Genomic DNA, 125,573 nt, shown 5'->3' with positions numbered 1-125,573 from the left:
ACTCCCTAAGGTACTAGGGCTAGTGCATAAGAATCTAAATGAAACTGAATAAAAGAAGCAAAAATATGGATCTGAACAGGTCACTGAATCCAATTGCAAAATGGCTTTATAGAATAAGGCCACATAATGGTCTGTTCCAAGCAGCACACCAGAGTCTTAGAAACAGGGTTTCAACCATAACTCTGTCTTCTTGCATTTTCTGGCTAAAGTCTCGGTTCAAGCTTTCTCTCTCTTCCCCCCAACCCCTCACTTCATTGTACAGGGTGATTGTGCACATGCTGAAGCAAATAATTCCCTTGTTCAGTCAGCATAAGATAGTGGCATTCCAAACCCATCACTGCACAGCTGGTGCTGGCAGTCTTCCTACATGTGGTCAGCACTAAAGGCACGACAGCCTTCTCTTTTCCTACTCCTACAGAATGGTTCAAGCAACCACTAGCATGTCAGGCTCCAGCCACACCAAAAGAGCTGGTCAGAAATTGTACATCCGACTATTTTTCATAACAGAAAAGGGCTTTTTGGTCAACATAGAAATTTCGGTGGGAAGTGTCTGTTTTCAAGCCAATTTATCAGAACCTCCCCCCTCCTCAAAAAAAAGCACAACTCAAAAGAAGGGAAAATATTGTGGTTTTCATCAACCAAAAACGGAAAACCAAAAACGTTGGGCTTTTTTGGTTTGAATCTTCAGATGTCAGCATCTTTTAAATTTTTGATACTCTCCCTCCCCCCTTTTGAAAAGAAAAGAACATTTTGTTTCTTTTTTTACTCAACATTTTTCACACTGCTCCACTATAAAAGAGTGGGGAAGGAAACAAAGCCAAACCAGTGCAAACTTGCAGCTAGTTGCCCACCACAAGTTCCTGGGTTCCCAAACTGGGGGGCGTGAAGTAATTCCAGGGAGGGCGTGAGGCAACCCAGCCACACACTCCCCTGTCAATAGCACCCCAAGTTTTCCTGATTTTTTTTTTGTGGGAGAGGTGTGAAGGTTTCTCAAAAATCAAAAAGGGGGTGTGATGGTGAAAAGTTTGGGAACCACTGAGTCAGAGAGTAGCCTTTTGAGCTTGCCCCAGGATCTTAGAACAACTGGATGTGGAGTCAAGTGCTACAATAGGCTCCTAAACATCTTTGGTGTGGAAGGCTCTTTCCCACTAATGCTTCCACTCTGTAAGGAAGTAATTTTCAGTTCTCTAGAAGCACTGCTTATCCGTTCATGGTGAAGGGCCAAGTAGTACTGTTTTCCATGTAGGATGAGCTGCAGCAGTAAACATGTGTCAGGAGATCCTCTGTAGTGTTACATCCAGATAACACGAGTGGGATTCCTCCCAGGAATATAAGCAACCCTTCCAATTGTTGCTGCCTGTTGTTTCCTGTCTGAAAATGGAGGAGAGTCAAGCTCTCTGTTAACTTAAATGCGAAGCTGGGAACCCAAATCCTCCCCACATGATCACTCTCTATCTCCCACCACATGTATCATTGGATAGTGATTTATTGATTAAAAAGTCAAGGAGGCAGGAATAGATGAAAAACAGAAACCAGTTTATTTAAGGACTCTCAAACAACTGTTCCCACGTCACAGACGACAGTGACTCAGGTGTTAACCAAACCAATAAGCTTTAAGCTCAGATCCCCAAACCACAACGATAAGAAGGGAACACAATACCAGTTAAAAGGGTAAACGCGTCACCATTCTTGTTGACACAGGACACGAGGGCATGAATCACAGGGACCAAGGGATGCCACCAGGAACACAGGACAGAAGCCATGAACAGGTACCTATAAGGTCTTCTCTCTCCTGTCTTGACATGTCTTGGCAGAGAATAGACATGCACATGGACTGCTCTCACGTGGACTGCTCTCATCCCAAGCACTTCAACCTTTTAGCGCAGTAGTGGGCAACCTGCGGCCTGCATGCAGCCCATTAGGTTTCTATGTGTGGCCCGTAAGATATTTAGTTCACCGTTGCCCAAAGCAAAGGCACGTGAAGGCCATGTCTTGCATTAGGAAATTATTTCAAAATTACTAAATTTGATTTAAGAACTCCCAATTTAACAAATTCGAACTAGCATGTCCTCACCATCAGGAAGCAGTGAAATTAGTCTGAGGCAGGCTCTGCTCATGTGGGCACGTAACCTTGGACTTAGAGATCCAGGAAGTACTCTGGGGAGCTGCGGGAGGCCTCCTGGAGGCCAATTAGTTCGAATTAGTGGCACTGGAATGTCCACACGAATGTTATTTCAAAATTAATATTTCAGAATTAGTGTTGCTTCTCGTGGAAAGCTGGAGTTCAGAGTTTGAATTCTGCGGCCCATTATTTCAAAATAATGGGCTTGGTAGTGTGGAAGCTCTACTTATAAATTTGACCTGGGGGGCATTATTTCAGAATAAGGTCCTAGTACACCAGGGCAAAGTGAGGTGAACCCTGCTTGAACACAACATTGATTGTGAGAGCTGTGCGCTCCTTCTGCATCCAATCAAAGCACTGCTGTGGTTCAGTTGGCACACCCCACACATTCTAGGTACGCAAGCACAGCTAGCGAAACTATCCTATCCCAGGAGACCATCTTGGTTACAACAATCTTGCAGCCCACTGAGCTGGAGGGCCATCCATGCAGTCCCCTCACTAGCCTAGTTTACCTATTGCTGTTTTAGCACATTCAGTCCCCAGGCACAACTTTCCAAGTCACATGACTCTTAACAACCCCAACTGCTGGTTCGGGGCAGATTCACATTTCCAAGGGGAACAAAGAAGGGGACACAAAATGGAGAGTGAAGAACAAGTTCCAGAAAACAAGGCGGTGAATTGAGCTTACCTTACGTCTCCAGGCAGACTTCACAATAATGGCATTTTGTCAAAGTTCTGGCAAAGCTACGCTCATTCCAAACTGGAGGCCCATGTATAAGTTACGTGGCTGCTAATAACAGAAATAACTAAATTCAACTCTATGCAACTAAAGGAGATGAAGTGCAAAATTGAAGCTCAAATTCTCATTACTAAACACTCAGCCTAGCTACAAGAGAGCTAGTTGAGTTTTCAGAGAGCTAGTTGTGTTTTAATTGTTCTTCTGCATCAGCAGTGGAATTTTTACTGAGCTCCACTTTGCTACACCTGTTCAAACCCACTGAAGCAAGGTTTTCACGAAGGTTTTCTCGTTTTTCTTGCAATGCTTTGACTGTTAGTAAGGCATGAAAGGGATGTTTTGTTTTTAAATCATCACGCTGTCTAACAAAGCACTTAGGTCTGGTGCTCCTGAAGTCAGTGAACATTAGGAAACTATACCTTTGTGGCTCTGAGTCTTAGTGCTCAGGCTGAGTTTGCCAGGATAGAAGTTTGCAAAATAAATCTTTGTTTCCTTGTGAACTCAGCACATTTGATCTAGAAATCAGCATCACAGTTCAAGTGATGCCCCTAGTACTCTTTGTCAGTGTTTCCAATTTTATTTGGCCACAGAACCCTTTCCAGTTTGAAAGAATTTCAAGGAACCCTTAGGGTTGCCGGGGTCAAATTTGTTGAGCAGAAAAAAAAAGTACCTGCCGCAATTTGTTGAGCAGAAAAAGGCTCTGTCTCTTTAAGAGGTGTTGGGGTAGTGCCTGATTCTCACGAAGCCCTTACTTTCACGTCGCAAAATGGCAGGGTTCTGAGGAGCACCAATTGGGAAACACTTCCCTATGTAATTAGTTGTTTTCAGAGTAGACTAAGTTCAATTTTTTTAAAAAAAAGTGGGAAAAAAAAACTATGGAAGCTTGACTGTGTAGGGAGCTCACTATTGACACTTGTTGGTGAAAAGGGAGGTGAGCAGGCCAGAACTGCTTTAAAACTACAAGAGGACAGGAACTCCATAGGGACAGGAGCTCTCTGCTGGCATCTATTGGTGAGTAACGAAAAATGACTATGAATGTATTGAGCCTCATTTGCATCGCAGTTATGTCACAGTTTGTAGGCATTTGGTTAATCTACCGTGAAGTTCAGAGACAATAAAATACTATTATCGCTTTTGGGAAACGAAAAGACAGAACTATGCCAAATGTATCCAGGCTCACTTCGACCGAAGCCATAGTCAGGCTCAGTTGAGTAAAGGAGCCAGGGTGACACTAAAAGGAGAGAGAAGGGTTTCTTTCTTTTACAAGGAGTGATCTGATTTTGTAATGCTAAGGACTTTGTAAAGGGTGATAGACACCAATGAACTGTATTCAAAGATGCAAAATTGAGGCAGTTTCCAAACAGTGAGTGACACTGAGATGGCTTGGACTAAAATTGCAGAGATCACTAGCCTGTCCAGCATTTATCTGGCTTCTAGTCAATCAGGGTCTTTAAGTCTTGGGCCGGGAACCAGGAACCGGGAACCTGCTGTCAGGAACCAGGAGCTATCTGAAATAGCCTCTGTTCATATATATACAGCCCAACAATAGCTTAATTGAGATAATTTGCTTAGGATACTAAAGGGGCACTTCCCACCCCCCGTACTCCACCACAATACTTCCTGCCTGACAGCAGGTTTCTTTCGAAAGAAGCTTTTCCGGAAGAGATCTTCCAAAAAAACTTCTTCCAAAAGAGAGCATCTACACTTCCAAAGCACATCAAACAATATTGTTGCCTCTTTTGCCAAATGAAATTTCAGTTACTGACACAGGGCCACATATCAACAAATGCTCATTATTTCCCTCTGGCCTAATCAAATAGGTATATGAGCTGCATTCATTTAAAATAGAGGTCACAGGACCTGGTAGCCTCAGGGCATGGTAATTCTGTCACACCAGATTTAAACATACCGGCACTGATGGGGGCACCTTCAGCGTTTGATTTAGTGGGTCTTTACTAGACTCGCTAAATCGAACACTGGAAGATTGAAAGCCACAATGGCGATCTTCCCACAAGTGTGTGAAAGCAGGCTCTTTGCTGGCTAGGTCTCTCGCGCGTATTGCCACCAAGCAAAAGGTCAACTTCCCCTTGATGAAAAACCCTTACACTATGTAACTTAAAGATCAGTGACGAACAGGAACCAAAACCAGACCTAAAAGGTTCATATAAAGTTCGTGCTGGTTGTGCTGACTGTGCCATGCCTGATAAGGCAGAAATGGAAAAACAGGAAACCATCTCACTCCCTTACTCCTGTCACTTAACAGACAGGGTCTGCTAGCCTATCAAAAAAAGCACGCAAAAGCTCTCTCTATAAAACAGCTTCCCCTCCTATATCAAATTGAGGAATCCCGAATAAATATTGGAAGGCAGAATATGAGCCAGGTCTGAGGACTGATCACCCGAGGGCCACCTCCCGCTCACTGAACCAAATGAGTTCCTGTAGAGCGTAACGTATACCAAATATGCTGCTGCTGTTGTAGTTTGTGTGTCTGTTAAATGTAAGTATTGTTATCTGAAATCGTTTAGAGGTATTGTTAAGTAGTAGTGTTAAAAGTTTTAGATAAATGATTAGTCTTATAAGTAAGACTGATGTAAATGTAACTGTTAATAATCCCTAGTCCCTTGTTAACAACTATTGGGATTTGGAGAAACCTCAAGGAATTTTCTTTACTGTATTGCATTTTGCTTATTGGTCATTCTAATAATTATTTGGTGCCTATGTATGTAAGAAATTGATAAAATCATAATTTATACATAGAAGCCCTTTAATAAAAGTAAAAGATATTTAGTAATAGTTTGCCTGTTTCTGCACTTCCCTGGGACTAGCCACATTTCCGAACCTTTTACTTTAAACCACAAAGTGGAGATGCGGCCCTAGAATAGTGTCAGATTCCTTAGTCCAGGGCAAGATTTCAGTTCTTATGCTCCCCTGAACTTCTTCCTTGCTCCTGACAACTTTGCTCCTTGCCAGGGGCGAATGCAGGCTTTTTCCTGGAAATCTTTCCCCTGCAGGGCTCATTCTTCATTAATCCTGGCCTTCCTTCTCTCAAGTGACACCAGGTGACCTACTTGGTTTTTCACAGCCTCATTAACACTATTATGGTTGGTGTTAAGTGCACATACCTTCTCAGTATCAGAAAAGGGAAGAAGCAGAAGTGAGAAGACAAAGGTATAAAATATTGGATGGCACGCTAGACCACTAATGCAACACAGTCATACATTGCATAGGGCTGATTAAATTTTGAATGATCTCCCTCTCTGAGATTAATATCAGAGTGTGAATCTGGGACAAGGAAATCCTGATTTATCTATAGCTAACGTGTGACAAAGAGACCCCTTAGCCAAGACTCCCTTGTTCTTTTCAAATAACTCTCAACTCAGATCTGACAAACTCACTAAATCAGACACAGGTCTTCCAGGATAGTTATCCATAAATAGTAATACATGAGGTATATACAAAAAAACCTATAGCTTGTCTAGATTCATAACCATTCTGAGATGTATGTACAAATAATATTGAAGGAATAATGCATTTATATCTAATGTTCGCTTGGGATAGAAATTAATCACCAGGAAGTAATGTATTTCAAAGATGATCCTTTGAAGCAAGAGGGAGTTATCATACTCCCTCATCAACTGGTGAGACAGTGCAAAGTTCTGTTGTCTACTCTTGCTGCATCCCAGAATAGCCAATGGAAAACCACAAAAAACAATTGCAAGCGTTCAAACCACTTGGAGATGAAAAGCAGCATTATATCTTATAGAAGATCACTCTGGCTATGAATAAAGACAAAAAACTATTTCAGTTTAACAGAGTGTAGGGAGTGGCACTTTGTATCCATTCACTTAGGATGCTGCTTATGAAGCAGGGGCTCTCATAAATGTTTAGATCCTGGTTCTTGTGAAACCAGACAGCTCTGCACCAGACTGAACTTCTGGTGGGAAAACTTATTTTACTAAAAAACTTAAAACTTAAAAAACAACCAATAGTTTAGTAGCACTTTATAGACTAACAAAACACATAGATGGTATCACGACCTTTTGTGGGCACAGCCCACTTCTTCAGATGACCGGAATAATTGGCTGAGGGGTCAGAAGGGAGGGGAGTTTGGAGAATCCCTTGTGCACAGGAGAGAGGGGCAGAAACTCAGCACTCTCGAGCCTCCTGGGAGGGGGGAGGTAAGGGGCTGACTGCATGAGGTAGTTGGGGGAAAGAGGAGGTGGGCGGATAGGTGCTGGCATTGAGGTGAGGTGGAGGCAGGGGGGAGTTTGTTTGTGCTGTTGGGTAAAGGAGGTGTGGATAATTTCTGTTTTTACTGGGAGGTAGGACAGGACAGACTGCTGTTGACTGATAGTCTGAGAAACAGGATTTTTTCCCAGACCCCACCTGGGCTGGGGGGTGCAGATTGCAAAGGAGTAGGTGGGGGAAAGGTGGTGGGTGGATGCTGTGAGGTAGAGGTGGGGGAAGTTTGTTTGGGGTGTCCTGACTCACTTGCTGCAGTTCTCTCTGGTTGTCTGGGTTGGGGATGGGGAGAAGCTGGTTGCATGGTGTGTGTGTGTGCCCGGACATTTGCATGATTAAATTTCAAACAGAGTTTACATAGGTGTTAATAGCTTAAGGTAAGAAAGAAAATATTTCTTTTAAGAGAAGTTTTTTGGAGTGTTGCAGATATCTAAAACTCTGACCTTAATGATTGTTTTAAATCCCATGTTACTAATTCATACATGGTATATTGTATTGCATTAAGGGCAGATTTTTGCTGTCTGATAGAGTTTTGGCTCTTATGAGTCAGAAGTAGCAAATACTAGGTGTGATGATAAATGTTTTATAGGATGAAACCTTACTTGCAAGCTCTTTGAAACATGCATTTGCCTACAAACCCTGAAACCATGTGTTAATTAGTTCTGGGGCTTCTTCTTTTTGAATTTTGTTAGTCTCTAACGTGCTGCAGGACCATTTGTTGTTTTTTCAGTTACAGACTAACAGGGCTACCCCACTGAGTCTTTGAGTTGGTGACACACGGAAGGTGAAAGTTTCAAACCAGGAGAACTTGTATCTGTTTTTATAGCATGGATCCTAAACATCCCCCAGAGAAACTGTATAGGTCTTAGAGAATGCCTTTTACTCTCCTTTCCAGTGTCAGTAAATATTGTATGAGTCATGCTCTCTTTGTGAATACTACTTTGAATTGACTCAGATTTGTTCAGCATTTTAAAGCTGAGCTATGTGTGGATAATATGCATTTTGGTGTGTTTACTAGCTTCAGTTGTTAGGATGAAGATACACGTATTCCAAGGGTAGCATTAATTTTCTTTTTTATTTGATTTCATATTAAATATTGTAAGTATTGCTCCTTGTTAACTATCCCTTGTTTTAATATATTTTCTTCATAAGAACATAAGAACGGCCGTACTGGGTCAGACCAAAGGTCCTTCTAGCCCAGTATCCTGTCTGCCAACAGTGGCCAGCAACAGATGCCCCAGAGAGGGTGGACTGAAGACAATGATCAAGCTATTTGTCTCCTGCCATCTCTCTCCAGCCTCTGACAAACAGAGGACAGGGACACCATTTCTATCCCCTGGCTAATAGCCTTTTATGGGCCTAACCTCCATACATATGGACTGCTTAATATGTATGTGTGTGTGTGTTTTGTTTGTATTGGTGGTGCATATCACCACGCTACCTCAATATTGGTGTTGCACATAAGAAATTTCAACCCACCCAAAGATAGAAAGTGTTAGAGGGAACACTGTCTGGCCAGATTCTGACCAAGTGAGAGACATTTAAGAAATGCTCTAATCAAAGGATGTGAAGGGAGTCCAACAATTTATAGGGATGTCCAGCTGTCTTTCTAGATTCTGTTCACACCTGCCTGAAGCCTATGAATCCTTTAGACAGTGATGCAGTGGAAATGGTCTGAGGCACGAAACCAGGTTTTTGAAGGCATAAAGACAATCACAAATGAGGCCCCAGTCCCCAAATTATTACAGCCCTGTAAAGCAGTTAGAGCTCAATGAAGTGCCTCAGAAGGAGACTGAAGGGTAGCACTGATGCAAAACCAGCCACCAACATCATTTGCTAGCAGGGCTCTCACACAGACAAAGCAGAGTGGTCCAGCTGCCTGCTCCGCTCCACCAGTCATCTCCCAGCCAGCTCACTCCACTTCTCTGTGGTATCAGGAAGCAGAGCGCCTTGGCAGGCCGGGATGCTCTGCTTCTTGCCACAATGGTGAAGTGGAGTAATCTGGCAGGGAGATGTTGGCAGAGCAGCACAGGCTGCTGCATTCATCACTCTGCTTCCCACACAGCTCCCGATACCATAAGTAATCCCCCAGTCTGTCCCGAGCCTACCATCAATATGGGGGGGAGGGGCAGTCCAGTCTATAGGACAATTGGAGTGGCCACCATGGGGCCCCTCAAAGCCCAGAGCACAGGGCAACCACTCCAAACCAGAACTCTAGGAGAGAGAGAGAGAAAGGAAAAAAAAGAGTTATTTGAGCAATACACAGGACTGACAGAAGGCCTCACAACAGAAAGAAACAAGCAATAGGGGTGGAAACAAGCAATGGAAACATAAATATGAAGTAGGTGAATGGTTGGAAGACCAGTATGCTTGAAAGAACCTGAAGGCTGATAGGGCTCAGTGGGATAGCTGTAAAGGCCAGGTCCTTATAATGGTGCATGCACTAGTAATTTCTAGCCCCAGCACACCAGCAAACACTTGGGCATAAAGCACTACAGCAACAACACCAAATTGTTAAAAGGAACGTTGCATGGAACTTGCAGGGAGGAGTGTAGATTTCAGTAGGGAATAGTTTGTTGAGGAACCAGGAAGTTAGTCTATGTGTGCATCTCTGTAAATAGTCCTGTTAAAGAACCAGTATGGATTACAACCATAGGATCCTCTCATGATATTACCTAGCATATGAAAGAAGCACACAATTGGTTATTTTGAACTGTGTTTCTCCATATAGATCCTGATTCTGCAAACACTCATATATGTGCATAACTTTATTACCACAATTAATCCCACTGATAAGTAGTCTCAGTATAGTAAAGATCAACATGTGCTAAATGTTTTGTAGAATTGGGGCCGTATTAGCCACACCAATGCTCAGGTGAGTATTCATAATCTTCAGCAGGGCTACTTTTATATGTAAAAACCTACTCGTATGCATATTCACAGAAGAAAGCCTATAGCTGTTGAGCCAAATTCTATCCTGAGTTACAGCTGTTAGACCGTGATTTCAACTATAAGCTTTACAGCAACAAATCCTAAGAATAATATATGCTGTTTATTTAATATAGTGTGACCACAAATGAAATAGCTGAGCTTTGGTTATAGAAATAATTGTTCCCATTGAAATTCAATGACTAAGTGATATGAAATAATACCTTTCATCATGATGTGAGCTGCTGAAATGAGCACAAAAGGAAGGTAGTGAAATGAACAAAAGGGCCAAGTTCACAATTTTCCTGATAAATTGAGTTGTGTTTTGAGCCACAGCTGATTAATAAGAAATCTACTAGTGAAGCTGTGTAGCTGGATGCATGGAAAGGTGCTTTGATTAAATCAGCATTGCTTAAAAGAATCAATACGAAAATATCCAACATTAATTTTCCAGCCGCTATGACTGAAAATTATGGGAGGAGGAGAGAACCTCTTGCAGATGGGCAAACCCTATGACTCCTTCAGTAATCCTCCACTTGAAAGCTATCAATTTAGAGCTGTCCTGTGTATTGCCCTGTGAATTGAGCAAGCCTTTTCAGTCTTTAATTAAGGGTGACAAACTCTTTGAACATCACAGCATTCATCTGTTCATGTGTGGAAAGCCTGGTGTAACAAAAGAATTTAATCAAACTACAAGCCTAATAAAGACTACATTGCCTGAACTAAATGATGTTATTGCTGCAGCAGCTCATAGTTTTACATTTAAAAAAGCGGGTCAGAGTATTCATTCATCTTGATTAGCAATGCCAACCTAATTACTTTTGGAGGAAACAGTAATTAGCTAGAGTCTCACCTCATTAATCATGACATTCTTGTAGCAGACTATTTTTATCTGATAAATGGCTTGGATTGGAACAAGGTGTATATTTGAATTCTAGTTAATTGTACACAGCTTGCTGCATAACGTTTCACATTTTTATCATTTAACTTCTTCCTTCCTGTAAACTTCTCAGCCTTTTTTCCTTGGCTTCACATTTTGAATAAAAGAAGAATCACCTCAGCTGTAGTTATGGATGGAAGTAACAGAAGGTATGTCCTAGTAGTAATGAGATAATGTGTCCCTAAAACATGTAACAGATTAACGAAATCCTCTGAAGCAGATGTCCAGTTTACACAGCAAAGATTCTGGTGTTAAACACCCCACTAGAAACATGGACCAAGATTTGAAAAAGAGACTAGTGATTTTTGGGTGCCCAAATGGAGACACCTTAAAGCAGCCTAATTTTCTGAGAGTGCTGAACAAATCTTCAAATCAGGAATTTTTAAGATGTTACAATTTGGGCACCAAAAAAACAGAGGCACATAGAGTTATTAGTCACTTCTGAAAACCTTGGTTACTATGTCATTTTAAAATGTATCGTTAAAATCATGGCTGATGAAGCAGTATTATTGGAATAAGCCAAGCATTAGTCAGAATGTACTGTATTCAGAAAATACACGGAAAACACCTCAGACATGGGAGATGCCTCTTATAATCCTTTATCTGCACTTTGAGACTTGAATTTTCATCCTGGATGAATGCTCTAACAACTGAGCTAAAATTATAAAGGGCGGGGAGGGGCGGTGCTACCATCACTTCCTCTAGTCATTTTATTGACATTAGGTAGGTACCTTTCTCCTCCTCACAAGAAAGGGCCTGGAGATCTAAGCCTCTGACTCCAGAGTGGGGTTCTTAGTTGGATTGCAAGCAGAGAAAAATGTAGCCCTCAGCTGGACACCTTACTCTGTGAGGTGGGGTTTACACACCCTTCTCATCAGCATCTCCCCCTGACTATCCTTAGGCAGCTTCCTGCCTAGCATGCTGCTATTTGTGGATCCTATTCATAAGCAATCCTCTCTCCCCACGCATTGTATGGGGTTTTTAGGCACCTAATGCAGGCTTTGTGGAACTTATAGTTGTTCCAGTTATGTCCTAGATGTCTAACTTTTAGGCATTGCAATGCTGAATATTTCAGTGCCTAAGAGCCTTTGTAGATTTGAGTCTGTCTCTCTTCAGGATGGCCTTCCCATGGCCATACTATTCTTCACTGCTGAGTTCAAACTTGAGGAGAATCTGATGTGTTGTGAGCTGCCCAGGAAAAAAATCAACTTGGTGACCTATATTAAATGAATCAAGTCTTGTTTCACTTACAGATGCCTATTTTCACAAAAATCATCATCATAAATCAACATCTTTGATGACAGTATCAGAAAGGTCAAGATCAGACTAGGCATCAAACCTGAACCCCAAGTCTGTCACAAGTCTTTCTAGATCTGGTTTCAGTGGATAAAAAAATGTAAAATGTTAGTGAGATTTTTCATTGACATTTTAAAATGAACAGAGAAAAAAAGTCTAAAATATGTTGGTTTTCAGTTAGTTTGCATTGTAAGGCAATATTCTGCAGGCCCCATGGTGTAACGGTCAGCAGCACTCAGGGATTTGAATCCTGTAAGCTGAGTTCAAATCTCAGTGGGACCTCCTAGTGAGTTGCTGGTTTGAGGAAGTGGGTCTGGCCCACGAAAGCTCATCATCTAATAAACCATCTTGTTAGTCTTTAAAGTGCTACATTGTCCTGCATTTTGCTTCAGCTACCCCAGACTAACACTGCTACATTTCTATCACTAGAAAAAACTATTTCAGTAGGAGGGTGGTGAAGCACTGGAATGGGTTATCTAGGGAGGTGGTGGAATTGCCTTCCCTAGAGTGTTACCTGCACAAATTTCTCTATCCCTTCCACACTGTAGGGAAACACACCTTTACCCAGTTCCTAGGGCTCAAAGTACAACCTTGTTAATTTACACACCTACCCATACCCAATTCCTAGGGCTCCGGGTGCATCTTTCTGTGGGTTGTGCAGAATTTTTAGACACTGAAAGAGCCTCACACAGTAGTATCCTTATCCCCTATATTTTTTGACAATTCCCAAACAAGCAGAATACACATGCTAAGCACACAGTGTCTGCAGGCAGACTTCCCCTGTTGGCCAAGTAATATCAGTCTCTCTGGTCTTAGGCTGTGTCTTGCAGGTGAGTTCTTCTTTTCCAGTCTTCCCCCTTCTCTTGGGCTGTGTCTACATTGGCAAACGCCCGCTTTTGCGCAAAATCTTGCCACCTGTCTACACTGGCCACGAGTACTTGCGCAAGAACACTGATGTTCTAATGTAGGAAATCAGTGCTTCTTGCGCAAATACTTCGACGCTCCCACTCAGGGATAAGCCCTCTTGTACAACTGTTCTTGTGCAAGAGGCCAGTGTAGATAGGCAACGTTAATTTCTTGTGCATTGGAGCTTTCTTGCGCAAGAGAGCGTCTATACTGGCACGGATGCTTTTGCGCGAAGGCACATGCCAGTGTAGACACTCTCTTGCGCAAATACTTTAACGCAAAAACTCTTGCGTTAAAAGTATTTGCGCATAATCATGCCAGTCTAGACGTAGCCCCTGTGTTCTTTGTCTTCTTCCAGCCGTTTCTTCTTTCCTTCTGCTTCTGTTACTTCCAATATTCTTCCTGGTATCCTTCTTGAACCTCAGTTTATATAATGAAACCTGAGTCCTGCTTAGCTATACCTTAACCAATAATTTTAGTATAATTTTACTAACCAATCAACAAAATTACCTAACAATCATACCCCACCACCTTAATTGATTTACACAGAGCAAAATTAATTATACAGCAGACAGAAACAGTTACAAACCAGACAGAAATCACACAATCAAACAATAGGAAAGTATAATGACAATGATCATAGAATAAGGATTCCACAACATTCTCTATTGACAAGCAGTTTCTTGCCAGACAGAATAGTGTTACTTAAGTTTTCTTTACCCATCTTGAGATCTGTTTCTTTATCTGGTGACAGTGGGGGAGCTATCAGGACAAAGTCCCCTCCTCACAGCCTGGTGTGACACTTTTTAAATTTAATTTAGATGGAATGTGAGTATGTGACTCCAGACCTTATAGCTAATGGCTGCTGCTCTTCAGTCTGGCTGCAGAAGAAAGCTTTGGTTCAGGCCTAGCACAGACCTTCCAACGTGGCCTTCCTAGCTACAGAAAAACCATATTGTTACAAGGGGTTTTTTAAGTCCCAGCTTGACAAAGCCCTGGCTGGGATGATTTGTGCAGACAGAGGTTGGTCCTGCTTTGTGCAGGGTATTGGACTCAATGACCTCCTGAGATCTCTTCCAGCCCTAGGATTCTATTATTAGGAAGCTTGTACTTCAAATGTCCATGTTACATCTTTGTATTGCTGACTACAGAGATAAGGTCTTCCTTGCTGCCAAGCTGCGAGTTTTTTCACAAAAAATAAATTCATTAAATTTGTGTTAAAAGGAGAGAAACCTCAGGTTAACATATTAAGAAAAAGCAACCAGCCTATTTTAATGGTACCTGGAATCAGAGATAAGAAATGATGCTAGAATTACACTTGGCACGAGTTGAATGTAGTGCTTTACATTTTCAAAGAATTGGGCAAATATTAACTAATCAACTTTTCATGTCCTGGAGTTGGAGAAACTTGCTATTTTTGCAAAAGTGGGCCTTGCTAATTTCAGCATCCTTACATAAAAATGAAAGGAGTTCCCATTTTAGTAAGAGAAACAAAAGCTGAAAATCTTTTTCCATCCAAAATTGCTTGCTGCTATGACATGGGATTTTAAAATTTAGCTACCACATTAACTGGGTTAAATGCTTATCAAAAAATGGGGAAAACATGGAAATGTTTGAGACTGAAATATTTTCATTCTGCAGTTCTCAAAAAAGAATTAAATTTTAATTTATTTGGTTTGAAAGAGCTTGGGTTTAGATTTTTTGTTTTATTCAGATTTCCTTTCCCTTTCTCCTTCTTTATTCCTCTTTTGTTACTTGAAAAGGGGAAGGGAAATATATGAAGGAAAGAAACCCAAATTGCTGCTCCTACCTGCAATTTTTTTTAAACAAAACTTTGAATTAACAAATAGTTCCTCAAATGTGCTATTTTTTAATAGTCCATGTTTTGGATGAAAAAATGTTAGAACAATTTGACTACCTCTAGGCTGAAGAAAAGTGGACCAACTCTTAATAGAAAAGACAAAAAGAGATTCAGAATAGCTTATTGGTCAAGGTACTTACATCAGACCCAGTTTCAAGTTGCTCGTTAGCTGTCCTGAAGTGGGGAAGTCTTCCTTCATCCTGCTTTAACCCCTTCCAGACAGTGTGGGGCAGTAACCCCACCATACTGTTCTATATACAATGCACTAAAATATTAGCACAATAATTATATTTTAATTAATTAATTTTATAATTATATGGTAAAAATGTGAACATCAGCAATTTTAAATATGTGCTGCGACACTTTAGTGTTTTTATGTCTTTCCCGTAAAGACTGTCCAGTTTGGACAATATACATTGCAGTGGGGCATTGTTGGCATTTGATGGCATAGATCACATTAGTGAATGTGCACTTAAATGAGTCTCTGATTTGGCAATACACAAAAACCTGTTGGCAAACGTTTTAATCTGCCTGGACACTCATTAATGGATCTCCAAGTCACTGTTTTGTTTCAGACCAATTCCACAAGCCAAATACATGGAGAAGGGTTGGTATTTAACTTCATTCACAAGTTTAATTCTTATGCAAATGGTATGAACAGGGACATCTCCTGGCTCGCACACTACCTTCCACATCCTAATGACTTAACCAAACAAACAAACAATGAAGATAGGTACTAATTGTTCTTATCAGCATCTTGTAACTATTTGAACCATCTATTCACTGTCTCTCTTTTTTTCTCCTCCCCTCCTTTTCTCTCTTTTCTTCCTCCTCCCCATCTCTCCCCTTCCCTTATTTGTTCTTGGATCTGGACTTCTAATACTCCTGTCATCTGAAGAAGTGGGCTGTGCCCATGAAAGCTCATGATACCATCTACATATTTTATTAGTCTTTAAGGTGCCATTAGACTAATTGTTGGTTTTTAAGTTTTTCCTATTACAGTAAATTTCCGATAATCTGGCACCTTTAGGACCCAGGGCGTGCCAGATTATCAGATATGCCAAACTATTGGAAGGGGGGGCTGTGGGGGCCCTGGGGTGGGGCAGGGGGGATGCCACCTAAGTCCCCTCATAGCCCCCCCTTCTGATAATCTGGCTCTGCCCCAGGTGTCCCCGATTCAGCCACTGCTGGTCAGTTTCAGTGCTGCTGGGTTGGTCCCATAGCACCACCCCTCAGCACTGAGGGACCAACCCGGCAGCACTCCAGCTGCTCTTCCCCAGGTGTCCTCAAGAGCAACTAGGGTGCTGCCGGGTTGGTCCCGCAGCCCCAAGGGGCAGCGCTATGGGACCAACCCGGCAGCACCCCAGCTGCTCTGCCCCCGCCTTCCCCGATTCAGCTGCTGGTCAGTTTCAGCAGTGGCTGAATCGGGGAAGCTGGGCGCAGAGCAGCTCCAATTGTCCGGCAGCTGGAGCACTTCCGGGTTCCCGATGGTGCCGGACCATCAGGAGTGCCGGAGCATTGGATAACGGACCACTGGAGTTTTACTGTATCTTGAAATACAGGCTTATAGTTTAGACATGCACTATATATTAGATGCATACGATGTATCAGAATAATGTCTGTTATTCCAAAATAATGCTGCTGTGCACCTATGTAGAGAACATTACTTTATTTTGGTAGAACCTTCAGCTCCTAATAGTCTAGGAAGGGTTCATGCTGAATTTTTAATAATTTGTGCATAAAAATCACCTTTCAGCTGTGGCAATGACCTGAGACTGAAACCCAGTGTAATAGGGCCTCAGACAGCAATGGTCAGTCCAACAGAGGATGGAAATTTTCCCTTTTTATGATGATCTCTAGCAAATACTTGGCACATACTCTTTGTCCCAGCCCACACTGCTACTAGAGAAGTGATTTAGTCGAAGTGTGTGTGTGGTGGGGGAAGACACGAATGGAGAGAAACAGTGCTGGATCATGTGCAGGGCTTGACAAATGGCGGCGAAACCTACTCGCCAGCCCCGCACTGCGCATGCACAAGACCGGCATTGAGCGTGCGCGCGCCGCCAGTGAATGGGGCAACCAACTGAAATCTACTCGCCACAGTGATTTGTCGAGTCCTGATCATGTGATATATGATACACTGCCAAGATCTGTTTTCAGAGATTCATAATTGTGGAACAGGAAGTGGAATCAGTTTGGCAGAATGCAAAAGTTATGAAGTAAGAGGGGCCCACTAAGGCAGTAATTATGGTTTTGTAGGTTCAGGGAAGACTTCCATGTTCTTCTGAATGCTACCGTTGGTGTTTGTGGAAGGGCAGATAGGGCCTCATGTGAGATGGAGCTATTCACCCCTACCCTTGCTCAGCCAGTGCCTACATCCTTCCACCTTTGTCATTCCCCAGCCTTCCCATGCTCACAGCAGAAGAGGGAACACTTGTCAATTGTTAGGGCTTCCACTTTGGGAATCCTTCAATTCCCATCTCAGCATCTTCCAGGATGCTCTTCTTCCATCACCCTGTCTTCACCCTACTGGTTTGCGGGGCTGAGTTAGGATAGAATTGTTCATTTTTGTAATTGCTGTAAGTGACTGTTAAGTAAGCCTGATACGATGTCACTTGGCACCATTGGAGTAAGTTCTCTCATTTGTGGTCAAATATTTAAGAGATTCATAGCCCCAGATTCAAAAGCTACAATGGTTGTGGTATGCAAATTCCATATTTGGGTCATCTAGGGCTTGACGCCACAGAGCACTCAGAATACATCTACACAGCAGCATTATTTTGGAATAACTGACATTATTTTGAAATAACAAAATGCGAGTCGACACAGCAAGCCTTTATTTTGAAATAATGTTGAACTAGAGGACTTCTTTCTCTGACTCCTGTAACTCTCATTTCACGAGGAGTAAGAGAAGTCAAAGGAAGAGTGTTCTTCCTTCGACTTCCTGCTGTGGAGACAGAGTCAAAAGCCAAATTAAGCTATTTTGACTTCAGCTATGCAATTGATGTAGCTGAAGTTGTGTATCTTAATTCGACTTTTGCCCTGCAATGTAGATGTTCCCTCGGAGTGTATGTGAAAACCTCTTTTAATGACTACATTCTAATGAAAAACTCTCCCAGATTAGCCAAAAGTGATACTTCACGAAGACCAATAGATTAAACAAATGGAAAATTTCTAGGTTGAAAGAAAAAGGCAGTTGATATTAGGCATTGATTTTAAATCCAATTTTCTCTATAAATCACCAGAGAACCATAGAAGAAATATAGGGATAAAGGGAAACTTAGACCATCCCTGACAGGTGTTTGTTCAACAGATTTTGTAAAAACCTCTAAGGGCTTGTCTACATTGGCCCCTTTTCCGGAAGGGGCATGGTAATTTTTGAAATCGCAATAGGGAAATGCGCGGGGGATTTAAATATCCCCCGCGGCATTTAAATAAAAATGTCCGCCGCTTTTTTCCGGCTTTTAGAAAAGCCGGAAAAGAGCGTCTACACTGGCCCCGATCCTCCGGAAAAAGCACCATTTTCCGGAGGATCTTATTCCTACTCTTATTCTCCACGAGAGATCCACTTCCTGGACACCACCGTACAAATCAACAATGGAAAATTAGACACCACTCTCTACAGAAAACCCACCGACTCATACAGTTACCTATATGCATCCAGCTCCCATCCAGAACACACCACACGATCCATCGTCTATAGCCAAGCCCTTCGATACAACCGCATCTGCTCTAATCCCACTGACAGAGACCAGAAGCTTCAGGATCTCTACCAAGCATTTATAAATCTCAACTACCCACCCAGAGAAATAAAAAAGCAAATTGAAAGAGCCAGACGAATACCTAGAAACCATCTACTTCAAGACAGACCCAAGAAAACCAACAATAGAACACCACTTGTCATCACCTACAACCCCCAACTTAAACCTGTCCAACACATTATCAATAAACTACAGCCTATATTGGAACAGGATACCATACTCAAAGAGGCTCTGGGAGACAGACCCATAGTCTCCTATAGACAACCACCTAACCTCAAAAGAGGAGACTGAGGGGGGATATGATAGAGGTCTATAAAAGCATGAGTGGTGTGGAGAGGGTGTGTGACGGGCAGGCCGATCCCCGCACTCAACCCGCAAGGAGGAAGGGCCGGGGGACGGGGAAGCCGATCCCCGCACGCAGCCCGGCCGACGGGCGGGCGCCGGCAGGGAGGAAGGGCCGGAAGCGGCCAGAACAAGCACCTGGGGGACCGCGGGGGAGAGCCGGGTCTCGGCCAAACCTGGCCGCCTACCTGGGGCTGCTCAGAGCAGGGGCGCCACGGGTGCCGCGGACAGCCCTGTGCCAACCGCCTGCGCAGCCGTAGACAGCCGGGAGGCCAGGTGGGCGGGCACTAGGACCCAGCAGGCAGGCTTGGACGGAAGGGGCGGAGGAGGGCGGGACGCCGCCCAGGACACCCAAAAGGGCGAACGCGGGAGCCGGGGGGGAGGGGAGGAGAGAGCGGGGACTGCCTGTGCTCTCGAACCCCACAGGCAGCGGCGAGACGCTTGGAGGAGGGACAGCTTGGCAGGCCCCAGCCCACCAAAGCGAAGCCGCGGCCAGCAGCGGACAAAGCAGAAGGGACAGACGGAGCCGTGCAGCGACCGGTGCCCGACCTGGACGAGCCCAAGGCACGATGCGGTGGAGCCCGGGAGCCCCAGGAGAGGCTGGCAGAGCGACCGGCGAATGGAGGATGGCTAGCATGAGCTGTGAACTGACAGTGAGGGACTGAGCAAGTGGGGGTGCAGGAGGACGGGGCGGTCCCCTCCCCTGCTACAGGGTGCATAAGAAAAGTTCTTCATTAGTTCCCATAACAGAAGTATGAGAGGACACCAAATGAAATGAATGGGTAGCAGGCTTCAAACTAATAACAGAAAGTTCTTCTTCACAAAGCAAATAGTCAGCCTGTGGAACTCCTTGCTGCAGGAGGCTGTGAAGGCTAGAACTAGAACAGAGTTTAAAGAGAAGTTAGATAAATTCATGGAGGTTGGGTCCATGGAGAGGTTTTAGCCAGAGGATAGAAATGGTGTCCCTGGCCTCTGTTTGTGGAAGGCTGGAGATGGATGGCACGAGACAAATGGTTTGGTCATTATCTTCAGTCCATCCCCTCCGGGGTAGCTGGTGTTGGCCGCTGTTGGCAGACAGGCTACTGGGATTGATGGACCTTTGGTCTGACCCAGTACGGCCATTCTAAGCTCAGGGCTCAGGGTCGGGGGTCTCACTGGACCACCCTGATTTTCATGCAAATCAGCTCCCGGGTGGCCAGGCTGGCAGCTATCCTGCCCTAGAATTTCCTGTGCCTAGTGCGGAGGTCGTGGATGAGGTCCACGATCTCCACACTAGACCAGGTGGGTGCCCGCCTCTTGCGGACCTGGGCAGGCTCCCGGGAGCCGCCAACCTGGTCCCAGGAAGAGGCGGAGGGCTGGGTGGCAGCAGGTGGCTGGTTCGTGCCGTGCCAGGTGCAGGGTCTGCTGGCTGGGTGCTGGCAGGCTTGCACCTGGCATGGGCACTGTAGCCAGCCCGTGCCCCTTTAAGGCTCTGGGGCTGGGAGGGGGGCAGACGAGTTTCCCTGGTGGTGCCCAGAGTGGCCACCAGGGAAAGCTGGGGATGGCTAGCCTCCCACCAGTTCGAATTAAGTGGCTACACAGCCCTTAATTCGAACTACTTAATTCCAACTAGGTGTTAGTCCTCATAGAATGAGGTTTACCTAGTTCGAATTAAGTTCGAACTAACGGTTTGCCTGTGTAGCGCCTATCAAAGTTAATTCGAACTAACGTCTGTTAGTTCGAATTAACTTTGTAGTGTAGACATACCCTTACATTCCTACTATCAACCAATTGTGCACTTATCTTCTAGCACTTTCATCAAGATTATTCTTCTCTTATTTGTTTGTAAAAATGTCAGATGGGACTGTGTCACAATCCTTATCAAATCAAGATATATCACATCTACTACTTACCCCTCTCCACTAGGTCAGTAATTATGTCAAAAAAGACAATGGGTTGTTCTGGCATGATTTGTTTTCGACAGATCCATGCTGGCTATTCCTAATAAGCCTATTATTCTCTACATTCTTATTCAATAATTTGTTCTAGTATAGTTCCAGGTATTGAAGTTAGGCTGACATGTCTATAATTCACCACTCTTGATTCCACTTTTTAAGGTTAGATACTTTGTTTGCCCTCCTCTAGTACTTTGGACCGCATCTGTCTTCCATGATTGCTCAAAGATAATCGCTAACAGTTCTGAGATTTTTTTTCAGCTACTTCCTTAAATACTCTCAGATGAATTTCTAGACTTGAAAACATCTGAATTATATTGTTTGACGAGTTCTTTTCCTGTTTTTGGCTTATGTTCCTCCCCTTTTATTGTTAATATTAATTGTCTTGTGTAACTAGTTGCCATAACTAATAAATAAAAGTAATTTGAAATTTGATAGCTTATTTAATATCAACATTGTAAAGCAACTACAAGCATTTATTTCTTTTGATTACTGTAGTAGTACCTCATCAGCACCCCATTTGCTATGTGTTGTTTAAACACAGGACAAAAAAGACAGTCGCTGGCCCAAGCTGCTTACAACATGAATTAATTAGGTCTAACTATGCCACTTGGTAGTAGATTAGTTTCATGCCAATTTTATAGTGGCAACAGTGTTACTGGGAACCTAGAGTCACAAACCTAGTGATAGAGGAGAATAGAATTTGGGTGTCATGATTCTTCATCCCCTTGTCTGACCACTAGATAGCACTATCTTCCAAGCAAAGAGGCATTAAACTACAGAGGAAAGTTTCCTGCAAATTTTATTATCTGTTATGCTAAACTAAATTATTATAGCTGGTCAGAAAACAACACATTTTTTGAAAATGTCCATGTTTGTTGAATTTCTGTTTTTGGTAAATTTAGTGATTTTTTTTTTTCAACTAGAGTTACTAATTGGTCTCTTAATTTTTCTCTATTCTATGACCTTTCAGTGTAGAGGGCTGTGGTGAAGTGGGGTGGCCACCCACTGACCTGGAGGTGGAGGAGCCCCTTTTTGGAGCCCTTTTTGGACACAGCCTAATCCCTCCCCATCACCTGAGCAAAAGCCAAGAGGTGGGGCCAGGACCATAAAAGGCCAGCCTGAGGGCTCAGTCTGGCTCCAGCATCGAGCAGTACCAGAGGTCTGCCCAGAGCTCCCCCCCTAGGAGGCTGAGGTTTGGATGGGACCACCAGCAGTGCGCAACCTGGAAGACCGGCCTGGACCTCTGGCCATGCCTGACCCAGAGGACTGGCCTGAACACCTGCCTCAGCCTGCACCCAGGGACTGGCTGGGACTTCCGGACCTGCAAGGGCCCGAGGACTTGCCTGGACCTTCAGCCGTGCCTGACTCAGAGGACTGGTCTGAATGACTGCACCGGCCTGCACCGGAAAACTGGCTGGGACCGCTGGACCTGCAAGCGGCCAACAACTGGCCTGGACCACCCAGACTCCAGCTGGATCTGACCATCCTTACCTCCCTGAGAGACCTGCTGGAAGCCCAGGTATGTGTCCAGGGGGAGAAGGGAAGTGGCCCAGGGAATACTGAGCACAGTTAAGTGCCTTGGGTCAGTGTGTTTTGGGCGGGAGCCTCCATTGACACAGCAGCAGACTGCACTGGGCTGGGACGCAGTGGAGAGAGTGGGCCTGCGTCCCCCCGGTCACCCACGTAGTGGGTGGCAATCTCCCCCTCTCTGCCACCACAGGCGAACTACCTGCACCCCTCCTGAGCAAAGAAACAAACTATTGGCTACTGGTTACCTGTGTTTGTTTGCTGCCCCGCCTGAAACCGGGCTTGGGCCACTGAACTAACTGTGTTTATTTGCTGCCCCCCCCGAGCCAAGGCTGAGGATTCTGAACTGGGTTTGGTTGTGGCCCTGCCCTGAACTAGGCCAGGAGCCTGAACTGACTCTGTTTGTTTGCTGCCCAGCCTGAACCAAGGCCTAGGCTCCTAGACTGGAAAACTGAATGTTTGTCTGTTGCCCTGCCCTGACCTAGGGCCAAGGCTCCTCTTTGTGTTTGTTGCTGCTTCGCCCTGACCTAGGGCCAGGGCCCTTGCCTGTGTCTGTTTGCTGCCCCACCTGAACTAAGGCCTGGCCCACCAAACTCTTTGACCTGACTGTTGGTTTGCTGCCCCACCCTGAGCTAGGGTCCGGGCTCCCTGAACTGCCTGTTTGCTTGCTGCCCTGCTCTGAACCAAGGCTGGGAATTCTGGGCTAACTGTGTTTATTTGCTGCCCTACCCTGACCTAGGGCCACGGCTCTCTATGAACTAACTGTTTTTGCTTGCTGCCCTGACCTGCACCAGGACCAGGGCTTCTGAACTGTTTGCCACTCGTCCGCCCTGAAGCAAGGCTGGGCTCTGAATGGTTTGCATGTCACCCACCCTGAAGCAGGGCTGGGCTCTGAACTGTTTGCCTCTTGGCCCGCCCTGAACCCAGGCTGGGTTACTGGACTATCGATTGACCTCTTTTTGTTGGTGTCGCCCGAGACCCTGGCTTGTACTATTGACTTGGGGGGTTGTTTTAAGCACCCACAGCAGTGGGGCGGAGTGGTCGTTCACTGACCCAGAGGTGGAGGAGCCCCTCCGGGAGGCCTAATCAGCTACAAGGGCAAACGATGGAAAGAAAATTGGGCAATTGGTATTTGGTGGCTTAGAATAAAGCAAAAGCAAAAAGTCTCTCCTATGAAGTTATACAGGCAGTGTGAGTGTGCGTGGAAAAATACAAGGTGCACATCAGGTGCTATGGGTGTTAGCATGAGTATAACACAAGATGTTCAATGTGAGAAATTCCTCTGGAACGGTAAGTTATCAGTTATATTTTAGTATTACAGACCAAGTAGGTCAACGCAGTCTCCTGATTTATAGGTCGGCTTGAAGCAATCTAATCCAGTTCAAAATTGCACATCATAAAACCAGATATTTTTAAAAAAAACTTTCCCATGCATTTTTAAAATAAATGTAAGGTACAAAAGATTAGCAAGTAAAAAGAGATAAAAAAGAAGCTATTTCAAGCAGTATGTTGACTTTGTTAGACAATTTCAGTCAGGCCTGCATCCCAGTCTTACCAAAGATTAGCATGGTCCAGGAAGCTGAAGCTGGTATGTCAAAAAATTTACAGTAGCAGTGATGGTAAAATATCATTGTTTGGAAAAGAAATATTAAACAGCAAGCCAATACTAATAAATAAATTAAAAAGTAATCCCAACTAATAGAATCAGAGAATCATAGAACACTAGGACTGGAAGGGACCTTGAGAGGTCATCGAGTCCAGTCCCCTGCCCTCACAGCAGGGCCAACCACCGTCTAGATCAGTGCTACTCAACTTTGGAGCCACGGGGGCCACAATGACACTCTCAGCACATGCCGAGGGTCGCAACTTAAGTGTGGTTGCATATACATGCAAATATATGCAAATAGCTTCTTTCACACCGATGAGCATAAATACAAAGATTAAGGCAAGACCACACAACACGCAGGCCCCATTTAAGTCGGTTCTGCTGATATTAATAAAATGCAATATTTACCCAATTTCCACCCATATGACAGCACTTTTAATGAGCAATGACAGTCCAGGAATTTAACTACTAAAACGTAAATTAACAGAAGAATATATTGGCTACATTTTTGTTTTGGCTTCCACCCATGGGTCGCGTGTTGAGCCCCGTATAAACCCAAACTGCACCATGGGCTGCAAACTGTGAGGCCACAGTTACAGATTCAGAGTAGCTCTGGTTTAGATCATCCTCGATAAATATCTATCTAACCTGCTCTTAAATATCTCAAGTGATGGAGATTCTACAACCTCCCTAGGCAATTTATTCCAGTGTTTAACCACCCTGACACAGTTAGGAAGTTTTTCCTAATATCCAACTAAACATCTCTTGCTGCAATTTAAGCTGAGTGCTTAATTATGTATATGTATACCTTGTATCCAAAGGCAAAATCAGGCCTTGAAAAGGTCACAAATAAAAACAACCACCCATTCCAAATTCCAAAACCTAACTAAAACAGACTTCGTTACTTACTAATCCTGTCCTCATTGAATTCAACAGGAATTTTGCCATTAACTTCAAAGGAGCCAGAGTTTGCCATAATGGACAGACCCTCAGCTGGTACAAGTTGTCATAGCTTAGATTTCAGTGGCGCTACCACATTTACGCTGATAGAGAGTGGCCCCTATTCCTGGCCATGGACCTTGAGTAGTCCTTTACACCAGTGCAAGGGGAGTGTGATTGTTGACCAGACATTTATGTGCGAGGCTACAGTTACAGAGTCAGAGAAAATAACATCATCCTGCCAACCTCTTCTCTCTCCTCTGAAATCCTGGATCAAAACAGCAGAGGTTAAAGGAGCTTTCCAGTTATTGGAATGGACAACAATGCACCTGGCATGGACAACAGTGAGTGTGAGATGGGGAGGGTGTAGCCAGACGTGAACCCCCATTTTAACATCCATCTTTGTCTGCTTGAAAGCATGCAGGGCACATAAGAGCAGAAAACAGCATGATCTTTGAAAACCTTGGAGCAGGAGGTTCAGATATGCTGGCTCAGTGACCATGGACAACTGTAAGCAGAGATAAGAGGGTGGTCAAACTAAGAGGCTGCACAAAAGTGTCCTTGACTTAACCCATATTGAAATGAACACACAGCAGTCCGCGGGGGGAGGAATCTTCCGCCCAACAAGAACATCCGGCAGTCCTAATTTAGCTATCTTCCTCTCTTACAAGTGTAAATTAACTTGAAACTTGTTTGTAAGAACTGGCGCCACAAAACAGACCAGTACAATTTGGCATCTTAAGATAAGAAAGAGAATACAGGCTCCCAGGGGTATAAAGATGAGTCCAGCAGCACACCTACTCTGTGTGACAATCTACCACCTATCTGCTGGTCGGGTTTGGTGTTTGACCTCCCAAGGTTCCAGAGGGGACGCCCACCTCATATTCGTCTTTCCGAGGAATTGAGGGACCGGCCCTGGCCTGACACGCTGGAGTCGAGAGGCACAGAAGGGGGTAAAAATTGTACCTGGATGTGGTCCTTTGTTTAAGTATATATATACATAGTGTTAGAGCTCTTTAAAGATTAAGCTGTCACTTGGTACCATTATTTCTATTTTCTATCTTTACCTTTTTCCTGTAATCATTTTTAAGACCTATATATATATTTGCTAGCATTTAAGAAATAGAGCAATAGCCATTGTAACCATATAATTTATAAGCTTCTTTAATAAACCTGTAACTGTTTAAGCTTTATCCTGACTCCTTCAGTTGATGTAATAGAACCAAGCACAATTTAAAAGAACTTCAGCCGGTCATAAAGGGACAGACATAGGGAGAGCTTGGAAGTTTGGATCTGTGTCACTCCCAGGTGACAAGATCCGTTGAGGCACCTTTTCAGCCTTTCCTAGGCTGCCCGCTGCGAAGGAACCCCTGTGTTCTAGCAGCTAAAATCTAAGGTGTAATAAGCTCTTCCTATATAACGGGGTGTCTGTTGGCCTGCTGGCCACCCTCTGCGACGGGACCCCAGTCCTAGCAGTAAAGACACAGACGTTAAACCTTTTCTCGGAAACACACACACACACACACACACACACACACACACACACACACACACACTGCCCTGACCGTCGGCTGACAGAGGGGCAGGCAAAGGATGCAGCTGACCCAGGGCCCAGCAAGTCAAAAGAGTCCAGGGCTCCTAGTTGCCATTACCATGATAATGGCAACAGTCTCAGGCCCAGGACCTTTAAATCACTGCGGAGCCCTGGGCAGTGTGCTCCAGACAGCATGGAGGACTTGGGGGGAGGGATGCAATCCAAGCGGTGCTATTTCCGCCCGAGGCCCCACCCCTTCTTTGAGCGAGGTGCTCTCCTCCCCCCACCTTGCCCAGGGGTCCAGCAAGTCTGTTAACCCCCCTGCTTGCATGAAAGTTTAATAAAATTTGCAGCCTGCTACTTAATTCAATGTATGTGCCCATCCTCATGTTGACACTTTATCCACATCAGTAGCCAGTGCTTTCAGAACAGAGAGCACATTTGCTAATTAAGAAGGGTTGACTTAAAGCCAGTGGTGGGGGTGGCAATCTTGTAAGTTTTCATTCAGTGTTTAGAGCAATCATTTCAAAGAGCCACTGGGCCAGAGAGAATGTTAGAGTAAAAAATACAGGACAACCTGGAATTACTAGTACATGAGCCACATTATGACCTAAATGGCATCAGAGAGACTTAGTGGTATACATCTCACAACTGCAGTATTGGTATAGAGAAGTCTACCGTAGTTTGTTCCTGAAGGATGGGTAGAGAAAAAAGAAAGGTGGTGTTGCCTTATATAGAAAGGATATAGATACTTATTCTGAGATCCAGAAGGTGGTAAGAGGCAACCTGAAAGTCTCTGGGTAATGTAGGGATGACATCATGTTAAGGATCTCTAATAGACCACCAAATCTGGAGAAGGAAGTAGGTGAGTCGCTTCTAGAAATACCCAAACCACAAGACCTGGTAGTAATGGGTGACTTTAATTACCCAGACATCTGTTGGCAAAGCAGTATGGAAAACCACATTTCCAGTGCATTCTTTGAAAGAACTAGGGACAACTTTTTGTCTCAGGAAGTAGAGTAAGTAGCAGAGGCATAGTCATAGAGGGGACTAAGTGGGTTGTAGCATCCAGGCCCACCAAATCTGAGTAGGGAGGTAGCGCTGCCATTGTGACCTGAAGTATCCCTTGAGCACTTGAAATCCAAGATGGAGTTATGTGCCTGCCCTCCGAAAAGCTATGCCAGTCTGTCTTGCCATTTTTTCTGAGTTGCAAGCCAGAGGGTCCTCACCACCCTTTCCTTTAGGAGCTGCACAGCCACAGGAGCACAAACTAGCATGCAGTGCCACACACAATGAAGCGGCAAAGAATAGCGCCACAGAGACATATTAGTCCTACCTATTCTACCACCCTCTTCTTCTCCCTCCCTTGTAGAATACCGTAGGGTTGCTAATGTTGTGGAGGAGAAAGGCTGGAAAGGATGCAACAGGAACAACCACCTCACACATGGAGGTCTCTGCCCTCCCCTGTACAGAATACAGCATGGGCCATTTGTGCTGGGAAATCCACATGATCCACAGCGAGGGGTGGTCTCCTCCCACACTGCTAGAGGGGGAAGGGTTGGATTTACACCGGCGGGGGCTTCCAAGGGTGCTGCACTTGAGTTCCTGCCATGACTACAATGCACAGTGCCATGCCTGGTCTGTGAGAGTGCAAGGTGAGGAGGAGGAGCCATGGCTCCCCTCCCCCCTCGAAAGGTGAGTTGAGCCTAGCAGAGAAGAAGTTGCTGGTGGTGAGGCATGCAGGTCCCCAGCTTGGCAGGTGAAGCTGTGTGTCTGGTGGTACTGGAGCTAGGAAGAGAGCATGGCATCGGGGAGAAGCTGAGTAGCAGAGTCTGTCATTCCTACCCAGCTGAAAGTTAGGACCCACCTACATTTCTCATTAGTCCAGAGGGACAGCCATTTTAGACTTCATTCTGACCAATAGGGAGGAACTGGTTGTGAATCTGACAGTGGAAGGCAAATTGGGTGAAAGTTATCATGAAATAATAGGATGAAAGAAAGAAGTGAGGGCTACAGAATAAGGGCAACTTTTTTAAAAAAGCAGAAAAATAAATTCAGAGAAATGGAAGTGAGGTCAATGGAAGGAAAATGTAATGGATAAAAGAGCTGAGGAGAGCTGGCAGCTTCTCCAGGTGACAGTATTAAATGCACAACTGCCAGCTATTCCAATGTAAAGGAAAGATAGGAAGAATAGTAAGAGGACAATATAATTCAGTCAAGAATTCTTTCCTTACATTAAAATCAAGAAAAAAAAAGGAAAACAAGTGGAAAAGCAAGTAACTTGCTAGGGAGAACAGAAGCACAAACATAAGGACAAAATCAGAAAGGCTAAATGCCAAAATGAGTTACATCTAGCAAGGGACATAACAGGTAATAAGAAGAGGTTCTTTAAATATGTTAAAGGAAAGAAAAATGTGATGGAAAGTGTAGGTTTTCCACTTAGTGGCAAAGGAAAGCTAATAAGTGTTAACATCAAGAAGACTGAAGTTTTTAATGACTATTTTGCTTCAGTCTTCACTAAAAGGTCAATAGTGACCAGTTACTCAACACAATATTAACAAAAAGGGCAGAGAAATACAAGCGAATTTAGGGGAAAACAGGAATAAGAATATATAAATAAGTTAGATGTGTGCAAATTGGGAAGACTTCATGGAATTCAGGGTATTTAAGGATCTAGCTAAAGTAATCTTGGCCTATTAGCAATTATCTTTGAGAACTCACGGAGGATAGATGAGATCCCAGAAGACTGGGAAGAGCAAACAAATTGCCTATTCTTATAAAGAGGGCCCAGGGAATTACAGACCAGTCAACCTAACTTTGATACCTGGAAAGATAATGAAACAAATTATTAAACAATCAATTTGTAAGCACCTAGAAGATAATAGGTCATAAAGAAAGGACAGTATGGAATAAATCATGCCAAATCATTCTATTTTCCTTCTTTAGCAGAATTACTTGTCTAGTTGATGGGGGTGAAGCAATAGACATGATATGTCTTGATTTTAGTAAGACATTATGATAAGCAAACTGGGGGAATGTGGTCTACAGGAAATTACTGTGAGGTGGGTGCACAAGTGATTGAAAGACCATGGTCACTGAGTATTTATGAATGGTTCACTATCAAATTGGGAGGTATTATCTGGTGAGATCCTAAAGAGGTCATTCTTTTTATTAATTACTTAGATAACAGAGCAGAGCGTATGCTCACAAAATTTGTGGATGATAACAAACAAGGAGGGGTTGCTAGCTCATTGGAGGACAGGGTTATATTTCAAAGTGACCTTGCTAAATTGGAGAATTGGCCTAAACTCAACAAGATGAAATTTAGTAAAGACCAAATGCAAAGTACTTCACTTAAAAAGGAAAAACTAACAATACAGCTACAAAATGGGAAATAAGTACTAGATATTAGTAATGCTAGAAAGACTGTGGGGGTTATAGTGGATCACACGTTGTATGTAAGTTGATGTGATGCTGTTGTGAAAAAGCTAATGTCATTCTGGGGTGTATTAACAGGTCTGCTATATGTAAGACACAGGGACTAGGTCTGCACTGCCCAGTCTTGTGCAAGAACATATGCAAACATTTGCATATTTAATGAACCACCATTTTTACTGAAGGGGCTTTTGAGCAAGAAGGAGCAGTCTATACTTCTTCTGCAAAACCCCCCTCTTGCACAAGAGCCATTCTGCCTGAAAATAAGCATCAGAAAGGCTCTTGCGCAAGAGGAAGGTTTTGTGCAAAAATGGCAGCTCATTAAGTATGCAAATGAGGCACAGCGATATTCATCATCGCATCTCATTTTCATATGTTCTTGTGCAAGACTGGGCAGTGTAGACGTAGCCAGGAAGAATTTGTCCCACTGTGCTTTGCTCTGCTTACGTTTCAGCTTCAATTCTAATGAAAGATTTAGAAAATCAGAACCTACGCAGAAAGGTTAAAGAAAGCAGGGTATGTTTAGTCTTGAGAAAAGAAGACAGATCAGGGATCTAAATCTTTCATATACATTAAGGACTGTTATAACGAAGCCTTTGATCGATTGTTCTCTATGTCCACTGAAGGTAAAATAAGAAGTAATGGGCTTAATCTGTAGCAAAGGAGGTTTAGATTAGAAGTTAGGAAATCTTTTCCCATAATTAAAAGAATAGGTAAGTTCTAGAACAGACCTCGAAGGCAGGCTGTGGAATCACTGTCATTGATGGTTTAGGAATATGTCGGGCAAACACCTGTCAGGGATGACCTAGGTTTACTTGATCCTGTCTCGGCTCAGAGGGCTGGACTAGGTGAATTCTCCAGATCCTTTCCAGCCCCACACAGTGGTTATAACAGGCCAGGAGAATCTCACCTCCTGCAGTGCAGCCTCCAGGCCCTAGTTGCAGATATGATGGGGAGAGGGGAGTGTTGCTTTTTATTATGCCCCTTGCAGGTTCCAGAGCAGCTGAGGATATGGTACATGCTATTCAGCTTTCTGGGTTCATCAGTAATCTCTCTGTGCTCCAGGGAAATTACTGATGAACCCAGAAAGCAGAGTAACTCACACTGCCATCTTGGTGTCCCCAGAACCTGCATGGTTCATACATAGGCGTGCACAGCACATTTCATTAGGGTGTGCACCCAAAGAATTTTTAAAAAAATGTACTTTGACCCCCCCCCCATTAGCCACACCCGTGACCTCTGTTAACCACGCCCCTGGCCCCCATTAGCCACACCTCTGGAGGTAACCCTCTCCGGGCAAGATGGGCACATGACCAAAAGTAAAATGTGCCCCCCCCAAGGACTTTTGCCACCATCCTCCTACCAATAGGGATTAGTTTGCCTCCTCCCCAACCCCCCGCCATGCAACTATCTTGCAATTGCATTAACCCAATGTGTGTGACATTAATGCGGGGGGGGGGGGGGGGGAGGGGGAGAGAAGTGTGCCCTCTAAGAGTTTCCTCCCATGAGGAATGAATTTTGTGTTGTGTACCAGTACTGAGTTCATGTGGCTTGTTTGGATGTGCCATTGTGGCACCCACATTATTAATAAATATGGGTATGTCTACACTACCACCCTAGTTCGAACTAGGGTGGTTAATGTAGGCAACCAGAGTTGCAAATGAAGCCCGGGATTTGAATTTCCCGGGCTTCCTTTGCATATTGCCGGGCGCCGCCATTTTTAAATGTCCACTAGTTCGGACTCCGTGCCCGCGGCTACACGCGGCACGAACTAGGTAGTTCAGATTAGGCTTCCTATTCCGAACTACTGTTACTCCTCGTGGACTTCATTTGCAACTCCGGTTGCCTACATTAACCACCCTAGTTCGAACTAGGGTGGTAGTGTAGACATACCCTATCTGCCTTTCCACTCTGCTGCCATGTCTTCTCCCCTTGCTCCATCAACTCCCCTAGTGCCTGCTGCCCCCCAACCCCTCACCCTCCTCTGCTGTCCTGACTCCTGCCCTTCTCACTGCCCTCAGCCTTCCTGAGACCAGCTCCCCTCTGCCAGCCCTTCTCTCCCCCCTGTGCCCACTCCTCCAGTAGCCCCACTCTGATTATGTGAGCTACCCCTCCTCATCCCCGCTCCTAACACCTCCCTCGTCTCTCTCCTCTGGTGCTGGTCCCTCCCCTGCAGGTGTCTGCCCTTCTGCTTCACCCCCAGAATCCCCTGGCACCTGCACCTTCCCTTACCCTTGCACCCTCCTGGTGCCTCCCCCTTCCCTCACTGCCCCTGTGCCCTTTGCCTTTTTTTCCCTGATGCCCACCCCTCACCACCCTCTGCCCTCATTCTCCTCATGCCCCTGTGCCCTCACACGTGACTTGCTCCAACCCCACCTTCCTCATGCCTACTCCTTCTGTCAAGCCGTCTCCCAGCACCTCTCCCTCCAATCCCCAATGCCCTTACCCTCTCCTCTTCCAGCATCACCTTGTCCCTCCTCCCACTGACACCTCCCCTCCTGCCCTTTTCCTCATTGTCTCCACTTCCCCCCAGCATTTGTGTCTCCCTTTGGTGCCTTCCCCTTTCTTCCCCCTCTTCCCTCCCCCTCCGTACAAGCCCCTTCCACTTCTTCCCCTTTCTTCCTCCTCCACCCTCCCCCACCGCAAAAGCCCCTTCCTCTCCCACCCCTTCCTTACCTTCAGCTTCTGCCTTACAGCTTGCAGGGCTGGAGTCAGATCTAGCCCAAGCTGCAGGGCCAGGGAGGGGCACCCCCAGGGCACTGTACGGTGCTGTAGGGCGGGGCCTGGACCACAAAAATGGCTTGGGCCGCCATCTGTAGTCAGGCCCCAGCTGCTTTTGGAGCTGGGCTGCTGCGTTTTAAAGTTCCTGGGGTTTCCCCTCTCACCTGTTGCATGGCATTTGAGGACACCGCGCATGCGCTCTCTCTGCCCCACAGTGCCCAGTAGATGGCTGCCGGGAATTTAAAGTGAGGGGCTGTGGCGCTCTGTCAAAAATCCCCCTCTTCCTCCAGCAGCTGCTGGCTGGCCCCAGACATTAGGGTGTCTGCCTATGGGTGCATATCAAAAGCTCAGGCTCTTCCTTCAGAAGAGAGAAGCTTTTTAATTTTCCATGGGTGGCTTGGAGTCTGGAGAAGGGAGGTGCAGCTACAGCAGCTCTGGCCAGCCTGGGTCTATTCTGAGCAGATAGGATCTTGGGGGTGGGCTCTATCTGGTTGAGGGCTCCTCTTGCTAGAAAGGGGACAGGGGATCTCAGGGCTCCAGCCACAGAGGGGGGATGGAACCAGGGCTTTAGCCTCCCTGAATTGCTACCCATACTTCCAGCCTTACATTTTTATGGCTCTCACCCCCATTGGTTAGGCACCCAGATGGGAGGTGGGTGATCTAGGAGCCAATCACCATGCTTCAATGACTAATTATTTAGCCAAAGCAGAACAGGTTCAGTAGGGAAACGCATCTGAATAGCCTATGCTCCCTGATAGAGCCCTCACCTGAGACGACTTTTTTAAAGTCTTTTTTTCCTTATCAAGTAGCTGGGGGATCCAAACCCAGGTATCCTACATGACTATCCTGAGTGTGCATTCTAACCACTGGCATAAAAGCTGTAATATAAGCACTGGCACCATTACTACCACCTCCCCTAGACAGTTTTTGAATGAGTCCTATCTGGTTGGCTGCCTCTAAACATGCCTGTTGGTTTGGGTCCCATGTGTGAGTTAGGCAGATAAATGTTTATGTTCTCCAGTTGATGGGCTACTCTGAGCCTTCACTGGGAGACAGTCACCTAGCGTGGGGCACCAGTGTGCATGCTCAAAGGCAGAAACTTGGGCCAGGTCTACACCACACGAGAAGGTCAACCTAAAATACACAACTCCAGCTATGAGAACAGCATAGCTGGAGTCAGCATAACTTAAGTCAAATTTTCTGCAGCATCCCCACAGCAGGAGGTCAGCAGGAGAAACTCTCCCGTTGACTTCCCTTACTCCTCATGACTCTGCGGAGTACTGAGGTCAACGGGGGGCACCATCAGCAGTCGATTTAGTGGGTCCTTATGAGACCCACTAAATTGAATTCCAGAAGATCGATCTCTGGAACTTCAATCTTGGGTTAAGTGTAGACCTGCCCTTGGGTGCCTACAAACTTCAGTTGACTTAAACCAGAGTTACATAAATGTAACTGCATACCAATATTTGTCTAGGGTAACAAAATTACTTCAGATAATGTAGCAGAAATTGATTAAAGGTTAAATTCCTGCATCTAGTGGATTTGGTACGGAGGTCTGCAGGGATGCATTCAACTGACTCAGCTAGAGGCAGGTTGTAGTGTTTCATTACGTCTCTGTATTCATTTATATGCAGTGAGCCTGTTGCTTATTTATACCAAAATCCCTTTATACCAATTTGGGTCCTTAGTACAAATGAGAATCAGGCCCAGCCTGCTAAATCAGAACATGGTGGATCAACTTCACCTTAACAGTTTGGTGTAACCTTACTGAAATCAATAGGATTGACACCAGAAATGAACTGGACCTCATAAATCTGATTCTAATACACTGAAAGGCTGCTTCACACCACTTCGGAAGTAAAGTTAATCTACAGTCACTTTAACACTGGCAAGGTGATGTAAAGCAGCCTCAGTGTAAATGAGTGTATTTTTGTAACTCTTTCCATACACCTTGTCTAAATCTTTGTTTTTTAGGCACACTCATATAGCACATCAAGCTTTTATTGTCAATTTAACTTTAGATAATATTCAATAATCACTTCATATTCCTGTTTAAAGTATGGCTTAATTGAAACGTACAGCATGTTTCTACAATGAATATTGTTTGTAAGCTCTGCTCTGTTTCTTTTTCAAATTTCCAATATAAACAATCTTGTAGGAAGGTAATTAAAGCCATCTGCTTCTTGATAGCCCTGTTACCTTTGCAGCAGCATTTACATTTTTCCCCTTTAACTTGGAGAATTAAATTTCCATAAAATTGTATCTTAGTCACTTGTGAACCATCACAAAAACTGCTTATGGCAGTACAATTCCTCTAGAAGAAAAGACATATGCTATTAACTTTTCCTTCTAAACAAGCTTTTAGTTTGCATAAGTCAAAGTCTTTCTGAATCCTACTTTTGTTCTTCGTGCTGTCAGAAAATATACACATCTAAGTTTTTGAAGCTTTATGGTATTTATAACAAGAAAAGTGCCTACTTCTATTGTAGCTCTCTTTTGAGATCTCACATTGCTTTGTGGACATTAGTTTTCATAATTCTATCAGGCAGTAGATAAGCGCTTAAGTCCATGGAGTGCTGTTGATTGACATCTGCTGAGTTTTATTATATTTTATTATACCCATTGTATAGATGAATAAACTGAGAAACAGATCATACAATCAATGGCAGAAACAATGCCAGCATGTTCTGGCACTGACTCATAGCTTGCTATTGTTACTCTGGCAAAATTCAATGGACCCATGACTTTACCATATTTATGTTCTATAAAGATGTGGCTACAATGTGGCCCAGCCGAAAGCATCTATGCGAAGTGGGAATAAGATATATTATCCCCCTCCCCAGTGCCTTGAGCAGCTGCATTAGCTCTCCTTATGTCAGTGCTTGGGTGAGGGAAAACAGAGCAGGGTCTAATGTACTTGGTTCTTTGCCTCTTCTCATTGCGTAGGTGGGAGGAAAAATGGAGGAGTGAGCATTAGTTTGCTGCATTAGTCAATGAATTAGCTAGCGGTGCTAGACCAGTGACAGAAGAAAGTTGCATCATATAAATAGGTGCTGTAAGTTACTTCCTCCCAGGAGAAAAGAGATGATATGGGGAAAATGGCTCCTTTCTGATTCAATAATTCTTTACCGGGGCTCCTCTTTACATGGGACTATGCCAAAAGGCTCATTGTAGTGCTCAGTAACTCATATTCCTTATTCCTCCCATACCACAGCTCCTTGCCCCCACATCAAAATGCTTTTTTGCTCTTGTTCCTTATTTTCAAATAATACGTTAGGGGGAAAAATTGGTAACAGTGTCATGTCATTTCAGCAAAACGGTATGTTTAAATTGCTGAGTCCATTTTCAAGGGAGAAGAAGCAACTTGTCAGAGCCCGGGGTAAGTTTTGGTAATTAATCTTTATTGCTTCAGTGATACATCTTTCCTCACAACTGAATCCAACGCACTTTCCATCGCAAAGACTGAACTACCTGATCCTTTTATTCTTGTTCTATTTCAATCTTCATTCAGAACAAACCAAACAGAAACATTGGTCACAATATTTGCCAAGATTAGTCTCATTGTTAAAGAAACAGGAAGGCAAAAAGGTCCCAGGAGCTTTTGGCTTCTATTAAAATGCACTGTGAAAGTTCCAATATACCCGATGCTCATTGGCTGAAAAGCTCAATAAAAGAGCTATGTATTATTTTATTTTATTTTATTTTATTATGAGATATAAATATTTTTATTGGAAATGCTATTTGGCATAGCACTTTTTGATTTTAACTATAGTTTGTTACCTGTACATTTCAATGATGCTATGTGTTTTTATCCTGAAGTTCCTAGAATTCTATGGTGAAACTTAAGGAATTCAAATTATAATTAATAATTTTTCTTGTCTGTAGTATGGCAACCCGACTAGACCGGATGAATATTCATATTCTTAATTCAAAGCCAATAAAACATTTTCCTAAATGAATAAAAACTGAAAATAGTCAGGTTAACTATTTTTATTAAATGATTATCTGCTGTTTCTGGATGTATTCAGTTTTGCCACTGCATTCTCTAATGATTGACTCATTAATCTAGTAGTGCAACTGTACATGTGTTTTTTTGGTTATGACCAATTGAAATTATAATTATGATTTTGTTGCCCATGGAAGTTGTACAAAAGCAAATTCTGGATTTGCATTTTAACAGCTCATTCGTGCTGTTTAAACCCAATGGTCTTCCTGTCTTATGTACTATTTTCCATATGAATATGACGTCTTGCAAGCATTTGACATTTCATTTAAAGAAACCTGATCTTCCGTAACTCTTGTTATTATAGCTTAGCTGTTATGGAAAGAGCAAGAAAATGCTTGTAACATTACAGAAATAAATGGGACAGAGTTTTCTAACATGTGAAATTTGCCCGATAGAGTAAGCCTATGCAATAGTTAAGTACCACTTAAGCACCATTTTGGGAACTTAAATGGGACTTAAGTTTTGAACGTGCCTGGTGCAGACCCTCAGCAGTGGGGAATAATACCCAAAAGGAGTATCTGTCAGAGGTGACTTTCTCTTTCTCTTGTAAATTTAGCACTCAGGAAAAGTGCTAGATTAAAAAACTTGGGAGCTAAAGTGCTGTCCTTCATGGGACAGCAGAGCTAGTCCCCTGTCCATATGGCAGGACCAACATCCCTGACAGTGTCTGTCTAAGCTACTCTTAGATATCTCCAGTGATGGTGATTCCACAACCCCACTAGGTACTTTATTTCAGTGTTTAACCACACTGACAGTTAGGAAATTTTTCCTAATGTCCAACTTAAACTTCCCTTGCTATCATTTAAGCCCATTGTCTTAACTATGGTCTGTGTCTTAGAGTGTAACCCACTGGATAATAAAGTCCTCTTCTTATGTTCAATTCTGACAGGGTACAAATGGTGGGAACACAAGCTTTTCCACACAGACCCAGCAGGAGCCAGCAAACAGATCTATAAACAGGGGAGTTTGAGTGGGAGTTCTGTTGGAGAAGTTTGCATTTGGATTTGGATTTGTATTGTTTGTAGGTGTAGAGGCTTGTAGGGGCAGTGTGCTGGGAGAGAAGCTGAGCCCTGATTAGGGGGCGGGGCTTCACTGATTAGGGGTCCTATAAAGGTAGCCTTCTAGTCAGGCTTTTTATTGCTGACCTTGGTCCCAAAAGTGGAAGTGTCCTGATAAAATTTGTGGATGACACAAAGTTGAGAGGTATTGCCAATTCAGAAAAGGATCGGGATATCATACAGGAAGATCTGGATGACCTTGTAAATTGGAGTGATAGCAATAGGATGAAATTTAATAGTGAGAAGTGTAAGGTAATGCATTTAGGGATTAATAACAAGAATTTTAGTTATAAGCTGGGGACACATCAGTTGGAAGTAACAGAGGAGGAGAAGGACCTCGGAGTCCTGGTTGATTATAGGATGACTATGAGCCGCCATTGTGACATGGCCGTGAAAAAGGCTAATACGATCTTGGGATGCATTATGTGAGATATTTCCAGTAGGGATAAGGAGGTGTTAGTGCCATTATACAAGGCACTGGTGAGATCCCATTTGGAATACCGTGTGCAGTTCTGGTCTCCCATGTTTAAGAAGGATGCATTCAAACTGGAACAGGTACAAAGAAGGGCCATTAGGATGATCCAAGGAATGAAAAACCTGTCTTATGAAAGGAGACTCAAGGAGCATGGCTTGTTTACCTTAACCAAAAGAAGACTGAGGGGGGACATGATTGCACTCTTTAAATATATTAGAGGGATAAATACCAGGGAGGGAGAGGAATTATTTAAGCTTAATATCAATGTGGACACAAGAACAAATGGATATAAGATGGCTAGTAGGAAGTTTAGACTTGAGATTAGATGAAGGTTTCTAACCATTAGAGGAGTGAGGTTCTGGAACAGCCTTCCAAGGGAAGTAGTGGGGGCAAAAGATCTAGCTGGCTTCAAGATTAAACCAGATGGGTTTATGAAGGGGATGGTTTGATGAGATAACATGATCTTGGTAACTAATTGACCATTCATTATCAGTGGTAAATAGGTCAATGGAGGGATGACAGGAGTTACTATAGAGAACTTTCTGGGTGTCTGGCTGGTGAGTCTTGCCCACATGCTCAGGGTTTAGCTGATTGCCATATTTGGGGTCGGGAAGGAATTTTCCTCCAGGGTAGATTGGCAGAGGCCCTGGAGGTTTTTCGCCTTCCTCTGTAGCATGGGGTACAGATCACAGCTGGAGGATTCTCTGCATCTTGGTGTCTTCAAACTATTTGAAGGCTTCAATATCTGAGATATAGGCGAGAGGATTATTCCAGGAGTGGGTGGATGAGATTCTGTGGCCTGCACTGTGCAGGGGGTCAGAATAGATGATCATAATGGTCCCTTCTGACCTTAAAGTCTATGAGTAAAAGAAGCATTAACGCCCTCACACAGCCCTAGAGATTACATCTGTTTGGCAGAGCAGATAGGCAGACGGTTTGGTTGAGTCACTGGGGATGGAGGTGTAAGTTAAAAAAGAAAAAAACATGTAACAATTGATATGTAGGGACAAACCAAACAAATGGCTTTTGAGGTCAAGACCTGATATAGTCTCTCTCCTAGAATAAAAATTAAGATATCACTATGAGAATGACTGAGGAGTTAGCTGTCTCAGTCTTGTTGCCAACTCTCCAGGACTATCCTGGAGTAAGATTTTTGTCATGTGATGACATCTCCAAGCCTTCGTGCATACAAGGTTGACATTCTTATTCCTCAGGGATGTTGAGAAGGATAATTAATGTTCATAAAACTCCTTGAAAGTGAAAAGGGCTAGAGAATTGCTAACTGCATGGTTACTTCCACCACAAAAATCTTTGGACGCTTTTGTCTTTTAACATTAACATTAACCCTATTTTGAATGAGAAACAGGTTTTCAGGGAAGTAAACTGGCACAAGCTGTGTTGACTTAGATGATGCTACATTGATTTACACCATCTAGGGGTTTCACCCCCTGAATCTATTAGTGCTACAAAAATCCTTTGGATTCTCCCTATTTCAGAATGATTTATTAGCTAGCTGCACCGTGGCATATGTAGCCATAAGGTATATTTTCTTAATGATGTGTAGGAAAAAAGAATATGGGACAAAGCCTGCTCGGTTATGTTGGTATAGATCACAGTAAATCCATTGACTTCAGTGGAATTTATTTGAATTTCAGTAGGTGTAACCAAGGCAGAATTTGGCCCTGGGTCTATAAAATTTCCAGCGTAGTTTTGTGGGGCAAACACTTGTTTAATAGTCATTGGGCTAGAATCTCAGCTGGTGTCAGTTGGCATCACTCCTCTGACTACAATGGAGCTATGCCAGTTTATAGCAGCTGAAGATCTGGCTTATTGACATTTGAAATTATTTTTAAAGTCTGTGTGGTGAGGTTTTATAACTAAGAACAGAATAATCTAAGAAGCGTGGGGATTTTTTAAAGAAAATTGATTGATTGATTGATTGATTGATTGATTGATTGAAGGCAGGTTCATGTGAAGAGCCCACTGCAGTAAACTGTGTTGTGTCATGTGTGTGTGTGTGTTTGTGTGTGCCACTTCTTCCTACAGTTCAGAATACTAATAATAATTCAGAATAATTTTCCATTAATGAGATTTCAGCAGCTTGCCAGAGTTGTCACACGCCTTGATGTCTTTGAGCTTCTTCCTTGGACGCTGCTCCACTTGGCTATCATCCAGGAAGAGCTTTCTCCAGCTGCTTTGGTTTATTGTGTATCAGCTTCCAGAATTTGAGATCACAAGTCAAGCAAAAAAGCTAAATGTAAATGCATTCACAACAGCCGGCACCCACAGAGCCTGTGCTCCAGGAAGTCCCCATGCCTGTTCTCAAAGCTTTTTGTTCACCAAGTTGCTTTCAAGATTTCTGGGGTTACACCTATCTATAATAACAGAGCAACAAATGTCAGTTTGAATTTATGGAATACATTTTTTTTGAAAGAAGAAAAAAAAAAAAAAAAAAAAAAGAAGAAAACAAAAAATGGCCTCCCATCTATAGTGGAGTCCTTGGAAGGGCCATTTCAGATGCTTTCCTTAGTAAGCTAGGATTGAAGTGCTAATGTTCAAATCTCAATGGATAGAGAAACAGATACGTGGAACGACTGAGATTCACAGTTCTTAATCTCTGCAGTCTCAGGAAATTAATTGTGTGGGATATGCACTTCTAATACTGCTGCTGCTCCAGAGGAAGTCACATCCCTCCATGTACTTCAGATAGTTTTCTCTTCTGCAAACTTAAATGGAATAGCTAATCATTTTTATCATCATTTTATGGGATATAAGTTTTTTCTTTCAACTTGAGAAAGAAAAATTTGGCTATATATAAGTAGCAGATTTTGCAAGTGAAACAATACAGGTGAGACAAAATGAAGTAGATGAGATAATGTTCTCGCGCTCTCTCTCATCTCTGGCTGCAATGTGTTATTACAATGATATCCAAATCATAGATATGTAAAACACAAGAAGATGGAAGAATGTCAAAATTATAGATACACACGCATGAAGGCTCTGATCCAGCAAATCATGTAAGCAAATTCCTAACTTTAAACATGTGAGTAATCTCCTTGAAAGTTAAGGACATGCTTAAGTGCTTGGATGGATCATAGTCCAAAGGATCAAATCCATTCTCATTTTTAAGTTTTGATATCCTATGGTGTCAGAATTGTGGTAGAAAAAGTAGCTGTCTGAAAACACAGCACCTTTACAGTGCATATGTTCCAAGACTATTCATTCTTTTTTACAAATTGGGAGGAAGGGATCCACAAAAATCTTTTGGCGTGCCTCCTGTAGCAAAACAAGACTCAAGAATGAAGCTAAAGAAAGGTTGTTCTCTCTCATAGCTCAAAGAAAATGTGCTGGATTTATACAGTTGATCAAACATCTTTTCCAGACTTTCCTGGGGAGGATTAAAACGTCATTGGCTCTCTCAGTAACACCTGAACACTTTATAACCAACGAAGGTGTTGCCAGGTTTTTATTAGTACCATGAGGCAACTTAATGGAATGGTATATGTGCATTTTATATGTGACGCAATCTTGTCCACTTTTGTCGACAAAACTCAGTAGTCTAGACACACCCCTAATTTGCTCACCTGTGCATGATACATGATGTGTGCCTGAAAGAAGGGAGCAATTCTTTCAAAAAGCTCAAAATCCTACTTTGTCCTCTATGCATGTGGAGAGCTGTAAAATTGGTGTGTATGTCAAAAATTTTCCAATAAATCTGTTTTCAGTTGGAAATTGGGGTTTCAGATAGATAGCATCTTTTACAGAAAGTACCTCTTTACACACACACACACACACACGTTTGAAAACCCAAAACTGAAGTTTTTGTCCGAACTCCCAAAGTTTTCAGGCTTTGAATTTTTGATAAAAAGTTGGAATTTTCGGAGGGATAAAAAAACCTTTTGTTAGACAAGTTCTACTCTTGATGTTCTACAGTACAGCAGATTTTGAAAACTCACAAAGCAGCTACATACCATCTGTCTTTGAGACTGAGATACAGTATCCATGATCTGATGGGAAGGCTTTCCTTAGATAAATAATGTCTTGCTATTCATATAAGGGCTTGTCGTCACTGGCCCCAAGATCAATGCTCCAGAAATTGATCTCTTAGGGTGTGATTTAGTGGGTCTAATAAGGACCCACTAAATCAACCATTGATAGCACCCTCATCAACCCTAGTACACCATTGGGATCACAAGGAGTAAGGTAAGCTTCTTCCACTGACTACCTCCCCCTGCTCACAGTGGGGACACTGAAGAAATTCAACCTAAGGTACATTGACTCCAGCTACGCTATTCTCGTTGCTGGAATTGCATATCTTAGGTTGACTTTTAGGCTTCAACCTGGCAAAAGTTTTCACCATCAGTGGTTATTCATATTGCTTGCTATATTTGTTGTACTTTGTTGTTGTTATCATGTTGCTACCATCTCCGGGATAAAATTCTTTTGTTTTTTTCCAACATATCTCTCTTTAGTAAGTGTGGTAATGTGGAGGTGCTAGCTATTGACTCTGCTTATTTCATTATACTAGACAAAATCTTCCCCCCATTTTTTTCCTCTCTCCAAATATGTTTAAGTGCATTTTATACTGGCAATTTTTAATCCTTTATTATGTATTCCTGAAAGCAGCCTAGCGTAGAACAGTTAGCCTAGGTCTGGAAGGAATTCCTGAGTTCTGGTCCCAATTCTGCAACTGACTTGCTATCTGACCTTAGGCAAGCCACTTAATGGCCCTGCCACAATTTTCCCATTTGTAAAATGGGATTAATATTTACTTACCATAGAGGGTTATTTTAAATACTGGTTATTGTTCATATGGTGAGTTCAACATGTACAGATCTATACATGCTAAGGATTAAGTGTGTGATAAATCAAAGAGTTTTCTTTTCCGATGTTCTGTTCTGAAACATTGAATACTGTATATTGCATATGGTATAATTGTTATTGAATTCCATTGTTGATGTGATTAAATCCTCTTCCTTATGCTCTGGTAAATCTTTTTTAAATATAGATTATTTTAATTAGCGATGAGCACATTGGTTTGGATAAAATAAGAGCCAACCTGAACCTGAACTTTTACACACAAACTTAAACCAAAGCTCTTTTTTTGAGGTTCATATTTAATTTAGCTGCTGTTTTCAGTTTTCTTAATTAATTTAAATTTTTGCATAATGCTGTACATCCTGTCTCCAGCTGGTAATGGAAAGGTTCTAAATACCAAGAAAAAAGATATTTTTGGACTTTTCTTCCCTCAAACAGACTTCTTGAAATCCTCACTTTAGATTTAACACTGTTCTTAATAAGACAAAGTTCTTTTTGAAATCATTAAGATTTTTATATGAATATAAGGTAGAATTTGGCCCTATACTAACAGAATTGAAATTTGCAAATAGTTTATGCTAAGCATCTGAACTTTTTTTGGCCTTTCCTCATTGAACCTCTGAACTTTGATAATTAGGCTAGCTTCTGATTTCTTACATTTTCTTTATCCACTGGTAAAGTTAATAGATTGACTCTGGCATCTCCACCATCCCCCAAATCAAATCTTCTCTGTAGTTTGTATGAGCAGTTAAAGAATTATTTTTGTGGCAGTTGGGGATTTATAAGATCAAGTCTCGCACTTTCTGCTGCTGTGGGAAAGTAGTTCTCAGGTTGTCTTGTACTGCAAAGTATAGATGAGAGATTTTTAGGCCTAGAACTTCTCATTGACTTCAGTGAGACTAGTCACGTGAGTAAATGCTCACCAAAACAGCAAGGCTTCCTCTCCAACCTTTATACACCCAAGATCACTTTTTAAATGACAGACCAAGCCAAGATCTACTGCCCCGCCCCTTTCTATTCTTCTCCTCTCCATCACTTGCTATCCCCAATCCTTATACTGCTGCTTTTTTTTTTTCAATTCTTCTGTAGGAAGAGGTTTTTCCAACATTTGGTCTGTCTAGACTGGACCAAATGTCAGAAAACCCCCTTCTTTTAGAAGCCCCCTTATTCCTTTTGGAAAGAGGACTATAGGGGTGACCAAAAGAGCATGTTTGCTCTTCCACTAAAAAAAGCGGAAGAACAAATGCATCCCTGGATGCAGAAGAGTTTTTCTGGGATATCTTCAGAATCCTGAAACTCCTGCAGTCTAGCCGTACCCTTGCTGGGTTGAGACAGGATGTGTAGGCTCTGGGGTGGGAATGAAGGATTTGGGTGTGGGAAAGGGTGAGAGGTGCAAGCTCTGGGAGGAAATCTGGATGCAGGAGGAGGTGGAGAAGGGGACACTGGCTTGGGGAGGGGGCTCCAGGCTGGGCAGTGTTGGGGTACTAAGCAAACCACAGGCTTGTGGATGTGAGGGTGCAGGAATTTTGGTTGGGGTATGAGAGGGGCTCAGGGCAGGGGGTTCCAGTGTATGATAAGCTCAGATCTAGGATCTGGGGGAAGGGAGAGTGCAGGAGAGGCTGTGGCCAGATCGGGTCTTGGCCCCAATTGGGGGTTTGTTGGCCAGGCTTCATTTTTAAATAAAATACTATGTCAAACACACACAGTTTCTGCATTGTCTTTATTTATAAGAAGGGCAGGGAATCTGTCTTGAGTCAGGGGTCACTGACCCACAGAAAAGTCAGCTAGGAGCAGGGGACATGGTACTGGGGAAGGGTGCTAGTGGGTGCTGGGGCAAGGAACAGAGTGCCAGTGGGGGCAGAGTTCTGTGGCTGGGGGCAGGGGCGAGGGAACAGGGTGCTGGGAAGGCAAGGGACAGGTTTCTGCAGCAGGGGACAGGGTGCCAGTGGGGACAGAGTTCTGTGGCTGAGGGCAGGGGAAAGGAAACAGGGTGCCAGGAGAACAGGTTTCTGCAGCAGGAGGCAGAAGGGTAGCGGTGGACAGGCTTCTGCAGCAGGGTGCCCAGGGAGCAGGTTTCTGCAGACAGAGTGGGCGGGGGGACAAGGTTCTGCAGCGGGGGCAGGAACAGGGTTTGGGGCAGGGAGTCCCCTACACCAGCCTTGGTGGGAAGCCTCTGTTGTGCGCTCCCTCTGGGGCTGCCCCCCCTCCCTCCCCCCCGCGGAGCAGGCAAGCCCATGCATGTGACCCCTCAGGGTTGACCCACCCTTCACGGAGCAGGCAAGCCTGCGCACGCGACCCCCTCGGGGCTGACCCACCCCCCGCAGAGCAGGGAAGCCCGCGCACGTGCTCCCTCCGGGCCCGACTCCCCCCTCCTGCAGAGAAGGGAAAGCCTCTGGGGACTTACCTGGTAAGTTCCTGGAACACCAGGGAGTTGGGGCAAGGAAACAGCTAGTGCATTTCCGGAACCCCCAGAAGTGATGCGCAGCTGTAGGACTTCTGTCCACTCCGTGGGAAGCTGCCACTACCTCCATTGTTGCTCAAGGTAGGTAGTGGGGCTTCTTGGGGGTGGGGAAAAATGGGGGGCCCAGAATGCCTCATGATCGACCGGTCGATCGCAATCGACTGGTTCGTGACCATGGCACTAGAATGTGGCTAGTGAGGCTCAGTTCTGTCATCTTTACTCATCTAAAATAGTACTATTCTGCAATGAAGTCAAACCCAAAGATAAGGCCTCGTTTTCACTCCATGAAAGATCATCGCTGCCGTGATCGATCTTCTGGAGTTCGATTTAGTGAGTCTAGTTAAGACTTGCTAAATGAAATTCAGAGGACGCCCCCCATCAGCGGCCAGTACTCCTGCCTTTGCCAAGAGTAAGGGAAGTCAATGGGAGTGTTTGCTCCTGTCTGCCTCCTCCTATGAAGATGCCTCCAAGCTCGGCTTCTGGTAAGCTGACTCCAGCTAGATATTCTATGTAGCTGGAGTTGCGTAGCTTAAGCTGAGCTGCCCAGGTCTAGTATAGACCTGGCCTAAGAGTGGCAAAACCTGGGCTCAAATTAGTACTGAATAGACCTCAGTGAATAATTTGCTCTCTTTGTGCAGCCCTAATTTACACCAGAACTAGGCAGACCTGAATCAAGGTCTGCCTAGTGGGCTCCCAGTCCATCAGTAACTTTCAGTCTGTCTGCATGTGGTCAGATGGGGTAGCAAAATCAAGCTTTCAAGCCCACAAACAGTTGCGCCTACCTTGAATGTATTCATTATTTTGAATATTTTTTTCCATATGGACTAAACAGACAGTTTGCAAAGTACAGCACTGCTCTGTGTGAGGAAGGTTGACAAAATTTGGCCTCTTTGTTAGCCTTGAGTTTTATACAAATTTTCCATAAAACATACATTTTATTCCAAATTTGACCAAATTAAACAGTTGCAGTGTTCCACCCACTTGTGGGTGAGGCAATCCCTATGAATTGTTAACTGCCTCACTAGGGTGTACTGCTAAAGCTTTCTTAGTGTTGTATAGTGTCAATTAAAAGATATTAGGAAGTCAAAAGTATTGTTGGGCTGGTTCCTGAGGTATAGGCAAGACTCCCCTGGCCACCAGCATTTTTACCACTGAATCATCTAGCCCTTCTGAGGGCATGGGCAGATGGCTACGTACTTGGCACTCCTGTACATTGTGTGTAAACAGCTGCTGCTCTTTCAACCATCCGTAGAGTCCCACTGTTAGTGATAATGGCAGGAATATTTTTTGAACGTGTGGGGAAAGAGGGCCAGCATAGACAAGATCATTCATCTCATACGGTATTTTTCCTCTGTAAGGAGCTCAGGATTTGACTCATAATTACATCAATTACTATTCAAGGGAGACTCAATTCTACAAGGTGCTGTGAACCCTGACTCCAAGGGGATTTCATAGCTATTATTGTGTGACACAGAAGATGATTTAATTCTGCCAGAAAGCATCGTACTTCATTCAGTGAGAGCCACGTTGGTTAGTTCTGTTGTCATCTACAGTTGCATTCCCTGGTCCACTAAGGACTGAGGAGAAAAGCCACTAAGAAGAGAAGAGGGGAAGACATTGAACAAACCAGGAGACAGAACATTACACAAAATTTGAAGCAAGCTTATACCAAAATATATTTTGACTTTATTTATAATAATAAATAATGTCACTGTTTTAATTTTTTAAAAATATTAACATACACTACTGTACTTCTTGGTTGAGGCCAGGATAAGTACAAACTAGAAGTGGTCTAAATGTTTCAAAGTTAAATGAAGAAGAAATACTTTTTTCAGGACAAATTTCATAGAAAAAAATTCATGAAAGTAATTTCCACAAAATATAATTCCTATTTTCTGGCCAGTGTTAGTGCTGATCTAACATGGTGCTGTACTCCTTTTTATCTGAAGATCTCAAAATAGTCTGCAAAAATGGTACATATTCATGACCTGATTTATAGATTGACCAAATTTACAAGAACAGCCCCTAGCTTTGTGTGCCTCACTTTAACACCAAGGACAAAATCACACAGTTACATAAAATTAAGCCACTAAATAAGTGACCCAATTCTCAGTGTTGTTGAGCACCCACAACATCCATTGACTGGAGCTGAAGTTCTGGGTGCCAGGAACTCAGGTGTCTGAAATTCCAAAACTGGATGAATCAGAGTTAGAGATCACTTTTGAAAACAGGATCCTAAATCAGAGCTGGCAAGAGAGCCTGTCTTTAGTCCACTGTCCTGCCTGCTATCTCTGTGTAAGATCTTTTTTTCCCCCTTTTCTTTTGCAGTACGTTATTTCCAACCCAATCAGCACCAGAAAATACTGAAAATCTCAGTATCATAAGAAAGCTTGATTTTGCAACATTTCCATCTTGATTACTGGATCATGGAGGCTGGCATATGGTTTGTTAAGCTTTTAGAAACACATTTAGGAACATAGGAATTTCCATACCATATCTGATCAGTGACCCACCTAATACATTGTCATTTGAGAATAGCAAAGTTTCAGAGAAAGTGTTGCCAAAAGTAATATCAGACAACTGTTGAATAACCTGCCTGTATGAGAAATTTATTGTTTTCCCTTTAATTTGCTAGTGATTTAGCTTATAGCCTGAAGTATGAAGGTTTATATCTTGTATAAAGATGTTTTTAACATAACAAATACAGCTAGGGATGTTCTCCTTACCTATAAAATACATACTCCTATTTAAAATCTTGTCCTCAGTGGTATTTTGTGGCAATGAATTTCACAGGATAATTAAGTAAATAAATTATTTCCTTTTATTAGTTTGAATATTTGGATGCTTAGCCAATGTGAATTTAACGTAGAGCATAGAGTTGTGAGAAGTTTTTTCATGCAAGGTCAGAATCATCAGCCAGCTTGGCTGAAAGGTCCCTAAAGCTTGGCTAACCTGAACTAACTTTCAAGGATACCTGAGCCAATCTGTGAAAACTAGATACATCTCAGATATTCTGGCATTTTAGGATTAGCATGAACCCCAGACTGAAAATTCAAGCAATGCTGATCATGATGGATTTAAAACTGGAAAGGTGAAAAATGTTTTGCATGAATCACACTGAACTACACCCATTTCCATAGCTACTCTCTGAGGGTATATCTACACTGAAAAGTTAATTTGAAATAACAGCTGTTATTTCGAATTAACTTTAATAGAGTCTATACATGCAAACCCCTATTTCGAAATAGACTTTGTGTGTAGATGCGTTAATTCAAATTAGCTTAATTCAAATTAACTATTTTGAATTAAGTTAACTTGAGTTAACGCTGTAGTGTAGACATACCGTAATTGATATGATGTTAGCCCATTGTTGCTATTTTACAGCTTAATTATAAATTTGGCCTACTAAGCCTGAGTGACCCGATACTTCTGGCATACTGATTCTGAGGGTTAAAAAATAAAACCCCTCAGTTGATCTAGTTCATATCGTAAGGGGAGCCAGAAGAGAGGAGTTTAGCAAAAAAAGCAATTAACACACAGAGTATAGGAATGAGTTTATTGCAGTAGGTTGTTCTTAATACTTTCTTTCAGCTAGAAGAGAATAGGTAGAGCTATTACACTTCTGTAGACTCCATTACAGTAATTTATTGAAATATAAGTGGATGTCAGTAGTTCAAAAAGAATCTAGTTTACACCACTTTACACATAATCTCTGTCTGAGTTTGGCCCTCTGGATTTTGCTGAGACATTTTGATTTTCAAGAGGAATGATTGCTACTCACAGGCTAATTCTCTCATGCTGGAAACCACCCACCATATGACACAGAGTACACTGGAGTAATAACTTGTGGGTGCTGTTTTTAAAGTGCTTTCTGCCAAATCTTCTAAGCCCTATTGCTGTGACATGCTGTCACAGCCCCGCTCAGAAATGTATGCAGACTGAAGAAGATGTATGCTAGTCTCATGAGTGGCTTTCCTCTCTGGGACAGATTATAGCCATTCTATCCAATTTTTAATCTTGTCAGTATTGGTGCTTACAATTTTTAATTTTATAATATTAGGACCGTGAACATGCCGTGCATAAAACTGAGGATGCCCACATTCAACTCATGCTTCATTTGGGAAGACACAAGCACCTATAGAAATGTACATGCCACAGGACTATTTGAATATTAATTGCATCTATGCTTGACTGGCCAGAGGGCTTCCGGTGGAAACATGGTATATCCTAAGGCAGTGGTCTCCAACCTTTTTACACCCAAGATCACTTTTTAAATGACAGACCAAGCCAAGATCTACCGCCCCGCCCCTTCCTTGAAGCCCCGCCCTCTCTATTCTCCTCCTCTCCATCACTTGCTATCCCCAATCCTTATACTGCTGCTTTTTTAAAAAGGTTTTTCAACATTTGGAAGTGGTGCTCAACCAGGGTGCACCACGCTCCACGTGGGCTGGTGCAGAGAAGAAGCTGCCTGGCCAGCTGGCTGTGGCCTTCAGCCCGGAGGAGGCTGAACCGCACTCCAGCTGATTGGGCGGCTTCCCCTCTGCGCCTGCCCATGTGGAGCTTGGTGCACCCTGGCTGAGCACCATGGCCAGCTATCCGGGAAGCCGCTTCTCTTCGCTCCCGCCCGGCTGCCCTGCACTCAGCCTGGGAAGCTTGCTCCAGCACAGCTGGAGCTAGATGCAGCCTCCCTGGGCTGAGCGCAGGGCAGCCGGGCGGGAGGGAAGAGAAGCGGCTGCCCGGCCAGCTGGCCATGGCACTCAGCCAGGGTGCACCAAGCTCCACGTGGGCAGGCGCAAAGGAGAAGCTGCCAATCAGCTGGAGCACGGGGCAGCCTCTTTCAGCTGAAAGCCACAGTCATCTGACTGGGGAGTTTCAGCCCTCCCTACCTCCCAGCGCCCACCATTCCTCGCAGCTACTCACCTGTTTTGTTGCTCGGTGAGTAGCTGCTCCTCAAATGAGGAAATCTAATGTAAATGTATTGCGCAGGTGCGCAGTTCAGAGAGGGCTCAAGAGCTACTCTTAGAGCCCCTGAGATCTACCAGTAGCTCACGATCTACTGGTTGGTGACCACGGTCCTAAGGATTTGGACAGTTGGCTAAATATAACCATTAAAAGTTATGCTAAGGACAAGTAACAAGTCAAGAAATTTCCTAAAGCTTCTCAGGAAAGCCATTGACTAACAGCTTAGCTTAATTTCTTTCCACAAATTAATCATAAGTGTGCTTGAAGGAAGATGGGTTACTCTTTCTAAGGGGGAATTTCAGAAGCATGGGATGTGAACCTCTCTTGGAAGTTAGAGGAGACAAGACTCCATCTTGAGAGCACAATGACAATGCTGAGACAGATAACAGTCAAAAGATGTTACAGAGGCTTTAGATTTCTGAATGTCTTAAATTATATTTGCTTTCTGTAAATTAAGAAGGAACCAGTTTGCAGACTCTTTTTGCAGGAATAATTGACATATTTAAAGGTTTAACCTATTCTATTTTTTTTTCTGTACTTTAACATAAATACTGTTCCCCTTTTATTATTATCTAATCTGAGTTGAATCTGACAGTTATGTTTATGGAAATGAAAGTTGTACTGTCCTTGAAAAATGTGTTCATCTGCCTTCACTTAACAACAAGGTGGTGGAGGGGAAAAATGGTATTAAATGCTTATTCGCTCTGCTGACAGTGTGAACTGTGTGGCCAGAGAGAAGGGACTTAGCAGAGAGAAATTGTTCTGGTAGAGGCTAGGGCCAGACTGGACATCCAAAAGGACACAGATCAAGTTTAATCCTTGCCCTATTTCTTGGAGTTATCACAATCAGCAACATAATTTGGTATGTTAGGTTTCATTCTGATGTGGCCTCCTGGACAGGTAGCCCTCAGCACATATGAGCTGCTATTCTTTTCTGCAGGAATCTTTTACTTTTAGTATATCCATGTCTGTTTCGCTTTTCTGGATAGCTGGGAAGTAAGGCAATCCTGAGACTCAGTTACTGTAGATGGTTGGGAATATGGTGTAAATATTTATCAGTGTGACTTTCTCTCTCTCTCTCTCTCTCTCTCTCTCTCTCTCTTTCTTTAGGCACTTCATTTATGTGCATCCTGCATATGATCTATGCTTTTATCATCTAATATTTCTTTTTGAGCTTTTTGTGTTAGAGTATATTCTGGCCTCTTTTTTAAAAAAGTGCAATTTTAGTTTCTAAGAGTATTTGTTTGAAAAATGTTCCCAGAGGCATGAATTCGGTCCTTTGCTAACTGTCTTTTTGCAGCTGTGTGTCCTCTGTTACCGGAATGAAAATTTAGGTGAGCAGTGGAAACAGGAGAAAGAAACAGCAAGGGGCAGCACAGCTTCACAGGTGATTAATCAGCCCCGCCCTTCAGTCAGCTCCCTGCACAGAGCCCTGAGCCTCTGACTGGGGTGGGGGAGGCTGATTAATCAATCACCTGTGAAGCTGTGCTGCCCCTAGAGGGAACACTGGATAGGAGTGGTGCAGGCTTGAGGCCTGGTATAGGCATCTGCTCTTAGTCAGGGATCCAAGAGCAGAGTGGGTGGGAGGAAGCCTCCTTTCATTTTCCTGCATGACACAAGAACTATGGAGAGTTGCTTGGCAAAGGTGGTGTTTTCTTTTCATGTGGACATTTTGTTACCCTGGAAGGGGCAGACTTTTGTGTGTGACTGAAGGGAGAAACTACCAATCACCAAGAGGGGGCTGGATCCCTGGAGAGTGAGGCACAAACTGCCTGCCAGCAAAGGGAGATCACAGCATGGAGAAACTGAGGCCGAGGTGCACCCGATGATGGACAGGTAAGCCATGTATCTACATGCTAATAGCAAACCAAAACCACAAAGGAAACTGAACTATCCGTCTGTCATCTGTCCTGAGTAGTTTGGCCTCTTCTAGAAAATGTATGGTTAGGTTGTACAGATGAGAGATCAGGTCCCTCAGTACTGAAGCAGATAACAATCCCGGTGGAGTACTGGGGGTTTGAGATTCCGTGGGTGCAAGAGGAATGCAGGGTCAGGCACTGTGACGGGATGTTGTGGTTGCTTTTAAAGAGACGGGGTAAACTCGAGGCTCAAGTAGGTTTTATTTCATGCAGGAGACGTCATCTAAGATCTATACTGGGGTGAATGTTACCTTTTAGCTTTGAATGGTGTGCTTGTGATGTTAAAGACTGACCATTTACAAAGTTTTGCTGGGCCACTGACCCACCATCTACAAAACTGGTTCTTTGAACCCAACCTTCAGGCCACACATGGCTAAAGGAGGGAAATGGTTACAGTGGGAACATGAAGCCAAGGAGCCATAGAGTTGGAATGGAAAGGGAAATATTGCTGAGGAAGGTGACAGGCAGGGAAAAATCAAGCCACACAAGTGAATAGGGTAAAAAAAAAAAGTGATTGTGTTGGAAAGGAGAGGTGATCCAGTGGTTAGGATTGGCACAGTCTTGGGGAACCTGTGGGGTCAATTCTCTGCTCTGCCACAGACTTTCTTGTGATCTTGGATAGATCACTTAGCAGCTCTGAGCCTCAGTTCCCCTGCTGTAAAATAGGGATAATATAGTTTCTCTCCTCTACAGGAGTTTTGTCAGAATACAAATGTTAAAGATTGTGAGGTATGCAGTCATGTGGGCTTTCTGAAAGACTTAAGAACTAGATCAGAAGGAACAAAAGGCACATGTTGTAAAAAAGCCACATGGCATAAGAGCTAAAAACAAAATACTAGCAAGCTTATCTGAAATTTTGTTTGTACTGTGGCCCACATCTTATACAGAGAAGGTCTCCTGAATACCTCACCTCACATTCACAGAACATCCTTGTGGACACTACAGCTACTGCTTAGATGCACAATTAGGAAGATGTACTTGATTAGCTGCTTCTAATAGAAAATAGCAGCTAGAATAATGGAGGCAAACATGTCACTAGGGCTATGTCAACACAGCAGCGTTATTTTGGAATAACTCACGTTATTCGGAAATAACTTAGTCCGCGTCTACACACAAGCAGTTAGTTTGACATAATGTAGAAATAATGTTGAGCTGGTGGACTTCTTACTCCGACTCCTGTAACCCTGATTGTACGAGGAGTAAGGGAAGTTGGAGGAAGAGTGCTCTATTTTGAAAGTGCTGTGTAGACATTCCCAAATTGGAAATAAGCTATTTTGACTTCATCTATGCAATTAGCATAGCTCAAGTTGCATGGTTTCTTTTGAGTTTAGCCCTGCTTTGTAGACATACCCTAGGTTACCAGTTGCCAGTAGTATGTGCTCCTGGGTTGACTATGGTTTGGAAATTGCAGTGATAGCTATCATTTATTCAATGTAGAAATAAACATGGTATTTTCTATTTAAGAATATAATACAATCCAAGTATGTTAAAAAATAAGCGCGTGTAAAGATTATCATTGTAAATGCAGCTGCATCTATTCACCCTTATGTTAGAAGCTTATCAGCTCCATATCCTCTGACATTATACAGTAGAAAGAATATTTTCACAAATTATCTTTTCATGTTTTCTTTTTATCATCAGGACCATTGTAAGCCAACAAAGCTGTTGGAAACAGATATAGTTTAGATATGTATTATTCCGCAGTTGCAGGAAATGGAGACAAAACTAAATGTGAAAAACAGTATAGTATTGAAGACTGCTCCTTTACTTTATTTACATCAGAACAAAAGTAACTGCTCTGTGGGATGTGAGAGAAATTAGATTCTTCCTACTGCATCATTTCACCCAGTCGTCTTTTATTTCTCTGTATTTAATTTAAATTAATATTTGAAAGACAAAATTCAAGAGGTCACTTTTTTCAAGATTTGTTAAAGATTAAAGATTTCTTACCAAATACAAAATAAAATCTGAAATACTTAATTCTTGGGTTATAAAAGCAATGGAGTTTTAAAAACAATTTATCTGATCAAATCCCATGTATTTCCACCACTTAATTGGGAATCATAAAGAGTGTGTGAGTGGTCATTCTGAAATCTCGTAATGATTTTGAGTAGAAGAGTAAAAATTACAATGAAGTTTGAGTAGAAGAGTAAAAATTACAAAAAGAAAATCACGTTTGAAAGGCAAGCAAGGTAGATAAAAAATGATCTCATTGCCAGTAACCTATATATAAACTATAAATTAATAGAAATACACTATTTAGGATCAGTATGATTTCTTTATAATTAAAATACCTAAATAACATTAAAAGATGTTAATGATTGCATGATCAAACACATTGTTCTGCACACATTTTTCCATGCCACTGAATGCTGATACAGTAGTGAGTTTCTCTCTAGGAAGTAAAATAAAACCACTAGTTAATAAATACACATGTCCACTAGATGTCACTGCTAAACTGACAAAACATTGCCACCAACAGCTTTTAGACAACATGCTATTAATTTATAATAAAAGGTATCTGACAGCTTTATTCTGATGAATTATGGGAATCTAAAGCATAATTCCTAGCCTTTGGTTTATAAATTGTCATTGATTTTAATGTTCTTTGTAAAGTTGTGGCACGCAACAAATTTTCCTGCCAAGAGCTGTTAAATAAATAGTCGTCCTTTGCTCTGAGTAGTACATTGAACTTGTTAGAGTGATGAGCAGAACGAATTGATGGTTATCCATAAACCATTTATGACAGAATGCACAGCATCAATTCAAACAATTATTGAATGCATTTATTATCGTTTTTTTTAAATGCTCAACTGAACCGAAAGGAATAGACACAGGTAATAGACAGTAGCAATTCCACACAGTTCTTTACAAGACACTTCTTAACTGACAACTGATTAGAATTATTGTAGGACTTGCTGAGGTACATTAAACCGTCTTGCACTTGTTTTGTTTCCTGGTGTATGAAAGTTGGCTTTAAAAAGTACAGTCCAGACAGACAGTTATTGTATAGTTATTGTCCTTTTAAAATGTCATCTACAAACTATCGAGTTTAAATGACAGCTTACATAATGGATGTACTATTTGCATCTGATTTTAAGCTAGGATTTATGTTTGAGACAGTTTTACTTGTGGAGGGAAGGCTATGGAAAAAACACTTTTATCTGTTACCGAAACATCCAATATCAAACCAAACTGAACTGCCTTTGTGTAGGAATAACTAGACTGGGGTTTTGGAAAAAACAATGGTTCTCGAACCTGTGCTCAGATCTAGACCTAATCTATAACCAAACCCTTTTAAAGCTTCTAAAATAGCCAGGTAAGTGTGTCCATTTTGGCACATCATCATGGTTCTGAGTTCCTGGATGGAATATAAAGGCTGAAATATTACACAAAAGTTCCTTTTGTGATATTCTTAGCCAGGATTGAAAGTGGGGGTGCCAGAAATCTTGCAAGGAAGCTTTGTAAGGTTTTGCAGACTCAGGGACAGATCAACTGATACAAACTGGTGTAGCTCAGACTTGGAAGAAGTTTTTCTGATTTACAGCAGATGGGGTCAAGACCCTGAGAATGTTTCATTAGCTAAGCTTCAGATAAGCGTCCACACGTTGAGATGCTTATATCATGTGAGGCCCTGAAGTTTGCTTAGTGCTACTTTTTAAAGTAATGTTAAGATTTCGATCCAGGTGTCAAAAGCCTGGATAAATAAGATTGCTGCTCCATTCTTACCTGATCTTACTGTCATCTTGATATTGGAAGTTCACAAGGTTCCAAAATATCTCTCTTCTGGAATGACTGCTCCCTAGAAGGACTGTTTATGGACAGACAACAGCAGGTTTAAATATGAATGTATTTTGGCTGATAATTTATTGTAGTTTGACTAATGGAGGAAAAAAGATTTTTCCCTGTGTACTTGTTTTTGCTTTTGTAGTTTTAGAAGAGAAACTAACCAAAAAGGGGGGAAATAACAACAAAGAACCAAATAATAAAGTAGGAAATTTTCCTAAAGATGATTCCAGATAGCAGCTTATGGCTGGAGATATAAACACTGTATTTACCAACATTTCAAAATGAAGTCTATAATCCATGCACGCTTATTTTTTTAATAGTTCCTTTTATTACAGGCTACAGACAGACATTTGAATGCATGCATTACAATGGGGTTCACGGGTATAAGTGAATGACAGCACACTTCAAAAGCTTTTAGACATACATGTCCAAAATGCACAAGTATTTAAGTTATGCTAAACTAAATTAGATAAGGAAAGGGTGGTGTTTGTTTTTTGTTTGTTTGTTTGTTTTTTGTGGCAGGGTAGAATAAGTGACCAATATTTGTCCGTTTACACAGATCCAGATTTTCAGTTTGTGAGTAATAGTAACTATGTATAAAAGCCTACGTTTTCTGAGGGCAGATACCGGTAATGCTGCTTGCCCTTCTTTGAGGTGGAGCTTACCTTGAGCACAAGAGGGCTCATTGGCACAAGATGCAATCCCTGCTCCAGTATTATTGAATCTAGCCCATTGAAATAATGTACTTGGAAGCTATTATGTGGGAAGTAGGGGACCGTTGCTTGAGAGAAGGGAGAAAGTTTGTTAAAATCCCTTGTGAAAGCTCTACCAATCATTTCTACTGTACCTCAGGCTCTCACCACGGGGGAAAAAACAGTATAAGATTTTTGTAAGCATTTTTGACAATCTTATCCATAAATTACAGACGTTTTCCTTAATGAAAAAATCATAAAACTAAGCTAACAGACCCGACAAATCCTTAGACAGACATCTAACCCAAATTAATAAATCAACAAAAATCCCAAAGCAAACAGTGGTACCTTAAAGGATGATGAGGCAATAGTTTCTCACACCACTGTGACCAGCGTTATAAAAGAACCGCCCCCTCCTGCCCCCAAGAAAGATACCCTCCTGGGGTATAGCATCAAATCTTCACTACACTCAGTGAACTTGTGGTGATTTACATCAGCTGAGGATCTGGTCTCCTGAATTTAGACAGATTTACATGCAGCTCCCATGGGTTCAAGATAAGAGATTCTATTCTTTCTCCACAAATATTTTCCAGGGCATTATTTCTTTTTTTGCTTCAAACCCCCATCCAAATACCCCCAAACCAGTGTTCCACACAATTTTTATAGGACCTCTGAGGACCTAGAATTTTTAAGCAATCTTTTTTGATTATTTTAGACAGACCATTAAGCTGGGGATAAAAGTCCCTGTGTTCAATATCTGGATACATTAAGCATTAGGCTTCAAATTTACAGCTTTCATTTTGACAAGGAAAATGGCACGTTTGGTCTCAAGTGCTACCTTGAACTGTTTTTTAACACTGAGACAGGCTGTCAGTCCAAGGGGAGGAGGTCTCTGCACCAGCGGAGGTGGCAACTGCTCTTGTGGTACGTACACAAAGGGCTAAGGAAAGGCGGCGCTGCTGCCCATCTGTTTAAAATAAAACAAAAAATTTCAGTGTGTTTTTAAAGAAAAAAATTATCCAAGTCTAGGGGGAGAGGGGGAAAAGTGGGATGCTACAGCTGACTGCAGACTGTGGCTTCCCCCACCACTTGCATGAGTGTGTGTGTATACATGTACACATGTTAATAAAATTAGGAGCCCCTAACTGAATGATTTATCTAAGATGTCATTGGAGGTTGGTATAAATTCAGAGTTTAATCTGAGCTATCACTGATGGGATTATTCCAAAATGCCTTCTTCCTCACACCACACCACACCACAAAATGGGATTTTGACCCACAAAAATCACCTTGGCATTTGCTTTCTCGCTGAAAGAGAGGGTGTGAAAACAGACCCATTTATGTAAAGCTTCTTCAGTTTGAGGAGCATGGATACAATAAGGCATAGTCAGGAATTCAGGAGGGATATTTCCAGAACATTAAGTCAAGGGCTGACTGTATCCATGAAAGAAAAATGTCTTGACATACACAGAGATGTTTTTCATGGGTAGGGAAGAAATCCAATGCATTCCAATCTAACACAGTCATTGATACAAGATTGATATACGTTGGTGTGTTTCCTTTTAAGCCTTAAGCTGGTAAGCACTTACTACTGGCTTAGTATACACCACCCTGGATACATCTACACTGCAGCTGAAGGTGTGATTTGCAGGTCAGCTAGGCATATGCGTGCTAGTTTAACCTAGCTAGCTCACTAAAAATAGCAGTGAAAATGTGGCTGTGGACAGACGTCAGCATTGGCTATATAAGCTTAGTTGGTCCCCCTGGGTATCTACTGGTGTTTCTACCGTGCACTGAAACCAGTGGTGCTGCATCTTCATGGATATTTTTATCAAGCTAAATAGATTAGAGCTAACCCTGGGGCACCCACACTTGCTTCAGATCATACCTTCAATAGCAGTGTAGACATGGGCTTATTGACTTAGTGGAACTACTCATGCAAGTAACCATTTCATCCAATAATAGTTGCTTTCAGGATTAGGCCCTTAATTTAGGAAATGTGTTTTAAGTGCTTTGATTCCAGAAGTCAAGACAGACCTGCCAGACTGCATCAAAATGTTCAACAATGTCACTTTCTTATAAAGTTTAATATTAGTGAGCCCACTATCTGAAAATGACCCTTTTGATATTAAGTATCAGAGGGGTAGCCGTGTTAGTCTGGATCTCCAAAAGCGACAAGGAGTCCGGTGGCACATAGACTAACAGATGTCTCTTTTGATATTGGATGCATTGGAGAAACTGCTTGAGTCCTTTTCTACTTCCTTCTGCTTCCCTAAAGTCAATGGAGTTAAACTGGTGTAAACACAGGAGTAGAATTTACCCCATTGATTGATCTTCATCCAGATTAATCTGCATTCAAAATTAAGTAGAATGGAAAATTAAAATGGCCATAGAAAAATGCCTTGGGAGGTAGCAAACAATACCAACATGTATCCTGGTAATGGTCAAAACACTTGAGGCACAAAAGTTGTACCAGCCACAAATTGAGTATCCCAGGAAGATCTGAAGAACTTACAAATCTCAAGCCTATCTAACTGCAGGAGATAACACATGATCTGCTTATGTAAATGCAACAAGCATATGACTGGATTGCTGGCATTGGCCTGCTTTTATTGTTCCCGTTTTTAATTTGAAGAGTCTTATGATACATCTGAGACTTGAAAAGAAGAACAGTAACAAAAGGAGTTGTTGTCTGTTTGTTTTGTTCCTTAATTTCTTCTTAAGGGCAGTAAATAACTCACTCAACGCAAGTACACTAGGCTGTTGTGTACAATTTTTCACACAGTCAAGTGTGAGCTGATCTATCACCACAGATACCCCTCACATGTTTCTCAGAGACATTATATGAGAAAATAACATTGCAAGTCACAAGAGAGTAGGTCATAACATGGTCAATTAAACAAGACTTAATTCCATGGGACTCATGGGTACTTGTTACCCTACAGAGGAAGGATTTATGGAAAGCTGTGAGTTCAAGTCTTAGAACTGAATTTAAGCCCCTAGTCATTGTTGTTCTTATAACTATTTGCAGATGAAAAAATTATGTTCTTATGGAGTTGGGATTGAGAGTATGTATCAGTGATTTAGGGTAAAACACATAACAGTGTTGTAATTATCCCCCAAACAAGTACTATAAAACCAAGGAATTCAGAATTCAGGTTAAATGTAGAAGAAATCTAAACATACAGAGCTACAGAAATCCACACTTAAGTCACCCATGACAATCTTAAGTCTGTAGTGACATCATGGGTGGGCAGAGAAGTGCAATGGGCAGGAATGGTGTCCCTAGACTCTGTTTGCCAGAATCTGGAAATGGGTGACAGAAGATGGATCATGCGGTGATCACCTGTTCTATTCGTTCCCTCTGGGCATTGGCCTCTGTGTTGGAAGACAGAATACTGGACTAAATGCACTTTTGGTCTGATTCAGTATGGCCATTCTGATGTTCTTAATAATCCTGGTTCCCATTCAAACCAGCTGAAGCTGTGCTGATTTGAATGGAGCTAGGATTTCACTCAATAGGTCTTTAAAAATCCAAGACAAACAATATTATTCCTTTGTTATAATTGTACAGTTACTACATGACATCATCCCTCCTTCTAAGTTTATTTGGAGCCTAAGTAATTTGTGTGTCTCTCCTAATATTTAGTTCCTCCACTCATTCTGCTACTTGGTATTTAGTCAACATAAAATATAATTGAAGCCCTTTCTAGAGATGGCCCACACAACAGTTCTATCTGCAAAAGCTGGTTTGGCAACGCTGACAATTCTGAATTTATGAAACTGAGTTCTGCTCAGCAAACTTTAGCTGGTTCACAGGCAGGCTTACAGCAGAACTCTGCCTGCCAGGATAGGTTTCCAATAGGGATGTGTAAAGTATACAAAAACATTAACTGTGTAACCAATCAAAATTCTATCAATTGCATGGTTAACGTTTTAACCGGGATGTAGGGAGGGAAGGATGTTGGAGGAGTCTCCCCAGTCCTGGGGTCTTGGGTGCCGCCCTTCTACACAGGGTCTGCCCTCTCCTGGGGTTCCAGCAGCTGGCCCCACTGCCGCGGGCTCTCAGCTGCTATGGGCTCCTGATATCTGGTCATGCAGTCACAAGCTCCTGGCAACCAGAGGCTACCTAGCAGCTGGACCCATACCCCGGGCACTTGGCCGCCATCCTTGACACCACAGGATCTCAGAGCTGGTCCCAGCCACCATGGGCTCCCGGCAGCCCGCACTATTACTGCAGACTCCTGGGAACTGAGACTCCCAGCAGCCAACCCTGCCACTGCGGGGTCTCAGACGCTGATGGTGTCATGGCAGCTGACCCCGCTGCTGTGGGCTCTTAGCGCTGACCTGTTTTTGATGAGGGGACAGCTAATCTAACACTCAAGGTCAGAAAGGACATGAGGTTAGAACATAAGAACGGCCGTACTGGGTCAGACCAAAGGTCCATCTAGCCCAGTATCCTGTCTACCAACAGTGGCCAGCACCAGGTGCCCCAGAGAGGGTGGACCGAAGACAATGATCAAGCAATTTGTCTCCTGCCATCCCTCTCCAGCCTCTGACAGACAGAGGCCAAGGACACCATTTTATCCCCTGGCTAATAGCCTTTTATGGACCTAACCTCCATGAATTTATCCAGCTTCTCTTTAAACTCTATTATAGTCCTAGCCTTCACAGCCTCCTCTGGCAAGGAGTTGCACAGGTTGACTACACGCTGTGTGAAGAAGAACTTCCTTTTATTAGTTTTAAACCTGCTACCCATTAATTTAATTTGGTGTCTTCTAGTTCTTCTATTTAGGGAACTAATAAATAGCTTTTCTATATCGGCCCTCTCCACACCACTCATGATTTTATAAACCTCTATCATATCCCCCCTCAGTCTCCTCTTTTCTAAACTGAAAAGTCCCAGTCGCTTTAACCTCTCCTCATATAGGACCCGCTCCTAACCCCTAATCATTTTAGTTGCCCTTTTCTGAACCCTTTCGAAGGCCAAAATATCTTTTTTGAGGTGAGGAGACCACATCTGTACACAGTATTCAAGATGAGGGCGTACCATAGTTTTATATAGGGGCAGTAAGATATTCTGTGTCTTATTTTCTATCCCTTTCCTAATAATTCCTAGCATCCTATTTGCCTTTTTGACCGCCGCTGCACACTGTGTGGAAGTTTTCAGAGAACTGTCCATGATAACTCCAAGATCTCTTTCCTGATTTGTCATAGTCAAATTAGCCCCCATCATATTGTACGTATAGTTGGGGTTATTTTTCCCGATGTGCATTACTTTACACTTACCCACATTAAATTTCATTTGCCATTTTGTTGCCCAATCACTCAGTTTGGTGAGATCTTTTTGGACTCCCTCACAGTCTGCTTCTGTCTTGACTATCCTAAACAGTTTGGTATCATCTGCAAACTTTACTACCGCACTGCTTACCCCTTTCTCCAGATCATTTATGAATAAGTTGAAAAGGATTGGTCCCAGGACTGACCCTTGGGGGACACCACTAGTTACCCCTCTCCACTCTGAAAATTTACCATTTATTCCTACCCTTTGTTTCCTGTCTTTTAACCAGTTCTCAATCCAAGAAAGGACCTTTCCTCTTATCCCATGGCCATGTAATTTACACAAGAGCCTTTGGTGAGGGACCTTGTCAAAGGCTTTCTGAAAATCTAAGTATACTATATCTACTGGATCCCCCTTGTCCGCATGTTTCTTAACCCCTTCAAAGAACTCTAACAGTTTAGTAAGACAGGATTTCCCTTTACAGAAACCATGTTGACTTTTGTCCAACAAATTATGTTCTTCTACATGCTTCACAATTTTATTCTTTACTATTGTTTCGACTAATTTGCCCGATACTGAAGTTAGATTTACCGGTCTGTAATTGCTAGGATCGACTCTACAGCCCTTTTTAAATATTGGTGTCATGTTGGCTACCTTCCAGTCATTAGGTACGGAAGCCGATTTAAAGGATAGGTTACAAACCACAGCTAATAGTTCAGCAATTTCCCATTTTAGCTCTTTTAGCTCCCATTCCATGAGGAGGAGTAACGGTAGTTCGAACTAGGAAGCCTAGTTCGAACTACCTAGTTCGTGCCGCGTGTAGCCGCGCGGCACGGGGTTCGAACAAGCGGGGATTTAAAAATGGCGGCGCCCCGCTTATCCAAATGAAGCCCGGGAAATTCAAATCCCGGGCTTCATTTGCAATTGCGGTATGCCTACATTACCCCGCTAGTTCAAACTAGTGGGGTAGTGTAGACATACCCTTAGAACCCTTGGATGAATGCATCCGGTCCCGGAGATTTGTTAACATTAAGTTTTTCTATTCCAAAACCTCCTCTAATGACACTTCAATCTGGGACAGTTCCTCAGATTCATCATCCACAAAGGACAGTGAAGATTCAGGAATCTCCCCAACGTCCTCAGCCGTGAAGACTGAAGCAAAGAAATCATTTAGTTTCTCTGAAATGGCTTTATCGTCCTTGATTGCTTGATCATCTAGGGGACCCACAGGATTTTAGCAGGCTTCCTGCTTCTAATGTACTTAAAAAACATTTTGTTATTTCTTTTTGAGTTTTTGGCTAGCTGTTCCTCAGAATCTTTTTTTGCTTTTCTTACTACATTTTTACACTTGATTTGACAGTGTTTATGTTCTTTTCTATTTATGTCACTAGGATTGGACTTCCACTTCTTAAAAGATACCTTTTTGTCCCTCACTGCTTCTTTTACATGGTGGTTAAGCCACGGTGACTCTTTTTTAGGTCTCTTGCTATGCTTTTTAATTTGGGGTATACATTTAAGTTGGGCCTCTATTATGGTGTCTTTAAAAAGTTTACATGCAGCTTTCAGGGATTTGGCTCTAGTCACTGTGCCTTTTAATTTCTGTTTAACAAACCTCTTCATTTTTGTGTAATTCCCCTTTTTGAAATTAAATGCCAGGGTGCTGGACTGCTGAGGTGTTCTTCCCACCACAGGAATGTTGAATGTTATTATATTATGGTCACTATTCCCAAGCGGTCCTGTAACGGTTATTTCCTGGACCTGATCCTGCACTCCACTCAGGACTAAATCGAGAATTGCCTCTCCCCTTGTGGGTTCCTGCACCAGCTGCTCCAAGAAGCAGTCATTTAAGCCATTGAGAAATTTTATCTCCGCTTCTCTTCCTGAGGTGACATGGATCCAGTCAATATGGGGGTAATTCAAATCCCCCATTATTACAGAGTTCTTTATTTTGGTAGCCTCTCTAATCTCCCTTAGCATTTCAATGTCAGTATCGCTGTCCTGGTCAGGTGGTCGGTAATATATCCCTACTGCTAATTTCTTATTATTGGAGCATGGAATTACTATCCTTAGGGATTCTATTGAACATGTTGATTCACTTAATATTTTTATTTCATTTGATTCTACATTATCTTTCACATACAGTGCCACTCCGCCACCCAGCCAGCCTGCTCTATCCTTTCTATATATTTTATATCCCGGTATGATTGTGTCCCACAGATTTTCCCCATTCCAACAGGTTTCGGTGATGCCTATTATGTCAATCTCCTCATTTAATACGAGTTCACCCATCTTATTAGTCAGACCCCTAGCATTTGTGTACAAGCACTTTAAAAATTTGCCACTGCTTATTTGTCTGCCCTTCCCTGATGCATTGGATTCCTTTGTACGCGGTTGTTTGTCTGCTCTGGCCCATGGTTTGTCCTCTCCCCTCCTCTCTTTCTGACTACAGCTTAGAGAATCTCTATCAATGGATTGTCCTCTAAGAGAAGTCTCCCTCCAATTTACGTGCATCTCCGCACCAATCGGCTTTCCCCCGTCTCTTAGTTAAAAAAACTGCTCTAAGGCCTTTTTAATGTTTAGTGCCAGCAGTCTGGTTCCACCCTGGTATAGATGGAGCCCATCCTTCCTGTATAGGCTCCCCCTCTCCCAAAAGTGTCCCCAGTTCCTAATAAATCTAAACCCCTCTTCCCTACACCATCGTCTCATCCACACATTGAGACTCTGAAGCTCCGCCTGCCTACCCGGCCCTGCGCGTGGAACTAGAAGCATTTCCAAGAATGCCACTATAGAGGTCCTGGATTTCAGTCTCTTTCCTAGCAGCCTAAATTTGGCCTCCAAGACATCTCTCCTACCCTTCCCTATGTCATTGGTACCTACATGTACCACGACCACCGGCTCCTCCCCAGCACTACACATAAGTCTGTCTAGATGTCTTGAGAGATCCGCAACCTTCGCACCAGGCAGGCAAGTGACCATACGGTTCTCCCGGTCATCACAAACCCAACTATCTATGTTTCTAACGATCAAATCACCCACTATTAACACCTGCTTCTTCCTAACTGGCATTCCCCCCCCTCAGAGGTATCCTCAGTGCTAGAGGATACCGCAACATCCTCTGGGAGGAGGGTCCCAACTACGGGATGGTTTCCCTCTGCTCCCATTGAATGCTCTGTTCCCTTGAGACTTTCATCCTCCTTAAGAGCACTGGGGCTCTCAGACTGGAGGTGGGACAGTACTACAGTGTCCCGGAAAGTCTCATCAACATAGCTCTCTACCTCCCTTAGCTCCTCCAGTTCAGCCACCCTGTCCTCCAAAGCCCGAACTCGGTCTCTGAGGATCAGGAGCTCCTTGCAACGGGTGCACACACATGCCACCCGCCCACAGGGCAGGTAATCATACATGTTACATTTGACACTATAAACAGGATAGCCCCCACTCTGCTGCTGGGCTTCTGTCTCCATTTTTCTAATGAATAAGTTTAAGTATAAACTAGGATTCTTTTTAAACCTCTGGAATAGAGATTATTCTAAGAGTTATGTTTTAAAGAAGGTCAGAAGTCACTAGTGCCTTCTAAACTCCCTCTCCAAATTCTCCTGTTAGCTGTTCCTGTCGCGCTCTCCCTGATCGCTGAGTCACAGGCTTATATAGCTCTGGTAGCCCCTCCCCCTGACTGAGGCTCAGCCAATTAACAGAGGCTTCTAGATTTCAAACTTTTTAGAAGCTCCTTCAAACAAACAAAGCAAACAAACAAACCAAACAGGTTGAAGTGGAAAGAAGTGAGCAACTGAGCAGATATCAACATGGAAATTAGATTGAAGGTAGAAAGGAGAACCAGATGTCATAATATAAGATTAAGGTGAATGGGAAGAAATCAGATGATCATGGATGATACTTAGATGGAGGGGAAGAAGAGAAAATAGTCACATGGGACTAGAAGCAGCAGGATCAGGAAAGAAAATCCCTGGTACCTCCATCGTGGGCTTTTTTAGTGCAATTCAGAGGGAAGGAATGGACAGAAAAAATGGGAGGTTTCTGCAGGAGAGGGACCATACTGACTAAGTGCTACATAGTCCTGTTTTAGTGTCAGAAGGGTTTCTGTGAGGACAAGCTGGAAGAAGCAGGGAACTGAGGACATGACTGGCTGTGATCTTTCCGCGTTTACTGATCTCTCAGGAATGTTCATGTAGGCAATAAGGAGGAGATTGGAGAAAGGTGTGAGATTTGAAGGGAAGGCCCAGCAGGGCAGAGATGGGGGTAAGGAAGAGTGCTGTCCAAAATTAATAAACTATAATGGCGAAAATGCAAACTTGAGTGCTGCCCCATGATCCTCGCTGCTAATGTAACCCACACACCTAGTATGGTTCACTGTCCTGTATAGTGGCATTTAGACCACTTACAACCAGAGATAAAACAAGGGAGCTCTACAGCCTAATTTGAGAGCCAGCTGGCTTTTAGCTCAAGTAGTAGAGGCTCCTACACTAAGCCCCAGAGATTCCAGGCTCAAATCCACCCGGTGGTGGTTACACTACTAGAATCATAGAACCATAGAACTGGAAGAGACCTCAGAAGGTCATCAAGTCCAGCCCCCTGCTCTAGGCAGGACCAATTCCAACTAAATCAACCCGTACAGGGCTTTGTCAAGCCGAGACTTAAACACCTCTAGGGATGGAGACTCCACTACTTCCCTAGGTAACCCATTCCAGTACTTCACCACCCTCCTAGTGAAATACTTTTTCCTAATATCCAACCTGGACCTCTCCCACCACAACTTGAGACCATTGCTCCTTGTTCTGCCATCTGTCACTACTGAGAACAGCCTTTCTCCATCCTCTTTGGAATCTCCCTTCAGGAAGTTGAAGGCTGCTATCAAATCTCCCCTCACTCTTCGCTTCTGCAGACTAAACAGACCCAAGTCCCTCAGCCTCTCCTCATAAGTCATATGCTCCAGCCCCCTAATCATTTTGGTTGACATCTCTGGATCTGCTGGCAATACTCCTCTTAATGCAACCTAATATGCCATTAGCCTTCTTGGCTACAAGGGCACACTGTTGACTCGTATCCAGCTTCTCATCCACTGTAACCCCCAGGTCCTTTTCTGCAGAACTACTACTTAACTGGTTGGTCCCCAGCTTGTAACTATGCTCGGGATTCTTCCGTCCCAAGCACAGGACTCTACACTTGTCCTTGTTGAACCTCATCAGACTTCTTGTGGCCCAATCCTCCAATTTGTCTAAGTCACTCTGGACCCTATCTCTGCCCTCAAGCATATCTACCTCTCCCCCTAGCTTAGTGTCATCCGCAAACTTGCTGAGGGTGCAGTCCATCCCCTCATCCAGGTCATTAATAAAGATATAGAACAAAACTGGTCCTAGAACCGAACCTTGGAGCACTCCGCTAGAAACAGACTGCCTTCCTGACATCGAGCCGTTGATCACTACCCGCTGGTCCCGGCCTTCTAGCCATCTTTCTATCCATCTTACCGTCCATTTATCCAATCCACATTCCCTTAACTTGCTGGCAAGAATATTGTGGGAGACCGTATCAAAAGCCTTGCTAAAGTCAAGGTATATCACATCCACTGACTTTCCCATGTCCACCGAGCCAAGTTACCTCCTCATAGAAGCTAATCAGATTGGTCAGGCATGACTTGCCCTTTGTGAATCCATGCTGACTATTCCTAATCACTTTCCTCTCATCCAAGTGCCTCAATATGGATTCCTTAAGGATCCCTTCCATGATTTTTCCAGGAACCGAGGTAAGACTGACCGGCCTATAGTTCCCCGGATTGTTCTTCTTCCCTTTTTTGAAGATGGGCACTACATTTGCCTTTTTCCAATCATCCGGGATTTCTCCCGATCTCCACGACTTTTCAAAGATAGCAGCCAAAGGCTCTGCAATGACATTTGCCAAATCCCTCAGTACCCTCGGATGCATTAAATCTAGGCCCATGGATTTGTGTACGTTTAGCTTTTCTAAATAGTTCCTAACTTGTTCTTTACCCACCACGGGCTGTCCATCTTCATCCCATCTTGCATCACTTAGCGCAGAAGTCCAGGAGCCGACCTTGTCCGTGAATACAGAGGCAAAGAATGCATTGAGTACTTCAGCTTTCTCCACATCATCTGTCACTAGGTTACCTCCTTCATCCATTAGGGGCCTCGCACCCTCTCTGATCACCTTCTTCTTGTTAACATGCCTGTAGAAACCTTTCTTGTTATCCTTCACATCCTTTGCCAGTTGCAATTCCATTTGCGCTTTCGCCTTCCTGATAACCCCCCGGCATTCTCGAGCTATACATTTAAACTCCTCCCTGGTCATTTGTCCAAGTTTCCAATTTTTGTAAGCTTCCTTTTTGTGCTTAAGTTCACCAAGGATTTCGCCTGTAAGCCACTGTATTTCCTTAACTTCAGCAGGATTAAGCATGTAGTTAAGTGTCCTTGCTAGATAAGAACAATTTTCTACTTAGGGCCCAGGGCCAAATATGGGGGGTAGGAACGGAAAGGGGGCAATTTCTCTGGGGCCTGATGGGTCAAAGGGGCCCGGAGCTCTCAGCAGCAGGGGCAGCGGCTGGAGTCCTGGGCCCCTTTGAATGGCTGCCGGAGTGCCATGCTGGGTGTTCCCCATGGCTTTGAGGGCTGGAGTGGGAGCTCAGTGCCACGCTCTGGGCAGTGCTAAGGGTTGAATGCTCTCAGCCCTTCCCTTCTGCCAGAGGCTCCACCCCTTCCAGGGGCATGGAACGGCCTCCCACCTTGCCTGCTTTGGCTGTCGGTCCCACTGTTAGGGGCAGTCGTGTTGGTGGAAACTGGCCTTACCATGTGTATTATTGTATAACCCTGATCCATGTCAAATTACTAAAGCCAGGAAATAAATAAAAGTCTCTCTTACCAGCGTGCCCATGTGTCATACTCTTATTATAACAACCAGCATGAAACCCTGTTGTTTTTTAGGAGTTGTGTTTTTTCTACAGAACTCCAGTGTCTCTAGTCATAACAGCAGAAGGAGATGTAGCAGCAACAGCATGCCCCCCTGTAATTTCTATTTGGATGAAGTTACCAAACTGCATGAAGCAATGGGGAACTGAATCTGTAGTAGCCTATTTATTTTTTCTTATGTGACTATATCTTTCCCCGTTGGATTCAAGAATATATTATAGTTCTGCTTAGGCCAGAAGGCTGGGGTGATTGGAAATGAAAATCTTGCACATTTTATGGAATAGGAGCAGGGGACAGAGGGAAAGATGCCTTTAGTCACCAATAATTTGTGTTTGTAGTGCTCTTTATCTAGGGACTTCTCAACACTTTACAAGTTGAAATTAAATAAGCTTCATGATACCTCTGTGCAATAAGGATTATTCGTCTGATTTATATATGTCTAACCTGAAACATGGAGGTTAAATGACCACGGTCACACTGTGAGTGAAGTATAGAGCTAGGAACAGAATTCAATACTGAGTTCTGTTTCTCACTGTAATCACTAGACAACACAGCCTCTCAATATTCTCCTTAGTCTCTGATGATAGGTCAAGAAGCAAGGGCTTAAACTGCAGCAAGGGAGGTTTAAGTTGGACATTAGAAACTAACTGACAGGGTGGTTAAACACTGGAATAAATTGCTTAGGGAGGTTGTGGAATCTCCATCTCTGGAGATATTTAAGAGCAGGTTAGATAGATGTCTATCAGGGATGGTCTAGACCAGGGCTATTCAACACACAGTCCATGGGCCTGCAGCGCGATTTGGGTTTACGTGGGGCTCAACATGCGGCCCGCGGGTGGGATCCTCTGAACATGACCTCCACTGGGAACACATTCCACAATGGTGAGGCATTTCCCAGGCAGGGTGAGCACTGCAAGATGCAAGCGGATGAGCTGCCTGGAACAGACGGGTACAGGGAAGCAGAGAAAAATGATAACTTCCACTTGATCCTGCAAAAATTCTTAAGTAGCAATTTTGAAGAAACTGAAAAAATGCTCAGTTGGCACAAACACTAGGTAGAGCAAAGAAGTCTGGTAGGGAAACCACTTTCTGATATTTGAGGTCAAGAGTAAAAATTAGAATGAACGAGGAAGAGAAAACTAATATGGAAGTCTTGAATGAATATATTAAGACTGAGTGTTGGGCTAAGGAACCAATAGCATGGCTGGATTAGTTCCATCAAACTTAACCAAGCACTCCCATAGTTTCCAGTTTCACCACACACAGGATTTTAGGACACTAGTAGATTCCTCTTGGGATTTTGTGTCTGTATTAGTTGTTCCAAAGTCCTGGTCATGAATATGGAGTGGATACTGCCTGGACATTACTAAAACCACAGCCTCTTCTTGAATTTTAACTTCACCCCTTCTAAATTCAGCAGCTATTGCAAGTCAGCTAGTGGATAGCTGTCAATACAAACTGGTGGTTACAAGATTTAATGTCACCAGGTTTAACCTCTGTGTAATGGTGCCCACATTTCATCTGGCCATTCATCATCACTCCTTTCTGTTTTTTTTCTGTATGTAAAATATTTAAAGGCTTTTTTTCCTCTTCAAGGAGGTTGAATACTGTAATATCATTTTTGTTCATGGACCAGTGAACACTCCAGCTTGTCAGTATTCAAATTACTATCAAACTGTTTAGTACCTGTCTAATTAAAACAGAACTCACTGGCTGATCCCTTCATGCTAAAGCAAATTAAATCCTAATAGGAAAAGTGATATATCATTTAGATCAAAAGAAAAATGAATAACTATAACATAACCACCTCCCTCTCTATCTTTTTTTTTTTTCTCTTTTACGAGAAGTTGCAGAGGGGAAAGGCAGATGATGCATGCTCTCAGACAAAAGCATATGCATCACTGTAGTCTTCGTGAAGATCATAGTGTTAAAAAAAAACCCTTTCACTTGCTGTGAAGAGGACGGAAATTTCCATTGCCAAAAGGGAGGATGGTCCAGGGGATTTGAGAAGGGGGAAGGACAGAGGAAAAGAGCATAGATTAGAAAAAGAATATATCTCTGCAATGTTTAGAACTGAATGGAGAGTTTTTACCATTACATCATCTGCATCAGGAGGGTTGATCTTCCTTGGAATTCCCTGCGCCCTTTGTTTGACACCATTAAATTGTGCTCATTTCCAAGGGGAAAGGGCCATCCTAGTCTGATACTCTTGGGCTATTGATAAAAATAGAACAGAGAATATCTCCTTGTCTTCATTCTAGCTTAACAGTTCTTCCAAGTGGAGAATGGCCTGTTCTTCTTCCATTAACAAAGAGTCCATTTGTCCTGGGGTATTGACTTGTTCTATGAGGCCTTCAATTCTTTGCTTTTTTCCCCCCCTCCCCTTCCACTGACCCGTCCTCTTGCTGAGTTGTAGCATGTTGCCTCTGGCTAGGAATACTAATGAACATCTTCTTGCAAGAGCTTATGCAGATTCCACTCTGGGAATCAGCTGGTAAGGGATGCTGTCCAAGTAACTTACTTAGAGTACTGCCCAGGGGCAGAGTGTATTACTTCATGGCATGCCTCATTCCCTGGCCTAAGATTAAAAGGTCAAAGAGTCTACTTTCAATTCAGGGGCTTCTGTATGGTCTGGCTGGCTAAGACAGAGCATTGAAAGATTCCGTTCAAGAGAAAATGAGGAAAAGCTTTTAAAAATATACTTAAAGACAGAGGAATGGGTAGCTCCGATGTACTGACCTGCACAACCTTTTAATTTTATGTCACTGGATTCAGTCTAGCTCGTTAGAAAATAAGCAGAAAATGTGATCATCTGTGAACTAAGGATGTTAAGTATGCTGACTAATCGAATAGTCGATGCGTTTTTGCTGACCAATGGATTAGTCGATAGAGCACCTCCTAGTTGGGAGACCTGTTTTCAAATCCCTGCTCTTCTACGCACCTCCCCAATGACCAGGGGCAAGTAACTTAGGCTACAGCTACACTTAGAGCTGAAGATGTTGTTAGAAGGATTATCCCTTCACTCACCCACTTTCCTGTTTTTTCTCTTGTGAACAGAGAACGGCAGTACCTGAAGTGCATAGATGGAAACAATATAATAAATTATTGGGGTTACCTCCCAGACAGCATGAATCCAGCTTTCTATTTCCCACTTACTTCCTTTTTGCCTCCACTTTATAGGTCATATTCTCAGCTATACCTTAACCAATCATTTTACTGAAATTTAATGAACTAATAAGAACGGCCGTACTGGGTCAGACCAAAGGTCCATCTAGCCCAGTATCCTGTCTACCGACAGTGGCCAGCACCAGGTGCCCCAGAGAGGGTGGACCGAAGACAACGATCAAGCGATTGGTCTCCTGCCATTCCTCTCCAGCCTCTGACAGACAGAGGCCAAGGACACCATTTTATCCCCTGGCTAATAGCCTTTTATGGACCTAACCTCCATGAAATTATCTAGCTTCTCTTTAAACTCTATTATAGTCCTAGCCTTCACAGCCTCTTCTGGCAAGGAGTTCCACAGGTTGACTACACGCTGTGTGAAGAACTTTCTTTTATTAGTTTTAAACCTGCTCCCCACTAATTTCATTTGGTGTCCTCTAGTTCTTCTATTTAGGGAACTAATAAATAACTTTTCTTTATCGGCCCTCTCCACACCACTCATGATTTTATAAACCTCTATCATATCCCCCCTCAGTCTCCTCTTTTCTAAACTGAAAAGTCCCAGTCGCTTTAACCTCTCCTCATATGGGACCCGTTCCAAACCCCTAATCATTTTAGTTGCCCTTTTCTGAACCCTTTCCAAGGCCAAAATATCTTTTTTGAGGTGAGGAGACCACATCTGTACACAGTATTCAAGATGTGGGCATACCATAGTTTTATACAGGGGCAGTAAGATATTCTGGGTCTTATTTTCTATCCCTTTCCTAATAATTCCTAGCATCCTATTTGTTTTTTTTGACCGCCTGTGGCGGGGTGGCCCCACCACTCCTGGAAGCGGCCGCGGCACGGGAGCATCCCGAGCCAGGAAGGGCGCTAGCAGGGCCCGGCCGCCAGTGCACCAGGGAGGACAGACGCTCGTGCGGGACCGCACCGGGGGTGACGTCATCGTCCTTGGGGACCTGGCGCCGGCCGATGACGTAGGGCGGGACATCACCTTCCGGCGCCCGGCAGGAGATTTAAAAATGGACTCTGAGCCCGAGGAGGGGGAGAGTCGGAGGGAAGAAGGAGCAGCTCTGGAGGAGACGGAGCAAACCAGGTACTGGCGGCCCTGGGTGCAGTCCAACCCAGGGGGCCAGGACTAGGGGGGAAAGAAGCGGCCCAGGGCGGGGCCGCGGAACCCATGAGCGGGGGAGTTTAGGGTTCGCAGACCCCCCCCCCCCGTTGTGAGTGAGGACAAGTGTCCTGACTCTAGGGCCCTGGGTCGGGGTCCGGAGCGAGGGCGGGCCCGGGCCCCCTTTTCACCCCCCCCTTTTCCGGCAGCTGGATAGGCTGCGGTGTGGCAAGTGTATTACGCGGCGTGATGGGACTAGTCACAATTGTTGTACTATTTTGGGACAAGAGGGGCGCACCCAGAGGCGGAGGGGCTAGAGGAGGGTTCCCCCCACCCCTTTCGGCCATGGGGTTGTCCTACACCGCCGCTGCACACTGCGTGGAAGTTTTCAGAGAACTATCCACGATAACTCCAAGATCTCTTTCCTGATTTGTCGTAGCCAAATTAGCCCCCATCATACTGTACGTATAGTTGGGGTTATTATTCCCGATGTGCATTACTTTACACCTGTGGTCCCCAACACGGCGCCCGCGGGCGCCATGGCGCCCGTGGGGGCATTCGTGTGCGCCTGCCACGTGCTCGGGGCTGGCCCGGCCCTGGGCACGTGGCGCATGCACAGTGCCGGAGCCGGCATTAAATTTCATTTGCTGTTTTGTTGCCCAATCACTCAGTTTGGTGAGATCTTTTTGGACTCCCTCACAGTCTGCTTCTGTCTTGACTATCCTAAACAGTTTGGTATCATCTGCAAACTTTACTACCTCACTGCTTACCCCTTTCTCCAGATCATTTATGAATAAGTTGAAAAGGATTGGTCCCAGGACTGACCCTTGGGGGACACCACTAGTTACCCCTCTCCACTCTGAAAATTTACCATTTATTCCTATCCTTTGTTTCCTGTCTTTTAACCAGTTCTCAATCCAAGAAAGGACCTTCCCTCTTATTCCATGGCCATGTAATTTACACAAGAGCCTCTGGTGAGGGACCTTGTCAAAGGCTTTCTGAAAATCTAAGTATACTATATCTATTGGATCCCCCTTGTCCGCATGTTTGTTAACCCCTTCAAAGAACTCTAACAGATTAGTAAGACAGGATTTCCCTTTACAGAAACCATGTTGACTTTTGTCCAACAAATTATGTTCTTCTACATGCTTCACAATTTTATTCTTTACTATTGTTTCGACTAATTTGCCCGGTACTGAAGTTAGACTTACCGGTCTGTAATTGCCAGGATCGCCTCTACAGCCCTTTTTAAATATTGGTGTCACGTAGGCTACCTTCCAGTCATTAGGTACGGAAGCCGATTTAAAGGATAGGTTACAAACCACAGATATTAGCTCAGCAATTTCCCATTTGAGTTCTTTTAGAACCCTTGGATGAATGCCATCCGGTCCCGGAGATTTGTTAACATAAAGTTTTTCCATTTGTTCCAAAACCTCCTCTAATGACACTTCAATCTGGGACAGTTCCTCAGATTCATCACCCACAAAGGATGGTGCAGATTCAGGAATCTCCCCAATGTCCTCAGCTGTGAAGACTGAAGCAAAGAAATCATTTAGTTTCTCTGCAATGGCTTTATCATCCTTGATTGATCAATCATCTAGGGGACCCACAGGTTTTTTAGCAGGCTTCCTGCTTCTAATGTACTTAAAAAACATTTTGTTATTTCTTTTTGAGTTTTTGGCTAGCTGTTCCTCAAAATCTTTTTTTGCTTTTCTTATTACATTTTTAAACTTGATTTGACAGTGTTTATATTCTTTTCTATTTATCTCACTAGGATTGGACTTCCACTTCTTAAAAGATACCTTTTAGACCCTCACTGCTTCTTTTACATGGTGGTTAAGCAACGGTGACTCTTTTTTAGGTCTCTTGCTATGCTTTTTAATTTGGGGTATACATTTAAGTTGGGCCTCTATTATGGTGTCTTTAAAAAGTTTCCATGCAGCTTTCAGGGATTTGGCTCTAGTCACTGTGCCTTTTAATTTCTGTTTAACAAACCTCCTCATTTTTGTGTAATTCCCCTTTTTGAAATTAAATGCCAGGGTGCTGGACTGCTGAGGTGTTCTTCCCACCACAGAAATGTTGAATGTTATTATATTATGGTCACTATTCCCAAGCGGTCCTGTAACGGTTATATCCTGGACCTGATCCTGCACTCCACTCAGGACTAAATCGAGAATTGCCTCTCCCCTTGTGGATTCCTGCACCAGCTGCTCCAAGAAGCAGTCATTTAAGCCATTGAGAAATTTTATCTCCGCTTCTCTTCCTGAGGTGACATGGATCCAGTCAATATGGGGGTAATTCAAATCCCCCATTATTACAGAGTTCTTTATTTTGGTAGCCTCTCTAATCTCCCTTAGCATTTCAATGTCAGTATCGCTGTCCTGGTCAGGTGGTCGGTAATATATCCCTACTGCTAATTTCTTATTATTGGAGCATGGAATTACTATCCATAGCGATTCTATTGAACATGTTGATTCACTTAATATTTTTATTTCGTTTGATTCTACATTATCTTTCACATACAGTGCCACTCCGCCACCCAGCCAGCCTGCTCTATCCTTTCTATAAATTTTATATCCCGGTATGATTGTCCCCCACAGATTTTCCTCATTCTACCAGGTTTGGGTGATGCCTATTATGTCAATCTCCTCATTTAATACGAGGTACTCTAGTTCACCCATCTTATTAGTCTGACTCCTAGCATTTATGTACAAGCACTTTAAAAATTTGCCACTGCTTATTTGTCTGCCCTTCCCTGATGCATTGGATTCCTTTGTACGCGGTTGTTTGTCTGCTCTGGCCCATGGTTTGTCCTCTCCCCTCCTCTCTTTCTGACTACAGCTTAGAGAATCTCTATCAATGGATTGTCCTCTAAGAGAAGTCTCCCTCCGATTTATGTGCATCTCCGCACCAGTCGGCTTTCCCCCATCTCTTAGTTTAAAAACTGCTCTACGGCCTTTTTAATGTTTAGTGCCAGCAGTCTGGTTCTACCCTGGTTTAGGTGGAGCCCATCCTTCCTGTATAGGCTCCCCCTCTCCCAAAAGTGTCCCCAGTTCCTAATAAATCTAAACCCCTCTTCCCTACACCATCGTCTCATCCACGCATTGAGACTCTGAAGCTCCGCCTGTCTACCCGGCCCTGAGCGTGGAACTGGAAGCATTTCCGAGAATGCCACCATAGAGGTCCTGGATTTCAGTCTCTTTCCTAGCAGCCTAAATTTGGCCTTCAGGACATTTCTCCTACCCTTCCCTATGTCATTGGTACCTACATGTACCACGACCACCGGCTCCTCCCCAGCACTACACATAAGTCTGTCTAGACGCCTCGAGAGATCCGCAACCTTCGCACCAGGCAGGCCATATTGTTCTCCCGGTCATCACAAACCCAACTATCTATATTTCTAACGATCGAATCACCCACTACTAACACCTGCCTCTTCCTAGCTGGCATTCCCTCCCCATCAGAGGTATCCTCAGTGCAAGAGGATACCGCAACATCCTCTGGGAGGAGGGTCCCAACTACGGGATGGTTTCCCTCTGCTCCCATTGAATGCTCTGTTCCCTTGAGACTTTCATGCTCCTTAAGAGCACTGGGGCACTCAGACTGGAGGTGGGACAGTACTACAGTGTCCCGGAAAGTCTCATGAACATAGCTCTCTACCTCCCTTAGTTCCTCCAGTTCAGCCACCCTGGCCTCCAAAGCCCGAACTCCGTCTCCGAGTGTCAGGAGCTCCTTGCAACGGGTTCACACAGGTAATCATACATGTTACACTCGACACTATAAACACTATAAAAATAGCCCCCACTTTGCTGCTGGGCTTCTGTCTCCATTTTTCTAATGAATAAGTTTAAGTATAAACTGGGATTCTTTTTAAACCTCTGGAATATAGATTATTCTAAGAGTTATGCTTTAAAGAAGGTCACTAGTGCCTTCTAAACTCCCTCTCCAAACTCTCCTGTTAGCTGTTCCTGTCGCGCTCTCCCTGGTCGCTGAGTCACAGGCTTATATAGCTCTGGTAGCCCCTCCCCCTGACTGAGGCTCAGCCAATTAACAGAGGCTTCTAGATTTCAAACCTTTTAGAAGCTCCTTCAAACAAACAAAGCAAACAAACAAACCAACCAACCAAACAGACAAACACAAGCTCAGCACACTGCAAATAACTCCCCCACACACATACACACACTCCAGACAGCCACTTACCACAAGAGTTTTGTTTTTACTCCTCTTTTACCTGGAGAACTCCCTCTCCAAACTCTCCTGTTAGCTGTTCCTATTGTAACATGATTATCTAACCAATTATATCCCACCACCTTAATTAGTTTACACCCTGCAAAATTTATTTTACAGCAAACAGAAATAATCAAGGAACCAGACAGAGATCATACAGACAAACAATAGGGAAACGGGGACCATAACAACAAAACAGTTAAAGACATGAAGGTGTCACAACCTCAACTATTGATAAGTGGGTTCCTACCAAACCTAAGTTTTCTTTAGATCTTTTAGGTTCCTCCCATTATCTGAAGGTGATAGATTAGATCACCTTTTTACAGCCCAAAATGGCCTTATTTCAATGTGACTGATTTGGTATGTGTGAGGACATAACTGTATGTTTCCCAGCTTATGGCTGCCCCATCTCTCAGTTAAAGCCTTAGCTTAAGAATAAGGCCTCAGTCTAACCTAGCAGATAAACTGTGACTTTGAGTCTTTGTTTTTATACCTATACAAGAGGATTTACCTGGCATTGCTTAGATCCTTAACACACATAATTTTTGTTTTTATACATTTAAAATTATTACTCTGGGATGGGGCTAGAAGTGAAGGTTTCTGTAGGCAGGCTGCCCTGGGGAGAGAGGACTAACCCAGCCCTCTCACTGCAGCAGTTTGGGTCCAAGGCCGTGTCCAGACTCAGGGGTTTTTTCGGGAAAAGTAGCCTTTTCCCGAAAAAACTTCCCCTGCGTCCAGACTCAAGCCGCATTCTTTCTAAATTATTTCGAAAGAACGCGGCTTTTCTTTCGATGGCGGTAAACCTCAATTTACGAGGAAGAACGCCTTCTTTCAAAAGAAGGCATTCTTCAATGTAAAGAGGCCGTCTTCGAAAGAGAGCATCCAGACTCGCTGGGTGCTCTCTTTCGAAAAAGCGGATTTCTCTTTCGAAAGATCCGCCTGCAGTCTAGACGCGATCTTTTGAAAGAGGCTCTTTCGAAAGAAGCCTGCAGTCTAGACATAGCCCAAGTGAAAAGCACCTCTCCATGGCTGCTGCAGCTGCAGCTCCAGCATGGAACTATTCACACTACCACTTATGCTGGCATAATGTATGTGTCTCAAGGTTTGTAATGTTCACATCCTTGAGGGACATAAATTTGCCGTATAAGTGGTAGACATAGCCTAAGAATGCCAGGGACAAATTAAACATCAGATAGTTTAGCGTAAGTACTTATGTCTCATTCTAAGAGACCATTCAAAATGAAATGGCCCATTAACACCCCTGTAATCATAGGACAACCCCCATCCCGTCCCAGAATTTTTCCCTATAAGACTATCCTTATTCCAGTCCTAGATTTCTTCATCTAGAATTTAATTAAGGTTCATAAAGCACTTTGAGCATCTCAGGAGAAAGGCATTTGTAGAAGCAGTAGGTATTATTGCTGTTAACATATAACACCTGCATTCAATTACTCCAAGAATATTCATTAATTCAGCACAAATTGGCAGGAACTGATCACTACATTGAGGTATCTCAAGTTATTGTTACTCTCTCCCAAAATAGCATCAAAATGACTTGTTAAAAAGCAGTAAGTAGAGCGCTAGATGTAATGATGCCTCTGGAAACATTTAGGGGTTGTATTTTTGATTCTCACCCTAATGGCAATTAATGTCAGTGAAATCATACAGGTTGAATGTGTAAAACACCTATTAGGTAATGGCAGTGTGGGACTGTTCCTTACATTATATTCTCAAGTGTTTTGTCTTCTCTTGTTTTAATTTACTCAAGCAATTGCAGTTTCGCTAGGGAGCCTTTTCCACAGTCTGGCATACCTCCCCATTAAGTGGTATTTCCTTCTGTTCATTCTAAATTTTCCTTTGCTTATTTTTATCCCATTCCTTCTACTCCATCCCCTGGGAACTCTAAACTATTCCTCTTCCTTACTGGTGTTTGTCCTTCATATACATGTTTGTGATTATTGTGTCCCTCCCTATCCTTAGTCCTCATGCCTCCCCTACCCCGCTTCTCCTTAACGTCTCCTCCTGAAGTGACTCTCTGCAGTTTTGTGACATCTTTCTGATATTGGGGTACTCACAACGGAATCCATTAGTTTCAGAGTGGTCTCAAAAATGTCATGTAGAAATGGCTTAGTATTGTTCTGGTCCATGACATGATGCTTCTTCCTGGGTAACACCAAAACGCATCTCTTGCTGTGTTTAAGTCAACAGGAGCTGAATGTAGCCTCTGATGCCACAAGGTTATGTACTTAGAATCAGGCAAGTGCTTAAGTACCTTGTTGAATTAGAGCCACATATATGAGAGGAAGATGGAGGTGAGAGTCTCTAAAGGATCTTTGTGACAATGGGAGAAATACATTATCCTGGGCTTGTTATCTAACCCCATTTCATTTTGTGGTTACATTGTAAGACCGTACATTGTTATTCTGGGAAAATATTAGTCTTTCCAACCAGTCAAGCGCTTTGCACTGGAACATACTAGACTGAGGAGTGCTGGTGGAATAATGTGCTTCATGTTGTTTTTGTGTTGCATCTTGTTGGGAAAGGGCAGGCCTGCTGACAGGAGAGCAAGCGGGGGAGGGAGGAGGCAGTTGCCCCGGGTCCCAGTGATTCAAAGAAGCCTATGGCTTCTGGCTGCCACCGCTGCTGTCACCTTACATCACTGCCACAGCACCCTGCACTCCACGTTGCACACTCTGCACAGCTTTGAAGACTGGGGAGGAGACCAGCACTGCACTCCAGGCATTGCTGAGAGCTGGCTGCCCAAGACTGCCCTTTCCACTTGAGGCTCCATCCTTTCCAAAGGCATAGAGCCGACTCCTCCACACCTTGCTGGGGCCCCACAGAAGCTGTGGGCCCCCTGGTGCTGGGGAAAGGGACCTTCAGTGTTAATGAAAACCATAAAAATACAAACATTTTTATCTCTACAGTACCTTTCACCAAAAGATTCGAAGCACTTAAAAGGATATTAATGAATTAAAACCCCCAGCAATCCTGGGAGTGTACTATTGTACAAATGGATATGCTGATTGCAGTAAGGCTCAGGGTAACATGTTCAAACTGACTGCTGATTTTGAATACCACACTCCTTGAGTGTTCAGTGTAAATAGAATGTCTCAAGCTGGACATCCAAAATCAGTAGCACCTTAGCTTTTGAAAATTTGCCTGCATACAGCTTATTTAAGACCACATAATACATCGCTGGTAGATCTACAAACAAAAGTCTTCAGCCCTCATCCCCAGATCTGAGCATTCCCTAACACTTTCTTCGGAGAAATGTGGCTATGCATTCACCCGACTACTTTATTTTGCAAGGTTTTTATTAAATTCTCCCATCCTTTTAGTCGCTGGTTTCTGAGGCAGTCTATTAATTCTCTCTATTAATTGTATAAAATACAACTAACCTCCAACTCCAGGCCTGGAATTCCGAACCAGTCATTAGGAAGATTAAAGAGAATGCAGTAGGGTTCTGAGGTGACAGTTAAAGCTTAGCAGCAGGTTAGGGCTAATTTTTCATAATCTTCTCTAGTATGTTTTTATTAATGAAGGATAAATGTTTGTGAGTTGAATTATTTAGTTCATCTGATCCCTCTGAGGAGATAAGTTCTCAAACAATTGTCTTTTTTTGGTTTAGTACAGCCTCTCTCCGACTTACGAACCGGTTACGGACCAAGCAATTGGTCGTAACTTGGTTTGTTCGTAAGTCGGACCCCATAGAGTTACACGCAACTGCACTGTTCATAAGCGCGGATTGCATTGGTAACTCGGGGTCCGCCATTTATGACAGTTTTGGTCATAACTGCGAATGGTCATAAATCGACCGTTCGCAACTTGGGGACTGGCTGTATAAAAAAGAAGTTCAGAGCAAAGTTTTTTCATATACTTTCTCAAAGTAATGAAGAATTAATTTTATGTTTAAAAAAGTTATATATAGTGTAAGTCATCAGGTATTCACATGTGAGAACCATCTAGTTTTCAGCAGGGTGGGTGTGATAGTTATTTTATTGTTCTTATAAACTAAGAGTGGGTAAATGCTGGTAGATCGATTAAGTCGTAATTTCTGTTAGTGTAAGTGGATGACACTATTGAAGTCAGTGGATTCGTATGTGCCCATGTGTACACCAGGCGGGCATTTGATTATTAGCTTTAATAATAATAATTATAATATTTATATTTACTCTGTATATAGAACTTTTCTAATGAGGGTCTTAAAAGTACCTTACTATATTAAGGATTGGATGATGCCTTTAGGGTCTTGTTCCATGTTATTGTTGGTGCAACCTTGCATTGTACTCATAGGAGCACTGAAAAAGCACCATGCCTCTGTGTGTGTGTGTGTGTGTGTGTGTGTGTGTGTGTGTGTGTGTGTGTGTGTGTGTGTATGTCTAAACTACATGGCTCTGTCAACGGAGCCATGTAGATGAGGCAGGACGACAAAGGGAAATGAAGCGGTGATTTAAATAATCGCCGCTTCCTTTACATCAAAATGGCTGCCGTGCTGTGCCGATCAGCAGTTTGTCGGCACAGTGCAGCAGTCTAGACGGAGATCTGCCGACCCCAGAACCCTTACAGGATCTGCCAACAAAGAGTTCTGGGGTCAGCAGATCCCCTCTAAACTGCTGCACCGTGCCAACAAACTGCTGATCGGCACAGCGCGGTGGTCATTTTGATTTAAAGGAAGTGGCAATTATTTAAATCGCTGCTTCATTTCCCTTTGTTGAGTAAACTAATCTACATGGCTCCATCGATGGAGCCATGTAGTCTAGACGTATCCTGTGTGTGTTATGAATCCCCATTCCTCCGGAATTCACTTAGAAAAACAGAGTTTTATAGATGGGATAACTGTAGAGAGAAATTAATTGAGTGTTGTGGCAAAGTTGGGAATACAAAACGGTTAGCCAGAAGATCATCTGTCTTTTGTGCCTACCAGTTACAGCATCTTTACTTAAAAACTAAGGTGCACCAAGAAGCAGAAGAAAGCTGTATATGGGTAAACTTCAGATAAACATCTGTGTTTATGGCTTGCATCCTTGACACACAAAAAAAAAAAAAAAAAAAAAGCAAAACTCACATCTTTATCCTTTTCATTGTTGCCTATCACTGGCTGTTATGTTTCAAAAGTAACACAGATGCCCTGCTGTGTAAATAGAGAGGAATCCATTTTATTGTTTACACTTGATATGCACTTTGCACAATACCCAGGATAAAGTCTTGTGTACTGTTTGGAGGCTGAATCTAGTTTTTGCATCAAGGCCCTTGAATTCTGTGGTAAAACGGGAACTTTGTGGCTGCTTCAAATAAATTCTAGTTCAGTTGCTTTTATTGAATTAAAAATGTGCATATGAGCTATACAATCAGTACAGTAATCCTAGAAGTTTATGCTATTATCAAATGCAATTGATTGTATGCTTCCACTACATTTCTGATGTGTCAGAGAATTCTGTACTATTAATTTGTAGCTGCGTTTTCCAAGTTGCCGGGGGGAATGCTCAAGACTGTATAGGAGATGGTTGAGATATGGTCCCCGAGAAGGGAAGCAGTTTTGGTTTGGAGGCATCCAGCAGATGCCATAAGCAATGGGAAGAGTGTGTATTTGCCCTCATCCTTGCCCTTTTGTTTTAGATCAAATGTTACTTGTAATTATTTGAAGGGGCTTAAACTTCTATGTCCAGCTCCTCAAAGATTTAGGCATCTCATTCCCATTGAAGATCTGTTCTCTGGTTCTCTGCCATTCATGCTTAAATTTGACACTTTACGTATAGGCCTTAACAAAGAAGCTAATTATCTCACCTATTACAAAGATAGCTTCCCCAATTATCACCCCTAATATCATTACCTCACAGACACTAACCTTCCCCCCTCACCCTCCTTCTGTTCTAAAATCTGATTTGTCAGTTTTATATGTGTTCACTTTTTTTGATTGTATCACTTTGGTATATATGGTCGTGCCAATTTTCTTCCACTATTTGATCTGAGGAAGTGGGTCTGGTCCACGAAAGCTCGTCACCTAATAAACCATCTTGTTAGTCTTTAAAGTGCTACATAGTCCTGCCTTTTGTTACAGCTAGACCAGACTAACACGGCTGCATCTCTATCATTATTTGACAGGATCTGAGTGTATGTCTACACTGGCAAGTTTTGTTGCCAAAAACCTGTTTTTGGTAGTACCACTCCGATAGCGTTCACATTGCAATGTGATAAAAGTAGTGAAACGGTGGCAAAAAACTTCAGTTTTGGTGGCAAAAAACTTCCACCTCCAGGAGGGACTTTTTTTGTCTCCCCCTCCCTTTACCGTTGACATTCATGCCATGTGTGCTACAAGCAGCGTTTCCTGTAAGTTGTGTGCTTGTGCAGCCACTCTGGAGAGGCTCAAATGCCACCCAGGTGATTAGCAGACCTCCCACAGTGAGGTTTTGTTTCTACTGGTGGCACACAGACAAAATTTATTCCATGCATTAATGGAAAATAAATCTGCACATGAATGAAAATTATTAGAGGGAACATAGACCACAGGAGGCTTTTTTTTTTTTTATTGCCTTTACTGAACTCCAGGATGTTTTCCAGAATGCCCAAGTCGCTACTCTGGGCAGTGTTTTGAGTTCCACTGCTCTGCAGCCAGGTAACCAGCAATCCACCCATCCCCCTTGCAAGACATTAAATGCCATGTCCTGCTATTTGGCTCAGCACTGAACTGTTCTCATGGCATCTTCTCAGCTGACCATAGTGGACTCCAAGCACTCTCTCACTTGGACCATTGCGGGGCTTTTGGATCTTATCAGAGTGTGGGGAGAGAAATCAATGTAATCAAGGTTACGAGTGACCCGAAGGAACTGGGACATGTATGGCCACCCTTCTCGAGGCTTGTGTGAGAAGGGGTATGCTCAGGACACACTTTAGTGCGATAAAAAATTAAGGAGCTGAGCCAGTCATACCCTACGGTGAGGAAGGCAAACTGCCATTCTGATGCTGCACCCAAGACTTATAAAGAACTTTGAACACAGTTCTGGGTGGTGACCTCACATCCATGGCCAAGAACACTGTGGATACTTCCAAAGGCACTGGGTCAGCAGGAAGAGGACTTCACCCAGAGGATGACGTTCTAGATGAAGAAGTAGAGCTAAACGAGGACATGGGGCTCACAGTGAGGTTTCCCAATGTGGCAGGCAGCCAGGAACTGGTCTCAAATCCCAAGTCTCAGCAGCAGCTGGGCATGGAGTATGCCACAGTGGAAGAGACACAGGGTAGGTGCAATGGGTGGGTGGGGGGAAGCAGGGCGAGTCACAGCAATGAAGGAGGGTGATTATATTTCTGTGACACAGCCTTGCATTGCTAGATGTTGTGTCCAAGCAAGGTGTTGATGTACATGGAGATGCCAATTGAATCCTGCAGAGAAATGTGATGGAAACTTTGCCTCAGGTCCTTTTCTCACAGAGATCCCATGGCAGGGCTGCCGTTTTGCCATCCCCATGGTACAATACTCTCCCATACCATTCTTCAGTCTGTACTGCAGGAACCAAAGCAGCACAGAGTTGTCCTGCATAAGAAGCGAGGTGACCCCGTTTGCATCCAGAATTAGAGCCCAGGTTTCCCTGTTTACCCTCAGGACTGAGAGATCCATAAAACCAGGCCTGGGCAAAATACAGCCCACAGGCCGAATCTGGACCACCAAGCCACTGGATCCGGCCCACAAAGGCAGTGGAGAGCCCCAGGCAGTGCCCTGCAGCCCTGCATGCCATTCAGGAATGCAGCTGCAGGGCCCTCACCCCCAGCACAACCAACTGGCCGGTATCTGGCCAGAAACTGGTCATTGGGAGCTGCCTGTTGGACTGACAGGCAGCCAAGAAGAACCATATCCCCTCTCCTTGGCTCAGTTATTCACACAATCACATGGCCCATCAGGCAGGCTGGCTGGGAAATGTTTTAAGCTGTGCAAGCCTTAGCTCGGCAGGTAGGCAGGCTGGTTTGGCTGCTGGCTGGTAAGTCTCCTGGCCAGAGTCTGCCTCTACCACCCCAACTCCTCCCTTCCCCAACCCTCTGCCCCCCAATCAATATACCAAAACCTTTTTGCCCCCCTCTTTGCCCATACCCCCTTCCAGATCTGGCACCACAATCTCCTGTCCCTGATCACAATCCCCTCCTACCCTAGGTAACCTCTCAAACCCCTGCACTCCAGTCCCCAGTCCTAGGTCACAACTTCCTCCTTCACCCAAACTCCCTCCTAGACTCCAGTCTCCCTCCTGCACCCTAATCCTTTACCCCAAGCTCACTTCTGCACTCAACCTCCATCCCAGACCCCGCATCTCCTCCATTAATGTCATGGAAGAGTGAGGCCTTCGATCACTTTCCAAAACCTTGGAATGGTTCCCCCATCAAAAATTATTGCCCACCCCTGCATAAGAGTGATGCCAGCCTATGGACATGTGGGGCATCATTAGAATAATTTCCATGCAAACCTGCTGCCCAAGCCAGGTCTGTACTTTCTTATGCCCCTATGCACACCCCTCATTTTCCCTGTGCCCTTCCCTAAAGCCCACCATATTAACAATTGCCTGCAGAGATGTTTGTTTTGCTCAAGGGTCAGTGGAAAAGCAGCCGCTTGTGTTGATAAAAGGTGCTTTTCAGGAAACCTTGAGCAGGAATTTTACAATTCCTCTTTTGTTACATTCTGCCTTGCAGAGAAGACCTTGACGACTCAGAAAACACCTGCTGACAGAATGCGTCAGCTGAGGAGGAGACCGAGGAGGAATGGGAAGACATTGTGGGGGAGGTTTCGCAACGTTTTTTAGTGCGAGTGCAGAGAAGGGAGGAGGGGGAGATGAAAGCTAGAAAAGATGTCGCTGACCATATGATCAAGGTCACAGAGGACCAAACAGATGTTGAAATGTTTAATCAAGATGCAGTGTGAACAGAACTGGCATCGGCCTCCCTTGCAGCAGATACAAAATTCTTTGTCCAGCAACCTACCTTCTATGCCCACACACTCCTTTTCACTGTCTGAGAATGCTCATTTCTCACTGCACTCCACATCGCAGTTGTGATTATGACCCCTGGACCTACACACAGTTGTGAGGCTTTTCCTTAACCCCTAACCATCCCTTTCCAGCAAACATCCCTCCTAGGTGTGTGATCCTGATTTGCAGTGATCAATAAAGGCAAACCTGTTGAATGGTACAATGACTTTATTTTTTGTTCCACAGCCCATGCCGATCACTCAGGCCCTAGTTGAAGGCTGAGATGAGGGTGCGGGGCAGGGTAGCAATCGGGAGGCACACTTGCTTTTGTGGAACTGTGTTATTCAGGATGAATAGTGGGATGCAGCAGGGAAGCAACCCCAAAAGTGTCCCTCCTTGTCACAGTGATTCCTTGCCAAAGCCTCCCTGATATTAATGGCAGCCCTATGAGCTGCTCTGACAGCCCTAGTGTCTGGCTATTCACACTGTGCGCCCAAGTGCTCCACTCATGAGCAAACACTTCATCCTTATGTTCACACATATTATGTAAGGACCAGCATGCGGCTATAGCCATGGGGATATGATCTTCCATAAGGACTAGCCTGCCATAGAGACACTACCATCTACCTTTTGATCTGGTAAAGGCACGTTCAGCTACCATGTGGCATTGTCTCAGCCTCTTGTTGAACCATTCCTTACTGCTGGACAGGTGCCCTGTGTAAGGTTTCATGAGCCAGGACTGGAAGGGATAAACCTGGTCACCCAGAATCACTATGAGCATTTCCACATTCCCCACTGTAATCGTGTTATTGGGGAAGAAAGTCCCCATCTGCATCTTTCTGCACAGGGCAGTGTTCCTGAACCTTTGTTCAGTGTGTCATGCACATTTCCAGACCGCCTTGCAGATACATCTGTGAAATGCCCATGGTGATCCACAAGCACCGGGAAGTACTCCTTCTGGTTGATGTGCTCTGTAGCAAGGTGGGGTGGCACCATAAAGGGAATGTGTGTGCCACTGATTGCCTCACCACAGTTAGGAAATCCCATGTTTACAAAGCCAGCCTCTGTCATCCATATTTCCCACAGTCACAGTCCTCTTCCGCAAAATGCAGTGTATTGCCCTGAACACTTATAAAAGTACAGCCCAAGGGTAGACTTCACCCACTGCAAACTGATTTGCAACCCAACGGTAGCAATCGGGAGCCACCAGCTTCCACACAGCAATTGCCCACATGCTTCTCCACCAAGAGGGCAGCTCTCATTCGGGTGTCTTGGCGCTATAGTTGGGGGGAGGTGGAGCTCAGCACTCAGCTCTAGGAAAGTTGCTTTGTGCATCCTAAAGTTCTGTAGCTACTGCTCTTCATTGCACACTTGCATGATAATGTTACCCCAAACCAGTGCAGGTTTCCTTAGCTCTACTGTGATGCTCCACTCTGCACAGCAACTCTGTGACAGCCCAATTCAATGCCAAATTGCTGCTGTCCATCTCACTCATGGTGTCGTCTGCCTGCAACTCTTCTCCCTCTGTCAGTAACTTCAGCGGTAACTCTGCAATGCATGGTGTCCTCATGACACTGAACACCACATAGGAGAGAAGTGTGGGATCCATGCTTTCTCACAGTACAGGCTGGAGTGCACTGTAAGGACTGGCTGTTTCACAAATGGCGCACAAGAGAGCCAGAACCCCTAAAGGGGTTCACATTCCCAAGATGCACTGTGCTCTGTTCTGCATTCCCACAGTGCCTAGTGAAAGACAGTGTCTCCAGGCACTGTGGGATGCCTACCCACAGTAGTCTGTCAACGGCAGAGCTAGAAATGTGGCCATGGTTTGTCAACGGAGGGAGGCAGTGTAAACAGACTTTGTCCACACTTTTTTGGAAAACTTTTGCGTCCGGACATTAATTTTGTCACTATTTTACAGTGTAGACATACCCTGACTGTCCCACTGTCACTGCCACAAGATAGGTCAGTGTATCTTGGATCAACACATTACTTAAACAATTCTGCAATGCCAGTCACAGCTGGAAATAGTTAACATTGTCATAACGAGCTTTCAGATTTAGCCTCCCACTGGGATAAATGGAGCTTTTCACACATCTCAGAGATATTCCCAGGAAGATGACACTTCATTCGTTTGCAGCAGGGGTAGGGAAATCAACTGGGTGAGGGGAAGTGGAGACTGGAGTGATAGTACTGGTTCCCCAGTGCTGGGGGGTGGAGCCCTGAGCCCTAGAGGCTCAATACAGGCAAGCCAGGGACCACTGGGCCTTAGATTCTCCGTCCCTAGTTTACAGGAAATATAGAATTGGCAGAGACCTGAGAAGTCATCAAGTCCAGCCCCAGGACCACATAAACTTAGACCATCCCTGACAGGGATTTGTCAAACTTGTTCTTAAAAGTTTCCAATGATGGGGATTCTGTAGCCTCCCTTGAAAGCCCCTTCCAGAGATGCTAAACTACCCTGAGGGTTAATAAGTTTTGCCTAATAACTGAACTAAATCTTCTTTGCTACAGATAAAGCCTATTACTTCCTGTCCCACCTTCAGTGGACAAGAACAATTGATCACAATTTTTTTTATTCATCTTTTTATAATATTCATCTTTTTATAATATCCCTTTAACATATTGGAAAACAGGTCCCCCTCAGGCGTTTTCCTCTTCAAAACTAAACATGCCCAGTTTTTTTAACCTTTCCTCATAAGTCAAGTTTTCTAAACTTTTTTTTTTATCATTTTTATTGCTCTCCTCTGGCCTTTTTCCAATTTCTAGGCTTTTTTGTGGTGCCTAGAATTGGACGCTGTACTTTAGCTTAGGCCTCACTAGAGCTGAGTGGAGTGGGGCACCTGTATTCAGTTAATTTTTGTTATTTGCCAGTGGTAGCACCCAAAGCACCTAAGTGAGCGGGGAGAGGGAGCGCCCTATTGTGCATGGTGGTGTACAAACACAAGGTAAGAAAGCAGCCACAGTTTAAGTAAGCAGGTCAGAGAAAGAGTGGGAGGGGTAACAGAGGCACACAGAGAGAAAACAATTTCCCAAGAACCAGAATAAGAAGCCAGGCATCTGACTCGCAGCTGAGTGACACATCCACATCTTGATTTCTTCGAAATTATGACAGGTAAGAACTAAATTTTTTTTGAAAAGTTGAATTCTTCTCTACAGTTCTTCAGTAAGGGATAGATTCTAGAGCAAAATCTGCAGCTGTAAAATAGCAAAATAAACGGGGGCCCTACATATGGCTAACAATTATGGCTACTGAAGGTTATGCTCTGAATGTTTCATAACTGAATAACTATTTACGATTTTGTTAGCCTCATGGGTGGCCATCAAATTAATTAAACCTTTCCAGGACTTCATAATGGCCTATCATTTTCTTTCTGGATAATAAAACATCCACGACTGGTTGAATTCACAAAAATTCAGCTTGAGATCTCTGATGCCTAAAGCATAATTTTGAATCCTCCTTTAATGTAAACGTAAGAGTTCAATGAAACATAAAAGCCAAACATCCCAATCCTGGTTACACTTTCTGTGTTTTGTCTTGACCTTGTGTAACAGTAGACAAATGCTATCCTGGGCCTAATTCATGTGCCAAAGTAAATTACCCATGTTATGTTAAGGTTTGTTGTTCTACATTTTGTAATATCATAGAAGCTTGAGCTATAAAAGACAGATTAGGGCATGCAGTCCATCCTCTCCAATGCAAAAAATACCTTTACAGTATCCATGGACTTTGTTTAGAGAAACAAATGTTTAATTTTCTTCATATTTCCCCTTACTCTTTATTGGCTTTAGAGCTAAAATTTGGAGAACAAATATCAATGGAATTTAAATATTATATGTCCATTCAGAATGCCAGAAAGAGTTTAGAGCGGGAGACTAGGAATTAGGACTCCTGGGTTCTGTTCCCAGCTCCACCACTGACTTGCTGATTCTATGTATGTTTAAATTATGCAGCTGTCTCCTTTATAGATTGCAGATATCCCAGCTGCCTGGGCAAGAGTAGGCAGAACTCTATAATTTTAGTGAGGGGTGCCTGTTGCGTAGACTAGGATGAATTTTCTCCCAATGGAAGAAGCATAGACTGAATTGTTGTGTCAAAAATGGGTTGTGATCTAACATATGTCTTGTCTAACATGCTTATTTTCTAACACAAAAGATTACATTAGACAACAATACTGGCAAGACTAGCTTACACAGATGCTATTGGTAGTTTAGATAAATAGTAACACCTAAGATACCAGATGTTGTGATTTATCCCTAATACTTGCCAAACTGTACTGCCTATTACATCAGGGGCTACTGGTTATTTATTTTTCGCACAGTAGAATCCCTAATTGCCTATTTCTCCACCTCCTGTATTACTCTTCCTCTCTAGCTCATCTGCTTCTCTCTACCCTGCTTTCATACTCACTTTGGCCCAAAGGATGGAGAAATTTTATAGTTCATCCCGGGAACAGACACCTAAAGCCAATGGTTTTCAAGTTTTACTTAATGCTTACCAATAGCTACGGACTCATTTTCCATTTTCCTATTGGGGGGGAGTGAGCCAGGGGAAAAACTGAAAGCCTTTGCCAAAAAGCACTCTGTGGTGGTTACTAAAATAAGTCAGGTAGCAGATGTCCAATACAAACTTTGCTGGGTAATTAGCAGATTCAGTATCAAAAAGAAGCAGGTAATTGTTGTGATGCATGAATCCTTTGCCAGGGCGGATACTTTACAGCTTGCAGATATTTCTCTAATGAGGGAGGATATCGTGAGCTCTGAGTGGTAAAACACTGTTTTCTTAGTGCTTGGGAAGAATGGCAAGTTTTTTTCCATTAGGGATGTTCTTGGCATAGATGGTTCTTGTTCCTTTCTTTGTTATTTCTTGGAAGTCTTCTGAAAGCTATTGATGCAGTATGCAAATTCAATACAGGAAATGTAATGTAAGATAAGTGTAATGGACCACTTAGTCAAAGGAGTCTGTCTTTCTTTCTTTCTTTCTTTCTTTCTTTCTTTCTTTCTTTCTTTCTTTCTTTCTTTCTTTCTTTCTTTCTTTCTTTCTTTCTTTCTTTCTTTCTTTCTTTCTTTCTTTCTTTCTTTCTTTCTTTCTTTCTTTCTTTCTTTCTTTCTTTCTTTCTTTCTTTCTATTTAAATCAATAGAACTGTATACATTCTCTGCAAAAAGTCAGAGAAAAATACCATACACATTAGATTGTAAAAAGAAACTGAGAAATTAGACAAGCGGTAATAAAAATAAAGATACTGTTCCCACTGAAAATATACAGTATGAGAATTATTTGCTGAGGAGTAAAAGTCTGTCTTTGTCATTGCTATACGTAGGGATCTAGAAAATGGAAAGAAGAGAATGGAAGACATGAGAGAAGTAATAAGGCTATCGTTCCTTCCTTCTTTTCTTTTTGGTATAATTCAAAATATAGTGAGGAGAAGGCAGGAAACCTAGCAGCCAAAACACCGCAGAAGCAAAAAGATTACAAATGTAAAATAGTTTTTTTAAAAAAAAGCTAGACTCACAACTGCATTTTCATACCGAATGGCACAGTATGTTCACACATGACTTGCTACACTACCTGAACCTGCAGTCAATGCAAAAATATTTGCAATATTTTTGCGTGCAGAGCGGCCCGTGTGATTTTTTTTTTTTTTTGGGAAAGCCAACAAGATTGAGGGGGAGGGGGCAGATTTAATGGGATTCCACCGGCTATATCAGCTTCTCTTTGCGGGCAACAGAGCTGCCAGCACCTTGGGCAATGTTGGAAGGGGGTGGCTTTGCACTCCTGGAAGGGGCAAGGCTGCAGGTAGAAGAGGCGGAGCTGGCAGCCAGCCCTCAGAGCTGCCTGGAGTGCACTGTGCCCCCACCCCAGGCAGCCAGGGGAGCCATGTGAAATACCGAGGACTGATGGCTTAGAGCCTTGTGCCCTTTTGAATCACTGGGTCCTTGGGCAACTGCCCCTTTGCCCTTTCCTCTATTGGCAGGCCTGCTTCTGTTTTAAATAAACCATTGGAGCTGAGCACAAGGAAAGGCATCTAACAGCATGTGCTGGCTGGTAACATATGGCCACGTTGCAAACCATCTCCAGGCAGTTTTCTTGTGGCTTTTCCACTCATACTGCCCTATGCTTTTTAGTGTTCTCTCCTTTCTCTGCATCTCTCTTCTTTTTTGTCTTGAAAACAATAGGTCTGATGTCAATCGGCAGTAACTCACTGAAGTTATTGGAGTCATGACAGTATAACTGAGGAACCAAATCTCATTTATATTTCAATTTTTTTTTATCCTTTCCTGTTTACTCTGTTCTTTATCTACCCATTCTCTCTCTCTCAAGTTATGTTGTCTCTTCCCTTTTTTTCCCTATCTCCTGCCCTTCCCATTCTTTTATCCTCTTTGTATTTTCTAGTTAATAAGTACAGTACAAAGTATCAGTCTTTGCCACTACTGTTGGCAAGTATCTGCTGACTGCTTCCATTTACTAACAGGAGTAAAACTTTCTTACAGAGCCCAGCATTCTCTCTCCCTGAAAAATACTGACTAGTCTGTAGCGGTAACAATGAGCAGAGCTGCATGAATAATTGATTTTTTGAGTCTGTGGCTGAACTGGGAAGAAAAAAAATTGTTTCAAACTGAAACAGAATGTTTTGGGTTTTCTCAGTGAGAAAACAAAATTTTGTTTTGGTCAAACAAAGTTTTGAATATTGATTCAAAACGAAATGTTATTTCAGAAATGTTGATTTGAAATGAAGTGTCAAAACAAGTTGTTCTGAAAGTCATGTTTTCAAGTTTTTAGGGTGGGATAGCAGTTGGCCATCAATATATATAGAATTCAACTCAAATTTGTGAATAGTTTCAGTGTCCGTTCCTCCAAAAATGCATTTTTGCTGACATGCGATTTGCCAATATTTTTGGTCCAGCTATAATAATGAGAGGGCCTGGTTTATAATGTGCCAGTTGCACCCTGAGAGGAATCTTCTTTGAGAATTTGGAGGGAGAGATTTACTGAGTCATGCATCACCACTTCACTGTAGCTTTCTATAAGAGGTCTGTTGGCTCCTTACTAAAACGCAGTGGCTTTTCATGGGTTGGCTAGCTCCTAGTACCAAAAGAAAGGAGAAGGGTCTATTGGAAATCAGGATCCTGAGACTGACAGTCCCCAGGAGCAATGTGGAGAGGCCAGTATTCCAGGTCAGCCTGATTGACAGGGAGGCTGTGGCTGGTCCCATCCTCCACGTGATTCGAAATCACCTGAATTGGACACAGTGGGGCTGAACTAAGGAGAGAGCAGGAGCCGAGCTGAGCTGAGCCAGCCAGAGAGAATCAGAGAAGTAGCCTGGGGAGCAGATCCATATTCAGAGCAGGGCTATAGCAACAAAAGCTGAAGAAACAGGCCAGGAAGCACATCAGTGTTGGGGGCATTGTTGCAGAAGCAGCCCGGAGAGCAGAGCTATGCTGGGAGCAGAGCTGCAGCAACCAGAGCCAGAAGGGCCAGAGAAGCAGTCCAGGAGGCTGAAGACAGAGCAGCATCAGTGCTGAGGCAGAGTGGAGTTGGAGCTGGGGATGGAGCAGTCTGGAGCTGGGTGTCATGAGCATTGAGGTTCTCCTGCTGATCTATAGCTTGCTACATTCCACTCTTTCCCCTCGGAGTGATCATGAAACAGAAGTCCTATAATAAGAGCAGCAAAACTGTGCCTCCCAGATGGTTCAGCTGGGGTGAACTGTAAATGTCGGACAAAGCTAATACTGTTTTAACTGAGCATTGGACTGAACGGAGGCACTTTTTGGGTAAAAAAAAGAGATAAATTCTCTTTCCTCTCTGTTATATTATGCCCAGTGCAGAAGAATGATTGGGGGAAGGAGCTGGGGAAATACTGACAAAATAGAAGGCCAGAGTTTTTTTTTAAAAAGCAGTGAGAGCTACAGTAAAGCTGAGTTACTGTTGTGGAGTTCTGCTAACATAAGGCAAAAGTCTGAACCACTGGCCCACAAATAGAAGAGTACAGTTGTAGGTATCATGGGTTCTGTGTGTCCACTGTAGTTCTTCCCAACCCCAAATCCTAGAGAAAACTATGTTGTAGATCACTCTTACTAAGGTGTTAAGATAAGTGCTGAATTTGTATCCATGCTGAATGTGAAAATAAGCCTCGTCACTGAATGTGCACATCCTTAATCACATTTGAAAATGGTTTCAGCAATTAGCCGTATAGAGGGATAACTTCTTTGCAGTGCAGCTAGTTGATATTTTTGCATATATGACTGGCATGAATATAATGTGTGTGATTATTGCTCATACAGTTTGTGGGCATTCTATGTTGCTCTGAACGAGATTCACAATGACTGTGCTATGCAAATCCATGCTGGTTTATCTGTTCCTGAAGAAGCAGCTTTCATAATGGGAGGAACAATTGCTGGGAAACAGTGTACCCTCTCAAAGAAGTGCTGACTTACCAAAGAGTAATTCTGAAAAAGTTTGTTGCCACTGTTGTTACAATACTTTTGATATTTTATGCAAGCTGCCATCTAATGGAAATAATGACCTCAGGGACATGTGTTTATCTTGGTTTTAGCTCACTTAAAAATACATTTAGCCTTTAGCTTTTCCTTAGGCCAAAACCACATCAAATGGGCCAAAGATGGAATAAACACACACATATATACTTCTGAGGTCATTATCTCTTCATTGTAGTTTTGCAGAAGAAAAAGAAAACAAACTCCATCTCTTTGCATTACTTTCAAAGCTTAGCATTCCCAAATGGTAGTGTGTGAGCCTTTTAAAAAATGTTTTCTCTTCAGAGGGTTTTACTTTTGCTTCTTTTTATCCCACCATGCATTATTTGGATGCCCTACTTTGTTACTGCTCTAAATTCATCTTTAAAACACTGAGAAGCTTGAAGAGGAGTTGCTGGTGTGCAATATTACTAACCTGCATCCTCCACAAACTAAGATTTACAGATGAAGAATGTTAATGAAGAGAAAAGTTATGGGAAAGCATCTACTTCACTTGCAATAGAACTCCTGGGAGCTCCTTGACTAATATTGAGATAAAGAGATCCTTGACTGACTGGGGGGGGGGGGGGGGGGGGGCTTCCTATTTTTTTTTGGGGGGGGGGGAAGAGCAAATAAATTCAGCACTCCATCACTACTAGCAGATCTCTGACCAATGCAATATACATAGGTCCTGATTCTCTTCTCATTTTACATCTTCTCCAAAAGATGGTATTTCAAACAATGAGATGGACCCAGGATCCTGCTTAGAGGCAAGAATGCCATTTACTGCAAAACTTTGTTTTTAACTTGCTGATCTCCTTTCCAATTATTTTTACCAAGACCCAGCTTTGTTTTGTGAAAGTTCAATCTCTCATAGCCTGATGTGGTACAGGTGCCGGCATTAAAGAATAAGAAAACATTGTCATTCCTCCCTCATTACAAACTTTAGTTTAGTTTTTCATGGATCCAGTAAGAAAAAAAAATTGGCTCCCTCATTGGATAATGCAATGTAGACTTAAGCACATGCTTAAAAGTTAGGCCTGTGTCTAAGTGCTCTTCTGATTCAAGGGTTTAAAGATAGGAACAGTATTGTCAGAACATTAGGCACCAAAGGTGACCCTAGCAGCTGCACTTTGTATGGATGGGCAAGTGTTATTTGTGCAGGGTAGAGGGAATTATTTGTGCTCAGGAGGAAGACTAAGAAGTTGCAAGAGCTCTGTGCTAAAGAGAAAAACTAGTTGTTTATATAGATGCAGACCAGACTCACCAACAGCTGATCTGAGATGAGGATCATCTCAAAGAATAATTTGAGAACCACTGAGCAAGCTAATAAAAATAATAGAGAAGGGCTCCCTGGGCCAGATTTATCACTAATTTATGCTTTGGGTAATGCCATATAAAGCAGTAGTGATTTTGTCACTTTGTGTTCCAGATAGTCACTTCAGCAAAAGGGAGTCTGGGAGGCAGAGGGGCAAGAATTTACTGAACTACAACATAAAAACACTGATGTCACTGACTTTAAGTGGTTTTTTTTCATATATTGTTTGAATATACAATTTCTCTGGGCAGCCACGGACCTTTCCCTCCAGGGTGTAAAAAATCAGTAAACCTTTCATGTGTGTACTCTAACCCTAGACAGATCTATTGTATATCTGTTTATCTGCAGATACAATGACCAGCAAAATAATTTAATTAACCCTAATTAGAAATGTGAAGCTTTCATATCTATGGTGGTGATTCTAGCACCAAGTACTGTGTGAGCTACAAGGTACATGCATTAAACAATATACTAAGCAAACCCACGATGGTCAACAAAGCTGGCAGAAGCACGGTCCTACCATACCCCTACTTTTATTCCATTCATCTCTCAAGTACATTTGTTTTTCATTTTTCAAAATTTTTTGACATTTATATAAAAATTTTATTCCTATTCATTTTTCTTGTTTGTTTCCATGTAAAACATTCACAACCAAACCAGAAATCACACACAACACACCTGTCTCAAATACAAAATCAAAACTCAACCAGACTCTTTGAAATGTTTACACACACTATGAACTGTGGCCCAGCTTTGGATTTGTTTCAACACTTGTGGCTTCACATGAGATTAAGTGACCCAGGGTGGCAGCAATTGAATTTTACTCTACGTTTGTCAAACCCCAAACTCAAACTAACATTCAAGAAGAGCAAGAAGTCATTCACAAACTGAAACGGATGAAAATATTTATATAGCTCTCTCTATTATCTGAAATTGGACTTTTTTAGGACTCTGTGAACAGTCAAGGATAAGATGTGTCTTCTCACACCTTGAACCAAAAAACCTCCTAAAAACTAAAACCCCAACAAGAACAACAAAAAACACCTAGGAGAACTCTCATGTCTTTGGTTTGTGTGTCTGATTTTTTTTAACATACATTTTTATTCCAGTCATCACTTTCTGTCACTTTGCTTATTTCTTTGTCTTTTGGACTGGAAAGGGGCAGAAGCTCTGTCTTTTTCTCCTAAGTCTATGAGGAGAACTTTGGATACTATATAAATAAATCACGAGAAAGATGTAAGGGAAAAAAATAAACAAAACGATAGCCAGTTTCAGTGCATGGATTTTGTCAACATTTGGTTTGTTCTAAGCCATATCATAGCTCTCTTTTGCTAAGATATGTTGTGAACTCTCCCCTTGCCCCACTTCCCAGGATTTGGCTTAATTATTAATTTAGCACAACACATACAACCCCTCCAGCCCAAAGTTAGTCCCAAGGCTTGGCTCTTCCTAAGGTTCCTCTCCTAGGATTGTTCAGCCCTGGACCTTCATTCAGAAAGTCACTCTTTCATCTTCTGTGCATCCAAGTGTTGTTAACAAACTGTGCCTCCATAAATGGACCAACAGAGCTTAAGTAGTATCTTCTGGCAGCATTCCAGCATCAGCACCGGCTATGGCAGCGCCTGCAAAGCTCCTTGGTATATAATATTGAACATATAACTCTAAAATTATTAGCTACAAAATCCAGTTTGTCACAAACCACAGTGTCTGGGGTACCATTTGGATGAAAATGAATTTTTACTCCCAACTGGGTTTCCAGGAAGAAGGCATAATCTATAATACCAAGATCATCTGGCACCTTTAATCTTCTTTAGGGACACGCTGTCAAAGCTTCAGTAGGGATTAGCTGCACAGCCCATGTTGGAGTCAATAGGAGACATGTAGTTAGATCACCGTGTCCCTGTGAAAATTTACCTCTTAGTTTTTTAAACTATGCTGCCTCATTATACAGAAGTGAAGAGGATTCCTCTGATAGTTCATATAGATAGCAGATGTGCAGGGTGTGTGTGTGTGTGTGTGTGTGTGTGTGTGTGTGTTTGTTGTGTCTCCTTTTGATTAGCTGACTATTTCTTGTTAAGCAATAATAAGAAAACATTCCTTCAGGGTTTCTTTCAGCTACAGTCATCTCCTCTGTGAAAGTACAAGAGGGAGAATGCAAAGGAGATCTGTCCTGTGAAACTGTTATCTCTTTGATTAACATTAGAAATTCTGCTGGTTGTTTTATCAAATTAATGTAACTTTCAAGGGGCAGAAAAGAGAAATGCTGGTTTGGAATAATAAACTTTAATTAGGGCAAGTGTTTCAGTCAGAAGACTTTGTCCTGTGTTGTTTTCAGATCTTCCATCATCCCAATATCTGAAAACTAATTACCACCCTTAAACAGTAAATTTGTATTTTAGAAATATTGACAGAAGTATACCGTGACAAATTCTCCTTTTTAATTGCATCTGTATACCCCCTCCTGTATGTTTTCTGCCAGCATCAATATTCCTCTTGTTGTTTCTTTTTGCTTCTCCTCTCTATTAGAGATGAGCAAAAGCTGCTAAATTTGGATCTGGATCTGTGTTTCAGCCTCCTCGTTGTTGCTGGGTTCCTAGCTCCATAGCGGTGTACGGAGGTCCATCCTTAGCGGCATTATTCCTCTTAGTTCTTAATGTAAGTTCGCTTTCTCCTTCTTCCTTTACCAGGAACTAGCAATTGCTAAGTATCATTGTTACTCGTGTCTTGCTAGAACAGCCACTGTATACATGTAGGGCTGCTCTGTGATTTAAATCTGTCTTCTTCGGAGGGATGCAGGGTCAAGATGAGGAGGGGCCTGACAGTGGTGGGAGTCACCAGAGGAACGCCAATGAGGGCATTCTGCTATCTTTTCCAGGTATACCATGTACCCAGGTGTAACCTTCATGCGTCTTCAGCTGTTTGAGCCCCAGTTTCCCCCTGCTCTGCCCCTCTGGCGTGTTCACATGCACCAGCACTGCTAGATATGCACTGCCCATTGGATGGTAGCTATGCCCAGTGCAAGGATGTTAGGAGAAGGATGGCTCTTTCTGTATGTCCCTATCTTTGCACTGTAGTGAGGTGGTGAGGCCTCCAACAGAACCAGAGGGAGAGGAACCTCACACTGGGCCCTGGTGGACGGAGACAAGCCATACTCACTCCTCCTGCTGGAAGCCAGGGTGTGGGACAGGAAATATAAAAGGCAAGTCTGGGAGCTATAGTCATGGCTGGAGAGGGCACTTCTGCCCACTCGCAAGCTGGGAGACTGTCTCAGACCCCTGTGGAGCTGAGGACTGGCCAAGGTTGCTGGAGCTATAACCTACCCAGACTATGGAAGGGTTGCTAGGAGTTCCGCAGCCCTTCTACCACAATGATTTGGAGGGCCCTCTATCAGCCCCAGTACACCCCGAGGGCAGTTAGGAAGTAGCCTGGGGCAGCTGACCACAGTGTGGCTGCAGCACTGCCTGAGGTTAGGTCAGTGTGTGGTGGTAAGGATCCCCACTGACCCAGTGGCACATCACTCTGTCACTGGTAGGGCCTGGACCGCGATGCAGTGGAGTGGGTGGGCCTGCATCTCCCCTGCTGCTTCAAACTCTGGGGTAGCAATCTCCTCCTCTCTGGGCCAAGATAGGGTCCAGGCCTGAACCATAGACTCTTGCTGCCCACCCTGATTGAAGGCTTGAGCTTATGAAGGATGGGTTTGTTGCCCATCCCTGACTATAGGCAAAAGCTATAGACCCCTATTGCTCCACCCTGACTGAGGGTCTGGGACATCTAACCTTATTTGCTGCTCAGCCCTAACCACAGGCCCAAGCCCTAGACTCCAAGCACACACTCCTCCCCTGACTGAGGGCATGAACAATGTGACTGTGTTTATTGCTTACCCTCCTGCGATCGGTCCACAATGTAGATAAAGCTAGTTACAGTCTTAATTCGTTACTTCTGTCTATTTTAGATGAGAGCCTACACTACCTTCGTATAGACGTTTAGTACTTTTATGTGTTAGATCTGCCTGAATTCATGTGTAGTTAATTTTAAAAAAAGATCTTGGATAAGGTATCGGATTGGTTGAGTGGAAATTTTTGTTATGGCTCTGGGTTGTGGAAAACATCCTTGAAGATGTTGGGTAACTGTTACCCTTCACCTAAAATAGCTGCAAGGATCAGTCCACTTCCCCACCCCCAAAAAACCTTCCAAAAACATATGCAAGTCCACTCAGAATTAGAACTAAGACTACATCTAAACTACACCCCTCTGTTGGCAGAGGGATGTAAATTAGACGTTTCAAAAGTGCAAATGAAGTGGGGATTTAAATATTCCATGCTTCATTTGCATAATCGTGTCATGGTACTGTTTTGAACAAGCGCCATTTTGAAACTGAAACCGTGGTTTAGATGTGGTTTTTCAACATCGGGGTGCTTTTTCGAAAGATCCTGTACTCCTCATTTTTTGAATAGAAGATTTTGTTTTGGGGAAAGATTTATGGAGGGGAGGGGAAAGGAAAGAGACAGGAACAAACTCAGAAAGAGGCACACAGAAACAAACTGGGAAGGAAGTTACAGATAGATTCTAGGCAAGCACAGTATTATGCTGCCTAAAAGTGGCTTGGGGCTGTCAGCCTATTTGGCTCTTTCTGTGTTCTGGAAAACAGGCCTTTGTACATTACTTGTGAATATACAAGCTTGCATCAGAGAGACCTGACTTCATCATCAATTTCTTTTCCCAGCTGGGCCAACCTGCAATCCCCCCCCCCCCACACACACACACTTTTGGCTAGCTATTTGGGCCAAAAGGGGTAAAGTTATTCAACCCAGCAATGCTATCCCCAGTCCAAGAGTACTTATACATGTGTGTGTTTCTGATAACATTATGAGAGATGAAATAATGTAAATAACAATATTGTCAACTGTGATTATATTCAAAATCCACCCCCAATCAAGATAAACTTGTCAGCTCACACTTCTCTGAGCTAATGTTTCAGCTCTCTTGCTGCAGACTTATGAGGACAGCACGTCATTGGGATAAGTTTGGAAAGTTTTATTTTCAGCTGTAAGGGACAGAAAGTTAACTTTGTCAAATTAAATCTTACTATTTTTCTAGGACACGTTCTGGGGAGGCATTCAAGAGTTATTAGTGAAAAATTCCCTAAATACTGGCTTAATCTGACCCCTGTCTATAATGTTATAACAATCAAAGGAACTCGAGTATAGGTGAGCACACACCATATGAGCCATGGCACAGAATTCTTGACTTCCTGCAGGGAAAAATTTTAATGTTAGATAGCCAAAGGGCTTTCTTTCTTCCTTTTATTATCACAGGCCTAAGTGACTTGACTTTTGGTTGCCTGACATGGGACATCCTAAAAAGGTCCACATTTCAGAAAGTGCTGAGCATTCCTACGTTCCCCCGCCCCTGTAAGTCAGGTCTCTTTTAGGTGTCTTGTGTTAGGCACCACAAAAATTAAGGAACAAAAATACTGGAAAATCTTGGTCACGTAATTTAACTTCACTTAGGGTATGTCTACACAAGTACCCTAGTTCGGACTAGGGTGGCTAATGTAGTCATTCGAACTTGCAAATGAAGCCCGGGATTTTAATATCCCGGGCTTCATTTGCATGTTCCCGGGCGCTGCCATTTTTAAATGCCTGGTAGTCCGAACTACCTGCCCGCGGCTACACGCGGCACAGGCTAGATAGTTCGAACTAAAGCTCTTAATTCGAACTACCGTTACTCCTCGTTGCAGGAGGAGTAGCAGTAGTTCAAATTAGGAGCTTTAGTTCAAACTACCTAGCCTGTGCCACGTGTAGCCACGGGCAGGTAGTTTGAACTACCGGGCATTTAAAAATGGCGGCGCCCGGGAACATGCAAATGAAGCCCGAGATATTTAAATCCCGGGCTTCATTTGCAAGTTCAAATGACTACATTAGCCACTGTAGTCTGAACTAGGGTGGCTAGTGTAGACATACCCATATTGTATAAATGAACACAAGGCCTGAAAGAACATTTACTTAAGTAGATTGGTAGAATATCCTATCTCTATTTACATTTGAGGGGAATAAAACTGGATTTGATCATGATTTGTATTAAAATTACTGTTCCGATTTATTGTTCATGGGGGATGAGTGATTAAAAACACCAAAAGGGGCACAATTATAATTATCAAAACTTCTTTTTACACTAGATAAAGGAGTCATTGAAATATATGTATTATAGTTCAAATTCCTGAACACAACTCTGAAGCATTTTAGTGGCAAATTTTATTATGGCAGATTTTTTTCATCTGGAAACTTGCTTACTGTAGAGCCTTGTCAAAAATGTCTTTTTTTTCATACAAAAATGTATTGGAGCTTGGCATTTACCTCATGGAACATCAGGAGGAATATTTACTTCTGGCCACAAAGGAAGAACTCTATTTAGAAATCTGAATTCTGTTATGCATTTAAAAAGGAATATGTCATACTAAACAAGTAGGCGCTTTCTGAAGCAGCGCAGAAGACTCAGGGTGCTTGTTGTCAAGTGGGAGTTGCACACTTTGTAAACTTCTGCTTGTAAGCCCTAGGCTGTTACAGAGATAATCGGCCTCAGGAAGGAAGGTGACAGCTGCAATGCTTACATGCTATGCTATTGTATATGCCTTACTGAACAATCCTTTAAGCATCACCCATAGCAGTTTGAAAACGTCATCTCCAGAGCATCCCAAGAGGAAGAACCTGAAAATGTAACAGGAAAGGAACAGAGAGGAAACGATAGTGACTAGTTTTGCTATTTAAGGCAGCCAAAGAACAAGGGTTTTATTTCAAAGAATTGTATGCTAAGTAATCTACAATATATTTTAGAGAGTATGTCTGTCTGATTGAGAACTTCTCCTTAAACAGTTAGATCTAGGACCACTAAATTCTGTATACAACTTCCTTTTATCATACCTTAAAGCAACATGAGGACTTGGTTGGCCAGGAAAATGGTATGTGCCTAGAATGGGACGGCTTCTCATAAAAGCAAACAGAAAAGAGACAGAACCCCCAAATCAAGTACATTCCTCAAAATTGACATAGCTGAGCAAATGTTGAAAGAGACTGAACCAAGATGATCCAGAAAAATAGGATGAACCTGGAATAGGATTTCTTCTCAATAAATTTTACTGAAACTAGATAAAATGGAGAAATTTGGAGTAGTGCTCTGTTGTAGCACAGTTAAATCAGTGCTTAAGGTTTGAAAACTAGAAGATAGTATTATTGGAAACCAAATTGGCTATCACCCATTTTGCTAAAACATAGTGAATAAGAGTTTATAGGGATGAAGAAAAAATACCCTTGATGGAATTCCCATTTAAAAAAAAATTACTAAAATTACTTTCATAAAAGTAACATTACCGGTAGTATTTTTGAAAAATATAATCATTCCAATGAAGTGTGTACATTTTCCTTTTATTTAAAAAATGAATTGAGTTAAGGACCTGAGCAATGCCAGGTAAATCTGCTAGTAGCAAAATATATTAAAACATATAAAAAGAGTTGTTAGAAATCCTTACTACTGTTTCTTCAATTTTTTTCATCTCCTGTGCCCATTTTTTTCATATCAAGTGCCTATTGGATATGAAATCAACAGAAGGACTTCACTAAGTATTGATCAGGCCCATAAATAAATAATGATTATCCTTCCTTAAACATATAGTTTGTGTGCATCTTGTATCATCCTCAAATTTTCATGAAGTTCCTTATGCAAACAATAGCTGTTATGATGGGAATTATCTTCCTGTATTTAGAGGCAGAGTTTACCCCTGATTTACAGATTTGAGTCCAGCATATTATCAGTTCTATAATCTACTTATCATATATATAATGTATGATATTCCAGGGTGCATTCTAGGACTATGTTACCATCTGTTCTGCAATATGGGGATACTTTACAATGTTATGATGTGGTAAATCCCAACCTAGGCCACTTGCAAACAGCCAAACAGCATGGAGGTCATACCAGGAGTGTCTGAATAGCTCCTGCTTGCTAGCACACTCCAGTCACACTCTGACTTTCACCAACTTTGGTTGCCACTTGCAGGATGACTCCAACCTACTTCCAGTCCCAGGTTTTCTCAACAAATGTAAGTGCTGTCCTATCCAATCCTCTTTTGAACAGTCCAAATATTGAAAGAATATTTAGAGGATCCCCCTGTAGGGAATCAATGGACAATAGTTTGCTACTTCAGATGGAGTTACCCAATGTCAGGGGTCCACGTCAGTGGGAGGCCACACTGACCCCCTTTACTGTCCAGTTAAAGGACAGTTGCTGTGTCTCAATATACAAGTACTTAAGGGTCCAAGCCTCCCAGTAGGCTGAGAGGTGGCTGACCAGGCCCGGCCTTCTGTTCAGGCAGAGCTGCAGGCTAAAGTCAAGGGTCCAGCCTGGGCAAACAGTTTATACAGGGCAGGGCGGGCAAGCAAAAGTTTAACACAAACGGTGTGATAGCAGTTTAAAGCTCCGGGTAGGTCCCAGCTGGGCAGGGGTCAAGTCTCCTCACTGGCAGAGAGCTGACAAGCACAGGGGTTTTGCCCCACAGGGGGAACTTGCCACTCAACTTGCCTACCAGGGTCAGCTGCTGCTCCTCAGGGTCAGCTGGGGATGGAGATGTTGGCAGGGTATCCATGGATTCCGGCTCAGGCAGGAGCCCAGCCCAGCCCAGCCCAGCCCAGCGGGGGTCCCAGAGGTCTCAGCGTCTCTTCCGGCCGTGGCAGCGGTCTCAGCAGCCCAGGCCAGGCGTCAGAGGCCAGCAGGGGTCCTGGCAGCCCAACCTAGTCCTCCCATCGCGTGTGGCATGGCTGAACCTTTCGCTACCTTGGAGCTGGGGCCAAGCATCTGGCCTATTCAGCTGACAAGTTCTGACTGAGTTCCCAGCTCTCATACGCCTAGTTCCTCCTTCAGCTTCCTGTGGGCGGGGCTGGAGGAGGCAGGACCCACCCACCAAGAGGTCTTAAAGGGCCCTTTCTCTTCCAGGTCAGAGGGAGGCCATGTGGGGGGAGGGCATCATGCAGTGTCCCTCCCTGGGGTCAGGAGCATGTCATGTGCCTTTATACATACACATTTGGGTAACAGGCCAGGGCCCCCGTGTGGCAGCCAGCCGGGCCCACATGCCCAGGGTGGCACGGAACATGCACAGGTTGCTGTGTGCTCCGTGGTCCCTTGTCTCCCTCTTCCTCCCCCACCCTGCCCTGCATAAGGGGACAGTGATGGCACTCACATGTCGAGGCCTCTCCAGCCTCGGATAACACTGATGACATGGCTGCTGTAATGCCTTGGGGGTCCTGGGTGAGTGCCACGCTCCCTCCAGACTCCTGCGACTCCTGGCCATCGTTGTCCTCCTCCTCCTCCTCTTCCTTCATGCCCTGATCAGGGCCTTATGCCCCAGGGTCGATGACCCCCTGGGGGGCATGGATAGTCTGACCCCCCAAGATTCAGACCGGGGCATCATAATAGGAGCCTGCCTCAGCTCCTTTATTTTGATGCACACCTGCTCCTGGGTGCGCATGTGGCCTTTGGTGGCCAGGCTGGCAGCCATCCGCCTGTAGACAGCCGTGTTCCTGTGTCTAGTGCGGAGATCATGGACATTGGAGGCCTCCCCCCAAACCTCAATGAGGTCCATGATATCCGCACTGGACCAGGAAGGTGCCTGCCTTTTTTGGCCCCTGGCAGGCTCCTGGGAGATGCCAGCCTGATCCTGGGGAGCGGTGGAGGGCTGGGTTCCAGTGGGTTGCTGGCTTATGCTGGGCCGGGGCAGCGACTGCTGGCTCTGTGCTGGCAGGCTTGCAGCTGGCACAGGCACTGTTGCCAGAGTCTACCCCTTTAAGAGCTCTGAGGCTGAGGAGGGAGCAGAAGAGTTTGCCTGTTTTGGCCTAGAGTGGCCACCAGGGCACCCTAGGAAGGACTGGAGGCCCCCTATTTCAAAATAAGTGTCTACACAGCGATTATTTTGATTTAGCTATTTCGAATTTGGCGTTATTCCTCATGAAATGAGGTTTACCAAATTCAAAATAAGCACTCTGCTATTTCAAATTTATATTGAAATAGTGGTTTGGCTGTTTAGACGCTAGTAAAGTTATTTCGAAATAATGGCTGTTATTTCAAAATAACTTTGCTGTGTAGACATACCCTTTAAAAACAACACTGGATTCGTTTTGATTAAAGAATAAAACAAGTTTATTTAACTACAAAGAGAAAGAGATTTTGAGTTAGTACAAATGAAAGGAAACTTTAAACTCAGAAATAGTTACAACAGGAATAAAGATAAAACACTTTCTAGTAACTGTAAACTTGACTTACTTCAAGGTGAAATCCTTATCCCAGCAATAGGGCTGACCAAATTCTTAAGTCAGGATCTGCCCTCACAGTCCAAAGGGCTAGTTCCATTGTTTTCTCAGGTGAGAGAGAAAAAAAGAGAATGAAAATCTAAGGTGTTTTCCCCTCACCTTTTATAGTCCAGCCACCCTTCGAAATGCATTTTCTTGAGGGGTTATAGCTAGATAAAGTTCCTTCCTGCTTTGAGGATGGCTATATGGAGTTTCACGGTGAAAAAGGTTCCACGTCATTGTTTGTTAAAACACAAAGGCTATGTCTAGACTGCAAGCCTCTTTCGAAAGAGGCTTTTTCGAAAGATACTTTTGAAAAAGCCTCTTTCAAAAAAGAGCATATAGACTGCAAGTGGAACTTTCGAAAAAGCAAGCCGCTTTTTCGAAAGAAAGCAGCGAGTGAGTCTGGATGCTCTCTTTCTAAAAAGTCCTGTTGGCATTCAAGAACGCCTTTTTTTGAAAGAGCACTTTTGAAAAAAAGGCGTTCTTCCTCGTGAAATGAGGTTTACCGCCGTCAAAAGAAAAGCCACGTTCTTTCGATTTAATTTTGAAAGAACACGGCTGTAGTCTAGACGCAGGTGATGTTTTTTCGAAAAAAGGCTACTTTTTTCGAAAAAACCCCTGAGTCTGGACACAGCCAAACTGATCTATTCCCGCCCCTTTAACTGCCGAAGAATGGCCGCTTGACTGGTTATTGCCAATCAACTTTGACGAAACCTGGCTAGAGAAATCAGCTCATCCTTTGTCTTTAAGAAAATTGTTTACTCACTCCTGAACTAGTCCACTAAGCACATTTTAGTCATAACTTCATCTTTGTTCATAACTTTAAATGTAATGTTGCTATATACATATTAATGACCCATGAGTTATGCATTTTCAAATGACAGCTTACAAGGCATATCCTGAACAAAGATCATTACATTGATGTTTAGGTTGTGAATAGAAGAGTTCATTTGGGTTCATGATGAAATTATTGCTATTTCATCAGCCTGGATCTTGTGCTAGGTATTAGATTAGAAAACACTCCCATCCAGTCGAGATTGCCTTTGGAATGCAGGGGAAAGAAGATAGTCAGAGCTGCAATTTAATTTCTGATCATTCACTTTTTAAACATTGCTTATTTAAACAGTGGCTTTAACAGTGTGTGAGAGTCTGTTTCATTTAAAAATTATATTTACCTTTTCAATGTTAAAAATTTCTGATTTTCCCATGATTTTTAATGACTAATAGCATTTCCTGTGTTCTAAACTAGAGCATCACACTTTCTAGTTTTCATTCTTTTTTAGCATATTTAAGGCATGCTTTGATTTATGTCAATACTTTACTCCCTCTCTAGTTCAATGTAGTTATCAATATATCTTTCCTATGACAATATAGCTGATAGGAGATTGTTTTATGTATAACCCCATTATTGGATTTTTTCCTTTAACCTTTGTTAAGAGGTAATCAAAATTGTACATTTGTGGTGTCTTGATGATGATGATACTGATCTTGGCCATCATGTAGGCAATATACTAACTTTTAAAATGCTGACATTTTTGATAGGCTAACCATTTTCAATTCTTGTTCACAGGTTGCTTGGGGGATAGAAAAGTTGGAAGGAAATTGGCCAGCCTAGTCGATGAGGAACATGGAAAAGGTCAAAATGAATGAGGTACAGTACTGATTTTCACAGAATGTATAATGGATTTAAAAATCTCATTCTTGTGAATAAAATTGTAATAAGAACAGGAAATGACATTGTGATTTGAACCTTCAGATAAGGTTATAAGAGGAGATAAATATATTTGGGTGAAATGTCACTGGCAGAGAAAAACATTGAGAGTATTTTGAAATTGGCACTATATCATCTGATTCATATTAGTTGACTGACCCACCTGTGTATTTGTTTACTTAGCTACTTCATTTTGATTGGTAATTAAAAAATAGCAATGACCGCATGGTTTTCCTTCAGTCATGAGTGACTCCCAATATACAGGAAAATTGTAACGGCAATCCAGCATGATCCTTGAACTATGCGTGGGTTTTGTAAGAGCATCTAGGAAAAATCCTTGCACAAAAGCATGACTAGTTACCCTTGTATCATCCATTCCTGATACTGGAATTTTTCCCAGTATAGATTATTATTAATTCCTATGAAATGGTGCTTCAAAATTCAATATATATGGGCATGTTCAATTGTAGGCTGATGTATCTAAAATCAGTGGAATTATTGCACCTGGTTAGAGCAGGTCTGAATTGGACTCACTCTGAAGACTTTTCATTGATTTCAGTAGATTTTGGATCAGGTTCTGGATGCACATGATGATAACGTGATAGTCTGGGGGCTAAGAAATATGCATACAGTTAGAATATCTTTGAAGGATGATACTCACCCCCTCTGTGGAAGACACTGTTCAGACTCCCTTATATAGCTCTCCCTGAGGAAATGATTTTCATTCTAAGTAGGGATTATTCAAGTCACTCATTTAATTGATAGTGCAGAATTGCACAGAATTAATTGGAAAATTGGCAGACTCCAGCTGCACTGATCTATGTACACCTCCAGCCAAGGTAAAAGAAATGCTCCTTAGATTCTTGGCTTCAGACGAGGACTAAGGCTCTGGCTAATATGGACACCTGCGTTCAGAAAATCTTAATTAAACCTCCCTGAATGCAAATTACAAGATGAACATTGAAAGTATTTGCAGCACCTGGATGCCCAAGCCAAAATGTATTAAATTTTCTACATTTTAAAGGGAAATAATTTGGTTTGAAACAGATTTGAATAGCGGCCTAATGATAGAGGCTGATCAAATGATTCCATTGTTTTGGTACTATTTAAAACTACCAGCTGATGTTCTGTACTTATGCTGCTCACATCACTGTTGAAAGAGCTCAGCACAATACTAACGGCATGGCTGATGGTGAGCGATTTAGGTGCATACAACATACCTGCTGTAATACAGAATGTACCCAGGTACATCCTAGCAGGTCACCCATTTCATTGGGAAAATACCAGTCCACAGCAGGTGAAAACAAAGCCACTACAATCTTCCACAAAGTAATGACACCGCTATTTGATTGCTTCTCTCTCTGAGACAGTTTAGAAGTGCTAGGTAGATCCCGATAAATGGAGTAAAGAAGTGGAGGAATGCAATGTGGAGAAACTGCAAGTACTCTATCTTCTATCATGGCTTCAAACTCTCTGTTCTCCTGTAATCTCTTACTTTATTAGATGTTGTGACCAAATATGCCACTAGAAGCATGCATGTGGCAAATGTATAACCAACCTACATGGCCCTTAAGTGATGTTTTTGCCCAGTACCTCGCAGGGTCAGGTGCCACAAAAATATAAAAGGCTAGTTTTTCCAACAATGTGTGTCAAATGCATATGCAAACATTTCTCTCAATACAGTATTATTTTCATGGGTGTAGCTTCAGAATCACCAAATATCCTGAGACTTTGGAAAGCTTCTGAAGAAACTGCCAGAACCTTAAGGCTCAGGCCAAAATCCTGATTTTTTATAAGGCATGCAGGAAACCATTTATGCTCCATCAACTGTACAGAAGAAAATATAACCCTGATGCAGGCTGTATCCCAATTCCTACTAGATCATTGCCCCCCCCCCCCCCCCCCCCCATTAAAAAGCAGTCCACTGTTTATTCTTTGTCTGTCTTTGAAAAGAGTCAGTCTTTGGTCATCCTGGAGCTGTGTTCATTCAGGGGGTGCTGGAACAATTTGTATAGTGGGGGTGCTGAGACCCATTAACTCAAACTGTAAATCCTGTGTATCATGGAAACCACTTCAAGCCAGGGAGTACAGCAGCACCCTCATCATCCCTAGCTCCAGCACCTATGTGTTCATTCAAGTTTTGCAAGCATAGAGAAAGGAGAGAAAAGCTTGCTACATGCAACACAACAATCCAAATCCATCCTGGGTGTAACTCCATTGACTCCAGGTCTTCCTGCTGTTCCATACAGGGGGGAAAAAGTGCTTTGAAAATACTGAAACTACCCACTTATGAACATGTTAGCCAATCGGAGAAGATGCCCTTAATTTCAGTGGCTTAAACAATCCACCAAAACAGAAGTGTTTTTCTCTTTTAATCAGCTGAAAGCATTTTTGCAGTCCCTTCTTTGAACATTTTATGGAAGTATGACCAAAAGATTTCCTTAAGTTATTGACTTCAGAATCTTCATCTTGATGAAAGAGCCTTCTAGCCATTTTCCACTGTTCTGCTTGTCTGAGCTTTTTTAGGGCTGCTCTGGAAATGGAGCTGTTTTGGAATTTTGGAGGTGGGGTGGAGAGCTCCCACATTAACTGAAGAAAAGCATCTGTGTTTGGCTCTCCACTTCTCACTGTCTATAATATTACACAGATGGCACTGGACTACAGCCAATCTGGCTATAGCATGATTCCCTCTGGTGGATGCTGGCAGGGTATCTCCAGGATGGTAGTGTCTCTTCTCTCTATGTTCTGTGCCTTTCTCTCTAGATCAAATATTTTTCTGGCATAGCATGTCCAACATAATTAATAATCTCATTTACTTTGAGCCTAAACTTTTACTTTTATTAGGCTTCTCATCTTTTGGAAGTTCTTACTTCTACGCTGTCTCTTTGGATTCCCCTGACAAGTCCCGCTGCCAAGAGAAAAAAAACTGAATGTCACTGGCTATCAAAGGAGCTTTTTTACTGTTTTTGAATGGGGACAAGGTACATCTTTAGTCGCCATCTCTAAAAGAAGGTCCTGTATGTCAAGGGAAATGTCATGTAGTTCCACTAAAGCTGGAATTCAGTTTTCTGAGCTGAAAACATAACACCACTTGCTGACTATGAGATGTTGGCTTTAACCAGAAGGCCTCCAAAGGACTGTTTCTCAGTTTCCGTTCAGAGATTCTGTCTCCTTTTATACCGTTGTTCCTTTGACCAAGTGGCTGACAAAATTTGGGCCTTGGAAGATAGTTACCCTATGGATGAGAAATCAGTGGCACAGAGTCAAAGTATTTACAGAGTGTAATTTGTTTATTTACAGTATGTCCCTGAGGGCATGTCTACACTACAAAGTTAGTTCGAACTAACGGACCTCATTCCACGAGGATTAAGCCTAGTTCGAACTTACTAGTTCGAATTAAGGGCTGTGTAGCCCCTTAATTCGAACTAGTGGGAGGCTAGCCCTCCCCAGCTTTCCCTGGTGGCCACTCTGGCGAACACCAGGGAAACTCGTCTGCCCCCCTCCCGGCCCCGGACCCCTTAAAGGGGCACGGGCTGGCTACTGTGCCCGTGCCAGGTGCAAGCCTGCCAGCACCCAGCCAGCAGACCCTGCACCTGGCACGGATCGAGCCACCCACCCGATGCCCCCCACCCCTCCCCCTCTTCCCGGGACCAGGCTGGCGGCTCCCAGGAGCTTGCCCGGGACCGCAAGAGGCGGGCACCTGCCTGGGCTAGTGCGGACATTGTGGATCTCGTCCATGACCTCCACACTAGGCACAGGAAAGTGGCCGGCTAGGGCAGGATAGCTGCCAGCCTGGCCACCCAAGAGCAGGTGTGTATGAAAATCAAAGTGGTCCACTGAGACCCCTGACTCTGAGCCCTGAGCTTACAATGGCCGTCCTGGGTCAGAGCAAAGGTCCATCTACACCAGTAGCCTGTCTGCCGACAGCGGCCAACCCTAGGGACCCCGGAGGGGATGAACCGAAGACAGTGACCAAGCCATTTGTCTCGTGCCATCCCTCTCCAGCCTTCCACAAACCTTGGAACACCAGGGACACCACTCCTACCCCCTGGCTAATAGCACTCCATGGACCCAACCTCCATGACTTGATCTCACGTCCCTTTAAACTCTGTTCTAGTTGTAGCCTTCACAGCCTCCTGCAGCAAGGAGTTCCACAGGTTGACTCTTTGCTTTGTGAAGAACAACTTTCTGTTACTAGTTTGAAGCCTGCTACCCATTCCTTTCCTTTGGTGTACTCTAGTCCTTCTTTATGGGAACTAATGAAGAACTTTTCTGTATGCACCCTCGCCCCCCAACTCCTGCTTTTAGAGACCTCTATCCTGTCCCCCCTCCGTCTCCTCTTTTCTAAGCTGAACAGTCCCAGTCTCTTTAGTCTCTCTTCATATGGGACCTGTTCCCAACCCCTGATCATTTTAGTTGCCCTCCCCTCTCCCACCCTCTCTCTTCTCCTCTCCCACCTCCTTTTCCCAGTCTCCCCCAGTTTTGTTCAATAAAGACAGATTCCATTTTTGAACACAATTGTCCTTTATTTTGTACATCAAGAAGAGGGGCTAGGGAAGGGTAAGTGGCAGGAGGTGAGGGAGGAATGGGGTACGCGCCCCAGATGGGGAGGAGTGGGCTGGCTCTGTGGGCTTCTGGGGGTGGAAGCTCTCCTGCAGCCCCCCAATTACCCCCTCTCCCCAGATGGCAGCCTGCGGCAAGTGCAGCTGGGCTGATGGCCGAGTGCTGTGATGTGCCCAGTGTGGGTACTCCGGGCACTCCAAGCCAGGACTGCTTTGCAAGCGGGGCACCCCTGAGAACTGTCTGTCCTGGGTGGGGGTCGGGACCCTTTAAGCACAGCCTTCGGCTAGCCTGAGACAGCATCTCCACGCTCTAAGTCCTCCTCTGATGCCCTGCCGGCACTGCTTCCAGCCATCCTTAAGCCTGGTTCAGGGTCCACTTAATGTGGACATGCTAGTTCGAATTAGCAAAACGCTAATTCGAACTAGTTTTTTAGTCTGGATCCGTTAGTTCAAATTAACGTTGTAGTGTAGACGTACTCTGAGGTCCTTATTCCTCGAGTGGTAGCATCTGGACCACTCTGGAGCTGCACAATCCTCAGGCCAGTCACTATGGTCCAGTCCCATGGAACATTTCTAGTTCTCTCCAGGGACCTGCACAGACTCTCTGCTGCTTGTCTATAGAATCCTTTTGTCTCAGCTCCTGCCCCTGAATCTGAAACATGAGACAACCCATCAAGTGCCACACTCCTCTGCTTGTCTGCGGCTTGCTTTTTCCTGCACAAAGGAGCTTCTGCTGAGTGCTTAAGTGACCTGTTCACTTGAAGGAGGCCTGTGATCACCTTTGCTGCCAAGACCCTTAAGGTATTTTGACACATGGCCGCCAGCCGGGGCCAACTGGCTCAGGATCACAGGGCACATGCTACCGTGCCAAAAATAGCTGTGCAGCAGGGCCACCCAGAGGATTCGGGGGCCTGGGACAAAGCAATTTTGGGGGCCCCTTCCTGGCATTCCCTGTCTCAGACCTCAGACTTCAGATATTCTCGTGGGGGCCTCTGCAGAGCCCGGAGCCTGGGTCAAATTGCCCCACTTGCCCCCCCCCCCCCCCCGGGAAGCCCTGCTGTGCAGACATTGCAGCCCAGACTAATTAATTTGGGCTCTGAAGTGTAGAGAGGTAGATGAGCTTCAGAGTGTGAGCTTCAGCTTAAGCTCCAGCTTCTAAGTGTTGCTTACACAGCTGTTTTGAGAATGTTAGCACAAGCCCAGCTAGCCCAAATCTGTCATTACAAAGTGCCTGTGTAGACAGTCCCTTCGTTGTGAGTCATTAATACCTTTCATAAAAATACCATCCCATGCACATAGGTATGAAAGGATGCAGCTATTTGAGCTTGCACAGGCATGAGACATTGCCTTTGTTTTTGTTTCTCTGGCTGCATGGCTATTGGGAGACTTCCCTTTCGATCTGAAGCTCACCACTGAACTAGCATTTTGTTTCAAATGTTAATAAAAGCCTTTCTATTTCAGAAGCATTTTAGTATTACAACTTTAAGTATGATTTTATACTAATGTTGATTGTTTTAACCTTTTATCTTTGCAGTCATTTTATCTTTATTCCTTTAATTGTAAAAGTATCTATGGGTATGTCTACACTACAAAGTTAATTCAAACTAACAGATGTTAGTTCGAATTAACTTTAATAGGCGCTACACATACAAACTGCTAGTTCGAACTTAATTCGAACTAGCGGAGCTCTTAGTTCGAACTAGGTAAACCTCATTCTACGAGGACTAATGTCTAGTTCGAATTAAGTAGTTCAAATTAAGGGCTGTGTAGCCACTTAATTCAAACCAGTGGGAGGCTAGCCCTCCCCAGCTTTCCCTGGTGGCCACTCTGGGCACCACGAGGGAAACTTGTCTGTCCCCCTCCCGGCCCCGGAGCCCTTAAAGGGGCACGGTCTGGCTACAGTGCCCGTGCCAGGTGCAAGCCTGCCAGCACCCAGCCAGCAGACCCTGCACCTGGCTCGGCATGAGCCAGCCACCCGCTGCCACCCAGTCCTCCGCCTCTTCCCGGGACCAGGCTGGCGGCTCGCAGGAGCCTGCCCGGGGCCGCAAGAGGCGGGCGCCCGCCTGGTCTAGTGCGGAGATCGTGGATCTCATCCATGACCTCCGCACTAGGCACAGGAAAGTGGCCGTCTAGGGCAGGATAGCTGCCAGCCTGGCCACCCAGGAGCAGGTTTGCATGAAAATCAAGGTGGTCCAGTGAGACCCCCGACCCTGAGCTTAGAACATAAGAATGGCTGTACTGGGTCAGACCAAAGGTCCATCTATCCCAGTAGCCTGTCTGCTGACAGCGGCAAACACCAGGTGCCCCAGAGTGGGTGGACCGAAGATAATGACCAAGCCATTTGTCTCGTGCCATCCATCTCCAGTCTTCCACAAACAGAGGTCAGGGACACCATTTCTACCCCCTGGCTAATACCACTCCATGGACCCAACCTCCATGACTTTATCTAACTTCTCTTTAAACTCTGTTATAGTCCTAGCCTTCACAGCCTCTTGCGGCAAGGAGTTCCACAGGTTGACTATTTGCTTTGTGAAGAAGAACTTTCTTTTATTAGTTTGAAGCCTGCCACCCATTCATTTAATTTGGTGTCCTCTAGTCCTTCTATTATGGGAACTAATGAAGAACTTTTCTTTATGCACCCTCTCCACACCACTCATGCTTTTAGAGACCTCTATCATATTCCCCCTCAGTCTCCTCTTTTGTAAGCTGAAAAGTCCCAGTCTCTTTCGCCTCTCTTCATATGGGACTTGTTCCAAACCCCTGATCATTTTAGTTGCCCTTTTCTGAACGCTTTCCAAGGCCAAAATATCTTTTCTGGAGTGAGGAGATCACATCTGTACACAGTACTGAAGATATGGCATACCAAAGTTTGATACTTTCCCTCCTCCCAGGTTTCCCCCTCCCTTCTCCCACTCTCTCTCTTTCCCTCTCCCACCTCCTTTTCCCAGTCTCCCCCAGTTTTGTTCAATAAAGAGAGTTTGTATTTTTGAACACACATGTCCTTTATTTTGTACATCAGGAATGGGGACTAGGGAGGGATAAGTGGAAGGAGGTGAGGGAGGAATGGGGTACAAGCCCCTGATAGGGAGGACTGGGGTGGCTCTGCGGGCTCCTCGGGGTGGAAGCTGTCTTGCAGCTCCCCGATTGACCCCCCCGCATGGCAGCCTGCGGCAAGTGCAGCCAGGCTGATGGCCGAGTGCTGTGATGTGCTGAGTGTGGGCATTCAGGGCGCTCCAAGACAGGACTGCTTTGCTGCCCCTCATCGAGTTAGACAAGCAAGCGGGGAACCCTGAGAACTGTCTGTCCGGGGCAGGGGTCAGGTCCCTTGAAGCACAGCCCTCGGCTAGCCTGAGACAGCAGCTCCACGCTCTAAGTCCTAATCTGATGCCCTGCCGGCACTGCTTCCGGCCATCCTTAACCTCAGTTCAGGGTCCACTCAATGTGGACATGCTAGTTCGAATGAGCAAAATGCTAATTCGAGCTAGTTTTTAGGTCTAGATGCACTAGTTCGAATTAGCTTAGTTCGAATTAACTAATTCGAATTAAGTTAGTTCGAATTAGTGCTGTAGTGTTGACATACCCTATGATACTAGATCAAGTATGGATTCTTATACACTGCTGATACAAGTTTGAATGTGTGCTCAACAAAGAGGATTTTGTCCTACTGCTTTATTCTCTGTGTTGCTATTTTTCATGAGCCAAAAAATTGCAAAGCCAATAAAATGTTACTTAGAAAATGAAACAGGCCAGGATATGAGTACCTAGGTTCAATAGCACAGGAAAATGATGAACTCAGTGACAAACTCAAGCAGAAGTGGAAAGGTGTGAACTAAATGGAGAGAAGGGGGCAAAATGATCTGCAATAGGAGAATACCTATCCAATTGAAAAATAATATCTCCAAGACGAATTAGTCCTGCACTTTGGTATGGCTCCAAATCCTGGGCACTGAAGAAGAAACAGGAAGAGATTTTGAATACAGCCGAAATAAATTTGTTCACATGAGTGCTTGAACTGACAAGGATGGACCATTTTTGGAAAGAAGAAATTAGACAAAGTGTGAAGATGGTACCCACAACAGAAAATCCAGGCTTAGACATTTTGGGCATGAGAAAAGAATATTGGTAGATTACACCGGAAACAGAATGTTAAACTCAGAAGTGGAAGGTAAGAGAAAGGTTGCAAGACCTAAAATTAAATGGATGGATAGATGTATATAAAAGGATGTGATTAGCTGCAGAATTTCCAAGCAACTACTTCAAGATAGTCTGGAATGGAAAAAAAAGACTGAAAGAATCAATTCCATAGGCTAGGAGACCAAGGCTAGGAGAAGAGAAAGAGTCCAGTATACAGTAACAGAGAGAGAAACCTTTATCTGCGAATAGTGGCAATACCTGCAGATACAGGTATCTAACAGTTTTTAATGGCTAGTAGTCCAGCATCAGTAATGATGGGCAAGATGGCTTAAATAAGATAAAAACTGGCCCAAACCTTCTCTCAAAACTTGAACTAAATTTGGTTGGAGGTTCATAAAATTAGATGTATTTATGTGTGGCCAACCTTAAACATAGGCACTCATTCGCAAATCTACCTAATATATACACATAATGTATATCACCCTAGAGACTTCATGCTGTGTTTCCAGTCTGATACAAGCAGGAAATGGTAAAAATCTCTTGAGAAAACATGTTCTGATGAAATGTTCAACCTAAAGTGGTAGACTCATGAGCAATGTTCCCTCTAAATTTTTCCATCCATGTGTGGAATAAATTTAATTATGTTCAAGGAGGCATGTGCAAATATGTACCACCTAGCTGTGAGCGCTCTGCTAATCAACTGGACATCATTGGAATCTCTCCTGAGAGGCCACACACATGCACAGCTTATAGGGAACACTGGTCATGAAATATATTTACTTCAACTTTAATTAAAATGTATCTTGGTAGTAGTCATTTGAACTGAACCTTTGTGCCTCTTGGCTGTTTCAACATCACTCATCTCCATCATCTATTGTTTTAGTATTTTTTTATGGCACAAATGGCTAACATGATAGTAAGCAAAGAAAATATACAGATATGGTATTATGCAGAGCTTCAAGCAAATTCTTTCCTGTACAGACTGAACAGCTTATTAAAAGCATGAACTCAAGATCCGATCTTAGCTTGACTTACTTTTCCTGGGAAAAGTTTCTAAGGTTGAATTAGCTAAAACTGGTGACATCTAACATTACCTTGATCTAATTCATATCGTTCATTTTACTGTTAACCCAGGGAGAGATTCAGTGGAAGTTACTGTCCCTCTGTTGCACAATAATTCAGCCCAACTAGAAAATCTATTATTTAGGAGATAATTTTAGTTTGCACAGGGCAATAAATGGTTCTCTTCTGTACCCTCAGAGTTTACCTTGCACATTTATGAGGCCATTTATTGCCCAATGTACTTAAAACTAATTTAAATTACCACTGCTGTATCAAATCTACACTTAAAAATGTTTTTATTCACCCCTTTTTTTCCTTTTTTATTCCTCCTCCCTCCAGTTCATCTGCCACATTTGCTGAAGAGCTTATTTTCTCAGTGTTGCTTTTAGTTAGAGCAAATCATATTAAAGGAACAAAACATTTTGCATGTTAATGGCTACTGAGTTTTATTAGCTACTTGATTTTAATTGGTTAAAATTTTGTAGTTTCTTTTTTCCTTCAGGAAAAAAAATGTGTTCTTGCTACAATCAGTTTTGTTAAAAGGATAATTAATTGCTGTAATAGATAAAGTGAAGTGGTTCACTTACTAAAATACTCTATTCTGGAGCCTAACCAGGTTACAATATGTTATGATGTTAAAATAATCCAAGCTTAGAACTCCCTCATAGGTGGAAAATAACATGTTAAATGTCCAGGTCCCTTTGTTTTCCTTCAAGTAACATGATTGGATAGCTTGCTATATAGATTGATATAAGAAGGGGTTTTTTTGTCATGCAGAAAGTGCCCCATCCCTTATCAATCTTCATTTTGTGGTACTGTCTGATACAGAAATATGGCACAGGCTGTAGTTTCATGACTTTCCTGTGTGTTGAGCACACCCAGCACTTCATAAGATTGGACCTTAATTCTGTACCTCACGTATGCTGTCAAAGCATCAAAGCTCCGTGAAACATGGAGTTTCATGCCTAACCAACCTGAAAAAGGGTGTTTATGTGCCCATGGGTTTTACAAAAAGGCGTTAGGTACCTGTGCCCCTTGGGAAGGTGTTGCGTGTTTGTTTGGGCATTGTGGGGATATCTATGTGGTTAGGTGCTGTACAGAGGGTTTTTTTAATAGCATGGGAAGGAACCTAACAATAGTTAAGGCACATTACGGGCTGTCTAAGATTTTAGATGGTCATGTCAAGTGAGTGCTACAGAAGTTACTTGCAGGCTAATCCCACCCTCTGAGGGTAGAAAGATGGACAGCCCAACAAAACACAGGCAGAAGCATTTAAGTGACTTTTATGTAATAAAGAGAGGTAAGGATGTGGATGGCAAAGATGTGTACTGCTACCTGACCTGGAAATTACACTGCCAGCTCGAAGGGTAGGGATACCCTATGGCATGCATACACTGCCACACACGCACATCCACTGTGTACTCCTGCACTGTATACTCAGCTGTGAGGTGATGGTTTATCAGTTCAGTTCCCATGTCCCATGTTGAGCCATCTGCTTGACTGACTGGAGCACCAACACCTCCCCTTGAAAAACTGTCTTTTGGTAGTCTTCTTTCCTACAGCCCCCTAGTTGCAGCTCCCCTCTCCAGCATCTGCACAGACATCTATCTTCTTCTGTACCTCATGGTGGACTGTCCATTCCTGGTGATTAATTTCCTGCTGCTCTCTGGTGCCCTAAAGTGTTTGCGCCTCTGTCCCTGTAATCTCTGTTGATGGCTTACCCACAATTTAGCACACCTGTCCTTGAAGAGGATGGTGTTGTCCTGCTGGAACCTCTAGTATCAATATTTTGATTTTTTTTTCTTGAATGGGGAGGGGGAGTTACCTTCCTTCTGGACACATTCAGATTCAGGTTTAGTAAATGGCAACAGTAAAACTGAAGCAAACTTCCTTGGTTTCCCCTGCTCTTGTTATCAAGTAGCTCTTATCTGAGTTAGCGCTGCTGTGGGTTTTGCTATTTAGAGGCTAAAGAGGTTCTTTTCACAGCACTGACAGCCAGCAAGTACAGGAAGCTAATTTGTAAAACTAGGTCTTTATTTAACCATGCTATTTAGAGTAACACAACACCCTATTTATAATTACGCATCAGGTAGAATCAAGAGTCAGACAGAACCTTTCAGCTACTCTAATGCAGCTTATTGAAATCCTTTCCATGGGGATCTGATGATAAAGCACATTGGTAACACCTTCCCTATTTCCACATGCTGCCTATTTTGTCAGTCACCATTATAAATACTTTCTGATATGCACATTTTTTGTGTCGATCATTGTAAGTCAGTACATTTGTCTTTGCAGATCAGTCCACTATTGACAAATGTAGCATTAAATGTATGTGATTCAATCCTGAACATAATTAATACGTTACTGGGAAATACTTCTGTTACAAATCCACTTGTATTTTGTCAAATGCCTATTTAATCAAGTGCTCAAAAAAGAGCCTGTGTGTGTGTATGTGTAAGTGAATAGAATACACTTCAAAAGCTTTTATATGTGAAGCATGTATATCTATATATGAAGAGAATAAGCTTCAAAAGCACTGAAGATAGCATACCGGCAGTATTTCCTATTCTATTTTAGTAATGTCTCCCTACTAATATCAAACACACACTCCACCGTGCACCTCGTGCAATGTATATTGCTTTAGTCACCATATTTCATTAGACTGGAAGAGCAGGCATGTGCCAGCAGTACATTATATCATTTACTTTAAATTAGCATAGGCATATAACTTTAGCCACAATTCAAGCTCTGGGAAAGGTCTTTAAGAAAATAAAACGAAATGAGTGAATATTGGTTTATTTGATGATTTATTGAAAGGAATAAGAAAACACTTTGGCCACAGTAATATTACCAATTCCTTCCTCCTGTCCCCAAAATAGTTTTTGCTTGTGCCATAAGCAATTCATGTGCAAAATAAAATTGTTCCATATCTGTCAAAACCAATTAAAGAGAAGATACACTACAAATGTTCAAGAAGAGCCAGTAAATATTCAATAATTATCTTTAAATATCTACATTTTCATCATTAACGTATTTCCATAAAGGGCCTTTAAAAATAGCTAGAGAACTTCAAGACAACTCCTTAAAACCTTTATTCTGTAGCACAGGCAATAAAGAGAGAGAGAGAGAGAGAGAAGAAAGCAATGATCTGGAAAGTGACTGTACACAAGGTGGCCATTAATAATTATCTTGACTGTTGACAAAGATGAATAACTTTATTATTTATTTCTTTACTAGAAGATTTACCTGGCATTGTCTGGGTCCTTAACTCAATTCATTTTTGTTTTTCTGCATTTAAATCATCTCTCTGGGGTGGGTCTGGGGATTGGGTGTTCAGTATGAAGGCTGCCCTGGGGAGAGAGGACTACTCTAGTGGAACAGGTGAGACACGCCTGTCCATAGCTGCTGCAGCTTCAGCAGGCACAGTTGGGGGAGGAGTTCATGTCCCCTAGTTGAGACAGGTCCAGGTTCATCTGAGCTCTGCACTCCCCAGCCAGAGTGAGGAATGCAGGAAACTGCACTTTCCCCTTGCTCCCTGAAGAAGGGAAGCAGTCAGCAATGTCCCTGTATGAATTGCGGAGTGGGGAGGAAAGCTTCAGCCCCTCTCCCTAAAGGACACCTGTGGGGTGGAAGGTTTGGGGATGGGGTTGTTCCAAATGGCAGGGAATGCCCCCAACCAGCCCTTTTCACCTGCTTGGTGATTCTGTCTCTTTTCGGTTTGGTGTTATGAGAAGCAATCCCATTCCAGCAATCCTCTTCTCCCCTCCACTGCAGCAGTGCCAGCTATTGAGAGGATGAGCCACAGAAGCAAGTGCTCAGACCCTTGGTTCAATGGTTCAAAATGGAGTTGGGGAAACAAGGGACAGAACCCGCTGGAGGAAGCTGAGGAGTCACCCACTAACCATTATGTGCTCATCTGTATTGGGGAGTGATTCCCAAGAGAGGTTTTATTGTATGATAATAAAAGCAGCCTATTAATTATTTACATTGAGCTGTTGATATACAGGCTGTTTACAGCAGCACAGTACACCTAAGAGAAGGTATTTGCGCCAGATTTTTCACAATATGGTCAGTAGGGGTTCCTGCATATCTCCTGGAGTCATAAGGTAATCACATAACAGGACCAGATCCTCAGTTGGTGTAAATTGGTACAGCCCCATTGAAGTCAACTGGGGTGCGCTGATTTTATACCAGCCTTGGAATCAGACTGTTTTTGTTAGCTGTTGAGTGCTTTTAGGAAATGGACATATCATTTAGGGTGTCTGGTATCACAAAGAGCTAACAAAAGAACTTTAAAATTCCAGAATTAGGGATGAGGCAAGGGGCCGTTAAAACCGTTGTATAGATCAGTTGCAGCTTCATTTTAAAAAAATGGGTGTGATTAAGAGAAGATATAGTAGCATGAAAACATTCAGTAACCAACTGCTATTGGGGAAGTTGCATTCCTGAACATAGACATGAATTTTTTGTCATGTCTCTGTGCTGTGTAATTAAATTTTCATTGAATGGCTGGGTCTGACTATTATAATGCGATCACTTACAGCTCTTGTGTGTAATTGATTAGAACAATAATGAGTTTCAATGAACAGGACCCCCTAACAGTAATGAACTCCAAGGAATTTCTAGGACAAAAATTCATTTGAGAGGATGACAGACATGAAGACAGATTGTTGTAAGCACAAGTTCTGTGTGCACCTATATATAAATAATAAATATATCACAGGGAAATGTCAAATGCTGCAGCACTGTATGATGTGAAGCTATCTACATACCAGTATGTTGGGGAAAAAAAGCTATCTTAAAAATGACATGTAGTGAGTTATTCACAGAGAACAATTTATCGGGTGAACATAGCTCCTCTTCTACTTGTGATTTATTCACAATCAGATCTAAATTTTCATGAATTTATTATTTACTAATTAATTATATGATTACATATCAGCCTGTAGTTTGGGACTATAAACAGTGAGTATATCTTTTTGAGTATCTATACTGTTTGGTTAAGCAAGTTGCATAGCATTGTTTGATTTCTGATTGGATGACACAAAAAGCTTTCATGATGGCTACCAAACATTTCTAGTACAAATACTTCAAAATATTCTTATTCCTTTAACATGATACCTGACAAAAATCTACTTGTGTTGTGCAAGTGTTTGAAAAAAAAAGAGTGAGAGAGGTTGCAAGTACTATCAAAAGTAATTTACATTTTATATTTGAACAAATGTTTGTGGTATTTACCTAGTTCTTGTAAAAAAAAAAAACCAATATATTAGATAGATCAGATGTACCAGGTTTATGGCTTCTTTGCATCACTGGTGATTCTGGCACTACATTTTATAAGACAGTATAAATTCTGTTGAAGAAAACTATACCAGAGTTTCAAAGGATCCCACGATGTCCACATTGACAGAAGTTTCACTCTCCAAACATTTTAAATAGATAATCTGTCATTCCTGTTAATAAAACTGGTTTACTAGAATTTTCCTGCTGCTGTTCCTCAAATGAGCTATACTGACTTTCAGTTCTGTGAAAAATTGCAATTTTTTGGCTTTTAGACCTGAGTCAGCATGAAAAAAACCTTGAAAACTTTTTTTCCACTGAAGAAATATTCAGTTTTTTGGTTAGCTATATGGTTTCCTTATTAACAAATCAGTCATTGTGGAGAATAAATTAGAAAAAGGTCAAGAACTGAATACAACATCAGCTAAAATATTGCCTCACATAACATCCTTTTTTATCACCTAAAAATGTGCACTCCTAATGAATTTTTGAAATAATCACATCTTGTGATGATATATTTCTTTTACTGAATGTAAATTACCCAGCATTCAGTGAAACTTGACTTAAAGCCAGCACTCAGTGAACTTGCTATAATTGTTTGCAAAATGAAAGTGGTCTTTTGCTAAGCGATAAGCAGAATTATATACAGTATTAGTGCTGGTCAGAATTTTTAATTTTCTGTGGAAAACGTTTATTTTCATTTTTAGCCACAAATTTTTGGTTCAGTGACGGAAAGTAAAAAATTTTAGAGGAAAGCAGATAATTTGCAATATTTTTATTTAAAACCTCAGTTTCCTGTTCTGAAAATAAATCAATAAAAATCTTCAGTACATTTGTAGATATTTTGGGGCAATCTTTTAAGGCAGGAAGCTGGTTGCTGGGAAGCTGGGATTAAGATTAAAGATAAGCTTTGTTTGGCCCAAAAACTAAATGAATATTTTGCTTTCATTTTCAATAAAGAGGATAATGTAAAACATGGAGGAAAATGTCGGATGGCTAACGGGAATGAGTGTGTAGAAATAGAAACTTAACAACAACCAAGAAACTCAGGTATTTAATGTGGTGAAATCAGAAAGATGAATTCAAACTGGAACTACTGCAGAGAAGGGCTACTAGGATTACCAGGGGAATACAGGGGAGACTGTAAGAATTAGCTTAGCAAAGCAAAGGCTGAGGACAGAGATGATTACTCACTATAAACACAACAGGAGGGTAAATACCAGGGAAGGAGAAGAGCTGTTTAAGCTAAAGGACACATTTGGCATGAGATCAAATGGGTATAAATTGGCTGTAATGAGTTTGATCACAGAGATCTCCTTGAGACTGTCACCTGGTGGGCTGATCCTACCACTGAGCCTGCCTGCCTGCCTTCTGTGGCACCACCCACCCAGTCCTGCTGAGCCAGAAGCTCTGGTATCCCCCAGCAAAGGCACAGAGTTGGGATCACAGCCTGCTAGCAAAGTAACACACATGCTGAGAACAGCTCAGCTCTGTGATAGCTTAGTTACAGGGACTCCACTGACACACCCACCACATCCTGAGTGCACAACCCCAGTGGGACCAGTACCACAGAAGAATCCATCTTGCTCTGCATAAAATGTTTATATAGAGGAAGCTCATAAATTGTTTGCTCCCTTAATCCATGAAAGACAGATATGCACAGCTGTTACCCCAAGTTACAATTATTTACACTGCGTTTTATAATAAATAAAAGTGATTTTACTAAATGTAAAAAGTAGAATTTAAATGGATTTAAGTGATAACAGATCCAAGTTACTAAACTAAACTAAAATAAAACACTGCAGCTAACCTTAATACTCTAACAAATTTATTGCATTCAATTTCTTTCCCTAACACTAGTTTTAATCTTCTTTTCTCATAACCTAGGCAGCCTCCTAACTTGAGCATGATCCTTCTACATCTTAAGTCTTAAATGTTTCCATACATCATCTAGATGCTAAGCAGGGGGTGTCTTAGTGTCCAACAACTCTCCCTATTGTTTGGTTTCCTGCATATACA

The 125,573-nt window shown here is 43.1% G+C and overlaps 1 long non-coding RNA gene across 1 annotated transcript; it reads left to right on the top strand.

Annotated features, from left to right (window-relative positions):
- The first annotated feature begins 52,145 nt into the window (after positions 1-52,145).
- On the top strand, positions 52,146-122,591 carry LOC112545497 (uncharacterized). Its single transcript, XR_012900864.1, has 3 exons — positions 52,146-52,449; positions 108,376-108,456; positions 122,049-122,591. It is a non-coding gene; the product is annotated as an uncharacterized LOC112545497 (long non-coding RNA).
- Positions 122,592-125,573: the final 2,982 nt, after the last annotated feature.

This window comes from Pelodiscus sinensis, chromosome 1 (genome assembly GCF_049634645.1).
Source record: "Pelodiscus sinensis isolate JC-2024 chromosome 1, ASM4963464v1, whole genome shotgun sequence".
Classification (NCBI taxonomy): domain Eukaryota; kingdom Metazoa; phylum Chordata; order Testudines; family Trionychidae; genus Pelodiscus; species Pelodiscus sinensis.
Note: the sequence above shows the minus strand (reverse complement) of the source record. Positions and strands in the feature narration are given on the sequence as shown.